Source organism: Magnolia sinica, chromosome 7 (genome assembly GCF_029962835.1).
Source record: "Magnolia sinica isolate HGM2019 chromosome 7, MsV1, whole genome shotgun sequence".
NCBI classification, from domain to species: domain Eukaryota; kingdom Viridiplantae; phylum Streptophyta; class Magnoliopsida; order Magnoliales; family Magnoliaceae; genus Magnolia; species Magnolia sinica.
Window position 1 is genome coordinate 84,394,897 of NC_080579.1, and position 134,995 is coordinate 84,529,891.

The 134,995-nt window shown below is 41.5% G+C and overlaps 2 protein-coding genes across 6 annotated transcripts; one reads left to right on the plus strand and one right to left on the minus strand.

The window, feature by feature from the left end:
* Positions 1-21,510: 21,510 nt before the first annotated feature.
* LOC131251582 (potassium transporter 6-like) lies at positions 21,511-65,969 on the plus strand. 5 transcript variants are annotated; one of them, XM_058252356.1, is made up of 10 exons: positions 21,647-21,890; positions 45,176-45,199; positions 45,579-45,824; positions 46,845-46,898; positions 47,035-47,097; positions 61,232-61,492; positions 61,570-61,622; positions 62,307-62,430; positions 62,938-63,192; positions 64,738-65,969. In XM_058252356.1, the coding sequence occupies exons 1-10, from the start codon at positions 21,704-21,706 to the stop codon at positions 65,805-65,807; spliced, it is 2,337 nt and encodes a 778-aa protein (XP_058108339.1). In that variant the 5' UTR covers positions 21,647-21,703; the 3' UTR covers positions 65,808-65,969. The 5 variants fall into 5 exon arrangements, with proteins under 5 accessions (XP_058108337.1, XP_058108339.1, XP_058108338.1 ...); XM_058252355.1 differs by having other exon boundaries at positions 21,688-21,890; positions 44,974-45,199; XM_058252354.1 differs by lacking the exon at positions 45,176-45,199 and having other exon boundaries at positions 21,511-21,890; positions 45,613-45,824.
* A 17,919-nt stretch (positions 65,970-83,888) lies between these two features.
* LOC131251583 (MACPF domain-containing protein At1g14780-like) lies at positions 83,889-97,263 on the minus strand. The gene is made up of 8 exons (XM_058252359.1): positions 96,929-97,263; positions 91,790-92,031; positions 88,255-88,456; positions 87,604-87,678; positions 86,898-87,081; positions 86,080-86,249; positions 85,905-85,969; positions 83,889-84,664 (listed from the first exon to the last, which is right to left on the minus strand). Exons 1-8 carry the CDS (start codon positions 97,160-97,162, stop codon positions 84,052-84,054), a joined length of 1,785 nt encoding a protein of 594 aa, XP_058108342.1. The 5' UTR covers positions 97,163-97,263; the 3' UTR covers positions 83,889-84,051.
* Positions 97,264-134,995: the final 37,732 nt, after the last annotated feature.

Here is a 134,995-nt window from a genome sequence, read left to right on the forward strand (position 1 = left end):
ATTATCAATTTAAAATGCACATGCCAAGATCAAATTTCATCTTTTTGAACCTACTTTTATCAAGAGGTTTTGTGAAAATATCAGCACGTTGATCTTCAGTAGGAATATATTCTAGAGATATAACTTTTTCTTCTACTAATTCCCTTATATAATGAAATCTAATGTCAATATGCTTAGTACGAGAATGCTGAATAGGATTTTTTGAAATTTTTAGAACTCGAATTATCACAATGTAATAACATAGAATCTGTTTAATTCCATAATCACTTAGCATTCTTTGCATCCAAACAAGTCGTGTACACGCATTACCAGCATATTTAGCTTCAGTTGTTGAAAGTGAAATAGAATTTTGTTTCTTACTAAACCAGAAACTAGACAATTTCCAATAAAAAACAACCACCACTAGTTGATTTTCTATCATCTAGATTACAAGCCAAGTCGAGTACCCAACTAATTGGACATTGGTTTCATGAGGATACCGAGACCGAGATTTACAGTATTTGCGACATATCTAATAATTCGCTGGACCAGGAATCAAGTGAGATTCTTTTGGATCGATTGATATCTTGCGCAAATACCAACACTTAGAGAAATATCAGTCTACTAGCTTAAATATAACAAACTACCAATCATACTCCGATAAAGTTTTGAGTCAACATTTTTACCATTAGAGTCTTTTGATAGTTTCGTGGTAGTACTCATAGGAGTATCGAAATTCTTGTCATTCTCAAATCCAAATCTCTTGATTAGATTCAAGGCATACTTAGATTGAGAAATGAATATTCCTTCAGAGTTGTTGCTTTACTTGCAATCCAAGGAAATAAGTCAATTCCCCAACCATGCTCATTTCGAACTGTGATTTCATCAAATCTGCAAACTCAGTAGTCAAGTCAGGACAAGTTGATCCATAAATGATATCATCAACATAAATCTGTACCATTAAGATATGATCATTATGTTTTTAACAAACAGAGTTTTATCAAGATCCCATTTGAAAATTATGAGTTAAAAGAAATTTTGTTAGTTTCTCATACCATGCCCTAGGTGCTTGTTTTAATCCATAAAGTGCCTTTTAAGCCGATATACATGATCAGTATTTTTGGAATCTTCAAATCCCATTGGTTGTTCAACATAGACTTCTTCATGTAAATCGCCATTTAGAAAAGCACTTTTCACATCCATCCGATAGATCTTTATCTTTCTAAAACATGCAATGGATATAAATAGTCTGATAGATTCAAGACGTGCTATCGGTGCAAAGGTTTCATCGAAATCAATCCCTTCAATTTGAGTATAACCTTGTACCACCAGTCTAGCCTTGTTTCTAATTATATTTCCACATTTATCGACTTATTTTTGAAAATCCATTTTGTTCCAATGATGTGTTTATCTTTAGGTCTTGTACGAGATACCAAACATCATTTCTTACGAATTGGTTGAGTTCATCTTGCATCGCAACAATCCGGTTCTCATCAGCCCGAGCTTCTTTTACGTTAGATGGTTCAATTTGGGATGTAAAACATACATAATTACATATATCCTCAAGTTGTCTACGTGCGAACACCGGTGAGAGGGTTTCCAAGAATTTGTGTGGTTGGATGATCTTTAACAGTCCTTAACTCAGAAATCTGATTCGATGAAGTATCGGGTTTATTAATGATTAGTACTTCATCATTATCTGAATTAGAGATTGGTGTGTTTAAGTGATCATCAATGACAACATTAATGGATTCTTGAATCACACCAGTCCTTTTGTTCAGAACTCTATAAGCTCGACTATTTAAAGAGTATCCTAGAAAAATACCTTCATCACTCTTCGTATCGAACTTTCTCAAATTTTCACGATCACGTAAAATATAGCACTTACTGCCAAAAACTCGAAAGTATTTAACAAGAGGCTTTTATTGAACCACAATTCGTAAGTCGCTTTATTATTATCTTTTCTAGTGTAGACTCGGTTAATAATATAGCAAGTGTGTTGACTGGCAGACCAAAGATTTTTAGAGAGCTTCATGCTATTCAACATGACGTTAGCCATTTCTTGAAGCACCCTATTCTTTCTTTCTACAATTCCATTTTGTTGTGGAGTTTTGGGAGCAGAGAATTCATGTAATATTCCTTGGTCGGTACAGAACTTCTCAAAATTGCTATTCTCAAATTCAGATCCATGATCACTACGAATTTTACTGATTTGAGAAGATTTTTCAGTTTGAATCCTTTTGAGAACTTTTCTTACTTCTTCAAGGGTTTCAGATTTATCCCTTAAGAAGACTACCCAAGTGAATCTGGTAAAGTCATCGACTATTACCAAGATATACTTTCTCCCACCACGACTTTCCATTCTGGTAGGTCCTATCAGGTCCATGTGGAGAAGTTCAAGTGGTCTTGATGTGGTATTTGAATTCACCTTTTTGTGTGAGTTCTTTGTTTGTTTACCTATCTGGCACTCACCACATATTTTATCTAATTTCTGAAGTTTAGGTAAACCTCTTACAAGTTCTCGTTTGCTCAATCGATATAGATTTCGATAATGTACATGTCCAAGACGTTTGTGCCATAAGTCGGTCTCGTCTGTATGGACCATGTAACATGTTTGATTAGATGAGCTGGATTCACTAATAATATAGCAATTTTCAGACGTTCTATGTCCAGTTAATATTACAGAACCCTTATTGTTTAGTATTTCACAGCTTTGATTAGAAAACCGAACATTATGGTTATTATCACATATTTGTGATATACTAAGCAAGTTATGTTTTAAACCTTCAACGTATAAAACATTTTTAAACACCGGAAGATTAAAAAGTTGAACCGTACCTTGGCCTATAATCTTGCAGTTGCTACCATCACCAAATGTGACTGAACTATCAGTCATATCTTTCAGATCGGTGAATAAGGCTTTGTCACCTGTCATATGCCTGGAGCATCCACTGTCTAGGTACCACTTTGAATGACTTGTTGCTTTGAAAGCAGTGTGAGCAACCAAGCAGGTGACTTTAGGAACCCATTTCATAACTGTTTTGGGTTTAGGAACATAGTTGGTCTTCTTTTGTGTATACTTGTAGGAATGACCTATAGAGTTAGATTTTAATAGCTCCTTGAGTAAATCAACTATCTTTTCAGCTAGTGGATTTCGATTCTGATTAAAGTTGACATGGCTATTTCTAGGTTTTTAAAAAGTTTTTGAATTTTTAAAAAAATCTTAATAAGTACTTTTCCCTTTTGAGTTTGAGAAGTCTCCTTTAACAAACATAGGAGGAGTATACTTTTGTTTAGGAGGTAGATTTTTATCATATCCCAACCCGGATCGATCGCCACATTTTCTTGATCCGGATAAAAGTTTTTCTAACTTTAGATCACCTTGGGCATATTTCCATGTGTCCTTTAAACTCAGAAGAGAAGATACTTCAGTTTTAAGATTCTCAATTTCAGATTTTAAATCAACAATTAGTGAGTTTTTGAATTCCAAATCACATTTTGATTTTTCAAAACTATCTGAAATTTGTGATTTTTCTAAGACAAGTGAATCAAAACAATTTTTGAGTTTAGAAAACTTTTCTTTTTGAAGTTTAAGTTTGACAGCAATTTTACAACTTTCCTTATATAGGGCATTGTAAGCGTCTTGAAGATCATCTTCATTTTCACATTCACTATTCAGATTTTCTTCACTTGTAGAGTCATTATCTGAAAATGTGAATTTGGCTAGAGTCATAAGAGCTTTAATCTCATTGCCCGACTCAGTTTCAGAATCTTCTGATTCAGAAGAACCTTCAGAATCAGATGATTCATCTCATGTAGCCAACATACCCTTCTTCTTGGGTTTGTCCCTTTTAGGACATCTATTTGCTAAGTGCCCATATTCTTGACAGTTGTAACATTGACTATCTTTCAAAGATTTTCTAGATTTGGGTCTAAACTTCTTTTTGTCATTTGATTTTTGAAAATCAACCCTTTTCTTGCTTTTGAAAATTTTGTAAAATTTTTAGCTAAAAGAGCCATATCATCTTCTGAATCAGAATTTTCTTCTGAATTACATTTAGAAGATTTTAGTGCGATAGATTTACCTTTAGGAGCTTTAAAGTTTAACTCGTAGGTTTGTAGAGAACCAACTAGTTCTTCAACCCTCATATTATCCGTATCACGAAGTTCCTGGATTGCGGTTACTTTAGAATTGAACCGTTCAGGAAGTGAGCGTAGTATTTTAGCACATATCTTTACTTTCTGGGATTTTATCGCCAAGACCCCACATTGAGTTTACAATGTCATTCAATCTAGTGTAGAAGTCCATAAACATTTCATTTTCCTCCATATGAATTTCTTCAAATCTGGTTATGAGGAGTTGGACTTTAGATTTTTTGACAATTGTAGTACCCTCGTGTGTCATTTCTAATACATCCCAAGCTTGCTTTGCAGTATCACAAGAAATGATTCTTTTGAACTCATCCGGTGATAGTGCGCAAGTAATTGCATTTAGTGCTTTAGCATTTGCACTACTCTCACTTTTCTGAAGGGTGGTCCATTGGTAATATGGTGTGGTTTTCATAGATTTTGAACCATCAACCCCAGTAACTTCCATGATAGGAGGATTCCATTCAGTCACTGTGGCTTGCCACACATTTTCATCCATTGATTTGAGGAAGATCCTCATTCTGGCTTTCCAATAAGCATAGTTGGAGCCATCAAAGGGTGGAGGCCTAGTGACTGAAAGGCTATCAAAATTTGACATCTTAAATAGCTTAAATCGTTAGCTCAGGAATTAAATCCAAAAATTAAAAAAGGAGCTATTAGGCTTTGATACCACTTGAAAAGGCCAAGCTATATGTCCTAGAGGGGGGGTGAATAGGACAATGCCAAATAAAAACTTATAACAGCGGAATAATAAAGAAAATGATAGCCAAATTAAATAACAATGCAGGAAAGTAAAACAACCTTAAAATTCAGATCTTGAGAGGTTGATACAAACGTTATTCTAAGGATAACCTTACACCAAAAACAAAGTTTATGGTAGGACAACCTTATTTCTAGAAAGGTCTTTGTATCAAGTCTCAAATCGAAGAGGAATACAGAATTAAATATAAACTAAAATGAAATAACTTGTAATTAAAGATGTATTGTTCTAGGGACAGCCATACACCATAAAAATGGCAGGGCAACCTTGCTGGAACAACTTTCAAATGAAATTGAAAATCAAGCTTATAAAGGAATAGCAGAAAGTAAATTCTAAGCTATTACAACATTCTCACAAAGCTTGAAATAATTACAACATTCACCACCATACATACATCCCACAAAAAGAATAAAAAATTAGAAGAATAAAACAATCAACCACAACTCAAGGGATTATAGTGGTTCGCCTATGTGTGCACCAACTGTTATACAACAGCCACACAAAAAGCTACTCCACTCCTAATATCCTCACACAGGGGATATTAGCGTTTACTAAAAATAGGTTTTCCCAGGTTCACCCAAAAGCCTTACAATTGTGTCTTTGTCTGTGGGCTTACACAATTAAAAAAAAACCCCACTTCTGAGTTTTCCTGGCTTTCCTTAGATAACCAAAATAACAAGATTTTTCTAGCAAATCTTGAAAGAAACCAAAATAATAGAAAGGAATTTACAATATGTAAAATACCTGAAAATCTCCTTCGTTGTAGCAGCCCGGTAGAACCAAATCAAAGTAGATGATTGAATGTCCAAGTTCAATGTCCAGTACTCGATTACAATGGTTCTAATTCTAATAGATTTTAAATTAAACCAAATAGGGCTTGCCTTAATTGATTTTGATTCCAAAGAAAGGGAATAATAATTCCTCTTTATCAAATCGATTGGAATATAAGAAACAAAATCAATTAAAATAAAGCTAAGGAAAGAGAATATTAAATAAGCACACTTAGCTTAGATGGAGCACGAATTAACTCTCGGAAGTTCGACGAAGATTGGCTTGAATACTTTAATTAAATCGATGATTTCTTCGAGATTCGTGCACTATTTATAGGTGAGAAGATCGGGTCTTCGATCGTCTAGAGTGCTCTTCGACTAGTCAAGCCATACAGATATTTGAAAAATTCGACGGGATATGCTCGGACCGTTCTACGACTGGTCGTAGGGTTCCTTCGACTGGTCGTAGGTCCCGCAAAGGTTCGCGGACTTCGAGTCGTAGATTGTACGATTGGTCGAAGATCGTCGACACTGTTCCTACGATCGGTCGAACAGATTCCTGACTAGTCGAAGGCTAACAGATTTTATCCGGAATTTGTAACAAACTTACGACTGGTCGAGGAATTTCTTAGACTGGTCGAAGCAAGTCTAGGACTAGTCGAAGAAGGCCTAGGACTAGTCGAAGAACAGACCAATCACATGTAAAATAACATTCGGCTTATGTATCCGAAATGACCTACTTCTAAGGTCAACTTATGGTCAAACAAACCTCAATCATGAAGTATGGACATTGAAGCATTAGGAACAAGTGACCTTGAAGTATCAGTCTTGAAGTCTTGATGTAGTTGAACTCTTCATGTAACTCAATCTTGAAAGTGGCTTGAGTTTCAGCTTGAGTCTTGAGTTCAGCTTGACTTTCAGCTTGAGTCTTGAGTTCAGCTTGACTTTCAATTTGAGTCTTGAGTTCAGCTTGAGTTTTGTGAGCAGTTCTTTCATTCAAGATCTTGAGTCTTGTACTTGAGAGCTTTGCTTGTTGTGAGCTTAGCTTGTTAATGAATGTTGATCCTTGAGAAAGCTTCACTTATGCAAGTTATATATAACAGAGTATAATAGTGATTTTGGCACTACAAATTTGACAACACAGAGGGATAGAAACTATAGCACTTACAGGGGAGACCTTCAAGAATACATGGTCTCCAACCTCAAACCCTAGCGGTCGCCGCCTCGTATCGGCGTAACTCTTCTGTGTGCTCTATACTACCAGAAGTTGATGCTTAATAATGTCGATCTTCTCTGAGGTCGCCTATACTAACTCTGGGCCAATCAAACTCTTCTTGCCAACCTCTACCGAGCAATGCAGTGCTCTACATAGACGCTCATACAGTGCTTCATAGGAGGCCATGCCAATACTCACCTGAAAGCTGTTGTTATTAGCGAACTCCGCATAAGGAAGACAGTCATCCAAACTGTCCTTGAAATCAAGCACACAAGCTCACAACATATCTTCCAACACCTGATTCACCCGTTCCGTCTGCCCATCCATCTGTGGGTGAAACGCGGTACTGAACTTCAATTTCACACTCATTGCTTCCTGGATACTAGTACAGAAGATAGATATGAATTGCGCGTCCCAATCCGACACGATCTCTGTAGGAACTCCATGCAAACGTACTATCTCCTTGATGTACAGCCTGGCCAAATCGTCTGTTGAGTTTGAGACTCTAATCGGGAGAAAATAAGCCGATTTCGTTAACCGGTCCACAATCACCCAAATGGAGTCATGTTCCTTCCTCGTCTTCAGTAACCCTGAGATGAAATTCATAGAAATGAAATCCCATTTCCATTCAGCTATGGGCATGGGCTGAAGTAAACCAGGAGGTCGGTGATGTTCGACCTTGACCTGCTGACACATAAGACAACGGGACACAAAATCTGCTATGTGGGCTTTCATGTTGTCTCACCAGTATGAGCGCTTCATATCTCGATACATCTTCATACTACCAGGATGCATCGCCATCTTCGAATTATGGGCAGCATCGAGAACTTTCCTTTTCAAGTCATAAAGGTCTAGGACGTATAGGCAGCCACGATAACATAAACCTCCATCCGTACCAACTCTCCATTCCGAGTCTTCACTGTCGCTCACTTGCTCTCTCATCTTTGTCAATAGTTCATCATCTTTCTGAGTCACAATAATCCTATCATTAATAAGTGGCTGCACAAGAATGTGTGCGATGCTCTCGAACGACTCTTCTACCGTAAGCTTCTGCTCGAAGTCTCGCACAAATTTTACCATGTTCCACTCATCTATCATTAGCGGAGCCACAAATGCTATCGTCTTCTTGCGGCTCAACGCATCTGCCACAAGGTTAGCCTTGCCAGGATAGTAGGAGACCTCGAACTTGAAGTCTTTTAAGGTTTTCATCCATCGTCGCTGCCTTATATTCAGGTCCCTCGGCATAAATATGTACCTGAGGCTCTTGTAGTCGTAAAATAGCTTAAACTCCTCTTCATAGCCATAATGTCTCCAAAGCTTTAATGAAAAAATGACAGCCGCTAATTATCGGTCGTGCGTAGAGTAGTTCTCCTCGTGTTTCCTCAACTATCGCGAGGCATAAGCAATCACTCTGTCCTTCTGCATAAGGACATAACCTAAACTAACACGAGAAGGGTCAGTGTATATGGTATACTTGACCCCTTGCTCTGGCAATACTAGCACAGGGGCAGACGTCAACTTGTCTTTCAGTTCCTGAAAAGCTTCTTCTGCCTTCTTATTCTACGCAAACTTAAGATCCTTCCGAGTGAGTTGAGACAACGGCCTAGATATCTTGGAAAAGTCCCTAACGATTCGACGGTAGTAACCTGCTAGACCAAGAAAGCTTCTCACTTCAGTCACCGAACCAGGCTGCTCATAATCCTGAACTGCGGTTTCCTTAGCAAGGTCCACAGCTATTCCTTCCTTGGACACTACATGTCCCAGGAACTTGACCTATTCCTTCCATAAGTCACACTTTTTGTACTAGGCAAACAACTGGTTCTTCTTGAGCATATCAAAGACTGCTCGCAGGTGTTTCTTGTGATCCTCCTGACTCTTAGATTATATCAGAATGTCATTTACAAACACGATAACAAATCGGTACAGATATGGCCGAAACCCCCGGTTTATCAGATTCATGAACATGGTCGGTGCATTTGTGAGCCCAAATGACATTACAAGGAACTCGTAGTGCCCAAAGCTGATTCTAAACGCTGTCTTCTACACGTCCTCATCCCTGACGCGCAACTGGTGATACCCTTACTGCAAGTCGATCTTCCAGAAATATTATGTTCCCTTCAACTGGTTGAACAGATCATCTACCCTGGGTAAAGGATACTTATTTTTTTACTGTTACTTAGTTCAATCTGCGATAATCAATACATAATCGCAGTGATCCATCCTTCTTCTTCACAAACAACACAGGTGCTCCCCTGGGAGATACACTCGGTCCTATGAAGCCCGAATCCAACATGTCGTCAATCTGTCTCCTCAACTCCTCCATTTCACATGGAGGCATACGATAAGTCGGCAGTGAAATGGGTGTCGCACCCGGCACTAGATCAATGGTAAAATCGATCTCGCGCTGAGGAGGTAGTTTAGGTATTGTCCTGAACACGTCGGTGAAATCCCGAACTATAGGCATGCTCCCAAGTGTCGGACCATCAACATTCTCTAGCAAGGTGGCATAACAACCAATGTCGCAGGGCCAACTGACTTGAACTGAAAAAGTAAAGGCCGTGCCCTCAGGTGCACGGGCTGTCACCACTTTGCTATCGCAATCGATCTTAGCCTTCATCTCGGTGAGCCAATCCATACCAATGATAACTTCGTAATGGTGTAGTGAGGCAACAATCAGGTCAACGAGTACTGCCTTGCTTCCTAAGTCTATCGAGTAATCCTAACAAATCTTGGTAACGTCTGAAAAGGTCCATGTGGCAGTAAGGATTCTCACCCCCTTCGTAGGAGCTGTTCCCAACACTAGTCGCTTGACTGCTGCGCATGATATTATAGAGATAGTGGACCCGGTGTCTACCAATAAGAAGACTAGTGTACCTTGAATATGTGTTGTGACTTTGAAAGCCATCGGTGCTATAACTGCTGTCTTGGATGCCTCAGCTGCAAGTGAGTGCACATGAGCTTATTGAGGTCGATTCTATTGTGGTGCCATAGGCCGTTGAGGCGGCCTAAATCGAGGTGCAGGTGGCCTGTAAGAAGGTTGTATAGGTGGTGTTGATTGTAGAGGTGGAGTCGAGATAGCTGGTGGCATCTGACGATTAATCTTCTAAGGGGGCATGAAGTCGTTGTCCCTCATCCTGGTGAAGCAGTAAGTGTCAGAATGGCCCGACCTCTTGCAGTAGGTGCACCATACATCAGGTCACCTCGGCTGTGTAGATGGAGCTAGAAGCCGAGGAGAAGCATCTGCACGTGGCCTCTTGTGGAGGAACGATCTGCTCGGCAAATCTGGTCGAGGAATAGAAACCATGGGCATGCGTGTACAGGATAATTGTCCCCCTCCTGCTCAGCTCGTAGAGACATGTTCACTAGCTCAACATAGTCGGGTATGCTAGCACAACACGTCTTCAAGTGTACCTCGGGTCGCAGACCCTCAGAGAATCGCCGCATTCGCATCGGCTCGTTTGCTAGGATCAAAGGAGCGTACCTAGCCAACTCCATGAACCTATTCTCATACTCGGTCATAGACATCCCTCCCTGACGGAGACAAAGGAATTCACTCTCCTTCTTGTTACGGTAGGTGAGGGGAAAATACTTCCCGTGAAAGCGTGTCTCAAAGGCCTCCCATGTCCATACATAACCAGGAGCAACGGTCTGAAGAACGCTGTCCCACCAGAGACTGGCCTCCTTCTCGAACATGTAGGCGACCAACTCAACCTGCTCTGCCTCAGTGCAGTGCAGCGGCTTCAGCATCTTAGAGATGTGGTCAAGCCAATACTCGGCCTCCTCCGGTCTGTGAGTACCTGCAAACGTGGGAGGTCGGAAGCGCTGAAATTGCTCAATAAGCCATTGACACTCATGTTCCCACCAGGTTGCACAGGTGATGCAGGCGGAACCACACTCATATTCTAGGCAAGGGCCCCTGCTATGGTGGTCCAAATTTACTGCTGCTGCTGCATAAGGAGCATCATCTTCTCCAACCTATCAGGATGAGAAGCCGCCTGAGGCACGCGAGGTGTCAATGTGGACACACGGTTTTGCTCCGAAACCGGTGGTGCAAAAGGTGTCGGCCCATTTGTGGGGCTAGTGGCCAGCTGAGAATCTGGCATAGTCTCGCGATCTGGGCCTATACTGGAGTCCGTATGGCTATCGCTTTGGGGAGGTGCCCCGTCAATCGATTCGCAAAGTATAAGACATGTCGTACTCCGTGTGGCCTTAGGTGGCATTCCCTATATACAACATAGGGTGCAACACGTGTAAGATTTAGCATAACGACACTCAATTTCTCAAGCATTCTACACATTTCATAACAAAAGGTGCCGCATGCATTTCATTAAACCAAAATTGTCATAATACATGGGAGGTAGGTTTACATGGACCATGACCAAAGATGCATGTGAGCTAAATCTAACAAAGCTTTAAACACCAAATACACCATCAAATCTACCCTAGTACTAAGCCTATCAAGGCTATAACATGAGAAACAAGAAAGCAAAGAAAATTTAAAGACGACTACAACATAGGACTAGCCGTCTGAATCTGGTGATGGAGGAGGAGCACCCTTGTCCTGCAGATAGCACAGGAAAGCCTTCAAGGTGTGAGACACCTTCTTAAATTTCTGTTTCATGAAGGCCTGACTCTTTTCAAGCTTGGCCCGGGTCTCACTGACCTCCTGCCGCAGGGCGACTCGGCCCTCCTCAATCTGAGTTAAGCGGGCTTCTAAAACAGCCCGATCACGGTGGTGCTCATGTGTGGCAGGAGGAGAGCCCCCATCAGAGTCTTGGTCCTACTCTTCTTCCTCTTCCTCGCTCCATTCCCCTGTTTCATCTTCGTTCTCTTCTTCATCACTTTCTTCATCTTCACTTCCCATCTCATCCTCACTCTCATTGAGTTGGGCCTGACGTTGTCGTGGCCCAATACTCATGTTGTTGAGAGTAGTGTCGTTAATGAAATGGATCAGCATAAGCCTTTCTGAGCCAAGTCTGTAGCCGAATTCATGAGCAAGCTTGCATATAAGTCGACCGAATGGGAGTGAAATGTCTATCCTAGGAGAGCGTGCGGTCTGAACTATCTGTAGTAGTACATACGTAGGTAGATATAACTTGTCTCCTTGTCCATCTCGGTACAGGAAGTCCACCATCAAACGCGTGCATTCGGAGAGATTGCTCCATCCAGGATATACATTGTGCGTGAATATGTGGTGGAGTAAGCGGAAGTCGTGAGTCATCTTGGTCGCTAGGAGGTAGTTGCCTCGACTCCAGTGGACCAGTTGGCCACAAAGGAATCGTGTACGGTGATTTCTTTCACGCACACTCCTGAGACTCTTCTCGCTAGCATGAACCTCACCAAGTGGCATCCCCATGATTTGGGTTATCAAGTCTACATTGACAATGACTTCCCGCCTTCTCATGGAGATAGAGAACTGTAGGGGCTCCAGCAGTGGCTCTCGTATATGGGTGTAGAAGGCTCGGACAGTATTCTCATTCGCACGAGACTTGCCCTCAAATATGGGACCCCACCCGGAGTCCAACAGGAAATCCATCACCGGATAAAGCCCAAATAGTTTCTCGTCCACGTGTGCTTCAAAGAGAACTCTACGGTCTCGAAACCTTCCATGTGCCATATCCGTCAGTAAAGCTCTTTCGAGAGGAATCTGGGAATTGAGATCCTTCTTCGTCCTTGGCTCCTGATCGACGTTTATGCTAGCCTTGACGCCTTTTTGCCTCCTTGAACGGGTAGGGCGGCTAGGCCCGGCTTCATCCGTGGAAGCCCTCTTCTTTGCCATGAGAGAAAGAAGGGTGAAAAGTGAAAATATGGCCGCCACTAGCTCAAAAAGAGCCATGAGAGTGAAATAAAATGGAGGGATAAGATGAGTTGTTGGACCCTGAGATTTTTGAGACATTAAGGAGGGTTTGTGTGACCAAATATGAGAAAAATAAGGGAGATAGGAGATGGGTTTGAAAGGAATGGTGGGAGGTGTGTATGTAGTGATGCAGAAAAAGATGATATGAGAATGAAGGGGAGGTTTGAGAGAGAAAAAAGGAATTTTGGGATATTTGAAAAGCTTTGAGGGGTGGAATTGAAGGAAATGAGGCAAATGGGGAGGTTTAGGGGGCCCCCACATGATTTCATGAGCCCCACATGCATGTACAATGGTCGGCCCGCCCGGCTTGCTGCGGCCCGACCGGCCCACTGTCCGTGGACCGCGAGGCCTCGTGGTTGGGGCGATGCCATTGCGGTCCACTGGACTTAGGGCGATAGCATCGCCCTAGGGGCAATGACATCCCCCTAGGGTGCCGAAAATATGCGGGGTCCACTTTGGTCCCCCCCGATTTGCGTCGTTTGGGCCCCCGAGTCCGTTTGAGTCGTTTCAGGTTCCATCTCGCGTACATTCACGTTTTTAGGTCATTTGAGTGTGGAATATGTTAAATCATCATATAAAATCGTCATTTGATGGTCTAGAAAAGAACGAGGGTCACCTCACATGATCACAGATGCATACGGGTCCCGTTTCTACGGTCAGTTTCGCCGGTTGGTAAAACTTAGAATCTTACGTTCGTTTCTATGTTTTAATGCTCCCTCCTAAGTCAAAGTACATCAGTGTACGTCGTGTTACCATAACCCAGGTCCATTTTAATCCAAATCATGCTTTGATACCAACTTGTAATGCCCCAAAAATCAAAGGTCGAGCAGACGCTCAATTCCCGAGTTCCAACGCATCACCTATGCAACATAGATAATGACGATTAAATATTGTCCATATTTGTGCATTAAACATGAGGGAGATTATACCAAATCAACATATCATACTCCAGAGATGATTAAATTTAGCAAGTGGAAGACTGTGATAGATATATAAGGCATATAAGTGGTTGTAAGTCCCCAGAGTATGAATGTGTCACCGGGTTAAATAATTACATGTATAATTCTAAATTTTACTAAATGATAAGGTATAATGTTCAACTAGTCTGTATCCCTGCGATCCCTGCCACGCAACTCTAGGTCTACATAGACCCGCCAGAGAGTTGCATGTAGGAGAACTCCTCGTCGTCGTCATAGAAGGCTGACTTTAACTCGTAAGCCTCGCCATCATCTGAAACTACAATAGAGTCTGGTTGGTGTTTTAAAACACTGTCCTAGAGTAGGAGTGAGTGATCAACTCAGGGGAGCTATATGGCAAAGGTTAACATGTTATCAATTTAGTCAAGCAGTAATGATAGAGTAATATAACTAGCATGCCTAAGTACTCTGGTTAATACAAGGATATGTATTAATGATGCATGCCCTTGCCTGCACTCCCTCTGCGACATCATCTCACGGTCGCGCATGCTAAACTCCCATTATGCTTAACTCCCACGCTAAAGGCACATGCAATGCGGTGCATGGTCATGTTAGCTAAGTTCTTAATTAGACCTATTCATACAGCAGATTTGGAAAGCTAAGGTACCTCCCTTTATATCATTTACCCAAACTATGATCCATATAGGGTTGTCAGTCCTAGTTAATCACATACGATAGGCAAGTTATAGGGCAACGTCACCCCTGATTTAAAAACAGTGGACAAACAAGTTCAGGTCGCTACAAGAGGCTCGTCACCTCGGCGTAGGCCTATTTTATACTTGAGGTCATTATGAGAAAGGCTCGTCACCTTAGCGTAGGCCGACAATTCGAATACAGTGTCCTATATCATCGTATTCGGCTCACGAGTTTGGTTTGCTTACTGGACATTACGGAGAGGCTCGTCACCCCAACGTAGGCCGACAGCTCGAACACGGTGTCCCATACCACCATGCCTGGCTCATGAGTCTTAGCGGATCGTGGTACCAAGGTTAAACGGGCTTTTCAATGGTAAGTGGTACCTTAGATTCAAGCAGTAGCGTCTATACATGGTGAACATACATTAGGCCAATTGGGTTACTTGACAAGCTCGACTGGTACGAGCGCACATTGAGTTAGTCGACATGGAGCGTATACGCACTCCTCGTGGCCTAACCACTATCGATAATCACTGTACGACTCAGATTTATCGGATGATCTGTCGTGGCGAAACTAGTTCGACCACTTGTAAATCGTTACCGATTGCCTGGACTACGTATCAGTCCCAATCATACTCAAACACAATAGGCATTCATATGTGCTTGTTGTAAACTGTTCCACTTTACTATCTTTTTTCAACCCATTTTAGGAGTGGTACTTAAATAAGGCTAATCCAAATCTTAAGTGGACCATACCACGTGAAACAGTGGTGATTGAACGCCCACCATTAAAAACTTCCTAGGGCCACAATAATGCCCATCATAATGTTTCTTTTCCATCACCCGTTGAATAAGGTCAAACAAACTTAGATGAAAGGAAAATATAAAGATAAACTTGTGGTCCACAAAAGCTTTTAATGGTTATTCACCACTCTGCTTAAGTTTTGGAATCACGTTATAAAATGAGTTGTGGAAATGGATGGACGGTGTGGATATAGAGGTGGGCTCCACACAGTAATGGTAAGGGTAAGGTGTTACCCGGTTAACAGCTAACCGGCTCGTCTTCACAACAACGTGGTAAACTCAAAATGGAAGGAGATTGTGTGGTGTGCCACCTCAATGGTGTATTGACGCAGCAAAGTTATGTTGTCCACAATGATACATGTGTTATATCCACATGGTCTATTTATTTTGTCTGATAATTTTACAAATAAGTTTAAAAAAAATATGAGGCAGATGCAAAGCTTAAGTGGACCATGCGTAGAAAGCGTAGTGGGGAGAATTAGAGTTGTACACGAGTCAAACCGAGTCGAGCTTGGCACGGCTCGACCATTATCTAACCCCAGCTCAAACTTGGCTTGGCTCGGTCCTCGAGCCTGATTGGCCAGCTCGGCTCGGTTCAGTCAGCAACTCGGGCCAATTCAAGCCGAATCCAAGCCAAGATTGAGTCTTTGCAATATTTTCTCAAACACATGGAGTGCACCTTCATTTCTCACATTATGTAAAACAACAACATCGGTTTACAAGTATTTCATCAAATACTTAGTAGTCAACATAAAAATCAAGATAGTGGGGTATTTGTTTCATATCCATACCTTCCTCGCCACCAGTCAACACTTCATTGAGTTATTTCATTAAATACTTGGTGAGCAATATCAATATCAAAATAATTGAGTCACCAAACAGGTTCGATCCGAGTTCGATTTGAGTTGAGGTTTGATCTGAGTCAAGTTGAGCTCGGGCAAGCTTGAACTTGATTAGAAATTTTTTCGAGCTCCAAAAATCAGCTTGACCTAGCTCGAACTCAATTTCAAACCAAGTCAAATCAAGCTTTTTCGAGTCGAGTCGAGTGAACTAACCAAGCTAACTCGATTCATGTACAAATCCAGGGACAATGCTGTCCATTGTAGAAAATCTATCGAGGGTTCTAAATTTTTTGGATCAAGTTGATATTTGTGTTTTCCCTTCGTCCAAGTCTATATGGTCTTATGAATATTGGGATGATAAATAAACATCATAGTAGGCCTTAGGAAGGTCTCAACGGTGGGTATTATCGACCCCACTGCCTTTTATGGTGTGGATCACTTGAGGTTTAGTTCTGCCTCATTTTTCAGTTCTTGCCTAATAAAATAAACCCACAAAATGAATGGTCAGGTGGACATAAAACATACATCACGGTAAGGCCAACAGAACATTACCACGTAAACACACCACCGAGGTGGCACACCTTGCAATCCCATTCAACCAGCTCATATTGCGGCTGGATCATGCTACATTTATGTTTTCTTTTCCGATTTGATTTCAGTGAGTCATGTGAACGTAGACAGATTGCCCAAAAGTCAAAGGGCTAACCTAGTAGACCCTCTGCTTGAAAAACCAGATCGGATTAGGTGTCGCACCGGCCTTACCTAATCCGTAAGATGGTGCAGCCCGCCCCCCCAAACAAAAATTAAAAAAAAAAGCAAATGTAAGGTAGACCGTACTATAGGAAAGTGTGGTAATTTTTATTTTTATGGTCCACACTTTATGGTCCACTCGAGCCTTAGATCTGCCTCATTTTTGGGATCATGGCCTAAAATGATATGAAAAAATGAATCAACGGTGTGGATATAATCCATATATCATGGTGACCCCTCAGAGCTCCAGCCTGTGCCGAGCTCGGGACAGGTGGGGTAGCACATAATCCGTGTCCGTGTATTGGCGTCACACGTGGAAACGAGATCCGTACCATATCGTAACAACCAGGTCGGTCAGATCATCATGCGATAAAAACGTGAACGGAAAATTTGGATCCCTGATCAATTTATCTTAGCCGTTCATTTGTTTTGTAAAAGCGTGTAGAAAGTCGGCATCACCTGATGGTTAGATGGGCCTGATTTTTTAGATATGAAATCCAAAAGTTGGGCATCACCTGATGAGCGGACGCGATCTCTCACACGTGGACCTCGTTTCACTATTTGAGAAAAAATCTTAAAACAGAACAAGGGAAAAGGAAAGGACGTCGTTCGGTCATGGCCAAATGAATGACTAGTGTTTTGGATCGCTGAAAAGTGGACCTCACGTAGATAGATTGAAGTTCCAGTATACCGTGCATGACTGAATAAGGACAAACACCCTGCTTTCAAAGGCCAAACCTAATCGCACTGCACGTGCCATCATGAAACGTGTGAGGTATTGATGCAGAGCAGGTTGCAGACAGTTTCACGACCACGATGGACCAGAGAGGCGCGATCCGAGGCAAAAGTGATCTGAATCATTCGAACCTTAAAACAAATATATATCATAAACTGGAATGAGTTATTCACCCGTGATGAATTTGCGGAATTACATTGATTGTCAAAAATTCATTTTATTTTATTTTTACTATTTATATAATATGTTTTATTCTGATAATAACTTTTGATCCATTAAGTTTTGAGGGCTGCCTCAAACATGAAAAATGTTTAGAAAATTTAAAAGAATAACATGATCAAACCAAATAAGACACATTATTTTTAGCAAAAACCCATGAGATCTAGTGGAAGTCACGATTGTATATAATTAATAAAGTTATTATTTATAGTAAGCCATGATTTTAGAGAGTTTGAGTAAGAACTTGATTTTGAAACTTACTCTCAGGGATCATATCACTATTTAAGAAATTGTAAACTCATTTTTATTATGAATTAATTTATTTAAAATTTATTTTTAGTTTTATTTTTATTAGTGGAATGAGGTATCCATGTAAAGAGTATCGAAAGGTTCCATAGATTTGGAGCGGTGAATTTGGAATAGTTATCCTCTTGATTAAGACTGTGACCGACTTCATAATACTCATCCCTGCCTCAAGTATCCACGTAAATATTCTCATAGGAATGTGCTGGCCCAATAAACCATCCTTCCGTCCATTAGGTGGGCCTCACATCGACGAAAAAAAGGAACAGTTGGAAAATTGATAAGGCACAGTCTATATTCAACATACATGAATCAAACACCTGATTAATGAGCCGGCCTGATTGTTAGCAAAAACACGTGCACTGAGAGGAACTTCTGATGAACATCCAGGATCCCTCACACGTGCCAAGTTGGTATCAAGCTATTGTGTTAGGCGCTTGATTGGGATACGCATCTGATGCTAACACACCGCATACAAACAGTACACACGCATTTTCAGTCTCGACAGGTGGGGCCCACAGTTCGGTAATCTAGGTCCCTTTGTCAGTTGATTACCAGCATAGCCCAAAACTTCGCTCGTTATTACGACTTTAAACCTTCAAATCATAGTTCAAAAAATGGACGGTTGAGAAGAAACAATAACATCGACGGATATGATTCTCTAATATGGGATATTGGTGGGGCATGTTCTATCCAAAGTGGGAATCCAGAGACTAACGTTCTGAATTAGGAAACCACGGGCCCCACCTGTCAGAACACTCAGAAGTCAGAAATGAGAAACCTGGATATAACTTCTTGGAAATATCGAGCTATGCCGGGAGCGTTTCCTGGGAGCCCATGTGGGGCTCACCTTGATGTTTGTGAGAGATCCACTCCGTACATCCGTTTTTTGAGCTCATTTTAGGAAATGAGGCAAAAAAATGAGAATGATCCAATAGCCAAGTAGGCTGAAAATGTGAGGATTGAACTTCCACGGTTGAAATATTTGTAGGGCAACGGAAGTTTTGAGTCAGGCTACCATTTGTGTTTTCAGTTCATCCCAAATTAGGGTGTGCATTGGGTTGAACTGAGTTGAGCTGGCCTCAACTCGACTCGGCTCAGCGACTAGCTGACCTCACCTCAAACTCGGTTGGGCTTGGTTTGGTCAGCCGCTCAAGCTAATGCGAGCTGTGTTTGAGCCAAGATTGAGTTGAGTTCACTGTGCAGTATTGTCACAAACATCTACACTATATTTTTAAAATCTCACTGTATTTAATACAACATTAATTATTTTATATGTATTTTATCAAACACTTTCTAAGCAACATAAACATTAAGGGTAAAATAAAAATGCAGGCTTCATATACGTACCTTCCTTGCCAGGCCACACTTTGTTGGGCCATTTCATCAAACATTTGGTGGGCAACATCATCATCAAAGTAACCAAGTCACTGAACTAATTCGATCCAAGTTTCATTTGAGCTGGGTTTGATCCAAGTCAAGCCGGGGTAGCTTGAACTCGGCTCAAACTCACTTTCAAGCTCAAAAAATCAGCTTGACTCGTCTCCAACTCAACTTTGAAGTGAGTCGAATCAAGCTTCTTTGAGATAAGTCGAGCTAGCTGGGTTCATGTACACCTCTAATCCCAGTAGAAATGACGTTACCTATGGTGTGGATGGCGTGTAAACATCACTGCCAACCCTTGTAGGTTTCATGGGTAGGAATTTCCTTACCCACCTTTTCCTTTCGTGTGACCCCCTTGAGTCTTGGATCCTGCTCACATTTGGTCTTATGTCCTAAAATGATCTTAAAAACGGATGGACGGGTGGATTTCTGGCAAACATCACGGTGGGCCCCACCTATGTTTCCAACGCAGAAACGCTTTAGCAGGAAATCCGATCCCGTTGTGTGAAAAAAAGCTCTGTGTGGGCCATCGTGGTGTTTTCGTAACATCCAGGCCGTCCACCATATAAACCATCTGCTGTTAGGACATGAGCCCAATAACCAGGATGTTCCAAAACTCAAATGGGCCACACGCCGCAGGAACCGTGGGATACGGACGCTCATCATCCAAACCTTTTGGAGCCACTCATCTCATGTTTATATGTCATCCAAACCGTTCATAAGTTGAATACTACCAGGATGAAGTGAGAAACCAACTATCAGCATGATCCATACCTTAGGTGGGCTCAAATTATCAGGTTGGAATCGTAGCCGTCGACATCCCCACTTTTCTCCTGTGGAATGGTCCACTTGGGTTTTTAAATAGGCCTTATTTTTTGGGTTCCCCACCTAACATGATCTCCCTAAAATCGTCGATAGAGACACATCACGGTGGGCCCCACAGATCCTTTTGGTGCATAAGTTCCTTTAAATAATAAAACTATTAAAATAATAATCTGCAGCGGAGACACTTAAAAATTAATTAAAATTGCACACGTGGCATATAAGTCCAACTTATGGGTCTTGTTTATAATGATTGAAAGTTTCGTTTATTTGATTATATTTCGGGTCCATTTATTAAACGGTTAAAAATAAAAAATATTCAATGGCCATATTTGAACAAAAAATTGTCTGATCAGGGGTTAGGATGGTCCAGATAATCTAATTTTGGGTCTGTGACTTAAAGAAGCTGGGTTTTGTTTAAATCGAGTTACCGCCTGTAGAGTTTCTAAGTGGCTGCGTATCAAGCGTCTTACGTAGCCGAGTATTAAATAACTTGCCGTCGGAGCCCACCAGGTGCAGCCTTTACCGTGGGGCCCAACTTGGTACATTTATTATATATCCATACCGTCCATACGTTTTTTTTAGATCATATTAGGGTATTCCAAAAAATAAAACAGATCCAAATCTCAGGTGGGCCATACCGTAAGAAAAAGTGGTGATTGACCATTAAAATCTTATTGTTGGCCATAAAATTTTTGAATCAAGATGATATTTTTTTAACCTCTTCATACAGATATATGTGAACTTATCAACAGATCGAAAATAAAAATTTCGAAATTATTAACGCAGGCCTTAGGAAGTTTTTAATGGTGGGTTATTTAATCACCCCTGTTTCCTATAGTATGGTACACCTGATATTTGGATCTTCTTAACTTTAGTTAAGTGCCCTAAAGTATCTGGAAAAACGGATAGACGGCGTGGATGTAGAATACATATATCAAGGTGGGCCCCAAGATAAGGGTCGCACCGTGTTGGGTGAGGCCAGGGCCGCACCTAATTCGCTCCCATCCGAATGCCTGCGTACGACGCTTGATACACATCCATTTAGATTAGAAGCTGTACACGTGGCATATATTAACTCAAATGAAACTGACCAGATTGTCGAAATCGCAATTACCATATCATATTGGTTGAAAACTCAAATCTCCCGTCCGTAGACGTTTTTTTTTTGGTGAAAAGAGGACCGTTGGATTCTTTCATTTTTAACCGTCCAATATATCTCCACCAATCTGATAATCAGATAACCAAATAATCTAAATTTTTGACTCATGATACATCCACAGCTGTACATCATAATTTGGACGGTTTAATTTTACGGATTATATGCCACGTGTGCAAGTTCTAACTAACATTAACAAGGAGTATTCACATCATCCATCACACTCTGCCGTGAAACTCGGGTCCGGCCGCGTATCGCATAGGCCCTCCACGTTTCTCTCACAACATAGCACGTTCGTTCTCTCATGCGAAGAAGGAAAAAATAAAAAAATAAAAAATAAAAATGGAGGGAATATCTTGTTCGCATTATTCAAGTCGTTGTCTCGATTTCGCCGTCTTCGATCGTTCGACCGAATCGACAGCCGTTTCGTCTCCTATATATATTCCGTTTCGAGAACTGCCCTCCCTTCTTTCAATCCATGGCTGCACTCTCTCCTCCTCCTACTCCAACCCAGCTGGAGGACTCCAAGGTAATTTCCCCCATCTTCATGCCCCTTTTCTTCCTTCTTCCATCTCCTTCTGTAATCTCAAACTACTCTGCTATCGATGTGTTGGATGAGTCCGACTAGCTGAGTCGATCGTACCGAGTCACTCGTTTTCTAGTTGGGGGGGTTTATGTGGGTTTTCTGCTTTACGTCGGGTGGGATCCATGGGTCAGTGATCCGAACCGTTGATGCGATGGGTCGTGCATGGAATTTTACTACCCAGTTTGGAAGATCCTAGCCATTGATACTTTGGCCTTTGGTTGGTTGAAAATGGATAGTTACTATATTTTTCCTTCCTAACCGTTGATTTTCTGGGTGGTTTTTGGTTGATGGGCCATCTAACGTGGAGGGCGTCGTATCAACGGTTTTGATCACTGAGACATGGGCCAGTGAGGGATACAGACAGTTGATGTAATGTGCTCTGGAAGCGAATGAGATTGGAAGATCCTAGTCATCAGTTCCTTGAGTATGCAAGGTTACCGTATTTTCTATCCAAACCGTTGATTTTTCTGGGTTTTTATGGTTCATGGGCCATGGATTGAGGAGGGTATAATATCGATGGTTTTGATCACTGAAATATAGGCCAGTGAAGGATACAAACCGTTGATGTATTGGGCTCTGTTGTGGATGGCGCATGCTCCTGTAACCAATGAGATTGGAAGATCCTAGCCATCAATTCGTTGAGTATGCACAGTTACTGTATTTTCTATCCAAGGGTGGTTTATGGTTCATGGCCCATAGACAGAGGAGGGTATAATATCAATGGTTTTGATCACTGAAGCATGGATGGGCCAGTGAGTGATCCAAACTGTTGATATGATGGGCCCTACGGTGGATGGCTCATTTTCCGGAAACCACTTAAATTGGAACATCCTAGCTGTTGAATCTTTTTTCTTTGCTTGATTGAATATGGACAGCGTCGATATTTTCGTTCCTAACTGTCTGTTTTTTTTGGCTACGAAATAAAGTTTTAGGATGTCCCAAACTGGGCGTTTTTTGGTGAATGGGTCATGCAAGGTGGAACCCGTCCTATCAACGGATTGGATTAGTGAACCATATACAGATTGAGACCTGAGCATACTGTGGAATTTTTTGGGCCAAGCATACTCTAGAAGAAAAAGGATGAAGATTAGCAATGGCAAACAACATTGGAATACTTGTCTATACATTTTTTTTTCCCACATAATTAGTAGTAGGTGTTTCCAATTATACCCCTAAAAGTTTTGTTGTATTCCCAAACTACCCTTCTATAAATAATTAATGCCCAATCTACCTCTAATAGGATTGCATTTTGTCATTCTCATCCAATCAAATAGAACTCGGCCTTGATTAGATCGAACCATTGATCTGGTGAGTTAGCTCTGTCATTCACCACCAATCACTCGGGATCTATGATTCAATTGAAATCTGCCTGTAACTGAGCACTGATAAAATCTATGATCAAGTGGTAATCTTTTATGCGAAGGATCAGTGGTCAATGCAAGAATCTGACAACAATCAAATTCCATTGATGCACAAAGAAGTTGGCCTGTTTGGATAGAGAGCCAAAATGTGGACATAGAAAACCCCTGTGGAATCCTTAGTAATGGAGAACTCTAGAAACCAACATCAATCCATTGTTTGGTTTGGATTGTAGTTTTCCATGAAAATGTCAAAAAATCAATGGTCAAAGGGAGAGAGCTATCTCTTATAACCTTTAGAATCGTCATTTAACATGTTCCTTGGAAGAAATTGTTATCCACATTTTTTTACTAAAACCTTGGAAACGGAAATTGATTCCCGTAACCTCTCTCTCTCTCTCTCTCTCTCTCTCTCTCTCTCTTTATTTTTAAATTTGAAATTTTATTTATTGGACAAATAATGGAAAGGTCGGATTCCATTGAAATTAAACTTATTTCCAGAGTATTTGATGAATCCAAACGAGGGAGGGCTTTGTCCTTACCTAAGAGAGAAGAGAGCCTCTTAAAGAATTCTGAAAGTAATGCAGCAGGATCTATGGTATCCATGGCCTAAAAATTGTGGGATGCTGAGTTGATTTCGTTTTGGTGGAGAGTGAAACAAGGTGCCTCACTTATGGATGTATCCCTGGGTCCAAGTTGGAGTTAGTTGTAATGGTTTTGGTCCTTGGGCATAGGGGTGGTAATGGGCTAGGTCACCCAGTCCTGAAGGTCTAGCTTGGATCACTAAACTTGACCCAAGGGCTGGGCTAAGGCTTGAAATCTAGGCTTAATTTTCAGGCCGAGCTAGGCTAGGGCCAATGATGAATAACACGGCCCTCCTGTTTCTTCCCTAGTGTATACTATATGTATTGGTAGTGTAGACTAAGGAGTTTATATACTAATGTATATAGTAATATTAAGAACTTTAACACTCTAGTAGAGTAATGGATGATATATAGGCACTTATGAACTGCCATATTGCGAACCCCATTTTAGGTGGTGGACAATATTTTGATGCACTTATTTAAGTCCATGCATATAGTGGATAATTGGGTGGGGCTTATACGTGGTGGATGAATGATCTTGTTTAATGTAGGCGTGTCACAAAAAAAAAAAAAAACTTTGATTCTCTGGAAGAGCATGACGGTTCATAAACACGCATTTACTGATTGTGCACTAATTGTACATGTAGCATACATGTAACTTATCTTTAACTTGTAGGGCCAGCCAATGTATTCTGCATGGGCCACCATCGTAACCCTTATGATATGGGTTGTAATGATCTCTCTCTCTCAAAAAAAAACCTATGTCGTTTTTTTTGTAATGGCCATTACGACCTTGCAATGTATAATGGTAGCCACCATTACCTTAATGAAATTGTTCTTACATACCTTAGGGTCAGCCTTGGCCCTAGCCCAACCCTAGCTTGGCTTGGCCTAGCCCTCTAGGATGAGGACTAGGACGAAGGCCTCTATAGTCTAGTAGGGCTTGGACTGGGCTTAGGGCTCTAGGGCTAGGCTAGGTCCAATCTTAGCTTGGCCCATCGCCACCCCTATTGGGGCAAGTCGCACTTGGAAACCATAACCATGGTCAAATTTGCACTGATCGGCGATAGATGAGACCAACAACTCAGATTGATTGTGATCTATGGCGAATTATGGGTTGGATGATGTCCGATGACAATGGTAAAATAACTTAATGATGGGCCGGGTCTACTTTGATCGACTGCAAAAAATGCAATAGTGGGGAGGATATACTCTACTTGACCACAAATGGCCTGGTGTCGATCCTGTATGCTTTGGTCGACAACAAATGGTAGTACCGGTGTTTATGCCTCATTTGACCGTGTCAAATCTAGTGACTCAGACGATGCCACATGGCAACGAAATCTCAATAGGAGACAAACGAAAGATCTTTAGGCTACCCTGATAGTCGAATGTGATTAGAATTCATAAAGTCATTAGTAGCCCAAAAAGGTAAGCTCAACTAGTTACAACTATGATACATGTGTTGCATATCCCGCTCACGTGGCAAAGCCTTCTATTCATCATAGTGGCCTCATGACTAAAAATGGGTATCAATTGAAACACGAGCACAACAGGTGACGAATTCGGCCAATACACCTTAACATCCCATCGAAGCCTTACGACTAAAAATTTTCAAGGAGCGGAATAACAAACAATGCTAAGTTGGCTAAGTTTTGTGGCACATTACACATTCGCATTGAGAAAGGGATGGCTATCACTAACATGTGGCACCACAAGAGACTTTCGTCTACAAAATGAAAGCAGGAAGTGTGCGCAACGAATGGCCAACCCACGACGAACGACTAGCAAATGTGGCATTATTTGATAGGCCACAATTGTTCTAGGTGGTTATTTCCGCATCAACAGACGTGCTATGAAGATCTTTTTCTAGCTATTGCTTCAAAATCTTATAAATAAGGAAAAGATCGAAGAGCTTTGAGCCCTTGCTAATCCAACACAAATAAAATCTACAACACAAACGCTGGACCAACTTTAGCATAAGAGGTAGTGTAATCACGTCCGTCTACACTCCTACGTTGGACCGACCTAAATTAGGAGTAGTGTAATTCCCTTCTATCTATGCCAAACGTTAGATCGCAAGGAAGATTTTTTCTTTTCCTTTCAGTAGTTTAATCCCCATCATCTATGCTCAGGTCGTAGGACCAAGGAAGACTTACATTTAGGGCCTTGCATCTATGCCATAGATGCTGGATTGTTGAGGGATATTATTGTAAGTTTTTATCTTTATTTCAATTCAATACAATTGAGTTCCTTTTGCTCTCACATTGCACAAATTGAATCATCTCTGCTATCATGGTGAGAAAAAGTTTTTTTGGCTAAAAGGAAAAAAGAACTCATTAGAAGGACGAACCCTCCCCTTTGCAAATCGCTTGATTTCATTTTCAAGTAGCTGAATAAACGGCTGAACTGCTTCAATTTTTGGTCATAGACGACCGCTCACGTTCTCTATGTCTATCTCTGTGCTTAAGGTCATAGGTGTTTGATTTGGATCGAGTTGTAAAAGGCTTTGGCACGTCCTACACCATACGCATGTATCAATGACCGAATTTTGAGCCAAATAATTGTACGCTGATATAATAGCGCTGGGAGGATTTTAGAGGGATCTAGATGGTTTTTTTTTTTTTTTTTTGTTTTGTTTTTGTTTTCGAGGAAACACCCAAAACATCTCTCACAGGTTTCTTGAAGAGTCCAAGGCTAGATAGTAGCTGAAGGGGACTCGACAAATGTTATTGCATGGGCAAAAGCAGAGAGCGTGACCCTTGGCTGTTAGCTTGTATTGTTGATGAAATTAAAGATTAGATGGTGACTCTTGATACAAACTTATTCCTAGAGCAACTAATCATCTATTCAATATGTTGTCAAAGAGTGAATTGCAACACTGATCCTTTCATAGTGGGATCTCTGTCCCAATTGTAAGGCCCTATTTGGTAGATGTCTACAAATGAATTCATCTTATTTTAGTTGATAGTAATTATGTATTAGAGATAATCATTGTTAACATGAACTCATTATGTATTAGAGATCAATATCTCTAATACATAATTTCTGTTAACTGAAATAAGATCTACTCATTTTGAGGAGTCTACCAAACAGGGTGATGCATGACAATTAACCACTTGCTCTAAAAGCTTGAACTAAATAGAGCATGTTGAATCAATCCCTTTATCTCATAGGCCGGGCCCTACATCCCATGGGTTAGGACCTCGGCCGAACCCCCCTCGTGGGCCCCACTTCACATGGGTTCCGCTCACATGAGCCACCTGCCTCATACAGATGGGGCTTACCTTACATGGGCCGCTCACCTCGAGTGTGCCCCTGCATCCCACAGGACACCCCACTCGAGCCTGGTGTGAAAATGCCCCTTCATTAATCACTCTTGGTGAGGAATCTCGAACACGAGACCTCTTGCTCTGATACCACTTTGATATTTTCTTTTTTCCTTTCTTCTTCTTCTTTAAAAAAAAAATAAAAAAAAATAAAAAAAATCTTTAAATCCTTTTTTTTTCCCCTTAAAAACCTGGTGAAGAGAGGTCACACGCTGCCCCTCTTTTTATATCTTCAATAACTTTTAAAATTACAATTTCAACCATGTCTTATGAAATTTGACGAAAATGACCTTAGTTTAAAGAAAAATCAACTAAAATCATTCATAATATGTCAAAACATAAAGTAATCAAAAACTAAATCCTAAAAGATGATAATGTCCAAAATGATGAAGACGATCCACGATCAATGGCACAATCATGCGATCCATGCGATCCAATGGTTCGATCGTCATGCCCCTTGAATCCGACAATCGAAATCATTCTCTAAAGCAGCCTATGTACATTTTCCCAGTGTGGGGTCTTCTAGATGCTCGCACATGCACATGGGGTCTTCAACATAATCATGGGTACTTGCCTAGCCATAGAGAAATCGGTGAGGCCTGCCTCCTCCTTTGATACGTACGCAAAGGTGTACATGAAGTGATGTCCTCATCAACTCTTCTTAGCTGAGAAGAGTTCGCCTCTGGCGGACTAAAACTCCTGTAGCGCTCCAAGATGTCTGGATCCAAATGCTGTAGCTCATCCTTTGTAATCCAAGTACTATATGAAATTGACATGTGCTTCCACTTGACAATGAATTTCTGAAATCCCCCATGGTGAGTGGAAACTGCTTGTGCATCCAGTATGTTTTCAACTTGTTCACTTTGAGCAGGTAAGGAGGGTAAGGGTGGCAAAGGCTGGGATGATTGGTTAGGTATGGGTTATAGGTTAGGGACTAGGTCATGGTCTGTGGGAGGGTTTGAGAATGGCTCAGAAGGTGAAGTAGCAGGGCCCTTGTATTGTACTAGATCTTCCACATTAAAAGTAGATCTAATTCTTATGGTAGGTGGAAGGTCTACTACATACGCGTCAGGACCCAGTTTCTGCAATATTTTGTATAGTCCTACACTACGTGCTTGCAACTTTTTAATGGCCCCATATGGGAACCGTTTAGGCTGCATACGAACCATGACGTAATCTCCTACTTGGAATTCATGAAACCTATGATGAGAATCAACAAATGCTTTGTATTTTTCATTACTTACATTAATTCGCTTCCTGAACTCATTATGCAACTCATGTATGTGACGTGCAAACTCATGTGGTGACTCAGATGACCTATGGGACACAGACATAGGTATGAGATCTACAGGTTTCCTAGGTTTGTAGCTATGCACAACCTCAAATGGACTCATGCCTAAGGACCTATTAATGGAACTATTATATGCTAACTTGGCTATAGGCAAAACAATATCCTAAGTTCGGACGTGATCACTCACAAGGTATCTAAGCAAGTTTCCAAGACTCCTATTGATGACTTCAGTCTAGCCGTCTGTTTGAGGATGATAGGCAGATGAAAATTAAAACCTTGTTCCCATCATGTGCTATAGTGTCTTTCAAAAATAGCTCATAAAGCGTACATCACGATTAGACACCATAGTCTTAGGTAGACCATGTAAATGCACTACCTCCCCAAAGAAAAGCTTAACCACATTGGAGGCATTTGACATTTTCGAGCACGGAATGAAATGGGCCATTTTGGAAAAACGGTCCACAACCACAAATACGGAGTTATGTTTCTTGATAGTTTTCGGTAAGCCCAACCCGAAATCCATACTAATGTCCTGCCACAGAGCATGGGGTGTTGGGAAATGCATATATAATCTTGTATTTTGCTTTCTCTGCTTCGCCAGTTGACAAGTCCTGCATTGCCCAACTATCTTGGCTACATCTCACTTGAGACTTGGCCAATAAAATCTATCATCTACAAGAGCAATGCTCTTGTCCCTCCCTAAATGACCGGCTACCTCTCTTGCATGAAGTTCCTAAACTAGGAAATCACGGAGGGAGGTATGGGGAATGCAGAGTCTATCACCTTTAATCAGGAACTCATCGATGATGACAAACCCGCGACTGTCGGTCGACTGACCATCTCGTGGTGATGCATACAAATCTCAAAAGTCTAGGCATGTAGGATATTCTTCTCTTAGCCGATCAAACCTAGTCACTTCTACTCTCATACTTTGAAGTAGCGCCACGTGATGACTAAGGGCATCAACAGGTTTGCTCTCAATCCCAGCCTTATGTTTATAACGAAAGAATATTTTTGAAGAAATGAGACCCATTTAGCATGCATAGGGTTTAGTTTCTTCTAGGAACTAAGGTAACGTAAGGCCTCGTGGTTAGAGAACAAGACAAATTCTTGCGGTAATAAATAATGCTGCCAATAGCTCAAGAATTGGACAACCGCATAGAACCCTTTGTCATAAGTGAATACCGTTGCTTTGCCTCATTCAACTTCTCACTAAAATAAGCAATGGGGTGCCCTTCCCAACTAAGCACTTCACCTATACCTACCCCAAATGCATCACACGCAACCTCAAAGACTTTAGAAATGTTTGGAAGGCACATGACGGGGGTTTCGCTCATCTTGCCCTTAATCTGCTTAAATGCTTTAGAGGCAACTTTTTCAAGCCACTCAACTATGGCCTTAACTTTCTCGGGGTCCGCTCTCATGACCTTAGATGATACAATGAACCCTAAGAAGATAATGCTCTTTGACATAAATGTGCACTTCTTAAGGTTGGTGTACAACTTTTCAGTTTTAAGGACCCCGCAAACTTGCCTCAGATGGTGGAGATATTGTTCATTTGATGTTCTATAGATAAAAATGTCATCAAAATACACCATAAGGGCCCGTTTGGGAGCATGGATTTGGAACCCCCTGGATTTGAAACCCCCTGGATTTGAAATCCTCTTATTATGTTTGGTACCTTGGATTGGGAATCAACTTTAATCCAAAACTAGCTATGCATGGTACATTTATAGGGGTTTGAATTTAATTATTAAATCAACTTTAATATCTCCAATTAGTGACTTATGTAATGTTTGACACCATGGTCGTAATAAGCCCGCTGAAATATATGATTTGCTCGAAAATGATGAAATTCCATGTCTTCACAAGCACAAGATCATGTCTAAGTGACTAACCAACGATTTTTAACCGTTGATTCACATGGACAATGTTTGGACGGTGCTGATCATCATATTAAAGTAATTACAATGATGCAATTGATAATCTAATTGTTTTTGGATATCATTAGTGGGCCATGGGCCCAATAGAATAATAGTTTGGTGACACACATGTTGCACGTGCAACTATTGAAAGGATTTTAGGTGTAATCCAAGCTCTCACTGGGGATTTCAAACCCCATCTTTGAGGGGATTTAAAACCCTGAAACCCCCAGTTACTTTATGGTGCCAAACAACCAGGGGATTTGAAATCCCCTCAAATACCCCCAAATCCATGGTGCCAGACGACCCCTAAAGAACTTACCATAAATGGTATCAACATGTGGGTAATCATTCTCATAAATGTGCTTTGACGTTAGTCAAGCCAAAGGGCATGACTAGTCACTCGTATAGCCCATCCTTCGTCTCGAAAGCCATCTTCTACTCGTCTCCTGGGCGTATACGTATTTAGTGATACTGACTCTTGAGGTCAATCTTCAAAAAGATGGTGGCACCTGCCATCATGTCTAACATATCATCAACACACGGTATGGGAAACCGGTACTTAATCATGATTTTGTTGATGGCTCTATTGTCCACACACATGCGCCATGCGCCATCTTTCTTAAGCGTGAGAAGTGCTGACATGACACACGGACTCAAACTCTCCTGAATGAAACCCTTTCTGAGGAGCTCATCTATTTGCCTCTTCAACTTTGCATGATTCGTAGGGTTCATTCGATAATGAGGAAGGTTTGGTAGAGTTGCCCCAGGGACAAGTCAATGGCATGCTGGATGTCTCTCATGGGTGGAAGCTCATCTGCTAAGTCTTTTAGAAATATATCGTGAAATTCATCCATAATCGGCTTCACCTCATGGGGCCCCTCTACACTAACCTTTGGTATAACTTCTCTCGCCACTAAGGCGTACACCATCGAATCCATCGTAGTCTCTCTTTCAAACTCCTTGGCGTTGATGGAGAGACTTGAGTTGGGTGTTCACTCCCCAAGTATAGGGTTGTGATGTAGTAATAAACTCGGTAAGACTAAGGTTGAATCCATAGGGACTGAAACCTGTACGTAATCTAAAGGTAACTAGGACTAGAACTAGAATAAGATGAAATCTAAATCAACTGAATATGAGGGAATAATGGTGAAATAGTGATCTAAAACTTAGAGAATTCAAAGGTAAGAAACTAGGGTGCCAAGGATTCACTTGTAGAGATCAGGGAGATCTACGCTTGATTCATGAACTCAACTGGACTTCGAGTCCCATCTTCATCTAGTTGGAAGATATATCACTAAAGCTCAGTCTGAACTTTCCTTTGATCTAGTTTTCAAAGAGGTGAAAGGTATAAGAATTAGAGATGGTTCCATCACAAAACCATGCCCATGAGACAAAGCAAACAACAGAATTAAATCGATCCACAACCAATCAGAAGATGTATAAATGTTAGGAAGGATTCCATCATCCAACCATGTCCAAGGGGCAATGGTGAACAACAGGGCTTCCTAATTTCACAATCAAAATACGGGAAATGAGATACTCAGAGCCATCGCAGATCTATTGTAATTTCAGTCACAACAAACCATTAAAAACTGAAAGCATTCCTATTAATCAAAGTGAAATAAAAGAGAGTTCAATAAACATGAATCAAATCTGTAGAAAAACCCCATCCTGCTACAAGCTTAACCTCTTAGCCTTAGCTAAGAGGTTTAGCCCAACATGATTGGGCTGGATCTCTTAAACAGAAATAGGAAAAAAAAAAATAAAAAATAAACAAAAAACTCTATCTCTCTCTTGTGCAGACGTCCTTCCCTCCGACTGGATTCAACTCCCCTCTCTCTTCTCGTTCTTTTATATGCAAGAGAGGACTGTTGGTGGAGAATTTCCGCACAAATAGACTTGCGTAGACAGCTAGAGTCGGCTGTGAAAGCATGCGCAGCTCTCCTTATGCAGCCAAGAACGGATCCTCCCAACTCCCCTCTTCCTTTGATTCTGTCCAAAAGAATAACGTCCCTTGGGGCGTTTTGGATAGGCCTACACGATGGACGGTTCAGATCAGTCGTCCGATCATCACAATGGGCGTATAACAACCCCAGAATGGGTCGGTTTCGGACGCAGAAACAGGGCCTGCCTAAGAGAGCTTACGCTGTGACGTTGGTGGGGCCCATGATCCTCATCTGTTGGGAAATCCACATCGCCCATTGTCTTTTACTCGAAATTTCGGTTGGGAAAGGGTATTTTTGGTCATCCTTTGATGCGGCCCACGGAATCTGTAAAGCCACTGTCCGTCTTCCGTTTGAATGGCTAGAATTTGTGTACGTTTGCAAGAGACAAAATAGACACCTAGGCGAAGGTCTTGCCCCCCCTCTGGACGCAATGGACGGTCCAGATCACTGATATGGGTGATGAGTGGGGCCCACTATCAAAACCCATCCGACCAGCGTCCATCCGCTGGACGCTGGTGCGGGGAGATGGCGGGTCAAATACGTTTGACCGGACCAGTTGGTCCGGTGCGGCGCGAGCGCATGTACCATATGTACATGCGCTACACATGTGGGGTCCACTTTGATGTACATGTGGAATCCGTTCCGTCCATCTGTTTTGTCACCTCATTTAAGGGGTTGAGACAAAATTTGAAGCACATCCAGATATCAGGCGGGCCCCAAATCGAGAATTTATGGGCTGATCTGTCCGTTGGGCCACTTCCACAATGATCCATTGGCTGAAATTTGACGTGTACGGTTAATTTATGGTCCTCAGGCCATATATAAAGTTTCGAGCCGAACGGATGGTGGGAACCCTGTGATCTCGCATTTTGGATGATTTTCGGGCCCGTTTAATGTGGGTGGCATGATTTTCTCGGGTCTTTGGCGTGTAAATTCTTTGATCTCGGTCTTTGGTGGCTTCAGAGTGTCAAATCCACGCTTTTAATACCAATTTTCAGTCCAGGCTCCTAAATACACCATGCATCACAAACACAATTAAATTAGGGTATTAACCGGTATCATGCTCGTAAAATCAAGTAATAACTGGGGTCTAATATGTAATATTCGACCCTCAACATAAGCCCCAACCAGCATTTTGCTAGTCTCGAGCAAAGTATGCGAAAAATAAGTTGAGAACTATAGGATCATTTCTATATACTCGAGTGATTTATGAAAAACAATCCAGACACTAGAATTCTAAGATTCATGAATGTTGGGCATTACTTTCTCCTGGACTCAAGCGCATGGCAAACTTCATAATCAAGTTCAAAGTATTAATACTTCAATTAGAAAAATTCTAAACATTGAGTTCCATGGGTGTATAGTGTAATCTCAGCTCATCATCATTAAGAGATCCAATCGTCAATTTCATGATATCATTGGTAACCAACAGAAGAATTCATGACAACCAAAACCTAAACCAAAACTTGCCTCACAAATTAACTTTTCATTCTACTAGCCTTTGATTTTTCCATGAACAGTAACGCCAAGGAGGGGAATCAAATCCTCACCTATAGGGAGCAAACCTATGGTGAAAACTAGTCGCCTAACTCTTTCTAAATGTCAACCTTGGGGAATCGAACCTTCACCTGTAGGGAGCAAACCTATGGTAAAGACCATTCGCCCACCCCTTTCCGAAGGCAGCTGTTTTTATTTATTTATTTATTTTTCTTTTTCTTCAATTCTAGCATGATGGGCAAATTTCTCAGGCTGGTTCCTCTCATGCTTAGTGATTACCAAGTTAATCCTTCAATATCGAACTGAAACCTCAATGTGTAAGCGAGATGTGACATGTGAAATCATGATTCCATCAATGTTTACAACTTCTAATCATGGATTGATAATTCGAACTCAACTGTGGAATCTATCAGATAACTAAATCCAAGAGACGCAAATCCCCAACACTCCGTATCATATACTTATCAAATCACAACTATCCTTCAAAATCACTTCGAATTCACAAGAATTTCAAGAAAATTTTGAAAAAATTTCACAATTTTTTGCTCAAAACCAAGAAAATACTGATTAGGTAACCTAATCTCCCACCCCCAACCTAAAATCTACATTGTCCTCAATGTAAACGATATAAATATGCAATGCACGAGAGACAACGAAAGTAAAGGAGAAGTGATGGAAAGATAGTACCTGATGAATGAGTTAAGAGGCTTCTTCCAAAGAGATCTCAGCGTGAAGGTGGCTCGGCACGTAAATTAATCCAACAAAAGCAAACTATTCTAAAACAACTGGAAAGCAAACTAACCTAGTGGCATAAAACTAGCTAACCTAGAATGACATAAGCAAACTATCCTAGTCCTATGAAAGAAGGGGAAAAGTACTCAGTCATGCCGCAAGGTTCCTCTTCCGGCCAGTATCTTGATAAATTTCTCAGTAAGTTTCTCAACAAGATCATCCAAAAGCCCTTTTTGCAATAGGCTTGGATGCCTTGGAGCATGAATTTCCAGAGAAATTTATGGACCTCAATATAAGGTTTCCTTTTAATTTCCTGGGGTGTCCAAAGTATATATGATTCATCTGTGATAGAGAAAGTTTCAGAGTTAGTACCCTATGGTGAATCGGAGACTACAGGTAGATAAAATTTAGAAAAATTCTCAGGAAGTAATGTAGTCTCAACACATTCCGAAGTTCTAGACTTTGGTTTTCAACTCCTCTTCCTTTACTGGTAAACATTCAGGGTCTGGGGAAGCAGGGGCTTCAGAATGAGGGTTCTTTCGGTCTATGACATCTACCGAGGTATTGTCTTGCGAGGCATCCACTTTGTCTTTTGACATGGGATCGTTTGAACCTGCAAAGTGTGCCAAGCAATCATCCAAAGAGTTGGAACATTCATCTAAGCGTGACTTATTTTCCACACTGGAGCTCGTGATGATCTGCCCAAGGAATCCATCGTCCTTGAAAGTGGATGAAGGTACGCTCTCTTGCTCCAGTCCTGCACAGACAGATTGAAGATTAATAGGGGAAGCATCGATGTGATCACTCTGTTCATTGAAACTACTTAATCGAGGCGTTGAACTGCCAAACGTGTACAGCTCAGATGGTGGCCTCAACTGAGTGGTTTCAAATTCCAGAGTCATAGCGAGCAACTTGTCCTTCTTCTGAATCACATCATCATTTGATTCAGAGGAGTGGTCCAAACATGTTTCACAAGAGTTAGAAGGGTCGATTGTAAGGGGCTCATCCTCCACTTTTAAACTAGACATGTCAGGTGAGAGGAGTGGCTCATTATGACCGACCACTTCGTGTACGTCTTGATCATTGACCTGGACCAAACTTGAGATTGATTCTAAGGGAATTTGGGCTGCATGTTCATAATAGTCATCCCAATACGCATCATCGTCTAATTCCGTGCAGTAGTGCACACTTGGGATGGGATCGCTTTCCTCACATTTCATTCCTGAATTGGGTTGAAGTTCGAATAAACTAACCTTTAACTCATCATTGAAATCTTGTGTGTCATGTGAGGGAAGTGTGTCATCATCACTGTATTTGAAAGATACCCCACGTCTCTTGACCATTCCTTTGGACCATCATCGAGATCGACTCATTAGGAAATTGAACCATATACTCATTAATGGACTACAACTCCTCATTCGGAATTCCAGAGTTCTTCAAAAGCGAGTTAGGATCACTTTCCTCGCATTGTATTTCTGGAATGAATTGTGGCTAGGATGAACGAGCCTCCTCTACCTTATTAAGGCGCGAATTAAGCGCTTCCAACGATTTGTTAATTTCCGCAAGACAGGCCATGTTACGCTGAAATGAATCCTCTTGGATCGTTTCTGGTTGGATCTCAAAGGTAGGGGATCCAAGAGAATAATCATTATAACATATTGTTGGTTCATTTTCCCAATTTTGATGTTTTCACTGGTTATAGTCATTCCGATCATAAGTGGGAGAATACGATGGTTGATAATAGTCCTCATTCCCATAATTATGGTCGCGTAAAGACTTATTAACCAATGGAGTATAATATTCCAATTGTTCTCGATGATGGTTTGAGAAAAATCTTGAGATATAGGTCGAATTTCATAAGAATCATTAAACGTTCCTCCCCAATATCTCTTATCCATCTCAGCATAATGACGTACCCACTCTTCCATGGTGAAACCCTAACTCTGAGTCTACTCTTAAAAGAAAATAAAATAAAAATCCTACAGTAGTATGGAAAGTAAAAGGAGGAGAAGTTAGAAGGAAGTTACTAGGTTGGAGTGCCTATGTTAAGATCCTGTAAGAGAAAACAAAAGAAATTAGTTTCTAAAGTTATAAAGTTCCTACAAACCTAAAAACAGGAAGTAAACTAGTTTCTAAAAAAGGAAAATTTTCTAAAAAGGAAACATAGAAAGTTTTTAAAAACAAATTAGGAAAGTTCTAACCAAGATTAGAAAGTAAGTTAGAAAATCTAGAAACTCAGAAAGAGATTACCAATTTAGAAAGTATATGTCAGAATCCTACAAAACAGGAAAAATAGGTTAGTTTCTAAAAATCAGGAAAACCTAAACCTAAAATCTAAGGTTAGAAAAATCCTAATCTTAAACTAATTAATTTCAGAAAACGTAACCGTCAATCCCCGGCAATGGCGCCAAAAACTTGTTCACACCCCAAGTATAGGGTTGTGATGTAGTAATAAACTCGGTAAGACCGAGGTCGAATCCACAGGGACTGAAACCTGTACGTAATCTAAAGGTAACTAGGACTAGAACTAGAATAAGATGAAATCTAAATCAACTGAATAAGAGGGAATGATGGTGAAATAGTAATCTAAAATTTAGAGAATTCAAAGGTAAGAAACTAGGGTGCCAAGGATCCACTTGTAGAGATCAGGGAGATCTATGCTTGATTCATGAACTCAACTGGACTTTGAGTCCCATCTTCATCCAATTGGAAGATATATCACTAAAGCTCAATTTGAACTTCCTTTGATCTGGTTTTCAAAGAGGTGAAAGGTATAAGAATTAGAGATGATTCCATCACAAAACCATGCCCATGAGACAAAGCAAACAACAGAATTAAACCAATCCACAACCAATCAGAAGATGTATGAATGTTAGGAAGGATTCCATCATCTAACCATGTCTAAGGGGCAATGGTGAACAACAGGGCTTCCTAATTTCACAATCAAAATACGGGAAAGGAGATACTCAGAGCCATCGCAGATCTATTGTAATTTCAGTCACAACAAACCATTAAAAATTGAAAGCATTCCTATTAATCAAACTGAAATAAAAGAGAGTTAAATAAACATGAATCAAATCTGTAGAAAAACCCCATCCTGCTACAAGCTTCACCTCTTAGCCCTAGCTAAGAGGTTTAGCCCAACATGATTGGGCTGGATCTCTTAAACAAAAACAAAAAAAAAAAACCGAAAACTCTATCTCTCTCTTGTGCAGACGTCCTTCCCTCCGGCTGGATTCAATTCCCCTCTCTCTCTTCTCGTTCTTTTATATGCAAGAGAGGACTGTCGGTGGAGAATTTCCGCACAAATAGACATTCGTGGATAGCTGGAGTTAGCTGTGAGCAAGGTGTCCAAATCGGTTACGTATCGACCGTAACGGTCGACACCGTTACGCGATACGGGGTCGAAACGGGCACCCCCCGATTTTGTGACCATAACGGCCGTTACGTCCTGTAACGGCTGTTACGGGCTAAAGAAAAAAGGAGGGAAAAAAACATACCTTTTTTTTTTCTTTTTTCTTTCTTTTCTTCTTCTTCTTATTCTCCTCCTCCTTCTGGACTGCTGCGGGTGTGGGTGCGGGTGCGGCCTTCTTCTTCTTCTTCCCTCTCTCTCTCTCTCCCTCTTCTTTCCCTCTTTTTCTTTTTCGGTTTCCCTCTTTTTTCCCTCTTTTTTCATTTCGCGTCAGAAAAAAATTGGAAGCAAATTTGCTGGTGTACCACACACCAGCTATGTAGCTGCTGCAGGTACGTGTCATGCTAAGACGAGCGCTGACAGTCCTCGAGCTCCGAGTTGTACGAACGGTTCAAAGGAGATCAAAGTTACATGGGCTCCACAGTGATGTATTTATTATATCGACACCGTTCATCTATTTTTAGAGATCATTTTAAAGCATTACTCAAAAAATGAATCATATCCAAAGATTGTCTGGACCACACCAAAAATAACAGCAGAGATAATGATTTTCACTTTAAACAATTCTTAGGGCCCACCGTAACGTTTATTTTCCATCCAATCTGTTCGTAAGGTCAAAAAGACTTGAATGAAGAGGAAAAACAAATTTCATATTGATCTAAAACTTTTGTGATCCCAAAAAGGGTTTCAACGGTAGACGTTCAATCCTCCACTACTTTTTCAGTGTGGTCCACTTGATAATTAGATCTGTATTATTTTTCGTGTCAATCCTTAAGTCGAGCTCGTCAAATGAATGGACGGTTTAGATATAACACATACCTCATGATCAGACCCACAAGAATTGCTGACGTCAAATGAATGGACTGGGTACGCGGCACGCTTTTAACGGACAAGTTAATAAATGGAACACGTGCCACATGGGCCCCACCATGATGTATGTATTTTATCCATGCCGTCCATCCATTTTGCCACATCATTTTAGGTCATGATCCAAAAAATTAGTAAGATCCAAATCTCAGGTGGACCATAGCATAAGAAACAGTGGTTATAGAATGCTCACCATTAAAAATTTCTTAAGGTCCACTGTAATGTTTATTTTCCATCTAACCTGTTAATAGGGTCACACTGACGTGGATGAAGGGAAAACACACATGTCAGCTTGATCTAAAACTTTTGTAGCCCCTAATAAATTTTTAATGGTGGACGTTTAATTATTGTTGTTTCTTATGGTGCGGTCCACCTAAGCTTTGGATCTGCCTCATTTTTGGGCTCATGCCCTAAAATTATTTGGCAAAATGGATGGACGGTGTGGATATAACACATTCATAACGGGTGGGGCCCAAAAAACTTTGACACTCGTGTGTTACACTTCACAATCCGAGTCCCAACTAATTCGAGCCCTTAAAAAATTATACACAGGATATGTATTAACTTAAAATTTACCAATTAAATTATGGACTGTAATTGCTAACTCACAATGCCAAAATCAATTTATTTGAATAGTTTTAATTGTTAATTTGTGGACGCTTATTTTTTAAAATAGGGCCTTTTGATTTTTTTCATGATTCACTATCCAATAAATGTCCACCAATTCATAAGTGGGACAATGCCAATAAATTGCATGAATTTGAGGTTGATTTGGGGCATGGATTGGTCCTCCAAGTCAGCCTCAAATTGGCAACACCATCTACCTGAATTTAATTTCATTTTTCTAAAGAACTATTGGGAGAAATGATATCAAATTGTTAATTATATAAATTAGATACTTAGAAAATTAAATATATGAATTTTGTAGTCAAATTCAGGTTATCTGGTTCATAAATTCATCAGACAGTCCGATACAACTTCTCACCAAAGAGTGGACCGTTGCACCACCATAAACTTGTTCCAATTTATAAATGAATGCATATTTGGAATGCTTAGAATATTCCGGATTTAATCTATATTTTTTCATATTTTTTTGGCAAAAAAAATTGCACCGTTACGGGCCGTTACACCCCTGTATCGCCATTACGCCCCCGTATCCGTATCGGTATCGGAGGGCACCGTTATGCCAACCGATACCGATACGGGATACCTTGGCTGTGAAAGCATGTGCAGCTCTCCTTACGTAGCCAAGAACGGATCCTCCCAACTCCCCTCTTCCTTTGATTCTGTCCAAAAGAATAACGTCCCTTGGGGCGTTTTGGATAGGCCTACACGATGGACGGTTCAAATCGGTCGTTCAATCATCACGATGGGCGTACAACAACCCCAGAATGGGTCGGTTTCGGATGCAGAAATAGGGCCTGCGTAACAGAGCTTACGCTGTGACGTTGGTGGGGCCCATGATCACCTTATGTTGGGAAATCCACACCGTCCATTGTCCTTTACTCGAAATTTCGGTTGGGAAAGGGTATTTTTGGTCATCCTTTGATGGGGCCCACGGAATCTGTAAAGCCATTGTCCGTCTTCCGTTTGAATGGCTGGAATCTGTGTATGTTTGCAAGAGACAAAACAGACACCTAGGCGAAGGTCTTGCCCCCCTCTGGACACAATGGACGGTCCAGATCACTAATATGGGTGATGAGTGGGGCCCACTATCAAAACCCATCCAACTAGCGTCCGTCCGTTGGACGCTGGTGCAGGGAGATGGCGGGTCAAATACGTTTGACCGGACTAGTTGGTCCGGTGTGGCGCGGGCGCGTGTACCACATGTACATGCGCTACACATGTGGGGTCCATTGTGATGTACATGTGGAATCCGTTCCGTCCATCCGCTTTGTCACCTCATTTAAGGGTTTGAGACAAAATTTGAAGCACATCCAGATATCAGGCGGGCCCCAAATCGAGAATTTATGGGCTGATCTGTTCGTTGGGCCACTTCCACAATGATCCAATGGCTGAAATTTGACGTGTACGGTTAATTTATGGTCCTCAAGCCATATATAAAGTTTCGAGCTGAACGGATGGTGGGAACCCTGTGATCTCGCATTCTGGATGATTTTCGGGCCCTTTTAATGTAGGTGGCATGATTTTCTCGGATCTTTGACGTGTAAATTCTTCGATCTCAGTCCTCTGGGGTTCGTCCCTTGCCTTGGTGGCTTCAGAGTGTCAAATCCACGCTTTTAATGCCAATTTTCAGTCCAGGCTCCTAAATACACTTTGCATCACAAACACGATTAAAATAGGGCGTTAACCGGTATCATGCTCGTAAAATCAGGTAATAACTGGGATCTAATATGCAATATTCGACCCTTAACTTTGGGATTTCCTCGTATCCCTTGGATTACTCGACTTCCCCTCAACCTTCTTTTCTGCATTGCCTTTTGGTGGGAGAGGAAATAGAGCGATCTTCTTGCCTTGATGCATGAATGAACACACATTTGAGTGGCCGTATATCGTCACATCGCAGTCAAATAACCAAGGCTATCCCCAATGATGTGTCCAACATCCATAGGTAAAATGCCGTACCATAGCAAATTCGAATAGGATCCAAAATTAACAGGCACGAGACATCGTTGGGTAATAGGCATGAAAGATACATCCACCCATGACACTCTATAGGGCTGTGGGTGCGATTCAGGTTTCAAACCCAAATGGGATAAAGCGCTAGTGGAGACTACATCGGTACAACTACCATTATCGACGCAATTCTTCTCTCCACATTTTACATAGGTGTAAAATATCGTAATCCGACGCCAGTCATCATTCTCTTTAGCATTGGGCAAGGCGCACCTGACTATTGCAAGTGGTTTGGTCTCTTCTTCTTCTACTTCCTCATTATTAGCAACAATGATATTGGGCTAATAGACTTCTTCTTCAAAATTGCCATGTTCATCAGGGCCTTGTTCCTATCTTTCAAGGGACACTGATGTGTAAAGTTACCAAATCCTTGATAATTAAAGCATCGCGTTTGTTCACCTCCCCTAGAGCCAGCACTTGCTATCCCTTTTCCTTTGACATCTCTAGGGTTGGACTAGGAACCAATTTAGGGTCTAGACTGACTCCTCGTGTTAGGCCTAGTCCCTTAGGGTAAGTCTTGACACGTAGATCCCGAGAGTCGTAACGCTTACCAACTGGTGCTTTGAGATAGTGTTCGATGTCTTGCACCACTTGGTACATGTGCTCCAATGTACCAACATCCCGAGATAAAGTTCTCGTTGGATCTTGAATCGGAGGCCCATCCTGAATATAGACAATGTAATCATCGGGTCCTCATAAATGGCACATCACATTATGTATTCCTTGAGCCTAACGATGTAATTTGACATAGTCATGGGTCCCTGGCGCAAGGCCTACCACTGGTCTAGGAGCCTCTAGCGATAAGAAAGAGGGAGATACTTTTCCTTGAGGACCTCTTTCATCTCAACTCAGTGTGCAACTAGGGGTTCTCAACTCCTTTCAATTTTGTTGGTCCAAAATAGTTTGGCCTGGCCCACCAGCTTCATCTTGGAAAATCTCATTTGATAGACATCAGACATATCATACCACTCAAAATAGTGGTCCATGTCTGCCACCCAATCAAGAAATGCTTTAGGGTTCAAGCGACCATCAAAACTGGGAGTCTCAACTTTTACACCCTTCATGGCTTGTGCATCTAGATCATGACGGTCATAACGTTCCTCACGTTGTAGTGGCACTTGTGCTCGACCACGGCCAACACCTTGGCCACGACCACGCCCTCGCCTATCAGCTTGATCTCCAACCTGAGATTGAACATCTTCTCCAGTGTCGGGGTTTGTCTGTAGGGAGGCCTCAAGTTGATTGACATGTGCATTGTTCGCGGTTAATTGAGTGGCGGTGGTTCTATTGTGCGCTTCAATGGTCGTTAGACAGTTATTGATAGCATTAAGGGCCTCGACAATCTACTCTAGATTTATTATGAGTTGTAGACCAAAACCACGTCCCGAATGAGCGGACATACATAAGGAAACTCCTAAAGCAAACCCTAGGTTCTAGGACAATGTTATGACAATGATAAAACTAACATAGAGATCAAACTGGACACACTAGAAACGCTAATCTGAAAATTCAGCAAGCCGCTACCCTTGAATATTATGTTGAAAATTCAGTAGGATGGTAATCCGAGGGTGCCAAATTGAAAATTCAGCAAGAATGTAATATGAAAATTACAAACTGAAAATTCAGCAATGTGACAACCTGAGATTACTATGCTGATTGCTGAAAATTCAGCAATGGTATAAATAGAAATGCTAGCCGAAAATTCAGCAACAGGATACTCCCAACTATGACTAAAAAAATTCAGCAATATATTCCTATATGCAATGTATGCACTACTAACTCTATATGCGACTCTAACCTAGATGCAACACAAGAATCCTATGCTAAACCTATAGTTTCTGATACCAAATTGGTATCAGAGCGAGAGGTCTCGTGTTCGAGACTCCTCACCGAGGGTGATTAATGCAGGGGCATTTTCACACTGGGCTTGAATGGGTGGCCTGTGGGATGTAAGGGCACACTTGGGGTGGGCGGTCTGTGTGAGGCGGGTGGCTCGTGTGATGTGGGCCCATGTGCCGTGGGGCCCATGAGGAGGATTTGGCTGAGGTCCTAACCCATGGGATGTGGGGCCTGGGCTATGAGATAAATGAATTAATTCGCCATGCTCTATCAGTTGGAGCTTTTAGAGCAAGTGGTTAATTGTCCTACATCACAGGGCCAAAGTCTTTTGCAATCCAATCTACAATGGGCCCACCAAAGGGAAAGTAAGGACATTGTCTCCCTTTTAAATGTTCTGAGTTTATTATTTCTCTCCAAGCTTTGTCTAGAGCTCCCAGGTCATCTTGCTGTAGTATTGCATATAGTCATTTGCAACTGGGCTTTGGATTGCAGCTTGGATTGGAGGTAAGTTTCAATCCAACGGAAGAGTTGATTTCTCTCAAGATATCAAAGATTATGGTGTATGTTGAGTACTCTGCCATGTGGGCTTGATAGGCTTAGAGCTTTTATCGGATTGTAGGCCTAGGTTCTTCCTTGCGGGATAGGATTGGACAGACCTTAGCCCAGACTGATCCGGCTTGTTGATGGCCTAGAAGTGAGTAACCATAGTCATACTCTTACAAGTACGTGATTCATGGCTACAATTTAGTTCCTGAATTCAACTGATACCTTTTCCACGACAAGCATATGCAATTTTTGATCAATCATTTGGCTACCTCTCAGTTATCCAATCATATGATGGGTCACATGTAGGATGGGAGATACCCCAAAATTAACCCCAACCCCCCCCACACACACACACACTCAAAATGGACAATTGGTTGTAACTGTCCAGTTTCACCAGGTGGCTGGGGTCATCTACTGAGGGAGATATTAGGGCAAGAACTTTCCTGTGGTGGGGTCCGCCACTTAGATTATAGAAAGGTTGGCCCATTGTTACAATTTCGGTCTAATGTTAAGTGCTGTTCTTTCTATTGATCATCATATAATAGGGGTGCAACTAGGGCAGGTTGGGTCGGGTCAAGGGTCGACCTGAGCTTGAGCCAACGTCAAGAGGACCCATTATGCAACCTGACCCAAGCCAAGTTCCAAACCAAGGTACTCAACCTAAACCCAACCCAAATTCCTCCATATTCGACTGCCCAACCTGACCTGACCCAAATACATGTGATTATTCCCACCAACCCAACCTAACCTGACCAGAATTTGCTCAACTTGGGCCCATCCCGATTACAAACTGGGTTGGTGTTTTTCAACCGAAACCCAAGCCAAGGACCTTGACAACCCGACCCAACCTGAACCAAACTCGGGTTGGGTCAATAAGGTTCATGTTGACTCGAACCCAAGTTGCAGCCCTATCATATGATGCTTCTAGTCGACAAAGCGATACTTCCCTCAAGAATTTTGAGTTCATTCTTTGCTTTCTTGTTGGTACCTTGAATTGCAATAACAGTTGTCTACCAGCATATGTTGACTTTCCCATTTTTGTTTATGCTTTGTTAATCCACAGAAGGAAACATGGAAGCACACACTCTTACTATCTTTTCAGAGCCTCGGCGTAGTTTATGGTCACTTGAGTATCGGTCCCCTACTTGTTTTTGCGACAGTTTCGGCTCACGAATTCAAATCTATTGAGCGTTTATATGGGCTGCTGTCCTTTATATTTTGGACTATGACTTTCATTGCCTTACTGAAGTATGTCTTCATTGTAGTGAGAGCTGATGATAATGGTGAAGGTAAGACAGCATCTACTGCATTATCTGATTTTAATTATTTAAAGAGAAATGCTAAGCTGCTCGCCTCGTTGAAGTTCTATGCAGATCCTCCTCACATTACATGTGGCAAAGTTGCTAATCTGGTCGGCTACATGCAAGTACTTGAAGTGACTGGACAGCTCTGTCCATTTTGTTGTGAATTTTGCTGATTGAATATGGATGTGATATGGGCTATCCATGTGATGCCCCACCAGATCAAGTGCTGATCACCACATATGTTTACCATGTGCACTGTGATGAGGGAGCAGCAAAGAACGCCTGTGAAGCTGTATATTAGCAACCTTCAGATTTTAAAGCAAAAACATTGGAATACACTGCTTAAACTAATATCTCAATGCAGGTGGAACATTTGCTTTGTACTCATTGTTGTGCAGGCATGCCAAAGTGGGCCTGCTGCCGAATCATCAAGTTGCTGACGATGAACTTCTGAATTATGAGATGTGCAGCTTTTCTAAGGCCAAAGTGGATTCGAGAGCTAGAAGAGCAATTGAAAAGCATAAAAGCACTCACTATTTGATGCTGTTCCTAGCCCTGCTTGGTTCATGCATGGTGATTGCGAATGGGGTTCTGATCCCGTCTATTTCTGGTCTGACAAAATTTATTTTACCACCTATATTTTATATGAAGTTAACACTGTTCAATCAAGCATCTGCTTGACCCAGCAAACTACACATGCGAGACCCACCTTTTGATGATCCAAATAGTTCGTTTGGTGGGTAGGACTGCAACTTGGTCAACCCGAACCTGATTGAAACCCAAGTTTGGGTTGGGTTGTCAAGGTCCTTGGGTTGGGTTTAGATTGGAAAATGCCAACATGCTTGGCTCATGCATGGCTATTTTGAATGGGGTTCTGATACTGGCTGTCTCTGGTGTGAGAAAATTTATTTTACCACCTCATATTTAGAGGAAATTAACAATGTTCAATCAGCATTTGCTCGGCCCAACAAAGTACACGTGAGACCCACCTTTTGATGATCCAAATTGTTCATCTGGCGAGTAGGGCTGCAACTTGGTTCAGGTCAACCCGAACCTGATTGACCCAACCTGAGTTTGGGTCAGGTTGGGTTGGGTCGTCAAGATCCTTGGGTTGGGTTTCATATTGGAAAATGCCAACCCCATTTGTAATCGGGTTAGGTTCGGCTTGAGCAAATTATCGTCGGGTTGGGAATAACCACATGTATCTGAGTTGGGTTGGGCAGGGTTGGGTCAGGCATTGAGGAATTCAGGTTGGGCACCTCAGGTTGAAATTCGTGTTGGTTCAGGTTGTGGTCGTGTCCTCTTGAGGTTGGGTTAGGCTTGGGTTTGATCATCAACCCGACCCCACCTGCCCTGAGCTGCAGAGTCCCATGGTGGATGGGCAATATCTAAAATTCTCCCCCCTTGGATGATCTTAGCTATCTTTGTTATACTTGTCCATTTCATTGGATTGCTAGTATTATCTGATACGAGAGAGATGAGGGCACCACACATCCAGATCAACAGCTTAGGTTATTGGGTGGGCTTACTTTATTTCTTCTTTAACTACTTAAGTAACTTCTGTTTATGTTTGTGGTTTTGCCTGTCTCTAGCTTGAAAGGAACTGATTGTTCTCTTCTATCTTTTCCAGTATTCTCAGCTTCGAGAGGTCTAGAGCAGTCACTAGTAAATATTTCTGATACTGGTAAGACTTCCGCCTAAACGACCAATATTGCACAACTGAAAAGAGTTGCTGTTTTTTTTTTTTTTCTTTCTTTCTTTCCTTGGTATTTTCTTGTCTTTACATGAAATTTTGCTGATTGATTGTGTGCGTTTTCCAGTGTCCTCAAGGCATCATTTCTCAAAGCATCATGAGGACAAAGTCAATGGTGATTTAAACAAATGTAAGTGTTCTACCATGCAACCAGTAACAAAAAGTTGCAAGTAGGTCAGATGAGCTTCAGTTTGTTTGGTTAAGAATTCATGATGCCCTTTCATAGTTTCAAATGTATGTACATTTGGCATTGTTGTTGATGTGAGCTTCAAAGATTCTTTTGAATATAGAAAAGCGAGACTCATCATCATCGTAGCCTTGTCCCAGCTATTTAAGTTCAGCTGGAACTAAGATTCCTAAAATAAAAAAAGAAAGAAATGCTGAAGTAAGACATGATGGACAGGAACTAACGTTGCACAAGTTAAAAAGCTAATGAAATGCTGAAGTAAGACATGATGGAAAGGAACTAACATTGCACAAAGTTAAAAGGTTAATGAAATGCTGAAGTTTGTACAAAGTTAAAAGGTTAATGCTATATGTTGTGATGGCTGAAACAATTTAGTTATGTGTGAGAGTACACATATATTCAATGGTCATGTGGTGCACCAATATCCTTGGAGATAATGGTGTGTCTTTTAGATTTCATTGGCATTTATTTTGGACTTATCTTTTATAGCTAATTATCATTATAAATAAAGGATTCTAGAGAAGAAAAAAGTTATATTCTTTTCCCTATTTCTACATGGTACCAGAGACTCTTGGTTGATCCTCCTTTTATTTTATTATTATTATTTTTCTTCTGTTTTGGGTCCATCATCCATTGTCTATTCCTCTCAGACTCTGTATGATGATTGAGGAATTATTGCAAACCCATCTAGTCCTCCCTAGACCAAGCCGACTTTATGGATGGTATCAGTGTCTATTTCTCCAAAATCAGGTGGCCCAAACCTTTGCCAAGGGCAATTTTGCATGTTCATAGTTCCCAAGTTCAACATGATATACTTGTGCCAAAGTGGGAGAGAAGGGGGGATACTAAGTTGAAAAAGTAGGTCTCTTTTGTGTGGTTCACTGCAACACGTTTCTCACATGTTGTTGTGGGATGTTTTGGGACTATGGTCATTGAAAATTGATGGGGACATCAGAGGACCTACTCGGGTGTACCAGAGACGGAGGTGACCACCCACATCAGCGTAACTTTCTTTGTGGATGGGAGACGAGTTTCATATGGGGCCTATCGAGCCATTTTAAAGACCCTACATGCATTGGACGTGCATCAGGAAGACCCTACTTTGGGATGATGCATGTGGTCTGCTTAGGAGACCATTTTAGTCATGAGGTTTTTATTTTGTGTTGATCTGACTATTAGATCTTCTCAATCAAGCCATCGGGCCACCAAATCTTTTAGATCTAAGCCCATTGGACTCTGATTTTGCTTCCTTTTTGTTTTTTTTTTTTAAAAATAAATTATTTTTAGGATTTATTTAATGAGTGAGATTGATAATAAGTATTTTAGTTTTCTTATTTTGGATGATGGGCCATTTGACTTAAGTGAGTGGCATAGTTGTAATTATTCTGAATTTTTAGTGGAGTTATTGAGAAGAAAAAAAGGAGAGAAACTCTCTTGTGCGAAGGAATTTTCCTCCTTATGTTTTAGGGTTTGTGAGAAACCCTCCTTTCCAATTAAAGTATGGAATGATAGAAGCTTGTTTGGTGTTGGATTCCCCAAAGTGCATCCTTCCTCTTTCTCCTTCAAAATATATTCTTTTTCTTCTTTTGTCTTCCTCCTTTCCCTTCTATTACAACCTTCTAAACTCATCAAAACCCTACTCAATCCTCGCTTTCTTCCCCTTTACCTAGCCATGTGTGGACTCGCACATGCACACCCACGCACGTGCATCCGTACGGGCAGCCACGTGTGGGCCCCTGTTAGGGGTTTTTCCTCTTTGATTTTCCTCCGAAACTTCCTAAACCCTAGATCCTTTGAATCCCTAAAAACTCCATTCCTAAATCTCCATCCATGAATACAAAAACCCTAACGAAAATTTTATTTATTTATTTATTTTTGTGAAGCTTTTTCCAAACCAGAATTTTGCTTGTGTTATTATCTATCCACGTGGTTGTTGCACTACCCATGCTAGATTTGTAGTCCCTACTTCCAAGTGGGCCACTCTCGAATTATTTTATATTTTTGTACACCACGTATGTGATAACTGAGGATCTTTGTGTTAGAAATCTGAATTTCTGAATCTATTATGTGGATATGCTTGATTTTATACGTTGATAGTTGAAATTAATGTGTAATTGATCTCTCATCTTACATCCTAGGATAGTTTCCATCATCCTATATCAAATTTGGTATCAGAGCTTAGGTCTAGCGTAGGGTAAGTGTTCGACAAAATTACTACACCAATAATAGTAAAGCATATAGGTCGCATATAGCTTGTTGAATTTTCTGATTTGGCTTGCTGAATTTTCTGCTTGGGTATTTTCAAAGCCCTATATTGTTGGAATTTTCAAAATTTGTGACTTTAAGACACCTAGTTGTTGAATTTTCAGTTTTAGCCTTCTTTCAATCATTCTAGAGTTGTCCATAGGGTTTAAGGTATGTAGGGTCATCATACATAAAGTACATGTGCCCCATATAGTGTCACGTTGGACGTCGTCAAATATGATTTTCGCATCGCATTTATTATATAGTACACATACAGCTAGATTGTCTCTCATTAGGGTCGTTTAGTGTATGCAAATGCGAACATGTCGTGGTTTTGGTCCATTCCCCACCATGAACCTGGATTAGATTGGCAAGGCTCTCGAAAAGATTAACTGCCGTTTGACGGCCATTGAGACACAATAAGATCACCGTCGCACAATTGACTGCCAGAAACCAGCGTATCACACTGCTAGAGGCTACCTCTCATGGTACCCTCGCCATCGGGGAAGACCACCAGTCTCAAGCAGGACAACCAGCGAATGAGGACCCAGCGGAGCAGGGTCCAGTCCCAATCAGTGTTCGAATTATCGAAATATCTCTAACATTATCTTTATCTCCAGCTCATCGATACTGATAACACTGGTAGCAATACCGATAACGCTAGTAATATCAGAAATTCCAGGTATTAGCAATGTATCGCTAAGTATCGCCAACATATCAATATCGCTAATGGAAAATGTATTAATATCACTAATGTAATTGTCAATATTTTCAACTATGTAAATTCTAGGTGTTGCTGGTATTGCCAAATCCCAATAGAACCCACTAGGGGTTGTAATAGGAATTTTGGTCAGGGAGTAGGTCATGCAGGACCATGTGCTCACGCCCCTCGTAGAGAGTTGCGGGATCAACTCTGGGGAAAGGGTTATGAAGAGCGTCAAAGTCGATGCTCCCAGTTTTGATGGTTGCTTGAACCTAAAGCATATCTTTGACTGGCTAGCTGACATGGACCACTTCTTCAAGTGACATGATATGTCAGATCGCTGTCAAGCGAGGTTTGCTAAGATGAAGTTGATGGGTCAAGCCAAGTTGTTATGGACCAATACAGAACGAAAGGCAGAGCAGTGTGGAGATGAACCCATTACATCATGGGATGAAAGAACTTAAAAAAAAAAAACGTCCCGCTCTCCTATCGTGTTTGCCTTTTGGACTAGTGGCAGTCCTTGAGGCAATGGTCGATGTTTGTATCAGATTACATTGAGAGATTCGGGGAGTACATGATGCGATGTGATGTGGATGAGTCACCTGCTGTGACCCTGTCTCGTTTTAGGACGGGCCTACGCCATGGGATTAGGCGTGAGCTCATCTCTCATGATGTTGGTACACTAGAGGAGGCCTACCTTAGGGTAAAGGAGCTTGAGCGATACCTAGTGCAATTGACCATGAAGCAGTTTGAGTCTTGTGATTCCATTGACAGGGTTGTTCCTCAAGGAGCCAAACCTAACCTTGAGAGTCAGACCAAAGCCCCAACTGGTGCTTCTACCTATAATAGAGATGTTAAAGAAAAGGGTCTAGTCAGTACTAGTTTGAAGGGAAGTGAGCACATGCAGTGTTTTTGTTGCAATGGTTATGGTCACCTTGCAAAAGAATCCCCAAACAAAGAGGTGAAGTTCTTATGATAGATGAGGTAGTGCCTTTGCCCAAGCTAAAGAAAATGATGATTGGTGCAAGAACACGATCTTTTACACTTATACCAAGTGTGGAGAAAAGAATTGTAAAGTGATCGTGGACAGTGGTAGTTGTGCCAACGTGGTCTCTACCAGTGTTCGAAATATCGATACTATCGGCCGATATTATCGTTACCGCACCCATGCGAGACGATACAACCCCGATAACCCCCGGAAGATACCAAAAAATCCCAATTTCAAATGTCGGCCTATATATCGACGATATCGCACCATATTTCGACGATATCGCGCGAGTTCCTCGAAAAAATTGAAAAAAAAAATCGAAACTATAATTATCCGAAAAAATCGAAAAAAAAAAACAAGAAACTGGATTTCGGTACCTTTACAAGAGATCGTCATCATCGAAAGCTTCCATTTGGTGGGCCATTCCAATCGAAGCTTTCTTTCGTAGGTTAGTGCAAGCAAAATCTTCGATTTGGGAGAGAAATCCGTCAAAATCCGAAGAAATCTGGGTATTTGGGCGACATCGGGGGAAATCCTCGTCAAAATCTGGAGAATCTTCGTCGGAATCCGAAGATTTGGGAGATTTGGGGGTCGGAATCCGAAGATTTGGGAGATTTTGGGGCCGGAACCCCCTCTGCTTAGAAAAAATAGGGCGTCCGGCCCTAGTTTTTAAATAGGGTGGCGTCCGCATGAAATCGGATTGCGTACTGAGTTACTCGGTGCACTCTTATCGTACTGAGTAAACTCAGTTGGGCCCACCTTGAATGGATGTGGTCTATCCACGCCGTCCATACGTTTTTCCGGATCATTTTAGGGGTAGATCCCAAAACCGAGGTATATCAAAAGCTCAAGTAGAACATACCAAAGGAAACAGTGGAAATATTGATTTCCACCGTTGAAACATTTCAAAGGCCCCCAGTGATGTTTATTTGTCATCCAAACTGTTCATAAGAGCACATAGACATGGATGAATGGAAAAAACAAAAATCATCTTGATCTAAAACTTCTGTGGGCCCCCAAGAACTTTTCAACGGTAGACTCAATTCACATCATTTCAAGTGGTGTGGTCCACTTAAACTTTGGATATGATTAAATTTTGGTTGAAAGCCCTAAATTTATATAATAAGGCGGATGTATGGGGTTGATACAATGCATGAATGACAGTGGGCCCCACAGAATTTACTCAGTACGCTTAGCGTACAGAGTTACTCAGTACGCAATCCGCTTCCGTACCGCACACCACTGACTGGTGTGTTGACGTCGTCACCCAGTTTTGTGGGTCCCATCATGAGGTATGCGTTATATCCAAACCGTTCCTCCATTTGGTGAGCTCGTCGTAAGACTTGAGCCACAAAATAAGACAGATCCAAAGATCAAGTGGACCACACTGAAAAAAGCAGTGGAAGATTAAAGGTCTACCATTAAAACCCTTTTGGGGTCACAAAATTTTTGATCGATATGATATTTGTTTTTCCTCATTATCCAGATTTGTGTGACCTAATGAATGGATTGGATGAAAAATAAACGTTATGGTGGGCCCTACAAATGTTTTAACGGTGAGAATCAGTCCCCACAACTATTTGTGGTGTGGTCCACTTGAGCTTTGGATATTACTCATTTGATCTAAAATGATCTCTCCAGATGCATGAACAATATAGATATAATAAATACATTATTGTGGGGCCCATTTCACTTTGAATCGTTCAGACAACCTGAGCGGGAGGAGCGCCTGCGACGGACGCACATTTCCTGCGAAAGACTTTCGCATTAAGTTCCTGCGCTGGGAACTCAAGTGGGACCCATTGTGATGTTTGTGAGAAATCCTATCCGTTCATCCATTTTGTGAGTTTATTTTAGGACATGGTGTCAAAAATGAACCGTTTCCAAGGCTCAAGTGGGCCGAAAACATGATAATTGAATGTCCACAGTTGAAATATTCATGGGCTATGAAAGTTTTGAATCATGCTAATATTTGTGATTTCATTTCATCCCTGTTGGAATGAAGTTATTAATGGTATGGATGGCACGTGAACATCACTGTCGAACTCAGGTAGGTTTCAACGGTAGGAACTTCCCTAACCACATTTTCCTTTAGCACGGCCCACTCAAGCTTGGTTCATTTTTGGCATATTGTCTTGAAATGAACTCACAAAACTGATGGAAGGGGAGGATTTCTCACGAACATCACAGTGGGCCCCATCTGGGTTCCCAACGCAGGAACTCCATGCGAAAGGCTTTCGCAGGAAATCCACGTGTGTGGGGTGGGAACGACGTAGTGAGTAAACTTTGTGGGGCCACTATAATTCATGTATTTTATCCGCTCCATCCATCCATTTTACCATATAATTTTATGATTTTAGCCCAAAAAGTGAAGCATATCCAAAGTTCAAGTGGCCCACTAATGGTCAATCACCTTTGTTTCCTATGATATGGTCTACTTGATTATTGGATCTGCTTAATTTTTTGCATAATGTCCTAAAATGATATAGAAAAATAGATAGACGGGGTGGATACTGGATATAGTTGTCTTAGTTCAATCGGACAGCGCAGAGCTTAGGACCCTCTACAAAGGAAACCTATTATGTGCCATTCTTTTTTGAGATTTTATGATTTAAAAGTGTGTATGGAGGTCTTTTTTAACAATCCCCAAAGTTTCATTAAAAAATTCAACCATTTTCCCAATGTTTTCCCATATTTCCCAAAAAGTGCGATAAACTATGCGATACAAACGATATATCCCGTGCGATAACCGATACGTATCTGTATCCCAAGGGTGCGATACATTGTGTGATACCGATATTTCGAACACTGGTCTCTACCAGCACCGCGAGTCGACTAGGCTTGAAAATCGAGTCTCACCCCTAGCCCTATAGAGTGTCGTGGGTTGATGAGTCCATTCCGGTCTCACAACGATGTTGTATCCCCATCCAGTTTAGGTCGTATAAAGATTCGCTGTAGTGCTATGTGGTTCCCATGGATGTCGGCGACATCATCTTGGGTAGGCCCTGGTTATTTGACTTCGATGTTATAATATTTGGTCACTCGAATATTTGTACATTCATGTTTGAGGGCAAGAAAATTAGATTGAGCCCTCTTCCACCCAAGAGCATACTGGAAAGTAGGAGACCACCAAGAAGGGTGATCCTGGAACTTTAAGGAAGCCCAAACCTAAGCCTCTTCATATCATTAATGCAAAAAAAATTGAAAGAGAAACTAGGGAGGATTCAGAGGTGTATGCCCTCGTGACTAGAGAGGTTGCCTCCCATGTTGGTGTAGAGTTGCCTAGTGAGGTGATTTCGGTGATGGATGAGTTCAGATGTCTTTCCTGACAACCTCCCGGATGAGCTTCCACCTATGAGGGACATCCATCATGCCATCGATCTTGTTCCCCGGTCGACTCTCCCAAACCTTCCTCATTACAGAATGAACCCTACAGAGCATGCAGAAGTCAAGAAGCAAGTTGATGAGCTTCTTAGGAAATGGTTCATTCAGGATAGTATGAGTCCATGTGTTGTGCCCGCCCTTCTGACAGCCAAGAAGGATGGTACGTGGCATATGTGTATGGATAGTAGAGCCATCAACAAGATTACTGTTAAGTACTGGTTTCCTATACAACGTCTTGACGATATGTTGGACATGATGACCAATGATACAATTTTCTCGAAAATAGACCTTGAGAGTGGGTATCACTAGATGTGTATACACCCAGGTGATGAGTGGAAAGCGGCATTCAAGACAAAGAATGTACTGTACAAGTGGCTAGTCATGCCTTTTGGGTTGACCAACGGCCCAAGTACATTTATACGGGCGATGACCCAGGTGTTGAGACCCTTCGTGGGGAAGGTCATAGTCATGTACTTCGACGACATTCTTATTTATAGCACTAAGGAACAACACCTCCACCATCTGAGGCAAGTGTGTGGGATCCTCAGGGCAGAGAAGGTATATGCCAACCTCAAGAAGTGTTCATTTTTGTCTAGTAGTGTCATCTGAGGGCATGTCTACAAATCCTGAGAAAGTCAAGGCCATAGTTAGTTGGCCTAAGCTGCGTAATATTCATGAGATGCGTAGCTTCCAAGGCTTAGCCACCTTTTATAGATGGTTCATTAGAGGGTTTAGTTTTATCATGGCTCCCATTACTGATTGCATTAAAAAAAGGGGAGTTCCAATGGACTAAAGTAGCCTCTAGGGTGTTCACAGAGATTAAGGTCAAGATGATTGAAGCTCCTATCATGCGGCTTCTAGATTTTTCCAAGGCTTTTGAGGTCGCTTGTGATGCATTTGGTGTAGGTATAGGTGAAGTACTTAGTCAAGAAGGGCACCCTATCGCTTTCTTTAGCGAAAAACTGAATGAAGCGAAACAAAAGTATTCTACCTATGACAAGGAATTCTATGTGGTAGTGTAGTCATTGCGCCATTAGCAATATTATCTATTACTGCAAGAATTTGTCTTATTCTCTGACCATGAGGCTTTATCCTATCTCAACCTGCAAAAGAAGTTGAACCTGATGTATGCTAAGTAGGTCCAATTTCTCTAAGTATACACTTTTGTGTTGAAACACAAGGTCAGGGTTGAGAATAAACCTGCCGATGCGTTGAGTCGTAGGGTTGCGTTACTCTAATCCATGAGCGTCGAAGTCACTAGGTTTGAGCGTTTAAAGGAAGATTATCCCAGTTGCTCAGATTTTGGAGAGGTGTACGTATCGTTGTTAGATGGTCAGTCTAGGGATAGTAGTGAATTCGTCGTAGTCAGTGAGTTTTTGTTTAAAGGTGATAAATTGTGTATACTCTGTACGTCCCTCTAGGACTTTCTTGTCTAGGAGCTTCATGCTGGAGGGATAGCCGATCATTTTGGGCGTGACAAGACTATTGCCCTTGTAAATGAGCGCTTTTATTGGCCAAGTCTCAAGCGAGACGTGGCTAACAGTATCGGGTAATGTAAGACTTGTCAGCTGGCAAAGCAGAGGAAACAGAACATCAATTTATATACACCTTTACCAGTCCCTCACGCCCCATGGGTTGATATTAGCATGGATTTCGCGCTTGAGCTCCCCAAGACGATTAAAAAGCACAATTCCATTTTTGTAGTTGTGGACCGTTTTTCAAAAATGGCTCACTTTATCCCATGTTTGAAAACGTCCGATGCCGTTAACGTGGCTAAGATATTCTTTGGGGAGAGTTTGTTTGCATGGTTTGCCGAAGACCATTGTGTCAGATCGAGATGTGCAATTTATAAGTTATTTTTGGAAAACTCTATGGCACATGATGGGAACTAAGTTACAGTTCTCTTCGACATACCATCCTCAGATGGATGGTCAGATGGATGGTGTCAATCGAAGCTTACAGAATCTGTTACGATATCTGGTGGGAGACCATATTAGGACCTGGGATGCAGTTTTGCCCACAACTGAGTTTGCATATAACAATTCCATCGATAGGTTCATAGGAATGAGTCTATTTGAGATAGTATTTGGGTACAAGCCTAGAATGCCTACAGATCTCATACCCATGTCTATTTCACATAGGCCATCTGAGTCTGCAGAAGCATTTGCACGGCATATTCATGACTTGCATAGTGAGATCAAGAAGCACATTAATGCTAGTAATCAATATTATAAAATCTTTGCAGATTTATATCGTAGGTTTAAGGAGTTTTAGGTGGGTGACTACGTCATGGTCCACATTAGGCCCGAACGATTCCCACAGGGAACCGTGAGGAAATTGCATGCTCGCAGTGCAGGTCCATATAAATTTTTGATAAGAATGGCCCCTGATGCATATGTGGTGGATCTTCCATTTGACATGGGCATTAGTGCAACATTCAACATGGAGGACCTTGTGCCTTGTGACGGACCCACACATCCATCTTCTAGCTTTCCTGCAAACCTTTTCTCTTATTTCAGATTATGGTGTTCCTAACCCCATCCCCAGCACATGGCCTTTGCCTGACTTTACTTCTCACCCATTGCCTTACCTTCTATCACTACCTGGTCGGAAAGAAGAGATTAGGGATGTTCTGGACCACCAAGCAGTCTCTCTCATCATGGAGGATAATAGAAATACCTCGTGAAGTGGAAGAATAGGCCGGAGTTAGACAACACCTGAATTACAGAGGCAGAGTTCAAGCGTATTGATCCCGACCTCCTCGAGCGTTATCACAGCTTTATTTTGCTAGTGGCGAATTCTTCTCATTCTGGGAGAATTGATGGGGACATCAGAGGACCTACTTGGGTGTACCAGAGATGGAAGCGACCACCCACATCAGCGCACCTTTCTTTATGGATGGGAGATGAGTTCTAGATGGGGCCTGCCGGGCCATTTAAAAAACCCTATTTTAGTCATGAAATTTTTTATTTTGTGTCGATCCGACTATTGGATCTTGTCGATCAGGCCATCAGGCCAACAGATCTTTAAGATATGGGCCCTTTGGACTCTGATCTTACTTCCTTTATATTTTTGTTGTTGTTATTTTTAGGATCTATTTGATGGATGAGATTGATAATAAGTGTTTTAATTTTCTTATTTTGGATGATGAGCCATTTTACTTAAGTGAGTGGCATAGTTGTAATTATTCCAAATTTTTAATTATAAAAGCACAGGGGGGTGAATGTCCAACCCTAGTGGAGTTATTAAGAAGAGAAAAAAAAGAAGAAGAGAGAAGCTCTCTTGTGTGAATGAATTTTCCTCCTTGTGTTTTAGGGTTTGTGAGAAACCCTCCATTCCAATTAAATTGTGGAAGGATAGAAGTTTGTGTGGTGATGGATTCGTCAATATGCACCCTTCCTCTTTTTCTTCTTCAAAAGATATTCTTCTTCTTCTCATCTTTCTCATTTCCCTTCCATTACAACTGTCTAAACCCTTTAAAACTCTACTCAATCCTCCATCTCTTTCTTCCCCTTTACCTAGCCACGTGTGGACTCGCACGTGCACATGCACTCACGCACGTATGCACATGCGTCCATACGGGCAGCCATGTGTGGGCCCCCATTTGGGGTTTTCCCTCTTTGATTTCCCTCCAAACTCCCTAAACCCTAGATCCTTAGAATTCCTAAAAACTCCATTCGTAAATCTCCATACATGAATACAAAAACGCTAATGAAAATCTGAATATATATATATATATATATATATATAGAGAGAGAGAGAGAGAGAGAGAGAGAGAGAGAGAGAGAGAGAGAGAGAGAGAGAGAGAGAGAGAGAGATGCTCACACACAACTAGTTGGACCGTGAGTTTTGGTCCAACTAGCTGGGCATTTATTGAAAAAATTCCCCCTTTTATACAATGCATACACCTATATTGAGGGATTTTAGAATGCATGTCATAGTTATGTAAAGTGGCATATTTGTTAAGATCTAAGCCATTCATTAGTTAGGATCCACTAAGGAGAACTTATATAGGGACAAAATTCAGATCCATTCATCTTTCCAGTAGGCCACGCTAACATAAATAGTTTGGAGGGTAAACTTTTCTTTATCAACTATTTCCAGTTGTGTGGTCCACCTGAAGCATGGATGGGCCTGAAATTTGAGCCCTAGGCGTAAAATGAGGTGATCCATTAGGGGTAGATTTAAAATTAACACCATAGTAAGCCTACTCGAAGGGGCCACTCTTTTTCAAAGCCGCATTTAAATCACTCGTGGATCGGCATTACGAGGATTAATTACCAAAACAACGCCACCTCTATGCCAGCATTATGAGCATTAATTACAACTTTAAATTACGTCAAATGGTAATATTTTGGGAACAGGTACCACACGCACTCCCACCTCTGATTTTTTACAGGCCCACTATTAAATGTATGTAAGATCCACTCCGACCATTAAACGTGTAATCCAGTGATAGACTCAGAGCAAAGAAATTAGGCTAATATGTGGTTCAGATGGGCCACACCAATAGGAACAATTAGGAGAGAGACATCCGCTCTTGATTTTTTTTAGGGCCCATCGTAAAGAAACTATGATATCCGTTCCAGCCATTAGATATCACACCAAAATTAAGCCTGAGTCCCAAAGATTCATGTGAGCCACACTGATGGAAATAGTTTAGAGGGTGAACCTTTCTACTGTTTCTAATCATGTGATTCACCTGAACCAAGGATGGGAATAAATTTTGAGACCTTGATCTAACATGGGGTGACATACCTAATGGACAGGGTTGATTTTACATTAATGTAATGATGGGCCCACTCAAGCTGTGGGCCCTTTTCCATGCCAAAATGTAATTAGTCTACCATGGAAGCATTTATTTGGAGAGTTTTTTCTTTTAAATTTTTTCATTAAATGTAGAATGGACTACACAATTATTATAGATTTGGACCATCCAACTAAAAATCAGATTCATACATTAGATAAATTACATTATCAACTTCTTAGGGGCAAAAAAAAAAATGATCTTATGATCAAAGATGCCAAATGCTTATGAAAATAATGGGTTGTTAATAAAATAGTCCAATGATCTAGATTTAACATGCACACTAGTACTTTTCTTAAAAGTGTAGTTTCTTAGTTTTTTGCATATAAGTTCTCCTTAGTGGATCCTAACTGATGAATGGCTTAGATCTTAACACATGCCACTTTACATAACTATGACATGCATTCTAAAATCCCTCAATATAGGTGTATGCATTGTATAAAAGGGGGAATTTTTTCATTAAATGCCCAGCTAGTTGGACCAAAACTAACGGTCCAACTAGTTCTGTTTGAGCATTTCTCATATATATATATATATATATATATAGTGAAATTTTCTCCAAACCAGAATTTTGCTTGCATCATTATCTATCCATGTGGTTGTTGTACTACCCACGCTAGATTGGAAATCCCTACTTCCAAGTGGGCCACTCTTGAATTATTTTATATTTTCATGCACCATGTATGTGATAACTTAGGATCTTCGTGTTAGAAATATGAATTTCCGAATCTATTATGTGGATATGCTTGATTTTACATGTTGATTGTTATAATTAATGTGTAATTGATCTCTCATCCTGCATCATAGGATAGTTTCCATCATCCTATGTAAAAAACACTCAAATTCAAATATTTCAAGGTTTCAACCCTCTAATCCTTTAACTCTTTTCCTTTGAATATGGACAGCTTCCTTATGTGTTATTATTATTATTATTTTTGAAGATTTCCTTAAGCTTATTTTATGGCCCATTTATTGAAAGTTCAGGATATTTTAATCATGAAGATTTATGAGGCAACCATGATTGACTGTATATTTTGTCAGAACCACACTCGTGTCTCTGGTATGATTATTGCTTCCTGTTTCCCACCATAATTTTACTTTCTGCATTCACCGATGTTGTGGGTATTTCTATTTGATGCTTCCCATTATTTACTGTTTGAAATTCCTTTTCTTACTTTACAAACAATGGTATCTTTGATACTTTCATGACTTGGGTGATGATAACACATTTAGGAGCTTTGCTAAGTGCAAATCCGTGTTCAATAAAGCTCATGTACATGCCACAACTGTCAGCATGTCACATGGGTGCGAGATCTAATCCATCCATCAGGTTGGTCCAACCTTCTACATGTTTTGCCAAAAATAAAATCTGGTCTAATCAGCATGTGGGTCCCAATATTTGAAGCTGGTAGATGGCTTAGAAAATTCAGCCAAGTTTTTCAGAGCCATACATTTGTTTTGTAAAATGTGCCCCCCCTGACCAATAGAACAACCTGCACCTGATTCTTGGGTGAGGGCATTGATATGGTGGTGCCGTTCTGATGGATGGATTGGATCTGGGACCTATCTTGCTATGCTATTACATTTGGTGTGTACATGAGCTTTATTGCACACGTGTGGGCTTCGCAAAGCTCCGCATTTCGAGTTCTCTAAGACAGAAAGTGTTTTGTGTATGTCTGAAGTGATTAATGATTTACACAGCTAAACAGTGCTACTTTTCATAAGAAAGAAAATACACTTATCTTTGAACTTAAATTATTGAAAGATTTATTATTATTATTATTATTATTATTATTATTTTATATTTTTTCTGTTTTGTGAAACTAAGATAACTTTTGGTGTTGCCTGCTATAATTCCGATAATTCTCTAAGAGAAATATCCAATGGTAAATGCTATTATCTAAGCCAATTATCAAGCACTCAATATCCATGCACATGTTATTTGTTGCAGATGTCCCAGTTCCTTCTGCATGTGCCATATTGGTGGGCCTCTTCGCGCTGCAGCACTATGGGACACATAAAATTGGTTTTATGTTCGCACCAATAGTTGTCTTGTGGCTCCTATTCAATGGTGGGATCGGTCTATATAACATTTTTCATTGGAACAGCCACATTATTCATGCTATTTCACCGGAATACATGTACAGGTTTATAAGAAACTTGGACATGGGAAGCTGGAGGTCATTAGGGGGTGTTCTTCTATGTATAGCAGGTTGGTCATGGAAGTTACAATGGGTTCATTTAGTTTCGCTGATGAATAATGGGTGGGCCTAAATGATTTCATTGCAGGATCGGAGGCTATGTTTGCAGATCTTGGACATTTCTCAAAGAAATCAATCCAGGTATTGGGTAGAGGGGAAATATATGATCCTCAGTCTGAGGATATGCATGGAATCCCCAGGCTCTTAGTTCGTGCAAATGAGGCCCATAGGTTTTGTTGATTTAAGAGGATATGCGTGGAATCCCGGGGCTATGAGTTTGTTCAAATGAGGCATAGGCTGTGTTGATTTAATGGCACCGCACTGGATGACCGTGCCCAAAAACAAATCCTACATTGGGGTATTCTTCTGATCCAATCTTTGGCTTTTCTCCATTGAATGTGCCAGGTACTGATTGATGGGTTAGGATCTTCCAATCGGGGATTTTTTTGGGGGGACACAGTCCATCAGTGGTGGGGCCCATCAGATTGGTGGTTCGGATCCCGAATCATATGTTCTATTTACTGGGAGCAAGGTCCTGAGGACATTTTGTATATCCTTGGGATGGGAATCATAAAAATTTCTCCTTCGAATAATTGGCACTCTGTTGTATGACTTCTGTAGGATATTTGAGCACCAAGTTAATGTTAAACTGTGAACATAGAGAATGAGAGAGAGTGAGGGAGAGAGAATTGCGGGAGAAGTTCAGGAGACGCTTGGTGGGAGGGAGAAAATTTCTCTTTATATAATATATATATATTTTTTTGGTCAGTACCTTTCATTTAGTGGAGTTATATGTGATGTTTGAGCTGGATGGCGCTATTGCAGATTGCTTTTGGCCTTTTGGTTTATCCTTCTCTTATCATAACTTACATGGGTCAAACTGCATTTATATCTAAAAACCTCAGGATTCTGGAATCTCAAGATTTCCATGCCAGTTTATCCATTCCTGGTAACTTGTCTTTCTCCTTTATGTTATTTGGAATTTGCACTGTGGCTTGTTTACATTCCATTCTCTATGAAGTCCTGTAAGATTCTACAATGCCTGCACGTTTAATGAACCAAAACATCTTTATTGCACACGTGGCACTTGTGCATGGCGATTGGACCATTGATTTGGTAGACCACCACATGGATGGGCTATATTTCAAAAATAAAAGTGATGGGACTGTGATACCCATTCTGTCATTGGCCAGAAAAAGAGACTATTCATTCAAATCATATCAATTGGCCACATTCAGAAGGCAAAACTAACAACAACTACATGGTCTGAGTTGTCCAATCACTGGATTTTTGGCCTATGGCCCATGTGTGCTGGCCCCAGCAGATCATTGATTTCAATCAACAAACATGTTTGCCACAGGCATGGTGAGGATGGAACCGCATGGAAGTTCTGTAACAAAATAAAATTTTCTTTATTCCTTTTATATTTACTCATCGACTATAACATGGAATCCAGGACCTGCACGTCATACCCACACAGTGCTATCTTTATTTGCTTCAGTCGTAGGAAGCCAAGCAACCATCACTGGTACTTTTTCGATTATAAATCAGTGCCTGGCACTTGGTTGTTTTCCAAGAGTGAAAGTGGTCCACACCTCAGAAAAGATTCATGGGCAGGTCTACATTCCAGATGTTAACTGGATATTGATGGTCCTCTGCCTCGGTATTATAGTTGGTTTTGGAGATCTTAGACCTATTGCAAGTGCAACTGGTATGTGTATCCAACATCTATGGATTTTTATTTTTATTTTGTGCTAGATGATAATGATCTTCTGTTGCCACGGCTCATCTACCTTATGTGTGAAATACATGTGAGTCAATCCAGACGGTCCATTTTGCTGGCCCTGTCATGGATGGAGCATAGCCCCAAAATCACATTGATTGGACAATCCTAATCATCTGATATAGGCTGTTGTATTTGAACACTGACCATTTTGTTATTGTCCATTTGATGGCCACCAATGGTTTAGATCATCAAATCAGTGCTATTTTCAGGAGTCTCCATCCACAATGGAATCCACCATCTGGACTATCTGAATTGAGGTACATCTATGGTGGATGAGCACTACAATTTAAGAAATGGCGTCAACTGTACCCACTAGTTTTCAGCCCATTTTCTTTTTGTTTGTAAGGGTCTTGAGTTTATGGGTGGCAATGGGTCGGGTTGGCCGACAGGTCAATTGGTTGGCGTGATTCTGAGGCAGATTTGGGCCAAGCTAAATGGGTAGGTTTGGGCTTGAGTTAGAAATGTTGGACACGAGGTAGGTGGATCCTTGACTGTGGAGCCCACATTGATGTATGCGCCTAAGTGCCTTACATCCATGCCGTCCATCCGTTTTGACAGCTCATTTTAGGGCATGATCCCAAAAATGAAGCAGATCCAAATCTTAGGTGGACTACACCAGGGGAAACAGTGGTGACTGAATACCCACAATTAAAAACTTCTTGGGGGCCACCAGAATGTTTATTTGCCATCCAACCTGTTGATAAGGTCACAAAGAGCTGGATGAAGGGACCACACAAATGTCAGCTTGATCCAAAACTTTTGTGGCCCAGAAAAAGTTTTTAATGATCAATAATCACTGTTTCCTCTGGTGTGATCCACCTGAGATTCGGATCTGCTTCATTTTTTGGATTGTGCCCTAAAATGAGCTGTTAAAATGGATTAACGGTGTGTATGTAAGGCCCACATATCAAGGTGGGCCCACAGTCAGGGATCCACCAACCTTGGTAGATCCGGGGTTCCACCGAAGCAGCGTCCAGAAATGTGGCTTGTTTAAGTAAATTGGCCGGGCTTCAGTTGAACTGTACCCAACCCAATCTGCCCATATAGTTTATCAATGGGCTGGGCCAGATGACCTGACCCAAACAAATTAACAGACATTAGACAATGAGTATAGATACATCCACATGATGTGTGTATGTTTGCATGTATTCACTAATTGGGCTGGGCGGGGCATACCTTCAGCCCATATTCCATTTGCAAACTCAAGAGTCCTTGGGCTGGGTTGGTTGAGCACACTCTGACTATAATTAAATGGATCTTGGGCTCAATGATTTAAGTGGGTTGTGTCGGGCCACATGGTAATGGGTCTCTGGTCAGGTTCTGACTGGAATTCATGTCCCGTTTAGTAGATGAGTTTGGCCCAGGCTGACACTGACCTGATCCAAAACTGACTCATTGACACCACTGTTGAATTACTCTTAGTATTGAATGTATTTAATTAAGCAGTTAACAGGAGTTCACTGTTTGCAGGCCTGGCTATAATCACTGGTATGCTGATAACAACTTGTCTAATGTCACTGGTAATAACATTGTACTGGGAAAGCAACATTTTTCTATCAGCATGCTTTTTGATCTTCTTCGGCTCCATTGAAGTTATATATCTTTCAGCTTGCATGTTGAATTTTCACAAGGGGGCATGGTTTCTTATCATCTTTGTGGTGGTTTTGATGATAACAATGCTATCATGGCACTATGGCACCATGAAGAAGTACGATTTTGATGTGCACAACAGGGTTTCACTGGATTGGCTTACTGAACTGGGCCCAAATCTTGGAGTTTCTCGAGTCCCTGGAATTGGGTTTATCTACACTGATGTATTGAGAGGGATACCAGCCTTCTTCTCTCATTTCGTTACGAATCTTCCTGCATATCACCGGGTTCTTATCTTTGTGTCCTTCAAATCAGTGCCAGTGCCTTATGTTTCGCAAGATAGGCGGTATCTTATTGGCAGGTTTGGACCAAAGGAATACAGGGTATATAGGTGTATTGTAAGATATGGATATCGTGATAGCATTCGTGAGTCGGACTTTGAGGATAAGCTTATAATGAGAATTGGCGAATTTGTTTCAGTAGAAGATACTGATCCCGAAGCGTTGACATCGCCGGAAGGAAGAATGATTGTAATTGGGAATATGGACCAGGGGGGAAATGCCTTGATTCTACACAATGATGCTAGTTTGACTGTGCGTTCAATGAGCTCCATGCATGGTGAGTGTCTGACCACTCAAACGAGTCCCCCATCACAGGTTCCTCTTCCTATGGGAAGAAGAAAGAAAGTGAGGTTTCAATTACCCCCTGAGAGCCCTGAAATGTCGCAATCCATCCGGGAGGAGCTGCAAGAGCTGGTGGATGCTAGGGAGTCTGGAAGCGCATATTTCTTGGGCCGATCACATTTGCATGCACGCAATGGATCGAATATTCTGAAAACGCTCATGATCTCGGTGTACATTTTTCTCGATAAAAATTGCAGAGAGCATTCAGTGGCGCTGAACATCCCATATGCTGCTCTTGTTGAGGTTGGTATGGTCTGCTCTATTTAAGTAGTTTGTTCACTTGTTGTAACAATGTATTCTTGAAAGGGTTCTTGCATTGCGGTCTTTCTTTTTTATTTCCTGTCTTCTCTTTTCTTAAATGCTGATGCTGCTTATATCGAATACTGTTATGGGATTGTACCGTCAATGATATATGCATTTTGTACAAAAGATGATAATGGGACCTTTTGGCCTGTGCCTACGTTTCTCCTTTTCATCAAAGACAGGTGATGCTTTTAAAAAAGAGGAAGGGAAGAACAAGCTGGTTTTTGCTGATGGGTTTTGTTAACCTCTGTCAATGCTCATCGGTGAAGGTAGATCTGAGAAATCCATTAGAATGGTCACTGCTTGATACCCAGATTGATTTGATGGTCCAAACCATGCAAAAAGTCACCTACAATGTCCGATAGAAACTTCACCATCTGGTGAAGTTTGACCCTTAACAGAATGGAGATAGATCAGTAGAATAATAGCATTATGTGCATTTTTTTGTCAGTCACAACATTAGTAATTCATTGATGCATATGCTCTCAATGATGGGTATGTAAACGTCTGCTTCATGCATGGAGATAGAATATATAGAGAGAACTGATCTAGTGCTTCCATTTGTTTCCCATGTGTTTTATAAGGGAGCGAAATCCAGATCATTCATCCCGTGGGCTCCACAATTGATCAGTACTAATAAAAAATTTCCCAGATGGAGTTGAAGAAAGTTTTCTCAGGGAATGTTAGACTAAGTTAATCGTTCTCCTAGTGTCCATTTTAACCCTGCCAAATAAACTATGGTTCTAAAACTGGTGACTTGACTCGAAACTTGGTCGACTGAATTCAAATAAGTGAGATTTCAAGCCAAGCAACCATGAAACTTGACTATGAGATTGACTCGTTATTGAGTCAGTGTGACTTGTCGAGCGACTTGATGACTTGGTGCAACTCGATCCGAGTCACTCGCCTGAAAAGTGTTCTTATTTTATTTTTAATAAAACGTGCGAGGGGGGGGGGGGGGGGGGGGGTGTTAGAATGCATGGCATATTGTAAGAGTACCAACGTCCGTAATCAACACACCAAGCACTGCTGTTTGGTGGTTTTTCAAAAAATTTAATCTTTTTACCTTATACAACTATGTAAAATATTTATTAAATTATTAAATAAATTATAACATAGAAAGTCAAGTAAAGACTTGTCCAAGTCTTCAAGTAAACCCAACCCAGCTGAACATTGAGTCGAGTCGAGCCGTCAAGTTTTCAAACTGTAAAATGAACTGGTGGGACTGTCTTAGTGTGTTTTTCTTTTTTCTTTCTTTTCTTTTTTGTTCATGGTTCATTGGTTCTTGTTTTGTGTTTTACTTGGGTATATCTACCAAGAAAGGTACTCTCAATGGAATGCTAATGCATAGAACATTTTATTTGTAAAAATATTTATTAATATATGGAAAAAAACTCATCAGCACTTTAGTTGCTATTAGCAGGTTCCACCTTTTGAATGTGACCCTCTTGATTTTGGCTGCTTGTTAGTTGATATCAATTGAGTGGCTACGATTTTGTGGTTGGACATCCTTTTGATCTCAATATGAAAATGATTCGTCTAGCATTTGAATCATCCTTCTCCAAGCCACCAGTACGGATATTCACATCTCTCGTTCCATATTCCTACTGTTGTCTTTTGAATTGAGGTTCTCAAAGCCGCTATTATGAATATACACATCTCTCATTCCATATTACTACTGTTGTCTTTTGAGTTGAGGGTGTTACAGACCATAACTTGGCCTGTTACTATGTTTTTAGTCATCTTTTCTTAGGGCCCGTTTGTTAAATCTGAAATCCGAAGTCTGAATCTAAAGTCTGAATCTGAAATTTGAATCTGAAGTCAGAAAACTAATAATGAATCTAGAATAACTTGTTTGTTAACTAACGTCTGAGATGTTTGAAACATATTAATTTTGCACATTTATCCATACGAAACAATTGTGATTGAATCCTTACCTTTAAAAACTCCATGAATTTCATTGAAATGTTGATTTGTCATCCAACCTATTGAAAAGGTCACAAACAGCTAGATGAAGAGATGACATAAATATCAACATGATCCAAAGCTTTTGTGGCCCAAAAGAATTTTTAAATGGTCAATCACCACTATTTCCTATACAAAGGTCCATGTAAGATTTGAAACTAATTTATTTTTTTGGATCATGCCCTAAAATAAGCTTTCAATATAGATGGATGGTATGGATGTAGTCACATATATCACAGTAGGCCCTAGGTGTGAGCCAAATTTCATAGAAAAGCTTTTCCCAGGAAGCCCACCACTGAAAATCTAGGTGGGGCCCACTATGATGTTTGTGTGAAATCCACCCCGTCCATCCATTTTGTGAGATCATTTTAGGACATAGTGCTAAAAATGAGCCGTATCCAATTCTCAAATGGGCCAAAAATATGAGGATTGGATACCCATAATTAAAATATTTGTGGGGCCATAGAAGTTTTTAATCATGCTAATATTTGTGGTTTGAGTTCATCTCACTAGGAATGACATTATGAACCTTATTGATAGCATGTAAACATCACTGTCGACCCCGAGGAGGTTTCAACGATAGGAATTTTCCTACCCAGGCCTACTTAAGTCTTGTATCCTCCTCATTTTTTGTCTTTAGTCCTAAAATGATCTCAAAACACGGATGGACAGATTTGATTTATCACAAACATAACGGTGGGCTCCACCTAAGATTCCAGTGCGCAGGAACTTCATGCGAAAGGCATTTACACATAATTCGCACTCAAATTTGGGAGGGGATTGCGTACTATACCACCAAGATCTACCTAAATATGGACAATTAAGGGCTTTGTGGGGCCTACCATGATATATGTGTTTTATCTATACCGTCCATTCATTTTTTTCATATTATTTTATAAATTAAGACAAAAAACAAGGCAAATATAAGGCTTAAGTGGGCCACACTACAAGGAACTGTGGGAATTGGGTGCCTATCATTGAAAACTTCTTGGGGCCACATAACGCTCTGATCAAGCTGATTTTTGTGTTTTTCGTTCATCCAGGTTTGTGTGACCTTGTAAAGAGATTCGATGACAAATAAGCTTCATGGTGGACATCAGGAATGTTTTAACGGTAGTCATTTCTGTCCCACCATATGTGGTGTGGTTGACTTGAGCTTTGAATGTGCATCTTTTTTCGGATCATGCTTTAGAATGATATAAAAAAGTTGATAGACGGAGTGGATCTAATACATAAATCATGGTGGGCTCAAAGAAGTGCCCCATGTTAAAAGTTGGGATGTGTATAATGCAAGGGAGAAAATCTTTGTTGCAAATAATTATTTTGGATTAAAAAAAAAAATCACTGAGCGCATTCTTGATTCCCCATTAAGCTAGACTCCTATCATGGAAAAATTTTGGCATAAAATGGTGGAGCGCTTTCCTTCTTCCTTGTTAACAAACACCACTAAACATGGAATATTTTCTAAATTCCGTGTTAAGTGCAAAAATTCAGTGTTAACAAACAGATCCTTGGTCTATTTTAAATAAGTCCGTGTTCAAAATATCGGTATCGCATCCTTGGGATACAGATATGTATTGGTTATCGCACGGGATATATCGTTTGTATCGGGTAATTTATCGCACTTTTTAGGAAACATGGGGAAACATTGGAAAAATGGTTGAATTTTTCAATGAAACTTCAGGGATTGTTAAAAAAGACCTTAATACACACTTTTAAATCATAACATCTCAAAAAAGAAGTGCACATGATAGGTTTCCTTTGTATAGGGTCCTAAGCTATGCGTTGTTTGACTGAACTAATGCAATTATATTCAAATTGAATCCATAATATTTAGAGTGCATGTGATGATCATTTCATCAAACACTCCTAAATACTTCTAAATTAGTCTCAGTTGATAGCTGGTTGAAGGGAAATTTCGAAAAAAAAATTAATATTTTATTAATTTTTAATTAAAAATAAATTTTTTTTTCTAAAAATTGACTAGGACTTAACAAATCAATAGATTGGGCCTCACACATGCCCGATTTCACGTTTGAAGTACAACATGGCAAGCAATTTGGGAGAAATTGAAAAAAAATTGAAATTTCCCCAAATTGGACCACCTACACTCAAATTTCGAAAATAGTGTTATGTGATGATCATTTCATCTAACACTCCTAAATACTTCGAAATTAGTATCAATTGGTAGTTGGTTGAAGGAAAATTTCAAAAAAGGAAAAAACATGGGGAACATGAAGAACCAATGGATATCGAAATCAAAGCTCTAACTCTATGATTTTTCATGCAAAACATGAAGAACCAATGAATTTGTAACCATTTAACATAATTTAAAAAAAAAAAAAAAGGAATCAAAAATTGAAAATACTCATCGGATCGAACATATGGGATATATCGGCACCATCTATGCGTTTCATATGGAACAAGTGGGATACAAGATATATCTTGGATTATATCGGTTGATATCGTCGATATTTAAAACATTGAAATAAGTTTAGTTGTAGGACATGTTGGGTATTTTTCTTTTATTACTAATGACACTATTGTAAATATTGCAAAGTCACTTCAAATTAAAACAAGAGTGGGGGACATCCAAAACTCTCTCTCTCTCTCTCTCTCTCTCTCTCTCTCTCTCTCTCATCCAAACGTATACAGTATTAGAGCCTATGTGATTCAGTTTTGATTCCTTCGTCATCTTCTACTTCTCTCCTCTTCCTTCTTTTTCTTTTATTTGAGGTCGAGATCTAAGGTCGTTGGGGAGCTGATCTATACGAATCTCTCATCCCACCATATGGTAGGTTCCATACTCATGGTTCATGAAGGTGTATTATACCCTCTTTCACCAAAATTAATGCAGGGGCATTTTTACACTGGGCTTGAGTGGGGTGCCCTATGGGATGCAGGGGCACACTTGGGGTGGGCAGCCCGCAGAACCCATGGATTTGGGCCCCGTGTGAGGCGGAACTCGTGGATTTGGGGCCCACGATGAGGGTTCGGCCGAGTACCTAACCTATGGATTTGGGGCCTGGGCTATGAGATAAAGGGATTAATTCACCATGCTCTATCAGTTCGAGCTTTTAGAGCAAGTAGTTAATTGTCCTGCATCATAAATCCATTGTAAAGGATAAAAGTAGGGTATCGTACGTTTGTGGCCAGATTTATGGTCAAATTTAAAGAAGTTTAATATGCATTGATTGTGGATATGACAAGTGTTGAAGTAGTGCGTGTGTCAAGGTGTTGAAGTAGAAGTGGCTTGAGGCAAGAACTGTTGTCAAACTATCGTGTATGTTGGTGTATATTGGATTCTAATATACTTGTTAAGTTCAAATAAAACATTCTTCACTTGGTTATTTATTTCATTCCCCTAAACTTTATGGATGCAAAGAATGAAGCTGTCAAGTATTCCATCTCCGTCTAAATTGATGAACTTCCAAAGTACATGACCAAACTCAACGGATCAAATTACCTTTAATGCGCTACATCAGTGGAGGTATTTCTCACAGGGGAAAGAAAGCTAGAATATTCGATTTGCCCCAAGCCTGAAAAAAGTTCATCTGAATATGAAGATTGGGTAGTTGAGGATGCATAAATTAGAGCTCTAGTTTGGAATAGCATGAAGCATAAGATCAATGCAAATATTGTCTTTTTCAAAACTACAAAAGAAGTATGGGAAAATCTGAGAGAAATGTATATAGTCGAAAAGAACTTATTCAGCCCTAAGTGGTATGTGGGAAGAATTAAATGTATACCAGCTCTTGACTACTAATCAGGATACTATGAGACGACACGGGAATTTCCTGTTACTAAATTCCTCTCTAGACTTGTCTCGAATTCCATCCTGGCCGTGCCCAGATTCTTAGAGGTAGAGGGATTCCCTCTATTAATGAGACATTTGCTCATGTTTAGCATAGAGATTCCCTCTATTGCTGAGACATTTGCTAATGTTTAGCATGCAGTTACTGTACAGAGTTCCTTTCCTTCAGATCATTCAATCTGTGTTTCTGTGTTTGACAGAGGTGGTGAGAGAAGTCGAGGTCGTGGACGTGGTGGCCAAGTTGGTAGTAGAGATTCAAGGGGATGTGGAAACAATTAGGGAGGTTGCAGTACAGATTTCAGTAGTCGTCGTGGTTGTGGTCGAGGTAACCAACAATATACTCATTGTGGTCTTAGTAACCACATAGTTGATACGTGTTGTAATCTTGTGGGCAAACCTGCTTAGGCAAACCAAGTTCGTTCTTCTGATGGTGGCACTGAAGGTTATGCTCCTAAGACTATTCCCTCTATTTCTGATCCCAGTACCTCAGGTGAGACAATTACTTTATCCAAGGAGGAATATGCCGGACTTCTAAAGGATCGTTTCACTATCACATCATCCTCAACAACTTTTGCTTAGTTAGGTTCTGTATGTCTTGCTTCAAGTGATAGTACCCCTGAGTCATTGATTCAAGTACTTCCAATCACATGACTGATAAACAAAATGCATTGTCTCAGTCAAATCGTCACCTATTTCTTCTGTCACTTTAGTAGATAGTACAACTCATGTGTCTGGGTTGGGTCTGCCTGTCCTACCTCAATACTTTCATTGACGTTAGTACTAAGTCTCTAAATTGTTCTGGAAAGCGTGCTTTGGGATGCAGATGGGTGTATATAGTGAAGCACAACCCTGATGGTTCTGTTGATCGAGATTGAGAGCACGGTTGGTTGCGAAGGGATGTTCTTAGACTTTAAGAGTTGACTAATCAGAAACATTCTCTCCAGTCACAAAGCTCAATTATTTGTGTGCTTGTGTCTATTGCTGTGAATTTGGACTGGCCTCTATATCAGCTTGATGTGAAAAGTGTATTTGTTCATGACGTTTGGCTGAAGAAGTATATATGAGGCAACCACCTGGACTTGTTGCTTAGGGGGAATCAAACAATGTATGCTGCCTTAAAATTAATCTATGATTTGAAACAGTCTCTATGACCTTGGTTTGACATGTTTAGTAAAGCGGTGCTCGAATTTGGGATGAAGCATAGCTAGGTAGATCATTCCGCATTTGTAAGGAAGAGTGAGTCAGGCACAATCGTGTTAGTAAGCATATGTGGATGTTGTTGTTATCATGGGTAGTGACCATACAGGAATTAACAAGATGAAGAGTTTCTTGCAGAATCACTTTGTATAAAGACTTGGGTTGTCTTTAGTGCTTTTTAGGCATTGAAGTTGCAAGGTCCAAGTTGAGAATTAATTTGTCACAATGAAAATATGTGATGGTAGCTAAGCCCGCTGAAAGTCCCAAGCCCACTGAATGTCCTATAGACCCCACTAGTTTAGAGTTGTAGACATTGGTGTGCTTGACCTTTGGCCCAAGTGGCTACATTCTTCTATAAGGAGGAAATATTTGTCTCATACATTGTTAGCAAAACGTCATATGACAAAAAATTATATAGGAAATTTTTGGGTTTAATTCAGTCCTGATCATTAAAAAGATGGTAAAAAATTCAGTCAAAAAACATAAACAACAAAAATATGGTGAATGAAAAGTTTAGGTTTAAAATGGTTCCGACTCAATAAAATGAAATGAAAAAAAAAAAAAAAACCAGCCATATATGCATGTGCATGTGTGTACACATGTTAAATTCAATTAAAATGTCTATCTGCATAATCAATTATGCATACAGGCAACCATATAATAGGTTGATATTATTCTTAAGTCTCCATATAAATTGATCCATCTGTACTGAAATCTTTCACAATTTAATCAATTGTATCAACGGTACAACCACCAATTTCTATTTTAAATAGTCCCCAAAAGTTTTTTTTTTCTAATAAAGCTTTGTTCTTTTGAAAAAAAAAAGAGTGTTTAATTCAGTTTGGTCACACAAATGAAGAAGAAGAAGAAGAAGAAGAAATTGTTTTGCCTATCTTTGAAATATACAGAATTCTAGTCGTTTAGTCAATTATACGAGTATTTTTTAAAATATATAGTTTAAAATGGAGCTGTGCTAACTACAGTTTCGACTTCATTGGGGTATCGACAGGTCACTATTTCTAACATGACAGCTTTGGCTCATTTCAATAGCATTTATCTTAAGACTCTGCATAACATGCTCAAATCTACCATAAGCTCTATGTTCCACCCTTTTCAACAGAAGTGCTTTGGCTCATTTGAAGTACTCATGTAACATATTCATATCTACTGTAAGTTTGGTATTCCATCCTTTTTATTAGAAAGCTTTTGTATGGAAATATTCTAGTGAGAGGAAACACCTATCTCGTATTCATTGAGATACGACAGTCCATATCTAACATTGCTGCTTTAGCTCATTTCAAACACTTCTATCCTTGATTTGCCTAATATATTGGCATTTACCATAAGTTGTATTCTGCCCTTTCCAATAGAAGTGCTCTGTATGGAAATAATCTAGTGCATGTTAGTAGAGTTCCCACTTTCAACTAGGTTGGTCCTTGGGATAGGCATGTGTTTATGGTGGGCCACACCTGATAAATGGCTAAAATCTGGCACATTTGCCATGTTGTCTTGGTATTAAAAAATTATTATGTTATGTCTAACTGCTGCTATGTAATGGTAACTGTATGACCCGTTATGCGATATGGGCTGTAACGACCGTATCCAACTACTATAGTGTTGTATGAACTCATATCAGGCTTGTAACGACCATTACAGTACTGCTATAGGCAATTTTTCCAGAGAGGCTGTTATAGTCGGTGTTCATAGTATTGATATTGTTACATGTATCGATGAAGACATGTATCAGTATATTGACAGTACTTGGAAAAATATTGTTGTATGATGAAAATATTGAGGAATGGTTGGGAAAAAGGTAAATATTTTTGGTGAAACTTCAGGAGATGTTAAAAGACATGTTTATACATGTAAAAATCAAAATATTGCAAAAAAAAAAAAAAGCCACCCATATGTAGTAAATTTTCATTTTATATGAGCCTAATCATGTCTTATATGAAAAATCAGGATAAAATAAATATATAAAATTTGGAGCTAATCAATAGCTGGGCCAGCACATTAATATATAAGATTTTCACATTAATTAACAGTGAAAAAGCACATTTTTTAATATAAAAATGAAAAAAAAAGAAGAAGGATTTCACCAATTTCTCTCAATTTTCACTCAAGGCTTGTTTGAATTGGAAACACTGTTTCCCATGAAACTTTCCATTGACTTTGAAGTCCTTTTTTGTGGGAATTTGTGAAAAATACAATTTCCTACTCTCTCTGTTTTTTTTTGGTTAAAAAATCATTAAATTAATTTTTTTCACTTCCACCCCTAAGGAAAGCATTTTCCGTAGACGGAAGGACAATGAGTCAAAGACAAATGTGCTACCATCCACCTTCAATAGTCTCACATGTGCCATGCTTGCTAATGTAGCCCCCCAATATGATATGGTCCATGTGATTTGGACAATGCCATTACAATGTCACATGCATCAATGTGCTATTTGGTCCCTATGAACCTTGCATTTGGTAGTTCTTGTAATGGTAAGAGAATGAACATTGCCATTATAAGTTACGTGATTTGAACAATGCTATTATAATGATACATGCACCAACATGCCATTTGGTCCTTGTAACCCCTGCATTTAGCAGTCCCTGTAATGGCACAAAGGTGGACATTGCCATTACAAGTCATGCGATTTGGACAAAGCCATTACAGCGTCACATGTGCCATTTGGTCCCTGTAACCCTTGCATTTGGCAGTCCTTACCATGGTATGAAGATGGACATTCCCGTTACAAATTACATATTTTGCACAATGCCATTACAATGTCACATGAACCAATGTGCCAATGTGCTATTTGGTCCCTACAACTCCTGCATTTGGCATTCATTGCAATGGCACGAACATAGCCATTACAAGTTATCTTCGTGCCATTGCAAGTTATGTGATTTGGACAATGCCATTATAACATCACATGTGCCAATGTGTCATTTGGTCCTGTACCCCGCATTTGGCGGTCTTTGTAATGGCATGAAGATGGACATTGCCATTACAAGTTATGTGATTTGGACAATGCCATTATAACGCGCGTCATTTGCACGCATCAAATGCGAGCCCTGTAATACAAAGGGCAACACCATCAATTCACATAGGGAAATCTTTGCTTTTCACTACAGGCCAATTCAAAGGGCAACACCATCAATTCACATAGGGAAATCTTTGCTTTTCACTACAGGCCCCGTGCCTTTTCAATTAATTAGGGTTGCAGGCAAATTGCATCCCTTGCACCCCACATGCCAATGTGACACATATGCCTTTGTCCATCTTCAATCGCTCCATATATGTCATATGTACCAATATGGGATTGTGCACAAGTGCCTACATGTCAAATGTGCCAATGTCTCTTATGCCACATATGCTACCATCCAGCTTTAAGCACCTCGCATGTGCCACAATTCAACTTCCGTATGTTGTGTCTGCCACGTGCAATTGTTCATTTTCTAGCATCATGTATGTGCTAAATGTGCTAATAAGATATAATAACTATTAGAACCTTTTTTCTTTTGAGACAAAAAATTCTTTTGCCAAACCAAGGAATACTATATTTCCTTTCTCATAGTTTCTTAAAAATAAGGTCTCCTAAGAAACAATATATATTTTCCCATGCTTTTTAAAAATTCAACAGGCCCTTATGTTATGTTTGGATTCATGAAAAGTAAAAGAAACATTATTTTCCATGAAAGTCACTTTCCATTGTTTGTCAAGACTCCAGCCCATCTTTGTGGGAATTTGTGAGAAACACCATTTTCCACTTTCTTTGTTAAAAAATAAACATATTCATTTTCCCATCTCCACCCCTAAGAAAGGTACTTTTCTACAATAGAAGGAAAATTGATTTCTCAAGGATAAATCCAAAATGTGTCACCAACCATCTTCAATCGTCTCACATGTGGCACATGCACCAATGTGCCAAACCATTGTCCATATTTGGCTACGCCTCACGCATGCCATCATGCCACATATGCCACCATCCATCTTCTCTTATGTCCCGCATATGTAAAGTGTCCCCCACGTGCTATGATCCATCTTCTCGTGCACCCACAAATGTTAATGTGCCAAATGTACCAAATTCATCTTCCCTTGTATCCACCATGTGCAAAACACTTTGTGTGCGCCAATGTGGAATGTGCGATTGTTTATATATAATCTCTCTAAATATGCCACATGTGACAATGGTGCCAACTCACACAAGTGTTATATCTAGATTTAAGTGCCCATGTATCACTATGTCTTGTGCCACATGTACCACCATACAGCTAAATCATTTCACATGTACAATGTGTGCCACAATTCAAAGTGCTCACATATGCTACGTATGCCACGTGCCATGATCCATCTTCAAGCATCACATAGTGCTAAACTTGTACATGCTATGATGCTAATGACCAAGAATTTTTTAAAAAGTATTTTTTTTTAATTTTTATTTTTTACCAAATAACAAACTTAAAAATAGATCATAAATTTTTAGGAAAATTTTATTGAATAATAAACAAGGAAAATAATGTTTCCTTTCCCATAGTTTTTTGAAAATAAGATTTCCAAGAAATACTAGTTTTTATTTTTATTTGTTTTGCTTTGCTTTCAGTGAATCCAAACGTGCCTTAACCATTAAATTTTTTCACCACAAAAATCTATGTCAATGCATGAGAATCATGTGTAGACATTGATTTTCATTGTGCTAACTTTTTAAGTTGAGATTTCTCTCAAAATTTAGACTTTGGTTCAATAAAAAACCCGGAGTGATCGAAGTAACTTAAGGAACAAAATTCAAAAGAGAAAAAGAGATTTTTTTATATATATATATATATATATATATATATATATTCAATTTTCTCATATTTATGAATGTTTTCTTACTACTGGGAACATTATCGCTATTTTGGGGATATTATTAATGGTGTCGCAGATATTATGGAATTTTTATAAGGGGTTCTTTTTAAAATATTGATAATATCACTAAATATTATTGAGATATTATTGAAAATATTGGTGATATTGATGCGAACATCAGTGGTGTACCCTTTAGAGTGTATCAAAGGAAGATGCATTACCGATAGAGTACTGGAGCAGAGGAGTTGATGTGGATGAACACTGGGTCCATCGGACCCATTTTCTAACGCGTTATGAGTGCAGGAGCGGCATGACTGCACCCTGACCGCAGACCCATGGGGTGAATTTCACACCATGTCACGCGGGTGTTTTAGTTTTAGGCGTCTTTTTGTTCTTTTCCTTGTTTTCAAGGGCTTTACTGTACTTTTTATTTTTATTTTTCTTGTGGCTTATATATACACTGAGAAATCCTATTTTATTAGTGAATGAATGTGAATTTGTATGTTTTGTTCCCTCTTTTACCAAAAAGATTAGGGTTTCAGGATTGGCCTTTGAGTGTAGAGGATTCTACCCTGATTTCAAATTTTCATTTTTTCTAGATTTTCAAGGTGCATGAAAAGGTAAGAGTCAGTCATGTTTTCTTTTCTTTAATGCCCTTGAATTCATACTATCTTTCATCTCGAACTCATCTCTTCTTCATCTCTTTCATTCCTCTTTGGATATTTCCTTTTGGTTTGAATGGAAAAGAGGGATGACTAGTTAGGAAAATTGGATCCAAACTTAACCGTGAACTAGATTATGCTAGATCTGGGATACCCTCATATCCCTATATCATTTTTTCTTTTACTGTTTACGTGATTTTATGCTAAGGGGCATGATCTTGACGGAATGATTTCATCTCTATGTTGTGATTTGCTTAATCCCATTGATTGAAAACAGTTAGTTGATTAATTTTATTATTTGAATCTCTTCAACTTGATTATACATGCAATTAAGATTAAGTCATCACATATCCTTGCATTAGTTTCTGCCTTAACTGCTCGATGTGTTGGCCGGGGGATGTATTATAAATGAGGATATTATCGAAGTACACAACTACAAACTTGCCCATAAAGGGTCGCAACACCTGGGTCATCACCTTCATAAACGTACTTGGGGCATTGGTTAACCCAAAAGGCATAACCAGTCACTCGTACAGCCCGTCATTCCATTCATCTCTTGAGTGAACACAAATTTGGTGATAACCACTCTTGAGGTTAAATTTTGAAAAGATAATAGAGGCGGCCATCATGTCAAGCATGTCATCAAGCCTCGGTATAGGAAAACGATACTTGACAGTCATCTTGTTTATGGCTCTACTATCGATACACATGTCTCAAGTACTGTCTTTCTTAGGCGTAAGAAGTGCAAGCACGGCGCACGGGCTCAGATTCTCACAAATGAATCCCTTTTTAAGCAATTCAACCACCTGCCTCTTCAACTCGGCATGTTCGATGGGGTTCAATTTGTAGTGAAGGAGGTTTGGTGGGGTTACCCCTCGGACGAGATTTATTGCATGCTAAATGTCTCGCATCGGTAGAAGCTCGTCTAGAAGGTCTTTAGGGAAGATATCCCGAAACTCTTATAGGACCGGACGAACTTCTTGGGGTATCCCCATAGCAACCCCTGGTGTACTCTCCGTAGCCAGTAGGCTGTACACCATAGTCCCCGCCTGGGTCTCTCTCTCAAACTCCTTAACATCTATGATGTAGAGAGACTTCAACTGAAGTGCCCTTTGACTCTTAAAACTGCCCGGGGACGCAACATCTTTCATTCTTGTGGACGATTTAGGAGGGAGTGGACTCAAGACAAGCTTCTTTCCTTTGTGTTTAAACACATAATTATTCATACGCCCGAATATTGTGACATCTTTGTTATAGAGCTATGGCCTTCCCAAGATGATTTAACCAACGTCCATCGTGACCACATCACATCACAACTTGTCCTTATATGGTCTAAACTTAATTGAAACAAGACATCGTTGGGTGACAGGGAGGGATGTCACATCCACCTAAGAAACCCTTTATGGGTTGGGGTGAGGGACTGACTTCAACCCCAGGCAACTCAAAATAACTGGGGAAACTAGATTCTCATAATTTCCGCTATCTATGATCACTTTGCAGCTCTTTTTTCCACACTTGGCGTAAGTGTGGAAAATGGTGGTTCTGTGTCAATCTTCACTTTCCTCCACCTGGGTCAAGGCGTACCTCATCACTGTAAGTGGGGTAGCCTCCACACTATCATCCTCAGCATCGCTAGCCGGCTCAAGGGATAGGATAATGATTTCCTCATCATTTTAGTCACCATCAATTTTATCTGACACTTATTCTTATGTGGGGTGTTCGGAAACAAAGGCAATGCGCCCACCCTTGTTTGAACACTCCGCGGCGATGTGACCCATGCCACCACAGCGGTAGCACTGCCCTAGCATCGCAGGCCTAATACTTGGTCCATCCTCGTTCTTACCTCGATTTCTTTTGATTGGATGGGTACTAAGTTGAGCTTTGGGTTAATTTCCGACCAGGGGTCACGCTCCCTGCGAGGCTATTCTAGGCACAATAGGTCTAAGAGATCACACCGTCTTACATTGAACTGGCTCACGCAGTGCTCCAGCTCCTGCACCACTTGGTAAGCATATTCCATACTAGTGACCATATGAAGAACCACAACAGGGTCCTCATCCACATCGCACCTCATCATTTATTCATCAAACTTAGCGATGTATTCCGTCCCGTTATAGTTCCTTGGCGCAAAATGTACTATTGATCCAACAACCTCTGCCTGTAAGAAAGGGAAGCACACTTCTCTCATAACAACTCTTTCATCTCAATCCAAAAGAGAATTGGCTCCTCTCCATATCGCTCGCGGTGACACTCCACATTTCACTACTATAGTTTTGCCTGGTCCACTAATTTCATCTTGGCGAACCCGATCCGTCGCGGGTCTAGCAAACCATGCCACTCAAAGAAGTGGTCCGTGCCTGCTAACCAGTCGGAAAAAACTTTGGGGATCCAATTTCCCATCAAAACTGGGAGTGTCAACCTTGATGCCTTTTAAGACGCGCCCCACCATGGCCCTCCTATTGGGCAGGAAGAACATGATTATGATTGTTTGAGTGGTAATGTATATACTCCATCATATCCGTTGCTAGGCTAGCAGGCCTGGCTTGCACCCAAACCATCCTTAGGCGGATCAGGGCCTACAACTTGTGACTAATCGACAACCCCAGCGTCAAGGATTGCCTGGGTACCACCAGTTAGAGTATTAACCTTTAAGCACATAATTCTCTCCTTTAGATGCGTGAACCTACCATCCTGATATGCAAACTGTTGCGCGATTTATCCCTCAATGTTCAAAACTATTAATCCATTCTCTTATTTAGGCCCTCCATAGCCTTGGCAAATTTATCAAAGTTTATGGTGTAATGTAGACTAATCCCACGACCTGCCGATATTTGGAACATCGGTTACAGCCTTGTATAACGTAACAGATCATACGGTTCCCATAGGCGTCCGTTGTGCCCTTTCTTTGAAGCCAATTTGTGGCCGATGGATTATCTTGGAATCTCATGAGTTCCTCGTCAGCCGTAAACCAACGTTTTCCAGAAGCCCTTGAAGCTTGTGAGACTAACACCTCGTGGACTTACAATGGTATTGTTGCTTTGGATTGGAGTAAGTTCATCCTCTCTACCCTTTTCTCCTTTCATGTTTTAATTTTGATATGAAACTTAGGGCCTTTTGGACTGAGAATCCTGAATGACAGTTTGCAATTCAAGTAAATTTGAATTTAACCACCATGTTGATTTATCTGTTGATTTGAGATAATGAGTAACCAATACACTCTCAAACATTCACCATGACTGCTTTTTAAGGGCCGTCATTGAGTATTTGTATATGTGGCTATGTAAGAAGGAGCTGCAATTTGGGTTAGGTCAAGACCCAATTGACCCAAGCTGAGTTTGGGTCGGGTTGGGTTGTGGGTGTCAAGGTCCTTGAACAGGTTTGGGTTTAAAAATGCCAACCTGATTTGAAATTGGGTTGGGTTCGGTTTGAGCTCAGGTCTACTGGGAATAGTCAGATGTATTTGGATTGGGTCGGTTTGGGTTGCGTTGATAGAGGAATACTGGTTGGGTTCAGGTTGGGCACCTAGGGTTGGAAATCTGGTCAGGTTGGGTTGCAGTCCTCTTGAGGTCGGGTTGACCCTCAACTGGTCAGGTTGATTTAGATTCATTTAAAAATCCATGGCCATTTTGGTACTACCATAGATCTCATGGTTGGAATCATCAAACAAAAGTGCTGCATTTGAATTATAAGCAGTAACAGATATATAGTTCAACATGATGATTGGATCTATTTTTTTGTTTATGCACTCAATCTTGATTGTCCATTTTCTATCCTATTGATCATATGCTTAGCTTATCTGATCGACATGATTTTTAAACCATGGGTTGTCCCTATTTGTATGAAAGAATGGATCATGCAAATTGATGATTGGCCTATCTGAGGACATTAGCCAAAATCCTTTTTTTTTAAAAATGTAAAAATGTGTGTGTCTATATATATATAGTCAATCACATTCTAGTTTTATATCTCATACAACTAATACCCACCCAAACATAATGTCTGCACATAGGTGCTTGTTATCGTATCTTCCCTAGTCACTCACTCATTTGAATAAGCTTAAGGGCTCATTTGGATCGTAAGTTGCTTTACATAAGCTACTTATACCTCAAGTAGATTATTTTAGTTTTGATTTCTACTCATTCAGCGGATAAGTGGATAAACATGTATTGGTAAATAGCATATTAATCAAAAGGTAGAAGAGTATGTTTGGTTTCTAACATTACATAAGTACTTATTCATTAATTTTGTTTGGTCCACCCTTGGTATCCATCGTCTATCATGTGAGGTTAATTTTTGATGTGGATCATTCATTATGTTCGACCCACCTTAGCCATGTACATAATATGAACTATCCGTCATGTAGGGCCTACCTTCAATGTGGGCTATCATCATGTGACGCCCACCTCTGATGTGGGCCATCCAATGTGCGGGCCCCACTGTTAATGTGGAACGTCTATCACGTAGGGCCCAACTTCCAAGTAGGTCATTCATTATGCGGGGCCCACCTTGGATGTGTATCATTCATCATTAGGGGCCAGCCTTCAATGTGAATTATCCTCATGTACACTATCAATGCTATTGTCCATCATGTGAGCCTCACCATTGATGTAAGCTGTGAATCATGTGGGCCCTACCTTTGATGTAGATTGTCTGTTACTCAGAGATGTGAGAGAGTAGAAAAGTTAAAAAGCAAGATTTTTTTGCTAATTGATAATTACTTTTGAAGTGGTGTTTATCAAACTAATTTATTTTGAAAAGTACCTTTTTAATCTAACATAAGTGAAAAAAAAGCTGAGTTAGAAAGTCATTTACGGAGCGGATTAGCTGTTACACGGATCACAACTCAGTAGGTGTTACCCTTATCATGTGGGGCCCGCCTTGATGAATTTGTTTCATATCCACGCCGTCCGTCCATTTTCTCAGATCATTTAAGGATGTTATCCCAAAACTTAAGCACATCCAAACCTCTGGTGGACCACACCATCGGAAAAAGTGGTGAATGACCACTAAATGCTTTTTAAAGGCCACAAAAGTTTGGGATCAAGCTAGTATCTGTATTTTCCCTTCACCCCGTTCTGGTTGACCTTATCAACGGCTTGGACGGCAAATAAACATTAAGGATCTGCTTACAGTGGGGCTTAGGAAGTTTTTAATGGTGACCATTCAATCCTCACTGTTTCTTGTGGTGTGGTCCACCTGAGATTCAGATATACTTAATTTTTGGAAAGGTGTATTAAAATGATCTTTAAAAACGAATGGACGGAGTAGATATATAATATATGATAAAGGTGGGCCCTACGGTAAGTGTAACACCCATAAAAGTAGAAAATCATTGATTTCTGAATATTTCTAGGCGTATGTCGCGTAAAAACAAATTCATGATCTTTTCTTTAAAATAATTGCAATTATACAATTGATGAGGAAAAGCTAGAAACTTGCAACTCCTGGACCCCACATGTGGCCTACATTATGTAATTTCAAACCGTCCATTGAGGATGGATCATAGCCTACTCACATTGGTTAATTAATAAAGAAAATGGTCAGCTGTCCAAATTCAGTGAGAGAAAATAGACGGTTAAGATCATCCAATCAAGATGGTGGCCATGATTTGGACAGTCCAGATTGGTGTGTAGTAGATGGAGTCAAATACCATAATCCAAAGAATTGTGGGGATGAATTTTGGGCGTATACACAGAAAGCCAGGAGTATAACCTTTTTTCATACTCTTTGCTCTCAAGAAGAAAAACTGAGAAGAGAGAACTTTACATGGAGTGAGATTTTCCCATTCTCCACATCTAACTTAGCCCCACTCACTAGCCAATGGCCTGGGCTATCTTGTGGGCCCTTACACACGTGTGAAGTATCCACAAACTTCAACAGCTTCTGGGCCTGGACGGGGGCCGGTGGGCCCGTCGGGTACACGCCCGAATCTACAATCACGATCGGGTTTTGTTTCTCATCATCCCGTTTAAACAACGAGCTGCCCGTTGAGGAGAAGCCCAACTTACTAGAGAAGCCCAATGGGCCTTGTTCCCAGATGGACCGGCAGACGACGGAGTTCGACACCTTGGTGAATAAGAGCCGTAGATGGAGGACATTCTTGGATTCATGGTTGGTCACATGTAGCTGGGCCCCACTGACGACAAATGCAGTGTCGAGGGAGTGGGCCCATGTGGGGTCGTATTTTACCGGAGCAATGCATACGTGGGAGAATTTCTTCCATTGCACTGGCTCGTAATATCTTTCGTTGGCGAGCTCGTCGGATCCTCGCCATATTGATGTGTCGTCGACCTGGTTTTGAAGCACTTGTGGAATGTTTGATAGATGCTGAAGGTGTATGGCTAACCTGCAAAGTGGGTGTGGAGGAGTCTTGTTGAGTGTCAGCTTCAGTGACTATTTTCCTAAGAGAAACATGCATGGTGGGCCTAATCAGAGGGTCCATCAGGTGGGCCCTATCAAGAATGGCTGGCAGTATGAATAGCACTAGGGGTGCACACGGTTCGGTTCAGTTCGGTCCCGTTCTGGGGTGAAACTGGAATGAACCATTCCCAATGGTTCTAGGAAAACTAGAACCGGAACGGACCGAATTGGAACCGGACTGTAAAACGGTTCAGTTCTACGGCTCTGGGCTTTTTATAATCCAGCCCAATTGCATGGTTTTTTTTTAATAATTCAGCCTGAGCTCCTCTACTGAAAATTTTCACAAAGAGTAATCTTGTCATGGTTTGTTTTTATGACCCTTTCGTGTTCCCAAAATGATTTTGCTGCTAATGTCTATTCGTGTTGTGATCCATTTGATGAATGGTCTAGCCTTTTATATTTAAAATTTTTAAAAAATATTTATTGACCAAGGGTCCGGTTTCAGGTTCGGTTCCAAGATCCGGTTCACAGTTCGGTTCGGTTCGGTTCAGTTCTACAGAACCCCAAACCAAGAGCCGAACCGAACCAACCGGTTTTTTGAGTTTCGGAACTGGAACTGAAATCGGTGCACTTCAGAACCGGACTAAACCGTGCGGTCTGGTCAGTTCTGGTCTGGTTTACCGGTTCTACCAGTTCCTTGTGCACCCCTAAATAGCACTGATCCGACAATCTTAGCTGTTCGATTGGATTGGGTCGGCCGTACCTGTTTTTACTAAGCTGGCAAAAAATTCTAGCCCAAACTCAAATCCATGAACTATCACTCTGTGGCCTGACCCAATCCAACCAGGCTCGACTGACCTGACATAATCCACTACGGCCCAACTTAGGTTTAAGAATGGAACATGAGCCTAGGGGTCTGCCGATGGGTCGGATTCGGACCAGATCAGGTCCAGCTTGAGCACGACCCATTTACTTAGATGGGTTACATTTCTAGCCCAAGTCTGACCTGGGACCCATTTAACTTAGCCAGAAACCACTACAAAAGTGGGTCAGGCCAGTGGACTAGTGGCCCAACTGGACCCATGGCCACCCCTAAAGATTGGCCCACCAGATGGAACTCTCAAACTGAGATCAGGCCCAGTTGCACGGCGTGTAAAGGACGTAATTGCACCAGCATGACCCGATCGAGCTCTTTTACCAAATGCAAAATGGCGAATCGGGCTTACCTATCGCATTTCTTGCCCTCCAAGTACAGTCTCATCCCCGTCACCGGACTTCTCCCGACAACGACCTGAAATAGGAATTATCTGGAATTTCAGGTGAGTATAAAAACAATGAAAAATATTAAAATAGTGCATACACTGAAACATGGAGTATGTTTTGTATTCCAGAGTAGGGTACCTGAGCTGTGCTGACATATAGCTTTGGGCCCAGGAAGTTGAACTGGAGAGATGGAGTTGCCATGGCCTTGTTTGTAGGTGGGCCCAATGGGAGGTCACTGTGGACTGGGGCCCATATCTTGTGTGCTTGAAAGTCCAGAAAGTATTGCAACTCAGCTATAGGTGGCTTGTCTGTAAACAAATATTTTTTAAAATTAAAAATTAAAAATAAAAAAAGTCACATATGAGCCGTTGATTCAAGATGTTTAGGCATTGGATTAGCAAAGCTCTATAGTGGCGAATCCTACGACGAAGACATTAGGCCCATCAAAATCGAGATTCAACTTAAATTCTAATTATGAGAGATCCTCTATTCAAATGGACCATCATACGTTGTAACATCCAAGCCGTAAAGACCGCTACGTAAAGGTAAAGGTAACGGTGGCAATCACCATATGTTACCATATCTTACGGGGATCGTATCGGTCGTAATAGCTGTTACATAAAAAATGACCCGTTATAGGACAGCCTGTTGAACCTCCCATGAAGGCTGTAATGGCTCTATGTCGGTTTATTATAGGTTTATTATAGGACCGTATAAGTTTTTTTGAATATTTTAGTGGAAAAAAAGAAAAAAAAGAAAAAAAGAGAGAGAGACCGTAACAACTGTTACAGAAGTTATAATAACTGTTACAGTATATATCGTAAAGATAATGGTGGTAGCCATTACAGTTACAACTATTAGATTACCTTAAAACGTACTTATCATAGTATATTTTGGTAATATATATATATAATCTTCGGAGCATTTTGGTTTGGACGGTGCAGAAATCGACTTACACCGTAGGTAGAGATTGATGGCATGTGATAAGAAGCCATTGCCAGGGACATCTTTGAGTAGAGAAGTGATTGGCACAAAGTTGAAGTTGATCACATCAGGCATCGAAGGGACGGTCAGGAGCCATTCGCAATGGCTGTCAACGGTTGCATTCCCTCCCCTTTTCGAGCATATGATTGTAATTCCCTGGAAATTCAAATACACATAAGAAAACATATATTTGGTGGTATGCAAGAAGTGTGTTTGGCCAGTATTGGTGAAGTGTGTTAACCTTTACTGACACTTATCAGTGAATATGGTCATAGATCTAAACCGTCCATTAGAATGGCCTACTCTCAGATATGCCATGGACTGAAATTTATATTGAGTGGACGGTCGAAACCATGACAATTCAATTAATGGAGAATGTAGGTGATGTTTTGCATGTTTCAAACCGTTAGATTGATTTTGAGTTTTGGGCATGGCCCATCCAAGAGATGGTCGTTGTATTGGACAGTCCAGATGTATGGTCACTCGAGTTTCAGTGGAATTTAACACACATTCACCAATGGTGTGAAGGTTCAAGGACTCGGACGAGTCAACTCAGTGTGAGTTGGTAGCCAATCATTTTTCTCACCACTCTACCCGTTTTCTATTGTGAGTTTTCCACAAAATACCAAGTCTTTAAACCTTGCAATTATCACTAATTGAGGTTATTTTGGGACGTACATCTTTGCTGGACACGGATCGGAAGCTATCGACGAGCCCGTGCTGCGGATCAAAGACGTTGAAAGCTTCTGGAATCTGTCCATTGATGTAATGTATCAACACCAAGAAAAAAAAAAAATCAAAATTGGTGAGAGAAAAATCTTTGAACTTTTAAAGGAAATTATGTAAAAGAGACCATGTATGCTTTTCTACATTATTAGGTCTTAAGTCCAACCGGTTGGACCAAAATTTTCCGTCCATGCAGCAAATAACTTCTAATCTATGATGTGTTCAAGACATCCAATCCTTCCAATAAGTTGGTTCTACCATGAGGATCACCTTGGACAAAAATCAGCTCATCTACTAATCAGGTGGGCCACACCATAGAAACAATGCCTAGTCATTGATAGATTATAATAGATTATACAAGTATGGCCCACTGATGAGTGGATGTGTTGTTGATTTTGCACAAATCAACGTTTATGATGAGGAAAACCTATTGGATGGGTTGGATGACATGGTTATTTGCTAGGTGGACAGTGAATTATTTTCCATTGTATAGAGATGTGATGGGTTGTATGTGAACATTTTCATTTCATTCATGGGTGTGTGTAAAAGAAGTGTATATGGGTTTTTCAGCATATTATAAGAAAAAAAGGATTGTAGTAAGACCTTGTTTTTCTGTCCCTTGGTTTTCCAATGAAGGGGAGAGAGGGTGCAACTCCCAGTAAAAATCTCATCTCCAAGCTTATCTAAGTGTTTTTTGAGCTCAGATGGTTGTAAGTTGGACGACTTATCTTGCCTCAAAAACACCACATCCTGACCGCCCACAGTCACACCCACTATGATGTGGGTCCCATATGTTTCAATGAACCTGTAAATGCAGATTAATTAAGAGATGATAAATAATCAATCTTATGACTACTCTATTTCAATACATATTTGGAGGAAATGGTGGGACCCAATGACATGATGTTGTGGACCGCATACATGCGAAGTACTCGGTATGCAATTAAAAGCACTACAACTTATACTAGACTGAAAGAACTTAGCAATTAAGACCTATGAAAACCTAATCCCAACTTAACCAAAGCCATAACCCTAGGACTTGGACTTAGCCCAGACCGCTAAGGATTAGTACCACGGGTGAGGGAAGAGTGTAAAATAATAAGAAAAAGATCAACATCTTCCTCAGGTGATTAAGACCTTAAACCTATAAGAAGAATTCTTGAGTTCACAAGAAAATAAGAAAGAAAATTTAAAAATTTATATCGAATAATGCATATATAATATTTTAATTACACCACTAATAAAGAAAAACAAAACTCTAATTTAAAATTATCTAAAATACCAAAACTCTTCTAAAAATTAATTTCTTAATTCTAGTAAAACCCTTATAAAGCCTAATTTGTTAAAAACAAAAAATTTAAATAAACCTGAGTGAAGGAGTCCTAGCATGATTACAAACAAATTTTAGAGAGTTGGAGATCCTAAAACTCAAAAAATAAAGAGATACAACAAAAATTAAAATGATTAAAAATAGTACATTTTTCTAAAATTGTAATTTTAAATATAAAGAGTGTGTTTTCTTGCAAAACGGAGGTATATAATTTGTTATGAAGTCCAATTGACCACAGAACCATCATTACATAAAGATCGATAGGTTGTGTGTTTCATAAAAATGCCTGAATCAAAAATTATAATTTAGTTATGGTCCACACTTCAAATGATAATTTCTCCTTATCTAAAATTAATTTCTTTAAACCAGACATATATGGAGTTTAATTACACCATGCCCAACGTAGAACTGGGTCATAATGTAATAAACTAATTCTGCTTTCATTTGAGATTTTTTTTTATTCAACATAGCAAAAAATGTATCGGTGGCCCGACTAAACTTAAACCCGAATGAGTTGGATGAGTTGCTGAGTACCAAAAAAAATAAAATAATAATAATAATAAAATAAATAAGAGTATAGAGCATTGTTTTTTTAGGTGAAGTGTGGACCCAAGGGATTTAGAGTCCATGGAATGTGTCTACATTACGTTGGTCAAACAGTGGAAGAATCCTTTGATCTATTTTTATTGGAACGTACACGAAACGCTACACGTTTTTTCGACACCAAGCATCAAGAAATCTTTCTGATTTGGTCCTGACTTGGTGTTTTATTGTTATTATTATTATTATTTTTGGTGCAGTTGGTTGTGAAAGATATCACAATATTTCATGATATTTCACGAAATTTGGTGCAACCGAACACACCCTTTACTAGCTAATATTTAAATAATAAAAATGTCAAAGAACAAAAAATGCTAATATTCCTGTGTTGAGATACAAGTGTAAGTTGAATATGGGTTATTGGTTTTTTTTCTTTCTAACCATCCATTTTCCTCACATGAGTGTGGCCCATTGGATGAGTGGATTGGCCTGATTATGTGGTTGGAAAATGGATTCATCATGCCTAAATCATATGGGATGGGTGATCCTAACCGTCTGATCAATAGGCTATATAAAGCTAGGGAATACACATTCCATAAGAAGAGGTTCACTGATTGAGCAAATAGACGGATAGGATCATTTGAAAATAGGCAATGATACATTCTAGATAACACAAACTAATTGAACGGTCTAGATGGATGGGAAATGTTGAGCTGTCTATACCCACAATGTTAGTTTATTAGCTTATCCACATGATCACTCCTTTAAAATACGGTTGGAAGGAAGCAATGACCAAACTACCCTTTTGACCAAATCATGTGGCCATGTGATGGGCCCCCCATGGAGGAGAAATGTCAACCATCATCCATAAAAGTCAAAGTTTGACTTTGGCAATTTCACTCATTGTAACATGAGAAATCAACCGTAATTATCATAAGCCTGAACTGTGTGGGGCCCACCGTGAGGTGTGAGTGACATCCAATCCGTTCATTAGATGCATCTTCAACGGTAGGTACAGATCCCAAAATCTAGTCTTATTCAAAACTCTGGGTGGGCCACACAAAAGGGAACAATGGAGGACATTGGAAAAGGCGACGCCCACCATAGAAACATCCAGATAGAATGTGGGTCCACCGTGATGTGTATATGTCATCCAACCCAGTCTCAGGTGGGACCCACCAGGATGAACGGACATACCAAACCCAAGCACTTCAAAATTTATGTGGGCCGCAGTAAGTGAAAATATATATAGGGTTTGGTATTACTGTACATTGCTCCCTGTGGTGTGTCCCACCTGAGTTTCTAGTTAAGGAATATGCTTGTGATGTACGGCCCATGAGGATTCTCACCAGATGCACGGTTTGGATTCTACGTACCCACCACGGCTGCTCCCACATGGACGCGGTTTGGCTAGTGACGCTGCCACCAGCTAGGTGGCTAGTGGTCGGTGCTATGTGGACTCCATCATGATGTATGTGTATTATCCACTCCGTCCATACATTTTTAAAGATACTTTCAGTGCCTGATCCCAAAAATGAGGTAGACATGAATCTCAGGTGGACCACACCATGGGAAAACAGTATTGATTGAATGTCCACCATTGAAAACCTTCCTTGGGGCCACTGTAATGGTTATTTGACATCTAACCTGTTGATTAGATCATCAAGACTTGGATGAAGGGAAAATTATATATCAGCTTGATCCAAAACTTTTGTCGCCCCCAAGAAGTTTTTAACGGTGGGCGTTCAATCAACACTGTGCGGTCCACCTGAGATTTGGATCAACATCATTTTGAGGCTCATCCCATAAAATGATCTGTAAGAATGGGTGGACGGCATGGATGAAACAAATACATCATGGTCGGTCCCACAGAGCACCAACCATAGCCAGTGGCCAGTGGCAGGGTCAGTAGCCAATCCGTTTTCCTCCCACATAGCTCGAATATACATTCAAAAGCATGTGATAATTTATGCTTCTTAATCATCAGGAAAAACGTGTGAGAGATCCTGGCCATTCATCATGTGGGTACCAAAAATCAGGCCAGTCCACCCATCAGGCAGACCACACCTGTGCAAGAAAATGGGCAGTTTAGGAAAATAAACGAAAAATGTTCTACATCTGATGAATGCATGTGGCCCACCTATATAACTTCAATCAGTCTGACTTTCATGCCAGACCATTTTCATGGTGGGCCCTACATGATAAACATCCCAAATCTCACACATATCTTATGTTGGCCTACTCATCAATGTTTATCAGTATACATACCTGGCCAGTGCATGAGGTTGCCAGCTCGCCGGAACAGCGTTTCGGACATGATTGCTGAGAACAAGAGGATATCTGTTGATTTGAAGATTGAAGAAGGAGATGAAGTAACCATCAAGAGCCAAGCATTTAGTGTCCGACGCGTCCTGGGCCCACGTCCCACTGTTGAATCCAAACATGACGTTGAATAGTCCCGTCGGGATCTTCCCCGGCAACGAGCTCTTATGGTTGAACAATGCCGACATCTACAACGACGACGATGATCCGTCAGCAAACCTTTTAGCTTTAATTTTTATGGTAAAACATCAAACACCCGATCTCAATCGCGGCTTGAATCTTGATGGGCCATGGCACACCAATATCTCCCACCACCATCTATCGCGGCTTGAATTTCGATGGGCCATGGCACACCAACATTCTAAAAATGAGTATGGATCTAATACAAAACTTTGCAATGTGTCTAGGTGCATGTCTGACGTAGGGATGGACATGATGAGGTCGATTCTTCGAATCCATGTGGAGAGATAAAAATATAAATAAATTCTAAATAAATTGATTGATGGTTTAAAAAAAAAAAAACTAGTTTACAATTCCTTAAATAGTGATATGAACTCTAGGAAGAAGTTTCGGAATCAAACTCCAACTCAAACTCTCTAAAATAGTAACTTACTATATATAGTAAATTTATTATCTATAGATAATCATGATTTCTACTAGACCTCATGGTTTTCGCTAAAAATAGTAAGTGTCCTATTTGACTTAACCATGTTATTCTCGTAAATTTTCTAAGTACCTTTCATGTTGGACACAACTCCTAAAGCTCAATTGATTAAAAGTTATGATCAAACTAAAACTTATTATAATTATTAAAAACAGAAATAAAATGAATTTTTTACCATCTATCTGATGGAATCTCGCAAATTTGGCATAGCCGGGTTAGTTGGCTAAAGTAGTTTCGCCTAGCCGAAAATCATAATGGTACGTTGACTGACTCATTCCGGTTTGCAAGATATGTCTGTTTTAAGGTTCTAACGGTCCAGATCACTTCCGCCTCCGATCGAGCCTTCTCTGTTCCATCTTGGCCATGAAATTGTCCACTACCAGCTCTACATCAATGTCTAATGTTTACGTGCATCTATATGCATTTAAGTTTGTCTGAGTGTGGTCTATGTATGTCTAAGTCCGTCTAAGTAAATTGGTGGGACTGAAAGTGGATGGTGGGAGATGTTTAACAACCAATCTCAACGGTAGAATTTGGATAAGATGAGTGGGACACATGAGGTCTATTACTATGGAACTCAAAACAATCCAAACAAACAGAGGCTGTTGTGGACAAAGTATGGTCTAAAATCCCACCAGTGACACAATCATAACCACCCAATTGGTGGCAACGAAATCGAAGTAAACTTCTAATGTAGAAGTGATCAGAACAAATTCAAATGGTTAGGATTGGTCGATAAGCATCAAGAGTCCACATCTTCTACACTCTGGATTCCTTTCCAACTATCTCAAGTGCGAAGGAGGATGAGACATCACAGCTTTAAAATGGTGGTGAACTATCACCGGGCCTGCTGTTATTTTATCCTGGTTTCAGGAGTTTACATGATCTCATTAAGAACCATTAAAAAATAATAATAATAATCCGTACAGGTGAGTTATATACCACATGAATTGCCGACGTGGATCACCTGCCAAACCCTTTTGACAAGAAGTTACTGTGCTAATTAGTTATGTGAGGTGATGTTTGTGAGAAATCCAACCTGTCCATTAGTTTTATCCGATCATGTTAGGATATGAGTCAAAAAAATGAGGTAAATTGGAATCTCAAGTAGCTTGCGCACAGTGAGGATTGAATGTCCACCATTGAAACATTTCGTGAGGCCAAGGAAGTTTTGGATGAGCCTAATAAATTTTTAATTTTTAAAAAAATCCTAGTAAAAATTATCTTATAAACAATTTGGATGGATTATAAACATCGCAATAGGCCATTGAGAGGTTTCAAGGATGGGCATTTTCTTATTCACCTTTGGCTCATTTGAGTTTTTGATGTATTTTATATTTTAAACTCATATCCTAACATGATATAGAAAAATGAAGTGTTTAATAATGATCAAATTACCTTAACTCACTAATCATAGGATTCTTCTATAACCCTAACATACACTAATTAAAATAAATTATTACAGAATTATTTCTCTCTTCTTCTTTTTTTTTTTCTACACATGCACCTGCCACACACCCACGCACGATTATAGTGGGATTGCACCACCTTTGGGTTTCAAACCCAAGACCTCGTGTTGAAACTCCTTAGAGTCTACCACTCGGGCAAAGATTGGAACCTCAAAGTATTACAGAACATGATTTACTTATAACTCTAGGTTTGAAATTGCCTGATGAAAATGAGTCAGTGTGCATTCACTAAACCAAAAACTTCCAAATCATTTTAAACATTTTCCTACATAAAATGATGATTTAATCCATTTAACTACATCTGATGAATGTATATAACATCTTTTCACCCAGTGACATTAAGTAATTTAAATTCTAATAAAATTAATTTGCTATTTTCACATGCGCTTGATAGATAATGGGTCTGTAAATCACTTCAGATAAATTACTCCCAATGCACCATCTGACAAATATACAAGTCACTTTCTAATTAGTCTATGTCCAACCTTACATGTGGACAACATTGATCCTGTTAAGTCATATCACGAATACTGTGATGGGACCACTCCCAAGCCATCAATGTTCAAACATGTACTTGATTCATTGAACCAAACCATTTTGTAGACTAAAAATTAGAGAATATTTGGGCAAGAGACCTAATCGTCCACCATATTTGTGGAATAAGCTCATTCTACGTTGCAGTGCGTGGGGCCCACCGTTGTGTGTCCATGACTATAATTAATGACATATCTCTTTTTTTGAAAATTACTAGGGTTGGCAATTGGTCAGGAGATTTTTTTAATTTTGAAGATTTCTCTTGTTATTATTGGAAAACTCTTGCTAAAATAAAATTTAAATATTTATTATAAATTAATTACTTTAAAGCCCCATTGTATTTTCTTTTAAGCCTTCAAATCAGACGATCCACAATTCATATGGGCCATGCCACGTAAAAATAATGTGTAAAAATGATAAAATCACATGGTGTGGCCCACTTGAGTTTTGAATGAGGTGGGGGATTGATACTAAACATGTTGTCGAGCATCTTATGAATGGATAGGATGCTATGTGGGTAGGGTGCACACAGAATCTAGAAGATTTTGATGGGCATCCCCATCCCAACGGTCCCCTGTGGTGTGGCCCACCTGTATTCTAGATCAGGTTGATTTTTTAGATTCAAGGGTAACTTGAAGGGGCCCACCTTCTGGATGGCTTAGATGTTTCGCTTACGTGACGTTGGGCCCCACACAGGAAGGATCCAGCCTCTTTAGATAATCTTTATTTTCTCTGGACCTGGTCTCCTTTCAGTGTCAAATGAAAAGATCCAACGGCTGTACGAGAAGTCATGATACAACTAGTTTTTTCTTTTCTTTTTTTTCTCGGCATGTCATGTGTAGAATATCCCATCCATGCAAGAGGTGGGCCCCACTGTGATGATCACTTGGATCCGGTGTTAGATTCGGATACTGGTTTGGTCTATCTGATGAGTGGACCGTCCAGATTTTAATATCAAGCGATCATCATGGTGTGTCCCACCTTTTCTACGGTCAACATACTCTACAAATAGGACATTTTAGATTGGCATGATTTTAAGTGACGTGGGCCACAGTTTTTTTTTTTTTTTAAATCAATATCAGAGAAAGGGTAACTTCTCACTTCCAAATAAATATTAAAAAATAAATAAATTATAATAATATGAAGAGGCTAAGTTAACTGTTTGCTGACTAACAAGGACAGCAAGTTTGTACACGTAGGACCCACGATTAATTTATCCAAGCCATTAATCGGATGGTCCCATCATAGATGTACCATATCAAAAATCTCTTAAATGGGAAGATCCTAACCCTTATCGTGGAGTATTGTTTTTTGTTTTCCTTAACCGTGTATTTGTATTTACAGGACATGGGTTGCCTGCAGCGCCTGTCATCAGGATGTAGGTGCTTTATCCACACCGTTCATCCGTTTTTCCATCTCATTTTAGTTCCTAAACATGAAGCAGATCCAAATATAAAGTGGACCACACCACACGAAACAACGGGGATTAAACACCCACCGTTAAAAAATACTGTGGGCCCACAAAAGTTTTGGATCAAGCTGATATTTGTATTTTCACTTCATCCAGGGCTGTGTGACCTTATGAACAGGTTGGATGGAAAATAAAAATTACAGTAGGCCCTAGGAAGGTTCAACGATTGGCATCATTAACCCTTCTTTTTCCTATGGTGTGGTCCACTTGAGCTTTGGATCTACCTCATGCACTGAAATCAGCTGAAAAAAGTGATGAACGGAGTGGATAAAACAAATACATCATCACGGTCGGTCGAAAGAGCTTGAGCCACTTAATGATGCAGGAATGTCAAAAATAGAGATTTTAGAGTCGACCAAGTGTAGAGATTGTGAGAATCAGATCAATGGCCTGGATGAACCAACGGTGGGCCCCACATGTACAATTTTTTTAGGTGGAAATAACGAACTAGGCCTCTAATATTAAAAATAGAGAAAAAAGAAAAGATAATAAAAAAATATATATCTTAAAATCAAATTAGAACCCGTTATTGGACAAAAGGCATCCATCTATCCCACCCACCGTAGCAGCCTATCAAACCCACCGCCCCATGTGCCTACGTGGCATGAGAACGTGAGATCCAAGCCGGACATCAAGTGGGTCCCACCATATCCGCGTTCCCAGACCTAACTATTAGGATACTAAATGGACGGTGGATCAAGCATGTGGGTGTCCTACACTAATTAATTATCAGGACACTCTACTCATCACGTGGGCCATGATGGATCGACCAAGCGGACGGTGGAGAAAAACTTGCAACTGACCAGTCTCATCTTTTGGTCAGACCATGTACATGGTGGGGCCCACTTTATGAACGGCTTCGATCTTACAGATGTACCCAGAGAGAGAGAGAGAGAGAGAGAGAGAGAGAGAGAGAGAGAGAGAGAGAAGAAGAAGAAGAAGAATACCTGATTGAATTCAAGAACGTCAGATTGGTAACGGATACGATCTCCCTTATCGCATTTGATGTCGATGGACACATCTTTCAACGGTCCGAATCCAGGCACAACAATCTCTCTTCTTTCACTCTCATCTATCAAAACCAACCTCTTATTCCCTTTGCAAAACTTCAACCTGAAATCATTTGTTACATCGAATCCTTTACCCAAACAGTTCACAGCTTTCTCCACAATCTCATTCATCTCTCTCTCTCTCTCTCTCTCTCTCTCTCAGAGAATGTCAAAAGATGAGTATTTTGGTATGTTTGGATTCAAATATAGATTGTATAATATCGAGATAGCCAGTTGAAAGTAGGGAAAAAAACAAAGAAAATCGAAGTAGGAAGATTCCTTCTCTTCTTCCATCTTCGCAATGCGTACACGCGTGTATAAGGAAGATTACGTATACGCAACATTAGGTGGCAATGAGCCGCCAGGCACAGCTATTTAGTGGCTGGGATTTGGCCCCTAAACTTGGCCTCAGGGCCGGGCCGGGCTTGAGATATAGGGCATGTACCTGGCCTGGCCCGCTCTTTGACCTAATCCCATCATCAAGTGGGCCACCATCATGCAAGATAAGCATGTACTGTTTAAAGACACTTGTAGTCATTCCTGTTAATCATATATGTGATGCTTATTGGATTTGGGACATGTTTCAATGAATCAACCCATTTATGTAGTGGGATTTACGAGACACCTTAAAAGAACTTTAATTGACTATTTTCAAATCATTCATCAATTAAATCTTTTTCTTTATATGGTTGGTTGCATGGCCGCCTTTTTAAACCAATTAGGAAAAGATATATGCGGGAAATGGTTCTATATGTCGTCCAGCTCATGGGAACTTCTCATGAGGTCGAGTTGTGTGGGCCCTCCCATGATGCGTGTCAAACATCTACCCCATTAGTTAGATGCACCATTTGAAGGTGGGACACGGGTTTAAAAATCAAGTCCATCCATGACATGGGTGGGCCACACTACATACAACAGTTGAGAGGGGTTACCCTCTCATTAAAACATTCATAATCATTTGTTGGGCCCACCAAGATGTGGTTCACAAATCCAGCCCATCCATTATATGTATCCCACTTGGATGAAGGGTCAAGCCAAGTTTCAGATGCATCCAAATTTCAGGACCCCACCAAGTGATTTTTTATGTTTTAGGCATGTCTTCACATAATTTTAGGTGGTATGGCCCACCTGAGTTCCGTATACAGCTGATTTTTGGGATGTCCCATAATTTAAAGGGAACTCATCAAATGCATGGAGTTGATGTTCGACACGCATCACGGTGGGCCCCACACAGATTGACCTCATAGGAAGTTCTCATGAGCTCGACCGTGTAGAACCATTTCCTTATATATATATATATATATATATATATATATATATATATATATATATATATATATATATATATATTGCTTTCAGATCATCCCTGTAAAAATGATTTTACAAACAATGTCCCATAAACATCATAGTAGGCTTAGGGAAGTTTCAATGGTAGGCATTTATATACCCACTATTAGGGGTGTACATCGAGTCGAACAAAGTCGAGCTAGCGTCAGATCGGCCACTAGCTGGCCTCAGCTTGAACTTGGCTCGGCTTGGTCCTCAAGCCTGACTGGCCAGCTTAGCTCGATTCGATCAGCAGCTTGGGCCAGTTCGAGCCGAGTTCACCTATGCAGCATTTCCACAAACACCTAGATTGCACCTTCAAAATCCCATTGTATGTAAAACAACAACAAAGGTTTTTTTTTATGTATTTTATCAAACACCTTTTAAGCAACATAAAAATCAAGAAAAAAATGGTATTTGTTTTATATACATACTTTCCTTCCCACCGGCCACACTTTGTCGAGTTATTTCATCGAACACTTGGTGAGTAACATCAATATCAAAGTATCAGAGTCACCAAACTGGTTCAATCCGAGTCGAGTCAAGTTAGGCCAGCTTGAACTCAGCTCGAACTCATTTTCAAGCTCAAAAAATCAGCTCAACTCGGCTCGAAGTCAGCTTCAAACCGACTCGAGTCGAGTCTTGGTTTGTGTACACCTTTGCCCACTAATACGTGCAGCTCACATAGATATTAAATTTACATTATTTTTAGACCAAGGTCCTAACATAATGTACAGATGAACATGATGAATTTCCCACAAACATCACTGGCACCACTTAGCTTTCCGTCCCAAGAAGGTCCTTAGAAAGCCTTTCTCAGGGAATGGCGTTGGTCTAGTCCACGCCACAGCCAAAGGTTAAAGGACTAGGCCATCTCATCCAACCCTGCATGTGCCCTGTGGCATATAGTAACAAGATCCAATGCATCCATCATGTGGGTCACTATTTATAAGTTAAAACCACCTGATGGATGGCTTGGATATCGCACGTGTCCACCAGGCTGGCATATTGATCAGCGAGTGGGTGGTTTGACTTTTACACGCGCTTATAGCGAACTCCCCCTCTTTGTTTTGTTTTCTGGTAAGCTTTTGACCGTCCAAGTTTAATTAGCACCGCACACGCACTCTACGCGTAGCAGACGTGCCAGGCAGGATGTAGAGCCGGTGCACGTGGAATGCAGGCAACCGTCAACACGTCGTGATGCATGATCATGAAGGACCGCTCATCAGGTGAAAACTACTTGTAATCATGGATCCGGGAGCCGATTAGGTGAGGCCCGGGCCTCATCCAAGCGGGCAAGACCCGCCAGATAGATTTGATTGAATCACCCATGTCGGTCGACTACCACCGAATCAACTTCAAACATGCTTTCACGTGGTCCTCTTTGATAGAAGGAGATCTGAAGTCTACCGCTATGTACTTGTATTATATCCAAGCCGTTCATCCGTTTTTTAAGCCGATTTTATTGCGTGAATTCAAAAATTACATCAGATCCAAATTCAAGTGGACCACACCATAGAAAACAGTGGTGATTGACCGCCCATCATTAAAAAAATTCTTGGGGGCCACTAAAATGTTTATCTGCCATCCAATCTGTTGGTAAGGTCACAAAAACCTTGATGAAGAGACCACACAAATATCAATTTGATCCAAAACTTTTGTGGCCCACGAGATGTTTTTAATATTCAATCACCATTGTTTCTCTTGGTGTGGTCCACCTGATATTTGTATCTTATGTCTTCTTGGGGTCGTCCCTTAAAATAAGTTGTCTAAACGGATGGACAGCATGGATATAATACAAATATATCACAGTGGGCCTTGAATTTAGGTATCCATCCACCCTGGTGGACCGACGGATCTATCTAAGCGGCCACGTGACCACTGTCATGATCAAATCTCACCCTTCAGTACCTTATCTGTTGGGTGAGAGAAGTGTGTTTCCTGTGTCAAACTTTGAAATTTGGCATTAAGTACAGATATCCTGATTTTAGTTCCGGAGTGTGAACTTAAGAAAATGCGTGTATGTATTTATTCATATTCATATCTATATTTATATTCATTTTATATATAAATAATTAGGATAACTTATTTTTATTTTTAAGTATAATTTTAAAATAGTATCAACTATATAAGAATTATATAAATCACAATAAATTTAATATGTAAGTATCAAATGTATAAACTTATAAGCCTACGTACAATATATATTGATTTTTTTATAAATTCAACATGTACTATAAATATAGGTTTTTTTCTAAATTCAACATATACTGTAAATATAAGTATCAAATGGATATGGTTATAAATTTATCGGATCACCCTAACTGCAATATATGTTTTATCTACATCATATGTTTACCTTTTTCTAAATTCAACATGTACGGTAAATGTAAGTATCAAATGGATAAGGTTATATAAATGGATCACCTTAAATGTAATATATGTTTTATCTATGTTATACATTTATATTTTTCTAAATTCAACATGTACTGTGAATATAAGTATCAAATGTATAAGCTTATAAGTCTATCGGATCACCCTAAATGTAATATATGTTTTATATATCTACATTGTACGTTCGTTTTTTTCAAATTATTTCAAGTCATCAGTCCAAAAACAAGTCTGATCCAAAGCACAACTCAACCACACCACAAGATTATTCTCGCCGTTGAAATATTCCTAAGGCCTACCTAGTTAAATAGAAAACACAAATATCAGCATAATCCGAAACTTGTGACCCAGAAGAAGATTTCAACTATACGCTTTCAATTCCCATGGCTTCATGTGGTGTGGTCCACTTGAGCTTCGTATCTGCGTCATTTTTGAGCTTGTGGGCTAAAATGATTAGATAAAAAGGATGGACAGCGTAGATAAAACACATACATCACCGTGGGCCCCACGGAGTTCGATCATTTTGGGTCATTGGCCCAAACATGAAGTGAATCCAGATCCAGAACTCAAGTGCACGTCACCACAGGAAAAGGTGGGGATTGAACCCCCCACCGTTGAGAACTTCATGGGGCCACAGAAGTTTTGGGTAAGGCTGATATTTGTATTTTCCCTTCATACAGATCGGATTCACCTTATGAACGGTCTGGATGGCATATAAACATCATGGTGAGCACTGGGAAGGTATAAACGGTGGGCCTCTATATCCACACTATTTCCAGTGGTGTGGTCTACTTGAGCTTTGGGTCTGACTCTATGTTTATGGCTTATGAACTAAATGAGCTGGGAATTAGATGTACGGAGTGGATGAACACGTACATCACGGTGAGCCCCACAGAGCTTACGGTTGCAGAATCCGCGCCATTCATTTATCTTCCGAGTTATGACTTCCTATTTTGAACGTGGACCATTGACTTTTTTAATGGTACAGATCGGACGGCTAGAGAGCCACCAATACTTTAAACCGTCTATTTGCAGAGTACAAATTGGAAGGCTGTGATTATCCTATCGAGAGGAATACCTTGTGGCGCTCAACGTACCAATGGTTTAGATCGCTTAACCATCGGCGCACTGGTCCGAGTGTATAAAATAAATAATAATAATAATACTGATAAATAATAAAAAACTGAAACACGCGTATGCTGAGCATATCCTCGATCGAGGACCATATAATTCCTGCACCAAAAGTCCTTCTCTCAAAGTTTGTAAGTAGAGTCGCGAGAGTATGTTTAGGGAATGATCACATGTTCGAACCTGTGGTTAGAGCTCGGCATGGAACGACTCGACTCGCCTTGACTCGAACCGAATGGGTGACTCAGTACAAACTGAGTAGGCTTCACCTAATTCAAACTCAAAACCAAGTCAAGTCAACCACCCACCACCACCACCACCCTCCTCCTCCTCCTCTCTCTCCTCTCTACTCCCTCCCTCATCTCTCGATTCCACTTAGTGCCAACTTGACCTAACTTAGTACTTCTGAGTGGGTTGGCCTCGGTCTGAATCAATCTCGACCAGACCTGGACTCGGATCGAGTCAGGCATTTTGAACTCAGTATTGAGTCAGATCAAGTTCGAATTAGGCCTATTTCAAATTCAAATCGAGTCAGGTCAACCCTAACTCAGTCCGACTCGACTCAATGAGCTCTACCTATGGTAATGATGGCACTCTTCTACAAGATCCTTAACATTCATCAGATGAATTTTTCTGCGATTGGGCCATTCCCAGATTTGATGGTTAGGATGATCGAATCATTGTGATTATTTACTAGCTATAGCTTATGCATGTGGAGCGCGCTTAATGAACGGTCGAATGGGGGGATCCGCCCCATCCATCAGGTCCACTGCCTCATCTTCACCTTTGAACCCAAAAATCAGGTCGATCCAAAACTCGCAAAGGCCGCACACTAAAGACATTTGGGATGGAAACAACAGTGTGGGGCCCACTGTGGTGCTTAAATCCATCTAATCCATTCATACGATGTGCCTCGTTAAGATGCATCTTTCAGAACTCAGGTGGGCCATAACATGTGAATTTATGCTATTCATCATTACACCATGGTGTGGCCCACCTTAGTTCTGGATTTTTAAGATCTTTGGGATCAATGCAAAAAATGGAGTTGTGCGGCCATGATTTGTCTGTCTAATCATTTAATCTTATTAAAATCAAATTTGCAACTTATAATTTAAGTAACGTAATTTATATTTATTTTTAAAATTTATTATACTAAGATAAAATATTTTCTTTTTTAGTTAGTTTTTCATTTTATATTAAAGTGGTTTCCTATTTTGACTGTAAAATTGAAAAATGAGAGATATGCATATGTAAGAAAGGCCAGTCCACATGAGGTGAGAAAAGGAGCTGAGAGATGTATTTAGATACTCCCAACAACCGAACAAACACCAATCATTGTAGCGTTTTTAAAGTGGCCCTCTAAACATAAGAAAAACACTTAAATTGGATATGTAGAATACATTTAATTCAAATTAAGCCGTTGAAATACTGCGTATAACAGTTCAAATGTCTTATGAATAAAAAATTATGCTTATTTAATTATCTAATTATTGAATTACCCAACATTTATTTGACGGTTGAAAATGAAACATATCTAGCGGCCCACTTTTAAGAAACTGTTATATGGCCAAATATAGTTCTAGAATTTGGTTTGTTTAAATCAACTCAACGTATTATATTTGCATAATTTGAGAGTGGGTGCAGCACAAAGGACATCACTAATGGGCTTGTTTGGATAGTGAATTACAATAATATTGTAATATAAAAGTGCAATCATTATATTTTTTGTAGTATTTGTTTAAACATATAATTCAACACATGATTTAATAATCAAATGTAAATATATTAGGAGACGAGCAGAGAAATTAGTAATCATTACAAATTTATAATACATTGTAGTAGAAATTTTTTATTTACATATATAAATTATTATATTTTTTCTGTTGATTTGATTTCTCAATAATATAAAACTATTATTATTGTACTTTTATCGTACTTATCCAGATTTAAAAATTACTTATTAAGAGAGATATTGTAATTTATAATCACTGCATTTTTATATTTCATTACCGTAGTAATTTACTGTAGACATCAAAGGAAATGATGGCATGGGTTGAAGCTGTGCAAGGCTAGGTAGAAAACATCAATGATGGCAATGTGTAATCTTTGCTTTTTCTTTAATTTTAGTTAGTTTCCTTTTGTCCTAACTTATCATATGTGTATGACATACAAATCATTGATCATCTGGGCCCACCATGAAGAATAAATGATGCAAAAAATCAAACTTATCCACTTATCATGTGGACCACACCATATAAAAAAATAATGTAAAACCATCAACCTAATCCAATTGAGTCGTGTATAATAGAGACCTTCTCATCAATGTAAAATCATGCATAGGGCAACTGCCTAAGCTTTTGAATGGCTTGTGTTGCAGTGTCTCTTCATCCTTGTGGGGGAAACAACTGATGAATGAGCCGGATGACATATTGGCAACATGGTGGGCCCCACATTCCTTCTAGAAGTTTCTCATGATGGGCGTCCCCCCTCCCAGTAGCCCCCATTTAATCAACGGGCTAGATGTCACTCATACATCATGGGAGCCCCCATTTAATCAACGGGCTAGATGTCACTCATACATCATGGTGGACCCCACAGAGCTCGAATGTAACCTAATTACGTCGGTTTGAAAGTGTGTGATCATGCTCCGTCAGTCTGACGTGCACAGAATTTTTGGGTCACTGAAGAGCACCAAGGATTTTCTATTCTATAACAATGCAAATTGACATTTGGTTCCACCGTCTAATCACCCTTGGATTGAATCATGAAGTCTTTTTTGGCCGTTCGTACAAAGTGCAAGAAAATCAACATTTCTTATAATATAAGAAGTCAAGGTTAATTGCCTATGCCTTCCAAAAAACGTAGAGGCAGCTAAAGTCGTACATTCCCCAGTGTGAGTTTGCCATAGTCCTAAATTATGTCTGGTGGGCCGTACGCGTGTCATGGTGGGTCGTTTTATATATGGAGCATTGCCTGAAAATGACACTGAGTGACGATCTAATTGCCCCTTTAGTGGGCAGCAAATGGACACAGTTGATGGAAAAGGATCAGCGGTCAAAGATTCAGCGTCTGATATTCAATGGTTGATACTGTTAGAACGGTGTAATTCTGGACAATGGTCCATATACGATGGGCACCCAATTTCGACGGTTTGGAATGACATTTGTTGCATCTTATTTCTGACTATTTTCGAAAAGTCATTAAGAGGGTGACATATGGCATCGCATGAGGATTAGGAAGTGGACCAGAAATCTTCAATATACTTAGAGCATTTTTTACAAGATTATAAGTGGTGTGTAAATTTAGTTTTACACGTAAGGGGATGGTCTCTAGAATATTGAGTGAGAGAAATAAAGTCTTGACCGACAGAAGAGGAACCATCATGAAAAGAAATATAATCAAAGAAATATCTAAATAAGAGAATGATATATAAAAACTTTTCAACTATCATAACTGTTGCAATAATGAAAAAAAGATCTAAAAGAATAAGTTGTAACAAAAATCTATAATTAGTAAAGAAAATCAACAACGCAAAATATCTCAAAAATCTCAAAACCAATCCAACAATACAATCCAATATATCAATTAATTTTTTATCCCAGTTTATCATAGGAGTAGCGATAATCTAATAGTGGTAATTCTTAACTATAATATTTAGTTGCAATACAAATCTACGTTCATATTCTAAATTTGTCCTTTATACTATGTCACACAGTCAGTTTAAGAGACACATTTTTACAGTTGCTCCTAATGACTGATTGTGAGTTTTTCGTTTTGCTTGATTGCACTGATATTATAAAAGTCTTTTCTTATAGAAGCTACAAAGATCTCCGGAGGACGAACCCTACCCTCCTATTATCGTCTGATCATTATCAAATTCTGTAGGTGGCTGAGTAAGGAACTGACTTCTCAGAATTTGGTCATATGTGTTCATCTTAGACGTATTTACTTATTCCGGTGCTTAGCATTGAAGTTGAATGGTTTAGATCGAATTGCTATAATTATTGTCGCATGCCAACACACACTGCACATGACAAAAAGCAAACCGAAGTATCAACAACATATATAATTCTTCATTCCTTATTCTAGCACAAATTCCTCTGGTCAGCCCTTGTGAGATACAAGCTAAAAAAAAAGCTACATGGGCCCCACCATGATATATGTGTTTTATCCATGTCACCCATCCATTTTTCTAGCTTATTTTAAGGCATGAACTAAAAAATGTGGCAGATCCAAATCTCAGGTGGACTACACCACAAGAAATATTGACGATTGAACAAGCACCATTAAAACTTCATGGGGGCACAAAAGATGTGGATCAAGCTGATATTTATGACTTCATTCTGTGTGACCTCATCAACATGTCATTAACAAATAAACATTACAGTAACCCCGAGGAAGTTTTTAATGGTCGGTGTAAAATCACTACTATTTCCCATGGTGTTGGTCCACCTGATATTTGGATCAGAAGCATTTTGGGGCTGATGCTCGAAAATGAGCTTGCAAAATGGATAAATTGACGTGAATAAAACACATACACATGGTGGGCTTGCAGAGCTTTTCCAAAACCCACTTCCACCCAAATCCACTTGGTAGTTGACGTAAAATGGCCCCAAGATTGGCATTATCAGAAGATCAAAGTTGGTAAATTAAGTCCACATAAAATGAACGGTAAGACAACAAAGATTTTGTTGTACATGTCATATGCTCTTAATAGGATGGCTATGTCCATTAATGCAAGGGTGTTTTCACCTCGAGCTCGAGTTGGATAGCCTGTGGAATGTGGGGTCACAATTGGGATGGGCAACACATGTGAGGCGGAATCCATATGATGTGGGGCCCATGAGGTGGCAGAACCCATGTAATTTGAGGCCTGTGTGAGTAGAGGTGGGCACCGAGTTGAGTCAGACTAGATTAGGTCCAACTCAACTCGATCCAGTTTTTGTAAGTACCTGACCCGAACTCAATCCGATTCGGGACCGAGTCTAGCAGGGCTGACTCGATTTGAACCGATTCCTTGTTGGCCTGACCTAAACCGAGTCTGACTCGATAGGGATACCTAGTCGGATTGAGTTGAGTTTGTCCAGTCGATTCGAACTGGGCTAAGTCAAGCCGAGTCGGAGACTCTGGTACTAGTAAGGAAACAGGAGGGAAATCGGGAGAGAAAGGATGAGAGAAAGAAAGAGGGAAAGAGAGGAAGTCGGCTCAGGCTGCAGTGCCGCATAGGTTCATCTAGCAGCGCCGGCTCGGGTAGGGTTAGGGTTTGGGTAGAAGAAGGGTAAAGTTTTTTTTTTAAAGTAAAATCTGACTTTATACTATCCGATTCCAATCCAGATCAGATTGGATCGAATTATTACATGACCCAAATTCAACTCAGTTTGGCGTCCTATCCGAGTGGGTCTACTCAATCCGACCTGACCCTAGCTTTTGGTTCGGGTCGGATCGGATCCGACCAGTTCTGTCGAGTTGGATCCGACGAGTCGGGTCGGATCCTGCCCACCTCTACGCATGAGGTGGGTGACTCATTTGAGGTGAAACCCATGTGATTTGGGGCCCACGATGGGAATTTGATTAATGACCTAACCAAATGGATGCAGGGCCTGAGCTATGAGATAAAGAAATTAATTCGCCCAGTTTGAGATTTTAGAGTGAGTGGTTAGTTGTCTTGCATCAAAGTGGTATTAGAGTAGGAGTTTAAAGTGGTTAGTTGAATCTGACTTAGTTTTGTGTTCATATCTTAATATGATCTGAAGAAATTGATGAACCGACGGATTTCTCATAAAAATCTCAGTGAGACTCACCTAACTTCCAACCATCAAAATTTCTGAGCTGCAGCTAGGGGTGTACATCGAGTCAAACCAAGTCGAGTTGGCCTCAACTTGACTTGGCTCGGCCACTAGTTGACCTCAGCTCGAACTCGGCTTGGCTTGGTTCGGTCAACAGCTTGGGCCGAGTTTGCCATTGAGGCATTTCCCCAAACACCTGGACTACACCTTCAAAATCCTTCTGTATGTGAAACAGAAGCAATGGTTTTATAAGTATTTTATCAAACACATTCTAAGCAACATAAAAACCAAGAAAAAAAAAAGGATATTTGTTTCATGTGCATACCTTCCTTACCACCAGCTACACTTTGTTGAGTTATTTTATCAAACACTTGGTGAGCAACATCAATGGCAAAGTAACCGAGTCATTGAATTGGTTCGATCTGAGTTCGATTCGAGTTGGATTCAATTTGAGTCGAGTCGAGCTGGGCCTGCTCGAACTCATTTTTGAGCTCAAAAAATCAGCTCAACTCGGCTCGAACTCAGCTTCGAACCGAGTCGAATGAGCTTTTTCGAGTTGAGTCGAGCGAGCTAACCGAGCTAGCTCGGTTCGTGTACACCCCTAGCCGCAGCACAAGCAAGTGGCTTCCGCCCCAACCATATATTCAAGTTTGTGTGGGACCCACAGTGATTGCATCCCACCCATCTAGATGCGGCCCCACATATTAGACATGGATCCCAAAATCTATCCTGATCTAAACTAATCAGGTGGCCCACAGCAAAGGAACAACGGGGGATATTGACTAGGGGAACGCCCACCATAGAAATTTCTGATGGAGTGTGGGGTCCACCATGTTGAGTGTATGAAATCAATCAATCAATCCAGTGCACCCCACCAGAATAAAAGGACACCAAAACTCATCCCATTCCAGTACTCAGGTGGGCCAAACAGCGTGAATACATCTTCTCACGGCTGACTGTACGTTTCTCCCTGTGGTGTGTCCCACATGAGTTTTGCATCATGATTATTCTTGGGATGTACGGTGAAGATTAGGAGTCCCACCAGATGCACGGTGCGATTCTACATAAACATAAGGGGTGGACCCACAAAGCTCGAACTTCATGTCATCATCTCCAAATTTTTTCCACAACGAGAGTGTGAAAGAGAGAACAAGTTCCCATTCAATCTAAAATCAAATCCACCATTTTCCAATAACGGTTTTGATAAGGTACGGTAACATCTTACCACATTACCGTAGGGTGGCCATTTTCCACATTCCTGGTTGCATCTTTAGAATGATCTGAACCGTTCATCTTCTCGTTACGATCACGTAAGAGCTATTCTCACAAAATTAAACTATATTGATTATTCTGATCACTAAATCTTGAAGTTGAATATGATCCGTTAATTACTAATCTTCACATACAATCATCCATTCAACAACTGCTTCTTTTTGTGGCCCATATATCATAAATTGTAGAATATGAACGGTTCATATTATCATTTAAGATCATTTCAGAACCTGGCCCTACCATAATATGGTAAGGCAGCACGCACCGTATTAACACCTTCATGAAGTCTGAAAATAAGTATGAAAATGCATACCTCAGGAGGAGGCCAGTTCCTCTACAAGCCCTTGTAGAACAAGCCTACCCCACAAGTGTCGTGCGTGGGTCCACTGAAGGTTTTGCATGAATCCAATCCATGTTACAAGATCGCCTGCCAATAAAAGTTATAAGCCTCAAGAATCAATCCGATCCAACCATTACGCGGGCCACCATTGACTTTGTAGGCTTTTGATGGTTTTCCATTGCCTTCAATGGTGTGGATCATTTAATCATTAAACGGCAGTAATTTTTGGGTCATCCCATCATCATAGTGGGATTCATATAATGCATGGGTTAGATGGAACATACACAACCTCTGCTAGCCCACACCATAAGAAATAAATACAACCATCCAAAAACCTCCAAAATCGCATGGTGGCCCAAATGATGGTCATATCAAACTAATTTTTAGGGCATATACTTTCACATCAGAGTAACTCTGCTACACAAAATGGTGCTAACATACACCCCAGTGGGCCCCACATGCAGCACTTGTAGAATAAGTTCATTCTACAAGGGGTTGTATAGAAAAACCGGCCTCTACAAAGATTTCCAAGTCTTCATAATTAAATATCCAACGACTAAGATAATGTATGGTATTGATGTGACCTGTGTTTGGACGCTTTAAAGATGTGGGTCAAATTTGTAATATTTGATAAAGACAGGCAGTCCTTTGTTTGTTTTCTGGGTGCAATCATAATAAATCTCAAAAAGCATGTGGAATATGGAGACACACATGCAGTTTATCCAAAGTCAGGTCTGAAACCAACGGTTCTTGAGTCTGTAAAACGGCTACCTTTGTCTGACCTTGACCAGAAAAAAGAATTCTATGTCCTTGGTAAATTATCTTATAGCTTATAACTTGGATTAGATCTGGACCGTTCATCCATAGGGCTATACAATGAGGGATCGATCTATAGTTCAAAATTTTCAATGATTGGATGGGTCTAACCCTGTGAATTGCCAGTTGTTTTATTTTAAGGGTTATTGTAGCAGCGTGTTTTTGCACATGCTCCTTTGAATAAACCATGTCTGTCACACTACCTTAGGTTGTTTCGTCAAACGCCAGTTCAAATAGGGAGTGGTGGAATATGTGGGAACCAAGGCCCAACTTAATGTATGTATTTTATATCCATGCTGTCCATCTATTTTTTCATCTATTTTTTAATATCATTTTAGGGCATGAGCCCAAAAACGAAGAAGATCCAAATCTCAGGTGGACCATACTATAGGAAACGGTGGTGATTGAAGAATGGCCTATCGCACAAATTTCTTGGGGCGTACAGTAATGTTTATGTAATGTTTATTTGCCACATAACCGTTGATAAGGTCACATAAGCCTAGATAGAGGGAAAAAAAAAACTAATATTAGCTTGATCCAAGACTTTTTCGGTCTATTTATGGCCAGTCACCATTATTTCATATGATATAGTCTACTGTGATAATTGAATTTATTTCATTTTTAGAGTCACGCACTAAAATGATCTGCCAAGATGGATGGACAACGTGGATATAGAATTAAGTAGTCTCACACACACACACCTGCACAAGCACACTCACACCCCACGCATGCACACACTCACACCCCCGCTCTCCAAACATACAAGGAGCTTAAGATCGTTGGTGATACGGTTTTATGGCATATGTTCATTGATTGACACACGTGACACGTGCAATATGCATTAGAGTTGAAAATGTGAGTGCATAAACATACATAATTACATACCTAATACATGTTAATGGAATATTATGTTTTTGCATATGCCGTACAAAGTCCTTATATGATATAGACTATCCAACCGTTCTAGAAAGTATAAAATATTTAGGTGTAGATTGCATACTTGGTATGACCAATTAGTTGAGTAAAATTTGTGGGGCCCACCATGATCTGTATCTTATCCATACTATCCATCCATTTTTCTAATGCTTGAGACTAAAATTAAAGCATATCCAAAGTTCAAGTAGACTACACCACAAGGAAACAGTGAGAATTGAATGCCTATTCTAATGCTTGAGACTAAAATTAAAGCATATCCAAAGTTCAAGTAGACTACACCACAAGGAAACAGTGAGAATTGAATGCCTATTGTGAAAACTTCTTGAGGCACATAGAAGTTTTAGATGAAGTGATATTTGTGTTTTCCTTTCATTTATGTTTGCATGACCTTATGATCAAGTTGGATGATACATAGAGCTTTACACAAGTTGAACTGAGTCGAGCTTTGCACAGCTCGACTCGGCTAGGTCACTAGCTGGCCCCAACTCGAACTCAGCCCGGCTCGGTCCTCGAGCCTGACTGGCCAACTCGGCTCAGCTCGACTCGGTTCGGTCAGTAGCTCAGGCTAATTCGAGCTAAAATCGAGCCTGTGCGACATTTTCACAAACTCATGGAGTGCACTTTTAATTTCTTATTATATGTAAAACAGCAACAATTGTTTACATGTATTTCATCGAACACGTTATATGCAACATCAAAATCAAGAAAAAATGGTATTTGTTTCATGTACATACCTTCCTTGCCACCAGCCGACACTTCGTTGAATCATTTCATCAAACACTTGGTGAGCAACATCAATATTAAAGTAACCGAGTCACCCAACTGATTCGATCCAAGTTCGAATCGAGTTGGGGTTCGATCCGAGTTGAGTCGAGCTCGGGCAAGCTCGAACTTGGTTCGAAACTTTTTCGAGCTCAAAAAATCAACTCGACTCGGCTCGAACTCAGTTTCGAACTAAATCAAGCTTTTTTTAGTTAAGTGAGCGAGCTAACCGAGCTAACTCGGTTCATGTACAACTCTAATGGTACATAAACATTACCGTGGGCCCTACGAAGGTTTTAACGATGGATATTGTTGATGTCAAAATCTGGACCACCCTCCGCTTAATGCAATGAACCTTCGACGGACCCTGGCCCTGCACAAAGGGTGAGCAAAGGAGACCCTGGCTAAGTCAGGAGACCCTCCGATGCCTAAGTTAGGCTAGGGAGTCTGGGTCTAAGTTGAATGTAGAGAGAGAGGGTGTGAGATATTGCATACCTGTAATAATGGGGTCCCCTTGTATTTATACCTGTGTGTTAGATGATCTGTGTTCGCTAATCTTGACACGATTCACTCAATCAGTGGGATACTGTGATCATGGAGATTTCGTCAATAATCCAGAGATTTTGTGGCGCGTCGTGTCTTAAAGGAGCATATCCGCGGGTGAGATATTCGGTCACATCCGCGTAGGGTAGTTTCTTAGTTTGGCACTCGGAATATCCGCATCTAGCCTCAGCCTCGGCCTCACCTAGCCCGAGGCAGAGTACTAGTATTCGAGACTAGTAGAATTCCCTGTCTCGGCTCTGGACCTCGAACTAAGGTGGCCTTGGCTCCAAGCCTCAGACCAAGACTAGTGCGCAAATTGACCCTTTTGTCGAGTTATTAAACGAGTATAGCGGCTATGAGCGGAGATGGGCCGAGAGAGGACTCAGCCCCACTTATCTGTCACACACTCTCGAGGTCTCCCCTCTGAGCTCTAAGGTAGGTGGCTGGCTTAACTCGTCGAGTTGGATTTCCCCACAACAGAAGCCCTCTACTCTTTTAGTCCGGGCTCGGACTTAAAGAGTAAATGCTTAAGAAAACGAGACGACGCTTTCGTATCTCTGCTCATGATGTCGATTAGGATGATCAGGGAGCAATTAATGTGATTCGCACATCTATGATTCCCCGTGCGGCACAACGGCCGCATCCCTTCGGCTTCTGTCCTCTTAGCGAGGGACACGTGGCGACGGTTACATTTTACAGACAACGAGATGAAGAAAACGATGCCACGTGTGTTAGAGGGGCGAGTAGATGCCTGCATCTTTTATGACATTAAATGCTGAGAATATTCTGACCTTGAAGCACGGGCTCAGACATATCACTCTTCCACGTGTCCCTTGGCGCCAATGCTAAGTCGTATCGGCTTCTGGTACGATCGCCAATAATGATGGCACTGACCGATGAGGCGGCTATATAAACCCCTCCCTCCCTCGCTCTCACACTTCTCGCATTTTCATTTTCCCTGCTCCTTCTTTCCGAGTCGCATTCTATCGAAAATTGCCCTCATCGAAAATTGCCCTTCGCCGGAAATCACCTTCTGCCAGAGATTGTCGCCGAACCAAGGGTTCCCGACCATCGGATGGAAGATTCAGTCCAGCGGATGATATCGGAAAACACATTTTTTCGGGGGAGATTGTCTGCAACGTTGTCAGTCTTCCAACACTTAACGCATCTTTCCTTTATATCGAGTGACTCTAACGAGATGAGTTCGGTTCAAGGAGCTGGTTCGGAGGCTGAACCAGAAAACACAGCCTCGGGACCTGGAGAGTCTGAAGGCCTACTCGAGGCCATACCCCTCTACAACCCAGTTCCTGCCCAAGGATCCTCAGGTTAGGGGGCCAAGAGTCGTGGCAAAGGACCAAAGAGGGCTCTCTCAGATCCGGCAGGGTGGTCGAAAGTAGGCCCCAGGGGAGGCAGAACCAGGCCAATAGTCCCTGGGGGATTGATTATGATTGAGTCCCAAATGGCTCAACTCCACGAAGATTATCAGATCCCCAGCTGGGTCCACATCCGAGCCCCTGCCCCCACAGACCAAGCAGGGTCTTCAGTTGAGGGCGAGATTGGCATCTTCGTCTACGCCCTCCAATGTGGAATTCAATTCACCATCTATCCTTTCTTACGTGAACTGACAACGCAGCTGAAAATTGCATTGGGGCAGCTGGTCTCAAAGTCTTAGAGGATTCTAGCTTCCACTTTTGTTCTCTTGCACCAGGCAGGGAGCTAGAGACTGACGCCAGAGGAATTTCTGTTTCTGTACATGGACAAATATGATAACACAGACAAGGCCTGGTGGTACTTCTCGACTAGGCCCCATGTCTCCCAGGTCTGGTAACTCAGTTTTCTTCTTCCAATAAAGACTAAAAGGGGAAGTGGTTCTAGGCCTCGAGGGAATGAGAAGCCCCAGCCTCTAAATTGGATCGGCTTCGGACTCGACTCCCTACCAAGTTTACCAATCCAGGTCACCGGACACTTCTTTTAATCGTATTGCGTATTCGGTCCTTTCCTGTACCCAATCTCACTATTCGCTTTTGTTTGCAGTCCAACTGAAGGGGGGCCCTGACCTCTCCGCCTTCTACAGGCATCAGGTCAACCGGGTCCAAGTAATCCCTGCAGACCGACGCGCTTGGTTCGAGCTTATTAACCCGGAGAGTCTGGTGTTATCCGATTTCTACAGAGTTCGGCCCACTCTCTTTGCCTTGGGTAAGTGGAGTTAGGGCCTTTGGAGATTAGTTTGCCGACCTTCATTGATTCGTGGATCACACTAGGCTGATTCCCCTTTTTTTCTTTTTACAGGGATGGAGGTAGGTGGTTCAAAGAGGAGAAGGCCCCCGTGCCCTCCGATAGACGTCGTCCTCTCCTCCAAACCAAGGACGACGGTGATGCCAAGGAAAAGGAAGGCCTTGAGGCCGAGGCCGAAGCTACCCCAACCATGAGACTAGCTGGAGCTGGGGCTATCGCAGCCCCCTCTGAGGCTGTTGCCGGCATTACTCCGACCCTTACCCCTAAGGTTCCAATTACTGAGGCTCCTCCAGAATCGAGTCTATCACCATCTTGTCACCTTCAGCGAGGGAACAAGTTCCCAAAGATTTACCTTTGGCGGTCACGGGTCCTTCTAGGGTGAGGGGAGAAGTAATAGAGGAGACTCCTGGCATGGCTGTTTCTGCACGATCTGCAGTCCCCCCTGCTACCGAGGCCGAGCCTTTGGTCAGTCAAGGTGACATCCTCGTCGGGTATGTGAACATTCCTGACGCAGTTGCCCAAGCTTCAACAACCGGCAGGGTTGGAGGAGCTTCCACACCCTCTCCAAGGGGAAGAGCTTTCATACCCTCTCCAAGGGTCTTGCCTCCTGGTTTTTACATGGCTTAGCTGAACTCTTGGGCTGCCAAGCATGCGCCAGAGACGCGAATAGCCGACCCGCTCTCCCGCCGCCATGTCAACTTCATGAACGATTATGCTGTTGTATGTTTCCAGTCGCTGCCAATGATGGTGGAGGTGAAGGAGAGGCTGAAGGAGATGGAGCGGCTCGAAGCAAAGTGGGCTAAGTTTGTGGTCGAGAAGGCAGAGCAAGACGCACTGCGGATCGAGCTCAAGAAGTAGCTGGAAGCTTCAGTCAAGGAACAGGAGGAGCTGAAGAAGGCTACTGCTGAGGGGCGAGCAAGAGAACTCACGCTTCAGGGTGAGATCAACCAACTCCAAGCTCGCTTGGATGTGGTTGAACTCAAAGTCAGGCGTTTACGCCAGGCTAACGAAGACCTTGAGCGATAAACCAATTAGTTCAGCAACGGAGGGTCCTTGAGTATGTTGCGTCTGCGGAGAAGGCTTCCTTACGAGCAGAGCTTGAGGCTCAAGCGGTCTTACAGGCAGTCGCTGCAGTGGTAGAATACAAGGATTCCGCTAAAATGGTCAAGGAGCTAGATAAATTATATTACTTTGACTATGACACTGGCTTTAACGCTTGCTTGATCAATGTTAGAAAGCTTCATCCAACTCTCAACTTCGACGCCCTCATGGCAGACACCGCCGGTGATGTCAAGCCTGTCGTGGCAGACGAGCCCGAGAATGCCCCTCCTGCTGTAGAGATTGCCCAAGGTGCTCCTGTCGCCGAAGCCACTGTCGCTGCTCATCCCCCCATCTCGATAGCTGGTCCCTCTGCTCGAAGGGAATAATAAGTTTCCGTTTTTTTTTTTTGCAATGTAAATGGATCTCTTTTATATCAATGACGATTGTTGACATATGACTTATTCGTGTATGTTGATTGTTGTGATAATTTTTAGATGTCTAATGTTTTAAGGACTGACCCCTTGAGGGGCTAACCCCCTCCCCCATGAATAGCATGCTCAGTTGCTTTTATAACGAGCCATGTTACATCACAAACTCGAAAATCGGATTCACAGGAATTCCTATCACCGAATCTGATGCCAACAGCCTCCATAGTAGCCCATTCTCGGCTCTTAGCGTCTATACGTCAGATTCCGATCCTGTGATCCTACAAGAAGGAATTGATTTTTATTTATTTTTTTATACATTTAACTCGTAATAAGCATAACCACAAGATTACCCAATTCACAAAGGCAACATCATCATTACATATCCACTAATATAATCATTTGAGTACAATGCTGAAAGGAAAATACATCAATCGAAAATCAAGCTCGAGAAGACCGATGCACGCTCCAAGCTCAACACTGCTGCAACCTAATATCACCTGCACGCATCTATTATGCATAAACTTATAGAAAGCTTAGAGGGTGGTGTAAGTGTGTGCACAAGGTAAGTGTCAAGTATTCAGCGCAATATCATAATCATACAATGTCGAAATAGGCGCAAGGTCATGAATCATACGTTATCAGAATAAACGAAAATACTGACAAGTCCATGAGTCAAACAATATCAGAATATGCGATACAGATTAACTATACAAATGAGGAACAATATCAGAATACGCGATACAGATCAACTATACAAATGAGGAACAATATCAGAATACGCGATACAGATCAACTATACAAATGAGGAATAATATCAGAATACGTGATACAGATCAACTATACAAATAAGGAGTTATAAAGAGTCAAATATCAGATGTCATATCTAAACCATATAAATGCAGAAACACAGGTAACCCAAAATGCCATATGCCGCGAATATAATGCAATATGCGGTGCGAATGAAATGACCATGCTGGAGTGTAAAGTCGGGATGATAGTACGTAATATTGCAGGCTATGGGGTCCATCACAAGAGACTTCTATCCAAACTAGTCTCATACCTAAATTTGGATAGTCAAACTCAATATGGTAAACTCCTGATCTCAGGTCAGTCGCGCGCCCCAACCGAAATCCTGGCCATTGCGAAGGTACACGTAACGAATAGTTTCATACCACCAGCCCAAGTGGATAGTGAATGAATGAATGAATGAGTATGCAACTTCTGCTCCATAAATCCACATATCAGTATTGTTCATCTCTGGGATCATCACCGGGGTTTAATACACTCCAAATGGTACTGCCGCTCTCCCAACTGCACAGTCCAAGTGAGCGTAAGAAACCTCACTATCTGCCTGGCCAATAATCGGCAATACCTATTCGGCACGTCAATAATAGACCCATTCACGAGCTGGTCACACTCAGCCTAGCAATGCCACCTACACTCAGACGAGTAAGGCCACACCCCCTCCCAACCAACCACAACATAGTGGGAGACGTGGCCTTCTGGTATTCAGCACTCGGGCGTTCATGTATCCACTCAGTCTCGACGTTGGGGCATCTTCTTGTACCAAGAGAGTTTAGGAATTTTCACCTAAGGCCATGTATGGCATCCCGATGCTAGTAACAGATTTTCGGTGTCCCATATGGCCATCCACGATATGCCTGTGGAGGCTACGGCCCTGATGTCGTTAGGGCGTACAGTAATCACAATGCAAGATGCATGAGTCATACAGTCCAGTCATACATCAATCCTGCGCATGCCATGCACTCCTGTGAGATAACCTCCGCCTATCGGGGAGTCTCATATCAACCTGCCTAATGACATGTGCAATGGTCAATCACATCTCATAACAAACATGCAGATGATGCGTGTGGGCATGTATCATGGTGCTATGTTGTCACATACTTATAATTGGTATCGAATGATATACTCGTAATCAGTATCAATAACCGGCACCAATAATCGATCTTGACAATGTGAACATTTAACCAACATTGCCCCCAAGGAATGGCCCACATAGAGTCAAACATAAAATGGGCCCACAGCCTTTCACAAGGTCCTAATATTCAACACAGTGGACCTTACTCATAGGCCACATACACACAATAGGTGGGCCCTGCTCATGGGCCTCAAATACATGACATGTAGGCCCTACACATGGGTCTTGAATACATCAAATGGGTCATGCATCATGGGCCTAACACATATCACAATGGGCCTCGCCCATAGGCTACAAATACATCACAATGGGCCTCAACTACGGGTCGCATATATATCATATAGGTCTCGAAAAATCGGAATCGGCCTCGACAATCGATCGGTCAAGGCTTAAGGGAAAGTCACAATGTGGACATCTAACCATTATTGCCCATCAATGTGGACATCTAACCAACATTGCTCCCAAGGAGTGGCCTACATATAGAGCCAAAACAAATAATGAGCTCGTGGCCTCACATAAGGGTCATATACACATTAAGTCGGCTACATCGCATGGGCCTATAATACATCACATTGGACCTCGCCCACAGGCCTCGAATACATCATATTGGGTCTCGCCCATGGGCCTCGAATACATCACATTGGGTCTCACCCACGGGCCTCGAATACATCACACTGGGTCTCACCCACGGGCCTCGAATACATCACATTGGGTCTCGCCCACAGGCCTCGAAGACATCACACTGGGTCTCGCCCACAGGCCTCGAATACATCACATTGGGTCTCGCCCACGAGCCTTAAATACATGACATTGGGCCTTGCCCATGGGCCTCGAAAATATCACATTGGGTCTCGCCCACGGGCCTTGAATACATCACATTGGGTCTCGCCCACGAGCCTTTAATATATCACATTAGGCCTTGCCCATGGGCCTCGAAATATATCACTTTGGGCCTTGCCCATGGGCCTCTAATACATCACAGTCGGTCCGTACAAAGGCCTCACATACGTTTCATTGGACCTCATATAAATTAAATGGGCCGATCAAATGGGATGATTAAATGGGTCGAATCAAATGGGTCGGATTAAGTGGGCCATATACACATCAAGTGGGCTACACCAATGGGCCAATATGCATCAAGTGGGCTATATCAATGGGCCGCACAAGTGGATGGTCATGGATGTAAAATAGATAAGTGGCGTGGAATATATCACATAAATCAAGTGGGTCCCACGGAACTTGCTGACATCAATTCCTCATCTATCAAGTTGGTGTGAGGTACTCCAGTTAATCCGCATCCACCATCCATGGATTGGGCGGTGAGGATGCAATACATTAAATCAAGGTGGGTCTCATAGATGGGCCACAATTATATCAAAGTGGCCTCAACAACGGGCCTCATAAATATCAAGGTGGGCCGCAATATATGGGTCTCGCCAAATGGACCATAAATACATCACAATGAGCCTTACCAAACGGGCTGGAAATATATCACAATGGATCACGTCATACGAGTCGAAAATACATCACAATGATCCTCAACGCATGGCCTAAAAATATATCACAATGGGCCACTCATATGGGCCTCATGTATATCGAATCAGGCCGTGCCAATGGGCCTCATGTATATCGAATCGGCCTGGATGAACAACACCTATAATAGTGGGCCGCACATCCAGCAAACTGAACGGCATGGTTATAACACATACATCATGATGGGCCCAACCCCATAATAGATGAACGGTGTAGATCAAAATATACGTCATGGTGGTCCGCAGCACTGTCACATGGTATCCAGCACTGCCCAAGTTGACCAGCACCGTCCAGCACATCTGGATGGTGTGATGAAACAAGTACATCATTGTGGGATCCACACGTGTGGCCCACTAGTCTAGTAAATGAATGGACAGTGTGAATACAACACATCGTCAAGGTAGGGCCCACCATAACGTTTATTTTCCATCCAATCTATCTATACGGTCACTAGGACCTGACAAGGTGGAAAAAAAACAAATATTATATTGATTTAAAACTTTTGTGATCCCAAAAGGAGTTTCAATGGTAGACGTTAAAACCCACTATTGTTGTGGTGTGGCCCACTTGATAAGTAGATTTGTCTTATTTTTAATGTCAAGCCCTAAAATTATCTCTCAAAATGGTTGGATGGTGTAGATACAGCGCCTGCATCATCGTGGGTGGTTAGATGGTGCAACAGCATCATGGTGGGACCGCACATGGGTCCTCAATTTGGACGACATAGAGGAGGCACATACCTCATGGGGACCACAGAAATTGGTAACGTCAATTCACCAGCCATGTAGCAGGCGAGAGGCACACCATCCAAACCGTTGGCAGGTGGGTCCCACATGGGGCCCACAATATAAGTATATACCATATACATATATGTGTATGCATATATATATCACACACTTATATATATATATATATATATATATATATATATATATATAATATTATATTAAAAGGAGAGAGTTCAGACATCCAGCGTCTAGATTGATGGTGTGGATTTAAACCACATAGAGTCCATACAAATGGACGGACAGTGTGGATGGCACCCACATAGCAACCGGTCCCACGTCAATGGGGGCTGTGACATCAGTACAGCAGCAATATAGCTGTTGTATGATGCAGCCAGCTGTTGCTGCTTCAACGACAGGTGTGGGTCCCACGTGGGGCCCACCATAACGTTTATTTCCATCAAATCTGTTGATAAGGTCACATAGACCTGGAATGAAGAGGAAAACAAATTTCATCATGATCCAAAACTTCTGTGATAACCCAAAAGGGTTTCAATGGTAAACGTTCAAGCAACACTATTTCCTATGACGTGGGCCGCCTGAATCCCATATACAGTTGATTTTTTTTGGGGACCCACTGTCCCAAAGGGGACCTTCACAATGCACGGTGTTGATGCGCAATATACAACGTGGTGGGGCCCACGGCTGGGACCCACTGTACCTGCCTGCCTGCGTCGAGGACACTATTGCGTCCTTAGTGTCAGCGATAGCAGCAGGCGCTGCTGCCTAATATGTTTTTTTAATTAAAACTCATGTGGTTTTTCCCATGAGGGCCAACATCAGGTGAATCCATTCCAAGCATTGCATTTCATGACTCGAGACCGACCAAACAAGCCCAATATTCAGTAAGTTTTGGCTCAAAGTGGGTCCTAGTCGATTTTTAACTGTAAAAATCAATATTTTCTATACTATGGCCCGCCAGAAATCGGAGAGGTATTTCTGTTTCTCTACATCGCCAAATACAATAACACAGACAAGGCCTGGTGGTACTTCTCAGCTAGGCCCCCATGTCTCCCAGGTCTGGTAACTCAGCTCTCTTCTTCCAATAAAGACTGGAATGGGAAGTGGTTCTGGGCCTCGAGGGAATGGGAAGCCCCAGCCTCTGAATTGGATCGGCTTCGGACTCGACTCCCTACAAAGTTTGCCAATCCAGGTCACCGAACACTTCTTTTAATCATATTGCGTATTCGGTCCTTTCCTATACCCAATCTCACTATTCACTTTTGTTTGCAACCTAACTGAAGGGGGCCCCTAACCTCTCCGCCTTCTACAGGCGTCAGGTCGACCGGGTCCGAGTAATCCCTGCAGACCGACGCGCTTGGTTCGAGCTTATTAACCCGTAGAGTCTGGTGTTATCCGATTTCTGCAGAGTTCGGCCCACTCTCTTTGCCTTGGGTAAGTGGAGTTAGGGCCTTTGGAGATTAGTTTTCCAACCTTCATTGATTTCGTGGATCACACTGGGCCGATTCCTCTTTTTTTCTTTTTACAGGGATGGAGGCAGGTGGTTCAAAGAGGAGAAGGCCCCCGCGCCCTCCGATGGACGTTGTCCTCTCCTCCCAACCAAGGACGACGGTGATGCTGAGGAAGAGGAAGGCCTCTGAGGCCGAGGCCGAAGCTTCCCCAATAGTGAGACTAGCTGGAGGCTATTGTCAGCATTGCTCCGACCCCTGCCCCCGAGGTTCCAGTTGCTAAGGCTCCTGCCAGAATCGAGTCTATCACCATCTCGTCACCTTCAGCAGGGGAACAAGTTCCCAAAGATTTCCCTTTGGCGGTCGCAGGTCCTTCTGGGGTGAGGGGAGAAGTGATAGGGGAGACTCATGGCATGGCTGTTTCTGCACGTCTGCAGTCCCCCCTGCTGCCAGGGCTGAGCCTCTGGTCAATCAAGGTGACATCCTCATCGGGTATGCAAACATTCCTGACGTGGTTGCCCAAGCTTCAGAGGCTAGCACAGTTAGAGGAGCTTCCGCACCCTCTCCAAGGGGAAGAGCTTTCGCACCCTATCCAAGGGTCTTGCCTCCTGGTTTTCACATGGCTCAGCTGAACTCTTGGCCTGCTAAACATGTGCCAGAGACGCTAATAGCCAACACGCTCTCCCGTCGCCATGTCAACTTCATAAACAATTATGCGGTTGTATGTTACCAGTAGCTGCCAATGATGGTGAAGGTAAAGGAGAGGCTGAAGGAGATGGAGCGGCTCAAAGCAAAGCGGGCTAAGTTTGTGGTCAAGAAGGCAGAGCAAGACACACTGCGGGTCAAGCTCGAGAAGCAACTGAAAGCTTCAGTCAAGGAACAGAAGGAGCTGAAGAAGGCTACTGCTGAGGGGCGAGCAAGAGAACTCGCGCTTCAGGGTGAGATCAACCAACTCCAAGCTCTCTTAGATGTGGTTGAACTCGAAGTCAGGCATTTATGCCAGGCTAACGAAGACCTTGAGCGGTAAACCAATTAGTTCAACAATGGAGGGTCCTTGAGTCTGTTGCGTCTGCGAAGAAAGCTTTCTTACGAGCAGAGCTTAAGGCTCAAGCGGTCTTGCAGGCAGCCGCGGCAGTGGCAGAATACAAGGATTCCTCTAAAATGGTCAAGGAGCTGGATAAATTATATTACTTTGGCTATGACACTGGCTTTGATGCTTGCTTGGTCAAGGTTAGAAAGCTTCATCCAACTCTCAACTTCGACGCCCTCATGGTAGACACCGCCGGTGACGTCGAGCCTGTCGTGGCAGACGAGCCCGAGAATGCCCCTCCTGCTGTGGAGATTGCCCAAGGTGCTCCCATCGCCGAAGCCATCGTCGACGCTCATCCCCCCAGCTCGGTAGCTGGTCCCTCTACTCGAAGGGAATAACAAGTTTCCATTTTTATTTTTTATTTTTTGCAATGTAAATGGATTTCTCTTTTATATCAATGACGATTGTTGGCATATGGCTTGTTCGCGTGTGTTGATTGTTGTGATAATTCTTAGATATCTAATGTTTTAAGGACCGACCCCTTAAGGGGCCAATCCTCTCCCCCACGAATGGCGTGCTCAGTTGCTTTTATAACGAGCCAACCCTCTTCTAAGGAGATCGAGTTGTCTTTAGGCTTTCTCCATACATGTGAGGGGATCCCTATGTAGATTTTCATGGGTTTAACGTCCCGACCCCTTCTTGAATGGATCGATCCATTAAGTTAGCCTCTGCTTATGAGAGGTAACTTCTTCCTTTTGTAAATAGTCCGAGATAATTTGTGTAAGTAGACGATGTAGGAAGGAAAATTTTATTAGAAACCTTAAGAGGCTAGTAGCTTCGAGCAGTACATTTATTGAGGGCCTTCAATAGCCGATAGATTTCTCACTGATAGTATATCTTCAAATGCTCGGTGTTCCAAGGATGAGGCAGTGGACATCCCTCGAGATCTTCCAAGTGATAGGAGCTTAGCTAGGTAGATCTGATCACACGATAGGGCCCTTTCCAGTTGGGCCCGAGTGTCCCTGCCCCCGGTTCTGCTGTGTTTTGAAAGACGCAACAGAGAACCAAGTCTCCTGGCCGGAAACGCCTAGTTTTGACCCTTGAGTTGTAGAACCGTGCCACTCAGTGATGTCTAGTAGCGAATCGGAGTCGGGCAATATCTCTGGCCTCTTCAAGTAAGTCGAGGCTTGTTGACTTGCTTCGCGTTCTGATCTTCCTGATAGTTTCTGACCTAAACTGTCGGGAGGCCGATTTCGACTGGGACGACCACCTCCGAGCCGTATGACAGTGAAAAGGGGGTCTCCTCAGTAGACAACTGGGCCGTGGTCTGGTATGCCCATAGGATAAATGGAAGCTCCTCTGCCCAATTGCCCTTCACTTTTTTCAACTTCGTTTTCAGATAGTGCTTAATGACTTTGTTTATAGCTTCCACATGCCCATTAGACTGCGAATGTCGATGCAAAGAATTAGCATTCGAGATGCCAAACCCCTGCACATGTCTCTGAATTTATCATTGTTAAACTACTTGCCGTTGTCAGAAACGATGGTGCGTGGAATCCTAAATCGACAAATAATATTCTTCCAGACAAAGTCGATCACCTTTTGTTTGATTATCTTAGCCACTGGCTCGGCCTCGCCCATTTAGTAAAGTAATCGACTGCGACAATAGCAAACTTCACCTGTCATTTTCTCGTGGGCAGAGGTCCAATGATGTTTATTCCCTCACTAAGCAAACGGCCACGACCCATTTATAGGGGGTCAATTCTTCCGCGGGCTGCCTCGGTATTGCTGTAAACCTCTGACATTTGTCGCACCTTCGGACATGATCTTTCGAGTCCTCTCGGATGGACGACCAGAAATACCGCTGGCGGAGTATCTTCAGAGCTAGGGTTCGGCCACCGGAGTGATTACCACAGATACCCTCGTGGATTTCTCGTATCAAACAAACCACTTCTTCGGGTCGAAGGCATCTGAAGTATGGTTGTGAGTACCCCTTCTTATATAAGATCCCATCTAGGATAACGTATCGGGCTGCTTTGATCTTTAAGCGTCGAGCCTCCAGCTTGTCCTGTGGAACCTTACTAGATACAAGGTAGTCGTAGATTGGGTCCATCCAACTTGGTGTAGTCTCGACCGGGTTAACCATTTCTCCTCCCAATTGGTCGATACTCGGGCTCACCATGATTCTACGGGAATGATCCAAGGGATCTTTCCCTCCGTGGCTGAGGCTAACCTTGCAAGGGCATCAACCCAAGAGTTCTTTACCCTCGAAATCTGGTTGATGGTGTAACTCCAGAACCTCTCGATTAATTTTTGAGTCTCGGCTAGATAAGCTACCATCCTAGTTTCCTTGGCTTCGTACCCTGTGGAAATATGGTTCACCACAAATTGGTAATCACATCGTACTTCAAGGGACTGAACCCCTAGACTCGCCGCCAATCTTAGTCCCGCCAACAAGGCTTCATATTCGGCTTCGTCATTAGAAGCTCTGAAACCGAGCCCGATGGCATATTGAATAGCTATAGGTTGGGTACGACCAAAACGATTCCTACCCCAGCTCGCTTGGCGTTGGAAGACCCGTTAACGTAAAGGACCCACCTCCGCTCCACCTTCAGATCCTTAGCGGGCGATGGGACGAGCGGCGTTGCAGGGGCTGCTTCTGCTTTGTTATCGTCATTCGGGATAGTGAATTCGACTATGAAGTCAGCCACCGCCTGGCCCTTAATCGCAATCTTTGGACGGTATTGGATGTCAATATCCCCGAGTTCTATTGCCCATTTAGTCAACCGTCCGGAGACATTAGGTTTCTGAAGGACCTGCCTGAGGGGGGAGTTGGTTAGGACGATGATGGTGTATGCTTGGAAGTGCGGACAAAGCCTTCGAGCCAAAAAAACTAAGCTGATAGCTAACTTTTCGATGCTCGGGTATCTGGTCTCTGTGGGCACCATTTCTTTGCTCATGTAGTAAACAGGATACTGTTTATTTCCTACCTCCCTGATGAGGGCCGAGCTGATGGTCGAAGCCGAGCCAGCCAGGTACAATAGTAGGGGCTCACCTTCTTCTGGTTTCGATAGTAAGGGAGGCAAACCCAGGTATTACTTCAGCTCCTGAAATGCTTGCTCGCACTCGGAGGTCCACTCGGCCTTCTTATGATCTTTCAGTTGCTGAAAGAATGGGAGACACCTGTCGGTAGCTCTGGCCGCCACTCGACCAATCAGGCATTGGATTTCCTTTGTTGTCCACGGGGAGCTCATGTCGAGCAGTGCTTTTATCTTCACAGGATTCGCCTCAATACCTCTTTGGCTGACTTGAAAGCTAAGGAACTTGCCTGAACCGACTCCGAAGACACATTTGGCCGGGTTCAGCGTCATTCGATACTCCTGGAGGATTGAAAACGTCACTCCGAGATCTGCGAGGTGGCCAGATGCTCTAATGCTCTTGACAAGCATGTCATCGACATAAACTTCCATTATTTGTCCGATCTGCTTAGCAAATATTTGATTTACCAAGCTCTGATATGTTGCCTCATCGTTCTCCATGCCAAAAGGCATGACCCGGTAACAGTAGAGCCCCTTGTCGGTGACAAAGGTAGTTGTCTGCCTATATGGGGGATGCATCGAGATCTGATTGTACAAGGAGTAGGCATCCAGGAAGGAGATACGTTCGTGACCAGTCGTGCTGTCGACCAATTGGTCGATTCGAGGTAATGGGAAACTATCCTTCGGACATGCTTTGTTTAAATCTGAGTAGTCGACACAGACTCGTCATTTCTCACTTGCTTTCTTCACTAAGACCACATTGGCGATCTAGTTTGGATAATGGATTTCTTCAATGAAACCGATGCTGAGGAGCTTAGAAACTTCGTCAGTTATTGCTTCATACCTCTCAGCATCGAATGCTCTTCTTTTCTACTTCACTATTTATGATCCAGATCCACATTTAGCCTGTGAACCATAACATTGAGAGAAATTTTCGGCATATCTTCGTGTGACCACTCGAATACGTCTTTGTGCTGTCGTAGGAAAGTTAGCATCTGATATCTCTGCTCGAAATTCAACGATGTCCCGAGTTAAACAATTTTGCTCGGGTCGGCTTCTTCGAGCGAGACGATCTCTAAGTCCTCGGGGGGGATCTTCCATGATTTCGAGGATATTGACGGTGAGGGCTTGTTTCACTGATCCTTTCCTCACAGCATTGCATAGCATCTCAGAGCTTCACGCTGGTCTCCTCGGAGGTATCCGACCCCACCTTTGATAGGAAATTTCATCATTAAGTGGTATGTGGACACAACTGGCCTCATTACATTAAGGGATGGTCGTCCCATAATGACATTATGCACCAAAGGCATATTGACGACTAGAAAGTCCGCTAGAAGCGTGACCTGGTGCTGTCCTTCTCCCGCTATCACTGGGAGGGAGATGGCTCCCTCGGAGATTACCTTATCCCCAGCAAAGCCATGTAGAGGAGTCTTCATGGGTCGGAGACGCGACCTATCAATACCCATTCTCTCAAACGCCTCAGAGTAAATGATGTCGGCTGAGCTCCATGTGTCAACCAGGATGTGGAATTCTTTGCAGTTAGCTATGGTCATAGCCACCACGAGGGCATCATCATGTGGGTGCTAGATTCCGCGCGCATCATCCTCTATGAAAGTTAAGCTGTAGGGGTTGACACGGAGCTCTTTCTTTAATCTTTCGGCCAAATTGACATAGTGCTCAGGTTCTAAACTCTAAGAGTGGGCTTTACGAGCCTTATTCGAATCGCCTCCCCCAGATGAGCCACCATAAACAGTTCGAATTTTCACTGGTTCTTCCACTATTTTGCTTGGTCGTTCTTCTTTCTAAGCTGACTTCTCCTCCTTGGTGTACCGGCGCAAATGACCCTTGCGAATAAGGGTCTCGATCTTGTCATCGAGATCCACACAGTCGCTAGTGTTGTGGCCATGGTCGCGTTGGAATCTACAGTACTTGCACTTGTCTCGGTTCTCCGCTTTGGTCTTCATGTGGACAGGTTAATTCAGGAGTCTTTGGCCTCTAATATCTAACAAAATCTGCTCCATAGAAGTGTTGAGAGGAGTGTAAGAACGGAATTTTCCATCAGGCCGACGATCACGAGGGGTTCGGTCATTAGGTTTTTTGTTGGATGACTGAGGCCCTTCGTTCCTTGATCTTTTTCCTTTGACGATACTTCGGTTGCTTGAATGTTCTTACGGGAGTTAGAGAATTCCTCTGCATTGGTGTACTTCTAAGCCCCGTTGATGAGCTCCGCCAAGGTAGTTAGTGGATTCTTCCGGATTGAGAAAGTAAACCTTCCTTCTTTGAGCCTGCTGAACATGGCCGAGAGTGCCATTTTGTCGTTGTAATCTTCCACTAATAACGCCACCTCGTTAAAGCGGGCAATGTAATCCTTCAGCGGCTCTTTGTTCCCCTGCTTGAGGGTGAACAAATGCATAGTCGGCTTCCAACTCTTCTTACCAGAGACGAACTGGGTAAGGAACATTCTGCTGAGCTCTGAGAAGGAGCTGATCAATTTTGGTTTAAGTTGTCAGTACAGTTCCAAGCTGACCCAGAGAGAATTATTAAGAATGCTCGGCACATCACGACATTCGTGACTAACTGGATTTGCATCCACGAACGGTATGACTCGATATGTTCTGAGGGGTCTCCAGATCCGGAAAATTGGATGACAGGAGGCATCTTGAACCTCAATGGCATCACCTCATCCATGATTTCTGAGGTGAAGGGGGGCTTGGTCTCTTCCATCATTGTCTAGACTGCAGTTGGGACGGACGTATATTGTCGTTTTTTCTGGAACGCCTTAAACTGGTCTCGGAGTTCCTTGAACTGTGCTTCCAGTGGGTTTTGATTCTCAACCACTGTCTCTTGGAGGGCATCCGCCACTTTGGATGTTCTGCCCCACCTACTTCTCTCCAGCCGAAGACGGAGGTCAGTGGGGGCTAGAGCCGAGGTGGCAGACACATAAGACTGCTCGGCGTCCCGAGCGGGTTTTGAAATTCGGGTGGATCACTCCTGAGGCACTGCATTGTGCGCAGGGTCGGGAGCACGTGCGGACTGTGCTTGGGAACCTCTGGCCCAGGAACTGATTGGCTATGGTCGCTCTTCGGGCACTGGAGTGGCTTCCACTAGGTTTAGCAGTGGTTGCTGGTTCTGCCGCGCCTTCATTCAGCTAATCTCGTCCTTTAGTATCTAGACTTCGTTCTGCAACACCTTGTATTTTCCTCCTCGGCTTCGAGTTCGTTGAGATGGTCCTATCAGAGCCGACTCGGTGTGCAGCAACGAAGAAGATTGGTGTTGCCCGCTAAGTTCAGGCTCCACCACTATCACCTTTTTCTTTCCTCTTGTCATTGTACTTAAGAATAGGAAACTGACTTTTCGTATCAGATTCCCACAGATGGCACTACCCTCCGCTCAATGCAGTGAACCTTTGACGAACCTTGGCCCTACACAAAGGGTAAGCAAAGGAGACCCTGGCTAAGCCGGGGGACCCTCTGATGCCTAAGTTAGGCTAGGGAATCTGGGTCTAAGTTAAATGTAGAGAGAGGGTGCGAGATATTGCGTACCTGTAGCAATAGGGTCCCCTTATATTTATACTTATGTGTTGGATGATTTGCGTTCGTTAATCTTGGCACGATTCTCTCAATCAGTGGGATACTGTGATCGTGGAGATTTCGTCCGTAATCCAAGAATTGTGTGGCGCGTCGTGTCTTAGAGGAGCATATCCGCAGGCGAGATATTCGGTCACATCCACGTAGGGCACTTTCTTAGTTTGGCACTCGGAATATCCGCATCTAGCCTCAGCCTTGGCCTCACCCGGCCCGAGACCGAGTACTAGTATTCGAGACTAGTAGAATTTCTTGTCTTGGCTCTGGACCTCGAACTAAGGTGGCCTTGGCTCCAAGCCTCGAACCAAGACTAGTGCGTAGATTAACCCTTTTGTCGAGTTATTAAACGAAGATAGCAGCTATGAGCTGAGATGAGCCGAGAGAAGACTCGGCCCCGCTTATCCATCACACACTCTCGAGGTATCCCCTCCGAGCTCTAAGGTAGGTGGTTGGCTTAACTCGTCGAGTTGGATTTCCCCACAACCGATATCATTATCCCCACTATTTACTATTATGTGGTCCACTCGAGCTTTGGATATGCTTCAATTTTAGGCTCATGCCCTAAGATAAGCAGGATATAAGACATACATTACGGTGGGGCCCATAGAGTTTACTCAATGCGCCCTAGCGTATTGAGCAATCTGCATCTAGAATATCCCTTATTAAATTCTTATATTTTAAGAACATGGTGGACACATTTTCCTCATTCATACGAAATAATAGCTCTAACATAAGTTATGAAGATGGAACTTCTGGGCATGAATTTCTTAATAAAGATGGAGAATCACCTGGAAGCCTTCTATTTTTGGTGGGCCCACTGTTCTCTATGGATGACATCCAACCCATCCAAGAGATGCATCTCACTGTGAAACTTGGACGTGGAAAAAAGTTAGGCCGATCCAATCATCAGGTGGGCCTCCATGTGCAATTTCACTTGAACGGGTTGGATTGCATCTACACAGCACATTGGACCCAAAACGGCCAAATTCCACTGGAGAGCTCTCACACGCAACTAGTTGTAAGATAAAAAGTTACCGTACTACATAATTCGTAACTTTTAAATGACAGAGGCATCCAAACCATCCAAAAGGTCGGTCCCACCATCAAGAACTCATAATAAAAAATCAAGCTGATCTGCTCACTATTTTGGGACACACGATAGAAAACAATCGAAAACCGTGGATCTGACTCAAAGTTCATGTGCGGCCCACCTCATGAGTGGATTGGCCTATTTCTTAGCTATGGTGATCTTGGTGGTGGGCCAAACCTTTTTGGATGGGTTGGATGTCATCCACGCATGACATATTGCTAATTATGAGCTAGTTGTATGCAGACGTTCTTTCTACATGTAGTGTACGGGAGAATTTGATCCACTCATCACGTGGGCCACACCATTTAAACGGTGGACAGCCACGTTTGATCAAAGTACATGCATGGCCCACCTGATTATGGGATTTTTTTCGTACATGGCATTCTTTGCTGTGGGCCTGACCTTTTGGAGGGGTTGGATGTCATACACACATGACACGTGGCACTTATCCGCTGTAAATTAGACGTCCCACTAGTTGCATGTGAGATCTCAGCAATCTATGATCCATGGCCTTCTAGGGCTGTTGATGGGCCGGGTGGGCCCGCTAAGGATGGAATTCAGGCCCGAGCCTGGACCAGGCCTAAAATATAAGCCCATTTATTAATCAGGTGGATCCAAGCCTGTTTAGGGTTTCCAAGCCGTAGGGCTGTACACGAACCGAGTTGGCTCGATTAGCCCGATTGACTCGGCTCGAAAAAGTTTGATCCGACACGATTCGAAACTGAGTTCGAGCCGAGTCGAGCTGATGCTTTGAGCTCGAAAAAATTTCGAATCAAGTTCAAGCTTGCCCAAGGTGGACTCAATTCGGATCGAACCCAACTCGATTGAACTCAGATCGAACTAGTTTTGTGACTCAGTTACTTTGATATTGATGTTGCTCACCAAGTGTTCGATGAAATGACTCAATGAAGCGTGGCTGGTGGCAAGGAAGGTATGTATATGAAACAAATATCCTTTTTTTTTCTTGATTTTTATGTTGCTTAGAAGGTGTTTGATGAAATACCTATAAAACTGTTGATGCTTTTTTACATACTGTGAGATTTTGAAGCTGTGGTCTATGCGTTTGTGAAAATGCTGCACAGGTGAACTCGGCTCGAACTGGCCCGAGTTGCTGACTGAACTGAGCCGAACTGACCGATCAAGCTCGACAAGTGAGCCGAGCCAAGTTCAGTGGACCACCTGATTTTTGCGTCAGGATATGTTAGAGAGAAATGAGTGGCTTAGATCTTATACACGTGTGCCACAATGGCATGAGTGCCCTATCCCGGTAATACATTTTGCCAGGTGGGCACGCGTGCATTGATGGATAAGTGCCATCCAAACCGTCCACAACATAGCCACCCCATTTTAAGACTTAGATTTCAAAATTCATACTGATCCATTGCTCATCAGGACCACACCAAAGGAACAAATGAGGATGTAGGCAAGGAGAACGTCAGCCGTAGCAATGTCCAGATGGAATGTGGGAATTTCATATATATGCCATCCAACCTATTCATCAGGTGATCCACACCAGGGTGAAAGGACACCCAACTCACCCAAGACGGTGCAACCCTTACCGTGGGACCCACCTTGATGTATATTTTCTATATCCATGCCATCCATCCATTTTTTTCAGATCATTTTAGGGCATGAGAAGATAAATGAAAAAGATCTAAATCTCAGGTGGACCATACCACTGGAAACAGAGGTGATTAAATGCCTTACCATTAAAAACTTCCTATGGCCCACCCTAATGTTTATTTGCCATCCAAACTGTTGATAAGGTGACATAAATCTGGATGATATATATATCAGCTTGATCTAAAACATTTGTGGCCCATTAATGGTCAATCACCACTATTTCCTGTGGTATGGTCCGCCTGATAATTGGATCTGTCTCAATTTTGGGCCCATGCCCTAAAATGATATGTAGAAACAGATGGACGGTGTGGATATAGAACATAAATCAAGGTGGGCCGCACCATCTTAGGTGAGGCTGGGGCTGCTCCCATGCAGACTAGGCTTTAAAAGAAAAAAATCCGCACGCACCTCTCTGCATGTGGGCCATCTCACGGAAGACATGCTGACTTGGCCACACCAAATTCACGGCTTGGATTCCACAACACATAGAAGGTGGGCCCCACATAGCTTGAAGGTAATTACCATTTAACTAAGTTGGATCGAATTCCATCATTCCATATGTAAATGGTTGGCCTCGGGCCTGAATTTTGGCCCATTTAGATAATGGGCCGGGCTCGGGCAGACCCGGGTCCGAACGTTACGCATTCAAAACCCTAATCCCAGTTGATCCTTTCTAATGCTTAGAGGTGATAATTCAGATGATCTGGTCCGTCAATCGACTTGAGCCAGATAAGTTACCATTGGGTTACATGATGGATGATCAGGCAGAGAATGGCCCATGGCAGAGTGATGGAACCCACCGGTCATCGTACCTAAACAAGACGAGAAGGATTTTGACAACCATGCATCGATTTTGGAGGAAGGTCCACATCAATTTTGAACCACACAATTGGACGGCTGCGATGCACCCATGAAACCATGAGATTGAGTGTTACGGATCAATCCAAAAGGTAAGTTTTTGGGCCCACCCCAGCCTGATGGATAGGGTTTCGGAATGGTGGAAAACTAACATAAAAGTTTATGTTGTAACTCCATTAGGTTGGGTTGGATAGACTATCAATCCAAGCCTAACCCAACCTAAGGTGCAACCCCAACCACCTGATGGGATTTCCTCCCAGGACTCGACCGGTCGTGAGCCTCACTCGACCGGTCCCTCAACCAGTCGAGCCCTGTTTCAACTCAAATTCCAGTGACTTTGGGTTATTTTTTCCCATGGTGCTTGACCAGTCGAGGGAGGTACTCGACCGGTCGAGTGGGCTGCTCGACCGGTCAAGGACACGACTCGACTAGTCGAGCTTACGCAGATTTAAGTCCGATTTCGTGCAGGATTCAGAATTTTAAAGTGGTTTTCGCACTCATGCGAAAGGGAGTCTCCTAAACTATAAATAGGAGGTACCTAGTGCTTTCTAGGCATTGCAAGAGGGTTTCCTAAAGCTTTACAAGGGTTTGCTAAAAGGTTTAGGGTTATCAAAGGTGAGAGAGAGAGAGAGAGAGAGAGAGAGAGAGAGAGAGAGAAAGAGAGAGGGGAAGCTTGTAGAAGAGAGGTTATGCTTGTGGAGGTGATCTACTGTGCAATCAACATCTCAGCGCTTCTACGTCCTCGTGATCAATGAAATCTCTCCGTTTTTCTTTTATTCTCTTATTGTGGAGATTGCCCAAGGTGCTCTTGTCGCCGAAGCCACCGTCGACGCTCATCCCCCCAGCTCGGTAACTGGTCCCTTTGCTCAAAGGGAATAACAAGTTTCCATTTTTTTATTTTTTTTTTCAATGTAAATGAATTTCTCTTTTATATCAATGACGATTGTTGGTATATGGCTTGTTCACGTATGTTGATTGTTGTGATCATTCTTAGATGTCTAATGTTTTAAGGACCGACCCCTTGAGGGGCCAACCCCCTCCCCCACAAATGGCGTGCTCAGATGCTTTTGTAACGAGCCAACCCTCTTCTTAGGAGATCGGGTCATCTTTGGGCTTTCTCCCTACGTGTAAGGGGATCCCTATGTAGATTTTTATAGGTTTAATGTCCTGACCCCTTCTTGAAGGGATCGGTCCGTTAAGTTAGCCTCTGCTTATGAGAGGTAACTTCTTCTGTTTGTAAATAGTCTGAGATAATTTGTGCAAGTAGACAATGTAGGAAGGAAATAGAAACCTTAAGAGGCTAGTAGCTTCAAGTAGTACACTTATTGAGGGCCTTCAATGTCCGATAGATTTCTCACTGATAGTATATCTTCAAGTGCTCGACGTTCTAAGGATGAGGGAATAGACATCCCTCAAGATCTTTCAAGTGATAGGAGCCTGACTGGGTTGATCTGATCACACGACAGGGCCCTTCCCAGTTGGGCCCGAGTGTCCTAGCCCCTGGTTCTACTGTGTTTTGAAAGACACAACAGAAGACCAAGTCCCCTGGCCGAAAACGCCTAGTTTTGACCCTTGAGTTGTAGAACCGTACCACGTGGTGATGTCTAGTAGTGACTTGGAGTCGGGCAATATCTCTGGCCTCTTCAAGCAAGTCAAGGCTTGCTGTGATGTGCTCCGCATTCTGATCTTCCTGATAGTTTCTGACCCGAACTATCGAGAGGTCGATTTCGACTGGGATGACCGCCTCAGAGCCGTAGGACAGCGAAAAGGGGGTCTCCCTAGTAAACGACTGGGCCGTGGTCTGGTATGCCCATAGGACAAATGAAAGCTCCTCTGCCCAGTTGCCCTTCGCTTTTTCCAACTTCATTTTCAGGTGGTGCTTAATGACCTTGTTTATAGCTTCCACATGCCCATTGGACTGCAATGCCGAGGCGAAGAATAAGCATTCGAGATGCCAAGCCCCCTGCACATGTCTCTAAATTTATCATTGTTGAACTGCTTTCCGTTATCAAAAACGATGGTGCGTGAAATCCTAAATTGACAAATAATATTCTTCTAGACAAAGTCGATCA

Excerpts from the sequence above, each read along its gene's own strand:
- LOC131251582 (XM_058252354.1), top strand. The coding sequence starts at position 21,526 with ATGCCACGTGTGCAAGTTCTAACTAACATTAACAAGGAGTATTCACAT. Across the intron at positions 47,098-61,231 it reads CAATGGTGATTTAAACAAAT|ATGTCCCAGTTCCTTCTGCA; the intron begins GTAAGTGTTCTA and ends TATTTGTTGCAG. Across the intron at positions 63,193-64,737 it reads ACCTATTGCAAGTGCAACTG|GCCTGGCTATAATCACTGGT; the intron begins GTATGTGTATCC and ends CACTGTTTGCAG.
- LOC131251583 (XM_058252359.1), bottom strand. The coding sequence starts at position 97,162 with ATGAATGAGATTGTGGAGAAAGCTGTGAACTGTTTGGGTAAAGGATTC. Across the intron at positions 92,032-96,928 it reads ACGTTCTTGAATTCAATCAG|ATGTCGGCATTGTTCAACCA; the intron begins GTATTCTTCTTC and ends TCGTCGTTGTAG. Across the intron at positions 87,082-87,603 it reads GATCCGTGTCCAGCAAAGAT|GGAATTACAATCATATGCTC; the intron begins GTACGTCCCAAA and ends TTGAATTTCCAG.